The sequence below is a fragment of the Kogia breviceps genome, chromosome 4, assembly GCF_026419965.1.
Source record: "Kogia breviceps isolate mKogBre1 chromosome 4, mKogBre1 haplotype 1, whole genome shotgun sequence".
Taxonomy (NCBI): Eukaryota; Metazoa; Chordata; class Mammalia; order Artiodactyla; family Physeteridae; genus Kogia; species Kogia breviceps.
Window position 1 is genome coordinate 4,116,831 of NC_081313.1, and position 143,756 is coordinate 4,260,586.

The window sequence follows — 143,756 nt, forward strand, 5'->3', positions numbered from 1 at the left end:
AAGAATTAAATTGCAAGAAATAAAAAACACTCCAACCACTTTAAGTATAAAGGGATTGAAAACGAAGTATCCATAGAATCCTGGGACACTGAGTTGGAAAAGTGGCTCCAGGCTGTGCCTGCAGCGATGGCCCAGTGCTCTGCAGGCCAACTGGGGAGGCCCATGGTCAGGGAGTCAGTGTCAACCTGGTGTCTCCAGGGACCTCTCTTCCTAGCTGTGCAAAGCCGTTCCAGCCATCACTGCTGCAAAGGGCTCTCAACACCTAAGAAACTAGTGATGGTGTAGGGCCTTAACTATACTTACACCCCTACTTCCCTATCGATACTTTTGAGCTTTGAGCTTTTTTTCGGCTGGCAATAAGATACTGGAATGTCCCCCCTGGGCAGAAACCGTTCTGAGCAAACAAGTATGGCGGGTGATAAGAATGATTAAGCCAAAGAGTTTAAAGGTCGCCCCAGCCAACCATAACTCATGTGACTCAACCCCCCACCACAAAAACACGAAAATGTAAAGTAGGCATCCGACAGCTAACCAATCAAGGAACTAGAGCCAAGACCCCACTCCGGTCCGGAACAAACAAACCAATGAGAAAAAAACCCTTGATATATCCACACTTTGCATAATGAAAAATGAAAGCTATAAAATGTATGTGATTCCGCTTGCGGGGGGTTCCTCTTCGGCCTCCTGCGTGAGGACCAAGGAACCCCGGTGCACCCGCTCCTAATAAACCTCTTGCGTGTTGCAGCGACTCTCGACTCTTGGCGGTTCTTGGGCGAGCTGGGATCCCTCGGAGACCGTTCAGGTCTAACAATGGCATACTGGAATAAGGCTGGAAAACAAATCAAAAACCAACCTTACACAGTCACAGCAGCAGAAACATGACCTCCCTCTTGCTTATTTCTTCCGAAATACGCGTGAGTGCAGCTAATTGGCAGAAGCTACTTCACATCCATCAGTCTAACTGCAAAGACATACAAGCACAGTCCTGTTTGCTTTCTAGACCTTAAATCTGAAAAAGACACGCCAGAGAGATGGTAAAGGGACGTGGTTGCCCATCACCTCTCTCTACCACATGAAGTCATGTGGAAACAACAGCATAGTATCTGATTTTACACAATCCATTTCCTTGCTTTGAATTTACCGTATGTATCACTTTTCTTTCAAAGATAAAAGATCTGCAAATTCAGCACCACGTGAGAAGTTTGTTGTTTTCTTTTCTACTATCGATATTTTGTCTATAATTTGATTTAATTGCCATGATTTAAGTTTTGGTGACCTGGTTTATAGCTACTTAATCTCAACAACTAATCACTGTTAAGCAGTTAACTAAAGAAGTGCTGAGCAAGCAGTTTTGCTCATCCTTTTAAAATAATTGTTTGTATAGGGCCAAGCCCTTGATTTTTATATGATATTGATATAAAGCTCTTTATTCATTTATTTTGGGTTTTTTTTTTTTTTTTGGTTTGGGGTTTTTTTGGATTTTGCTACACGGCTTGTAGGATCTAAGTTTCCAAAGCAGGGATTAAACCTGGGCCACGGCAGTGAAAGCCTGGGATGCTAACCATTAGGCCATCAGGGAATTCCCATAAAGCTCTTTTTTTTTTTTTTTTTTTTTTTTTGCGGTATGCGGGCCTCTCACTGTTGTGGCCTCTCCCGTTGCGGAGCACAGGCTCCGGACGCGCAGGCTCAGCGGCCACGGCTCACGGGCCCAGCCGCTCCGCGGCACGTGGGATCTTCCCGGACCGGGGCGCGAACCCGCGTCCCCTGCATCGGCGGGCGGACTCTCAACCACTGCGCCACCGGGGAAGCCCTCCCATAAAGCGCTTTAAATAAATATCGAGGTGTAACTCAATTTCCCTATGTTATTTGACCATTAGGCTTTTTCAAGGCTTCCTTCTTTTTCTTGCATGGTTTCAACGACAGGCACTCTTACTTCCTAACTCTCGGTTACTTGATCCAGAAGTGAGCTCCTTCGGGTGACGTATGATGAGCGTGCATCTCCTCATCCCAGCACAGCGCACAGGGCCTGCCATGGAGGAGGGCGGTGGCCCGTAAAGTATGTCCAGTGAATGAACAAATGAAAAAAATCTGCGGGCGTAATCACCCTCCCAAATCTGGTTTCCTCCTCCTGAAGCTGTTGCTACCCTCGGTCACCTCAGGAATAAAGGGAGCCACTGGAGAGCACATGGGGCAGTGCAGTCACGGAGTCCCCTGGCATCGCCACTTGTGCTAGAGGGACGCCCAGCATCCAGTCTTCGAAGCTCCTCACCCCACTTTGGCATCTGGCCTCGCCCTATGCCATGGGGTGGGAGGCTGCCTGTGCTCCTGGCTGTCCATCAGGACACGTGATCCTGACCTAAGCTCCTCCCAGCCCAGAGGCTGCTTTGGGTATGAGCAACCGATGTAAGTTAGCCGGGATTTTGTTTGTAGGAGCAGGTACTTCTCTCCTGGTGGATGAGAACCCAGAGGACCCATCCTACCATGTGGCTGGGCAGGGAGGGCCCCTCTGATCCCTGAAACAGAGTTAAAAGGTCAGATGTGTTGACCCCTGGATGAGACTAGTTAACAGGAGCCAACACATTCTTTTAAAAGTCAAATGAGGTTAAATTTTCTGTTTCTTACAACTGAATCATTTCTAAGCGATATGGCTACCCAGCTTTAGCAGAGCGTTGAATCACTTTGTCTACTTGAAATTCCCATGATTGTTTATATTTTTGCAAAGAAAAAGGAAGCATCATTAGCCTTTCCCCTTTCCTCTTTCCTTCTGCATAAACTGGATGTCCTAGTTCTCGAGAACCAAGATGGACTTGACAGCCTGCAACTCCTACTTCCAGAGTTAAAAGATGGGATGTGATCTGTCTTCACAACAGCACTTCTCAGATATTATTTCTGAATTTTCAACCTATGCTTAATCAGATATTTAATTTATTTTCCTCAGAAGCTGTAAGGTTCCTTACTGGATAGAAAAAATATTTTTTTTTAAATAGGAATTCAAAATATAACAGCAAATTCAATAGGATATATCCAAGAGGCATTTGGGGTTCATACTTTCCTATTTCTTTAATGAAGAACATTTAGCTAAGATATATATTTTTCACTTTAGAATATGTTGAATGATTGTCTCCACACCACATATCTGGAATGTATTGTTAAATTTTAGCACCATTTTTCTTTATGTCAGGGCTGGAGAATGAGGCCAAAAGAAAATTTATGGCCAAAGATGTTTGGTATCATTTTATCTAAAATTCAAACAATCGCTAGACATTTATTCTAAATGAAAGCCATTTTGTTTTTTCCTCCTTGGCAATCCTTTCCTGCCAGGATAATTTACAGAATGTGCTACATTCTCATGATCTTAGAATAAAACCATCCCAACTCTCAGTCTGGACCTCCAATTTCAGAAACAAAGAAGTTTTGAGAATCATGGCTTCTTAAGGCCAGTAAGAAACTCAAAACATTACCTTTCAAAACCTTTTTGTCTTTCGGGGGCCCAGGTAATTCTATTGTGTGATCTTTCCTTGTGAAATCCATAAACAACTCTTTTGAAGTCACGCACATCTTTGGAGAAACACATCCTTGATTTCCTGCCCAAAGCTGATGCTTTTACCCAACTCAGGTAAGACACCCGGTCTCCTAGTCTACTTCCGCATGACAGCCAGAATGAGAAGTTTTTCATGGAAATCAGATCAGGCCGTTCCATTTCTTAAAACATTTAATGGCTGCCCATTGCACTTAAAATCAAAAGCATTTCTAGCCTGGCTTATAGGACCCTGTAGGATCTGGTCTGTGTCCCCCTCCTATAGCCTCAGTTAATTAACCCCACTGGCCCCTTGCTTACTACACTCCCGAGTCCCGGAGCTGATTTATGATGCTTTAACATGCCAGATTTCCTCCGGACTTGGAGACGTTCTATCGTTATTTCCACTGCTTACAACTTTGTGTTCTTTTTTTAAATTAGAATTTAATTTTTAGAACAGTTTTAGGTTCTCAGCAAAATAGTGGTAAATACATATATAGTCCCTGTCCCCGCCACACACAGCCGACCCCGTTATCAAGAGCCCCTTCCACGTGGTACATTTGTTACAACTGATGAAGCTACACTGACACATCATAATCACCCAAAGTCCATAGTTTACGGTAGTGGTCACTCTTGGTGTTGAACATTCTATGGGTTTGGACAAACGTAAGACATCTATCCATCATTAGCATATCACACAGAGTAATATTTTCTTTTTTTAAAAAAAATAATTAATTAATTAATTTGGCCGTGCCAGGTCTTAGTTGCTGCAGGCGGGCTCCTTAGTTGCGGCATGTGAACTCTCAGTTGCGGCATGCATGTGGGATCTAGTTCCCTGACCAGGGATCGAACTCAGGCCCCCTGCATTGGGAGTGTGGAGTCTTAGCCACTGCGCCACCAGGGACGTCCCCAGAGTAATGTTTTCCCTGCTCTAAAAGTCCTCTGTGCTTCACCTACTCACCTCTCCCTCCCCGCAACCCCTGGCAACCACAATCTTTTTACTGTCGTCACAGTTCTGCCTTTTCCAGAAAGTCATAGAGTTGGAATCATACGGGATGTAGCTTTTTACGTTGGCTTCTTGCACTTAGTGACGTGCAATGAAGTTTCCTCCATGTCTTTGAGAGCTCGTTTCTTTTTGGTGCTGAAGAGCGTTCCATGGACTGCATGTACCAGTTTTTTTATCCATTCACCTACTGAAGATCACCTGAATTGCTTTCAGGTTTTGGCAAGTATGAACAAAGCTGTCATAAACAGCTGTGTGCAGGTTTTTGTGGAGACATACGTTTTCAGCTCATTTGGGTGAGTATCAAGGTGCATGACTGTGGAGCTCTCAGTCGCTAACCTAACTAAACTATATTTTTTATCCAGATATTATTAATTCACTCATTGATTCTTTCCACAATGAGATCTGTTGAATAACTGCCACGTGTGAGGTGTGCTCTAGGTACTGGGGACACAGAACGATAAAAAGTGCTTCTCCTCCATGAAGCACCCATTCTAGCAGAGGGAAGCCATCAGCAAACAGACTGGGTGGTGCTGGGTGGTGACGAGAGCTCAGAAGAAGAGGAAGGAGGACGGACAACAGGGCTGCTCTGGACAGACTTGGCAGGCAGGCCCTCTGGTCCGGTGGCCCTGGGGCAGAGACGCGAATGAGGCGGGAGAGGGAGGCCGACAGGTGTTGGGGGAAGAAAGAGCCTTGTGAAGACCTTTGGGTCAGAGGTGTCTGCTGCCATGATTGCAGCCTGAAGGCCAGGAGCCGGGTCGGGGTGAGTAGGGGAGAGAGAGAGAGGGCGTGAGAACACAGAGGCAGCAGATCTTCCAAGGACAGCTGTGACTTTGCTCTTTCCTGGTCCGAAGAAGAATCTGATACGACTTCTGCGTGAAAGCACCACTAGGATGAGTGTTACGGGGACAGACGTGGGGGAGGGTGGTAGGTGTGATGGGAGCCTGTGAGCTTCACGTGCTTTGACTGCAGGCTGCCCAGCTGCCCGCGAGCTGGACGTGGGCTGACAGAGGAGAGGAGGGAAGGGTCCTCCTCGGCTTTGGGCCTGCAAGCGGGAGAACGCGTGGCGGTTAACCCAGGGGGAGACGATCAGGATGCGGGGAGAGAGCACACAGGCGGGTGACACGCTCTTCTAGAGCTCAGGCCGGAGGCCCAGGCTGGACTGAGTCAGACGGTACTTAAAGGCAGGTGGCTGAAGGCTGCTGTACAGGTAGTGAACCTGGAGGGAGGAGAGGAGGAGGACAGCAGCGGGGCCACGTGCACTGACACCCTCCACGGTGAGCCAGTGGGCCCGGTAAGAGAGACTTAAGCCGGAGCACCCTCAGAGAGAGGCTGCCGGGACCCCGGTGAAGACCCAGATGGAGGGGGAAAGGGGGACGGCCAGCCGCAACAGATGATGCTGAAAGTTGTGCAAGATGAGGACTCCATGCTGAGGTGTGCACCCCCATCTCACAGAATCTCTCGCTCGCCTCCCTATTGTCCCTTCCGGCCGCCAAGAAAATTAAAGACGCAACTACCATGATGTAGAGCAGTGGCTCTCAAACACTGTCCCCCCATCCCCGGGGACACTGAGCAAGGTCTGAAGAGAGTGTTGGTTTTCACACCGGGGCTGGGGGGGTGAGGGGCTCCTGGCATCTGGAGAGCAGCCTGGAGGGGTGCTTTTGAATATCCTAATATGCGCAGGAAGGCTCCACAGTTAGCTGGAATTATCCAGTCCCAGATAGCTGCAGCACGAGGATGGGAAACGCTGAAGAGGAGTGAGAACTTGCAGTGTGGATGCTGATGCCCGGCACCCCTCAGAGACCCGCCTTCTGAGCAGCCACTACCTTCAAGTCCTTCTCGCAGACTCCAGGTGGGACTCTCACCTGCAGCCAAGCTCACAGGTGCATGAAAACATTTCCTGGGAGGGGGCTGAGGACATGGATGGGCAGTTTTGTGTCAAACCTCGAATGGGGTCCACCACACCTCATATTTAATAACCGTGAAAAGATGATGGCGAAGTGCCGTTCAACACAAATATCAGTTTAGGGGACTTTCCTGGTGGCGGAGTGGTTAAGAATCCGCCTGCCAATGCAGGGGGCGTGGGTTCAAGCCCTGGTTCGGGAAGATCCCACAGGCCGTGGAGCAACTAAGCCTGTGCGCCACAACTACTGAGCCTGCGCTCTAGAGCCCGTGAGCCACAACTACTGAAGCCCATGAGCCACAACTACTGAAGCCCACATGCCTAGAGCCCGTGCTCCGTAACGAGAGAAGCCACCGCAATGAGAAGCCCGCGCACCGCAATGAAGAGTAGCCCCCGCTCGCCGCAACTAGAGAGAGCCTGCATGCAGCAACGAAGACACAACACAGCCAAAAAAAAAAAAAAAAAAAGTCAGTTTAGGAGATGTTGTGGTTAAATTAGCAAAGATGGTTCCCTCTAAATGATGACAAGAAGGGATGCTAAAAGCATGGGTATTACGTGTATCAGAGGCATCATAGAAACAGATCATTTCCAGGGTTGGTCTTCCAAGAGCTCAAGGATACAGGACAAGCCAGCAGGGGCTGCGGGAACCAAACCTCAGCTCAGGGCACAGACTCTGAAGGAGGTGGGTGGGACGGGAGGGAAGGCAATGTCCAAGGGAAGGGACTAAAAGGAAGCGGAACAGTCACTGTCTCCAAAAAATAGTAGAACAAAGAAGACTTGCAGCCCAGAGGATATCATGGCTAGAGGTGGGCAGAGGGTTTTAAGTACCTGCTGGATCTACCGAGGTGGTGCCAGGACTCCCCAGGTGAGGACTGAGCTAGCAGTGCAGGTGTGCAGGGGCTGGCGAGGGGTTTGGGTGAGAGGACCCAGGCAGGGTGTCCAACAGGCAGGACAGCTTCCCCCGGCCCTCGTGAGGCTCCATCTCCCCAGCAGCTTTGATTCCCATGAAGTGGAAAAAGTAAGCCTGTCTCAGAAGGAGCATCGCCATCCTTGGACAACGCCTGTTAGAGACCCTTCCTTCCTTCCGATCTGCCTGAAAGGATCTGGGATCAGAAGGCGTCCACGGGTGGCCTCTGGTGGCACCTCTCCACCCCCTCTCACCTGCGGAATCCAGCCTTGCTGGCACCCTGCGCTGGGACCCACTCTCAGCCTTGAGGTGGTAGCAGCGAAGGTTATTCTGATTTGGAAACGCCCTGGTGGGTTTTCTAAGAGCACAGCACCCTCGGCAGGCCTTCACCCGGACTCCAGCTGAGCCGTGGCTCTGAGGATGAAAGAGGTGCCCAGGCCTCGTCTGGGAGAGAAAGCTTTGCTTTATGTGATAACTGCCTGAGCTGCCAGCCCCTCCACAGGACTCCTCTGAACGCTCTTCTCAACGTGGGCCTGACTTCCAGGCTCCTGGGTTCATCTATGCTTTGTGCAATTTTAGCAAGGATCTTGCTAAGTCACTTGAACCAGAATCTTCCATTCTGGATATCGGATCTCCCAAGATTTCTAACCCTGTTCCTCATCCTCCACCGGCCCCACAGGAGGCGTGATCACCCTGCCTGCCCCCAGCAAGCATTGTGTTCGCATGGTTTAGCCAGAACTGCTGCCCTCCACCCTCTCATGCCTCAGGTTTCCTTTCAGAAATGCTCCTTCCACTGCCCCCACCCTGCTCCACGGCGCACGGCGCTACATAAATTCCCATTCGTCCTGGTGGTATTTGGAGTTGAGCCCAAACCCCGACCTCAAACCCCAGAGCAGGGGTCCCGACAGCTATCAGGATGGCGCTAACGTAAGGCTTCCTCACTGGTCTTTGTCACGTGTTGTGAATCTTTTTTTTTTTTTTTTTTTTTTTTTTTTTTTTTTTTTTGCGGTACGCGGGCCTCTCACTGCTGTGGCCTCTCCCGTTGCGGAGCACAGGCTCCGGACGCGCAGGCTCAGCGGCCACGGCTCACGGGCCCAGCCGCTCCGCGGCACGTGGGATCCTCCCGGACCGGGGCACGAACCCGTGTCCCCTGCATCGGCAGGCGGATTCTCAACCACTGCGCCACCAGGGAAGCCCCTGAATCATTTTTTTTATTCAACGGTTAGGAAATATTTTGTTTTTAGGAGTCCCTCAGAATTTTGCTGGGGTCACGTTGCAGTTATCCTACGGCTCCCTGGAGTCTTACGACCACAGCCATCGGAGAGAGGAGTGATATACGGCAGCGGTCTCCAACCTTTTTTGCACCAGGGACCAGTTGCGTGGAAGAGAGTTTTTCCACGGACGGGGTTGGGGTGGCGGAGGATGGTTCAGGCAGTGACACGAGCGAGGGGGAGCGAGGGGGAGCGATGCGGAGAGACGGGGAGAGACGGCGAGCGAGGGGCAGCGGCAGTCGAAGCTTTGCTCGCTCCCCGGCTGCTCGCCTCCTGCGGTGCGGCCCAGCTCCTAAGGGGACCAGTAGCTGTCCGCGGCCCGGGGGTTGGGGACCCCTGATATACGGCATGGGAGGGTGAAGTCATGTGTAACCAGAATCATCGAGGGCCTAGACAGACAGACAGGAAGGAGAGGTGCGAGACCCAGGATAAGAGAGTTTGGTGAAGTGAGAAGTCAATCAGTGGTGCCTTTGGATTGGCCGGATGCTGGTGTTCCTGAGAGCAGGGAGGGGCGTTAGATGCGACCGTTCTGCAGGCTGAGTTGGCGACGACGCAGGCCTGCGCCTCTGGCTGGGAGGGGCGAGCCCGCACGGTGAGCAGGGCTTGGAGCAGGTCTGCTTAGAAGGACGGGGGCTGGAGGGGCCACTTCCTCAGTGCTACTCGTTTTGTCAAAGAGTGATCCACACTCGCGAGGGCTCTGTGCTCGTTTGGTGCTTTGCTGTTGCATCTTAAGATTCTTCAGAAGTTTTGAACAAGGGGTCTGGCATTTTCGTCTTACACTTGGCCTCACAAACTGTATCGATGATCCTGGGGCCGGAAGGCACCAGTAGTCACTGGGACTGTAGTGTAGGAACTTTTAGGAAGCAAATCCCTGAGACCACAGGAACCGTCTCACGTGACAAGGAGCTACAGCTGCCAGATGCTCACAAGATACCCCACACTCCCCCGGAGAGGGCTTTAGCAACCACCAAAGTCCTGTAAAATGGTGCTTCAGCTTTAACAATCGGATCAGTTTTGCATTCTATTCCAAATTCTGCTTTTTATTTATTTATTTTTTTTTGCGGTACGCGGGCCTCTCACTGCTGTGGCCTCTCCCGTTGCGGAGCACAGGCTCCGGACACGCAGGCTCAGCGGCCACGGCTCACGGGCTTAGTTGCTCCGCGGCACGTGGGATCTTCCCGGACCAGGGCACGAACCCGTGTCTCCTGCATCGGCAGGCGGATTCTCAACCACTGCGCCACCAGGGAAGCCCAATTCTGCTTGTTTTAAAACAAAAATGGGTTCTTCTGCTTTCTGAGTGAACTCGATCTTCCAGGAAGAAGTAACATGCTTACCCCACGAACTTAAGAGCTGTAAGCAAAGTCACAGGGCCTGCCCCGATCCCGGGGGGAGGATCAGAAGCCCACCATTGCCTAGGGTAGTAAGAGGCCCCGAGGCAAAGGCACGCTAGAACCAAACACAGTGGACACGACTGGGCAGACGGCAAGCTGGTTCCTACAAAATACCTCCACACAGGATGCCCCAGAAGACGGCATTTCTACTCCCGTAAGAAGGGGCTATTTCATAAATAAATATGGCTGGAAATTCCATTTGGGCCTAAACCACAGACAGGGAAAGACAGACATCTTGTGGGCTTATGTTAGCATTACATCACAGATGTGGAAACTAATATAACTCCATCGGGTAATATCACTGAGTTGTAGAGTGCTAGAGTTGCAGCTAACTCCATAAGACATCCCTCAGGGTTTTCAAAGAAAGAAGAAACATAGTTTATTTTTCGATGGGTAAATGCAACAGATGAAAGAATAGCTCTTCATAAAGCAAAATACAAGAACATTCAAACAACAAACAACTTTCCATTTTGAGTTCCTGTGATAAAAGCCTTGACTTCTAGACAAAATCTATTAGCCATTTCAGTGGAATCATGTTAATAAATTAAGTAATCAACTTAATTAACCTTAAAATTATGTTATACTCTAAAGCTTTAATTGTGAGAAGTTACCAAGTATCTGGGAGATGATGATGAGGGTGTAGGGCAAGAACTGAGACTTTTACAGTTATTTCTCCTCTAAATAACTAACTGGACTTCTACAGGCAAGGGGTCCACCAAATCAAAGTCAGAATCCAGACATCCCTCCAGGTCTTAGGACAGTCTGACAGAAAAACACAGCTTTCCTTGGAATTTTGACCAAAAAAAAAAGCTAAAACACCAAACAAAACCAAACTTTTTTTTTTTTTTTAATGAGTAGGCTGCGGATATTATTTCTCTATTTTCCAAAGTGGATAACACCATCAATGAATTGCTAATACCTACCCTCTGTATAGAAGATCCTATGGACTTGGCCCTGTCCTTGTCATTTCACACTTAAATTATAGCTAATCCTCTGTAAGGAAATACCAGCTCAAATAGGTCACTTGCTAGAGACGTTAAGGTTAGGCGTTCGGTTCCAAAGCCATTGCTCACCACTTTCCGCAGTGTAGACGTTTGCTTGTCTGTTTCCATCACAATGACAAAACAGGTGTGGCCCATCATGTGGGAAAGAGGAAAAATGTTATTTTCAGCATTCCTTAACTAGTGACCAACATCAATTGCCATCATGAACTATAATTACACTTGTTTATGTACAGCCTGCCAGGTAAGAATGATTTTTACATCTTTAGAAGGTTTTTCAAAAACAAAAAATGACACAGATATGCAGTAGAGACCTGCATATTTATGGCACCAAAAGCCTAAAATAGTTTACTATGTGGCCCTTTATGGAAAGTCTGCCCACTCTACATTACACAAACCAGACTTTTTTTTTCTTTAAATATCTTATGAGAAAGGCAGAAGTTGAAACAAATGCACTTCCACTTTTGAATGGAAGTGCGTATTCTCTTTCACCTTCAATTAGCTGCAGCAAATCTGACTCACTCTGACATCCATGGAGCACCTACAGTGTACAGCGCTTTGCAGTGTTTAGAAGGAAAAAGCACCTCTAAGACTAAAAAATCACCACAGTACAAGTCAAATGTGATGTTACAAAAAAAAAAAATTACTCAGTGCTAAGGGACAAAAAGGGACCTAGGTATCACTTGCAGTTGTGGAGGTAAAACGTAGGGCCCGGAACAGGAGGACGACAGTCTGTCGAGCTGGGGGAAGACAAGGGCAGGAGCCCAGAGGCAGGAAGGCAGTAGTGAGGGTTCCCAGTTCCAGCAAGGGGAGGTGAGCTGTGTGCGTGGTGCAGTGCAGAGGGAGAATACGCCGGAGGGTAAGCTGGTGCCTCCTCCACGAAGGGACTCTGGAAAAAACACTCATTTGGGAAACCTTAAATAAAAAGGAAGTTACTCTTAAGACCAGTTGTCTGGGATCGGAAACCAGAAATGGAAAGTCACCAGGACCGCAAGGGCCTCCTTTCCCCTTTCTCTTCCAAGGTACATCTGCTTCCCCGCTGTCCATCTGCTTACCTCTCCTTTCACTTTTAACCCTACTCTTGCTTTCTTCGCATCCCACCGCACCTCTTCAGACAAGTACAGGTGCGTCTTAAGTGCCCACGACAGGTAATCTAGGGATCTCCTGGATACCCTGTCCCTCCACTTCACAGCAAGCGTCAGCCACAGAGCGTGTAAGCAAAGGCAGGGGTGCGATATTTGGAGAGGAACCCAGAATGCTTTCTTGGAAGGGGTATTTTCAGTTGCAATTTCCATCATGTAGATTTAGGAAGGGGCGGGTAAGGTCTGGACGTCTCCTTAACACACACAAAGCTTGTACTGAATGCTAAGAACTTGGACTTTCTAACCAGACGTCGGGAACCACGGGAGGCTTCCGACCAAGGTACCGATGGCAGCAAGCTGTGATTATCAAAAAGAGATTCTGGTGGCGGTGGGTATTGGAATGCAGATGGGAAAAACTTCAAACAAGAAGATCGGGACCTGAATGTATCCAGGAACTGCGGTCAGGTGAGGATTTCTTCTTTTTTCCCTTTCCAAGAGATTTAAAAAATAAGACTTGGTAGTAGCTAGCAATTGGTGGCAGGGTAGCCGAGGATTCGGCCAGGCGCTGTGCTTGGCACCTAGTGGGTGGCGGCGCCCACAGCCGAGGCTTCAGAGACGCGGCTGGGATGGGTCTGGAATGAGGCCGAGGAGCGCCGGGTCGGACAGCAAGTGGACACAGCAGGCGCTGCCGGGAAGAAAGACGTTCCCGGAGGAAGGACTGGTCAGCGGCGACGACAAACAAGGCGAGGCGCCAAAGCGCACCGGGCGCGGCCGTAGGAACCACTCGGTGTCCGCCCGCCGCGCGGGGCGTTGGGAGCTGTAGTCCTGCCGTCTCCTCCTGGACCCGGCCGGACTCGGACAGCGCCCATCCCTCTAGTTAAGAATCGCGCACGGGCCGGTCCAGGTGCGGGGTCCTTCAAGACCATGAGGCGCCTGGAGTGACGTCATTCTCAGGTCACCTCCCCCTCCTTGAAGGTTTTAGGTGTCTATGTGAAGTGTGCCACACAGCAAGCCGGCAACGAAAGAGTAAACCCTACACCGTGGAAGAAGGGACCCTCCGATGTCTCTTCACTCCTCGACGTTTCCTTCGCGCCCGTCTTCCCAGCCGCATCGGCGCGACTCCTCTCCCTATTTTGCTCAGGCAGCGCCTCAGGCAGCCCCGCGCCGCGGCGAGGGGCGGAGCGAGCCAGGGTGGGGCGGGGTCCTGGCCGGACTGCGTCGCGCTCGGGGGCCGCGCCGGGTAGCGTTTCTTTCTAGTGCCCGAGGCAGCTCTGGCTTGGAGAGTGATTCGTCAGCTCCACGGGGACCTCTGTGCACGGATGGACCCGCCCGGACCCGGCGGGAAGCGGCCTGGCAGGCGGCGGCCCCGGCGGCGTCAGCAGAGGCAGGACAGGGCCGAGGTCGTGGGTCCCTGAGACGCGCGGGCTCACCGCGCCCGGCGGCGGCACCATGATGCCGGGCGAGACCCACTCGGCGGCGCCCGGGACGGCGGCGGACCTCTCGCGCTGTCAGGGCTGCGCTTCCCTGCAGCAGGTACGGCGTCTCCCCCGGGCCGAGGGTGCGGAGGGGCTGGGCCGGCCGTCCAGGGCTCCGGCTGGGGGTAGGGCCGCGCGCGTTAAGGCTCCGCGCGCTGCTCCCACTCCCGGGCGGAAGCCCCCCTGCCCCCCTGCCCCCCTTCCCTTCAGTTGTTTTGGGAACGGCTTCCTTTGCGTTATTTAGGTTTAGGATCCAGGATTCATTTACTGGGATGCAGTGGTTGGGGAGCGAGTTCTGGAGGGCCCCTTTATGCAGCCTTTATGCAGTCTCAGGGTTCCCCAGGGCTGACTTGTAGGTAGATGAGGGATGGTCAAAATGACAAGGGAAGCCACCTTTCCCAGGATAAGGTTTTTTAAATTGTGCTGGTCCGTCCTTAAAATATTTCTTGCCTGGGGGCAGGTTCTTATGCGGCCTGCGGATTGGCCGAGAGGGTCGTTCATCGATTAAAGGCATGCATATCCTGGAGGTTCCTAACTGTAGCGTGGTCTGTGCGCTACCGTGACAGAAGAGCTACTAGTGTCTAGCTCCAGGTCTCACGGAGTCGTGGAAATAGTCCCAAGTAGTCGTTTCCGGTAGACTCTCCCAGCTCTCTGATATCGGGAGTCTCTCTTCTGGCTATCGGTGTCTTTAATGGTAAAGCGGAACCGTCTACCACGGTATTGACATGTAGCTAAATTATCACCTATTTTACTTAGTGTTTTAGGCACCACGGACATAGTGGTGAACGAAGTAGGTAAGATCTGCTGTCATAAATAAGATACATGTGTGCAAATAAGACTTTAGGAGGTCTTAAGTGTTAGGAAAATAAAGGAGGAGTTGGAGTGGTGGTTTTGTCCCTTGGCCGGGGTGGCAGCAGGCAGGTTGTTTTTTGAAGTGGTGGCATTCGGACCTCTGAATGATGAGAAGAAGCAGACTGGCAGAGGTGTGAGAGGAGCTTTCTAGGTAGAGGGCTTAACGGTCGAGCGGTTATTGACGTGAAAAGGAGCAAGGTGTCTTTGAGGAGAGCAGAACGAAGTCTGGTTGGTGTGAGTGTAGCGCAGAGGGGAGAGCACTGATGAAACCAGAAAGGAATGTAGGCTAGATAAGCTTAGGGTTTGGTTTGGTTTGGTTTTTATTTTAAACTGCACCATCTATGAACTGATCCCAAACATTTAAGGGCTGAGAACAGGGGAGGGAGAAAAGAAAGTCATGTGCTGGCACTCTGAAATAGAGGGGGAGCTACTAGTAAAATAGTCTGAGCTGAGTTGCCTCACGTAGGCACTTAGAACGTGCTTTTGTTTTTTTCCCTCAAAACCCAGGAACGTGAGTGAAGTTCTCTTGACTTTTTCACGAGTTATATTTATTCTTTGGGTCGGTTTATTTACTCAACAAATATTTATTGATCACCTGTTGTGTTTTAGGCAGTGCAGTTACACAGTGGGGGGAAAAGGCAAATATTCTCCATCTCTTGGAGCTTCCATTCTAGCAGGTGGGGGGAGGAGACAGATTAAACAAGTTATGTGAGAAGGTAATAAATGTGCTGGAGATAAAGTGAGCAGAGAAGGGGGGAGAACAACAGGGTGAGGGAGGGGCCAGGGGCTAGTGGAATTTAAATAGGGAGTCCTCACAGAGGTGGTATCTGAGCAGAGGTGGTATCTGAGCAGAGGTGGTGAGAATAAGCTCTGTTGATGTCTTTGAAGAAAAGCATCCCAGACAATAGAAACGTCAGCCTGACGCAGGAGCTTGACTTGACTGCTGTGCTCAGGGAGAGCAGGGAGGTGCTGTGGGCAGGGTGGAGAGCATGTTGGTGTCTTTGTCTGCTTGGGGCTGCTCTAATGAAGTCCCATAACGTGCGTGGCTTGTCAGTGACAGGAATTTATTTCTCACAGTGTGGTGGCTGGGAAGTCCAAGATCAAGGGACTGGCAGATCTGGTATCTGGTGAGAGCAGGATGCCTGGTTCGTGCCTTCTTGCTGTGTCCTCACATGGCAGAAGCAGGGAGAGAGCTCACAGCTCTCTGGGGTCTCATTTATAAGTACACTAATTCCATCCATGGAGGCTCTGCCCTTAGGACCTGTTCACCTAGCAAAGGACCAATCTCCAGATGGCTAGCATGTTGCGGATTATATTTCAACATATGAATTTTGTGGGGGACACAAACGACCTGTAGCAATCAGGGAGTTTGATGAAGTCAGAGAGAAGAGAGCCTGACTGTGGGAGCCCTTAGAGAGCATCGTAAGGATTTGGGCTCTTATTCTGAAAGGATAGTGAGTCCTGGGAGGCTTTTGTGCAGGAGAATGACTGGTGTAAATTATGTTGTCCAGTTGTAGATCTGATTTACCTTCAAAAACTTGGTCTACCTGTAGTAGTCTCCATCTTGGTTCAGAGCAGCAACTGTATCGTTCTGGTAGCTTAGGCCAGAAACTAGATGTCATCCTTGGTTCCTCATTTTTCTCTAACAGCCTGCATCCAGTCCGTCAACTGATTCTGTTGGCTTCTTTGTTAGCCACCCATTTCTCACCATCCCCACTGCTTTCGCCCTTGTGTGAACTGCTGTAATCTCTGGCCCGGGGGTGGGTAGGGGTGGGTGTGTGTGTGTGGGGGTTGCAGTAGCCTGTCGCGCCGCCTGCCTTCCTCCCGTGCCACATTCCTGCTCCTGGTTCTCAAAACAGCTGTACGAGTTGTCCTGTGAAGTCCCTAAGTCCTGGGGTCTGCAGGCCTTTTCTGTAAGGGGCAGCATCATAAATATTTAGGTGTTGTGGTCTCGTTCACAGATACTCAGCTCTGCCTGCATAGTGTAAAGATGGCCACAGATAACACTGAAGGAATGGGTGTGGTTATGTTCCATGGAACCCTGATTTGCAAAAACAGGCCAAGGGCCTTAGTTTGTAGACCTCTGTCCTAGATTGCAGGACTCCATTGCATTTGGGTTTTCTGTTGCCTGGAATGCTTTTTTGGGGAAGAGAATGGTTAGTTGTGAGTGGAGTGGGTGGAACAAGTCTTTAATTTTGCAAAGTAAGGCTGGAAAAATAGGTTCCAGTGGAGGCCCTTGAATGGCAGCCACCTTAACGTTTTGTGCTTCTTTCCACTCGCATCATGAGCAGTGAAGGGTTGTGCATGGTTACTACACAAGAGCAGTGTTTGTGGTAAAAATAACTGGTGGTGGTGTGCGCGCTGGATCGAGGAGGCCAATGATTTCACGAATGCATGCTAGTGGTAATAAAAGGGTGGCTTAATTGAAGGGTCTTGGGATTGGGAATGGAGAAGAAAAAGGTTCTGAGTATGAGAAACTGCAAAGAGTGGATAGATCTCAAGTCAGGAAAATAGAAGGTCCAGAGATTTAAATCCTGAGTGACTCTGAGAACTGTGGTAGAGGTAGGAAAAAGCAGACACCAAGATGAGAGAGGCGTGGGAAACGTAGGAGCGAAGCTTTGGAATGACATCAGCATAGGGGATTTTCAGCTGTTCTCACGTTTGTTTGTAGTGTGAGGTACCTCCCAGGTACTGTGATATACTTCCAGGGAAATAGTGAAGCAGCCAGGTCAGATGGGCACTGAGTTCATTGTAAGAATTTCATTTGGAGAGGAGTGGGGATAGGAGAATGGAGAAGTGTGTTCTGTCTCTTAAAAGAAAACCAGTGGGCTCATGATTAAGGTGAGCATGGACTGGTGAAGCAAGGAGAAACAGTTAAACGGGAAGCATACGGGAAATCGGGATGAGAAAGATGGAGGGCTGAGAACAGGCGATGACATTTGCCAGGTAGAAGGTCCATGATAGGTCACCGGTAGAAAAGAAGTTTCTGCAGGGTTACAGTGTCACAGCGAGTTCTGTATTTCAACGAAAATTGTACCAGGGAGAAGTGAAAGAGGTTCTGTACATAGAGAAGGCATCCTGCTGTATAGCTTTAACACCCGGAGACTTCTGGATCTTGCGGGACATATACAAGCGCATTACAAGCGTCTTGCCTGCAGGAGCCCTGGCATCGGTGCTGTGGCTTCATTCTGAACCTCCGTGGGAGGCTGGCTGTCTCTGTCCCCAGTGGAACAGCGCTTGGGTGCGCTGCAAGGCTTCCTTCCTGTCTCACTCCTCCCTGCCCTTTCTCTTCTTTTGTTGGCCGTGCCCACAGCTTGTGGGATCTTAGTTCCCTGACCAGGGATTGAACCCGAGCCCTCAGCAGTGACAGTGCAGAGTCTTAACCACCGAACTGCCAGGGAGTTCCCTGCCCTCTCTTTCTTTAGTGGGTGCGGAGATACCCACTAGTCTCTCTTTTTCTAGTCTCTCACATCACCCTATCTGTTTGCTCATCCTTATTGCTTACAATGGTTTATCTCTGATCTGTAGTCCAGTGTGCGTATGGGTTGCTGAGCTTTGGGAATCCTAAACCAAGGTAGATCCTTACTCTGGTGATATTATGTACAATTAAACAAGTCTTGAGTGGTTTTAAGTCAAGCTGGCCTAAGTCCCTTTAATTCTGGTGAAGGAGAGGCCCTTTTATTTGACTAGTTTCAGTCATTGCAGAGTGAAATAGTTGAACTCTCTTGGGAATCCAGGTGGGAGTTTGAAGCACATAGTTATACTGTTTAGCTCCTGTAACTAGAACAGAGTCAGAATACATGGTGTTTGCTTGTCCTTGGAGCAGGTTTGAGCGAATCATTTATATAAACTTTTGTTGGACTCCCATTTGATAGTCACCAGTGGCTTGAACTTCATCATTTGGAACTTGGAACATACTTGTCCCTAGACATAATGATTTGTAAGTGGTTATAAAGAATGCTGACAAAATTGTAATTCATTCATTGAGTGAACGCTTTTCGAACGTCACCGTGTCTGTGATGCTGTGGCATGTGTTGGGATACAGCCATGAACAGAAGAGGCATGGAGCTTGTGTTGTGGCTAAAGTTCCAGATGAGTGAAAAAGCGGCCACCGTGTAACTGTAGTGTCGTACGTACACGTAGTTATTGAAGAAAATTTGAGGAAAAGTGGACCTGCACAGGTCAGATACATGTTGGTCAGGGGTCAGCTGTACTGTTTTGGGGGATGCTCAGGGTTGGTACCCTGCGAGCATCCGGGAGGGACAGGTGAAGGCTTCGCAGCGGAAGTGAGTCTAGGCCTGAAGGGTGATTCCTGACTTAATAAGAGGGAAGAGATGCAGGGAGAGCGTGGACAGAGGGCGCATCACGTGCAGAGACTGGGAGGGGAGAATGGAGCTTGTGATAGAGTAAAGCGCAAAGCAAGAGGGGAGGAGAGGAAAACGAGGCCAGCGAGGCTGGAGCCTGCCTTCCCGGGCGCCGGAGCCTCTCGGCTCGTCCTGGTGGGTGCGTGCGGGTGGAAAGGGGTGGGCTGTTACCCTGTGCCAGAGGGAATCACCCGGGGTCCTGTCTGACCGTTCAGAGACACGCTCAGCTCTGGCGGAGCTTGACCGAGACTCGCGGTTTTAAGGGAGAGCAGTTAATAAAAAGTTAGCAAACAGGAGGAGGAAGTGTGGCGTATCAGAGAGGATTCAAGCTGACCATTTAGCAGATCACCCACAGCAGAGCAATGAAGGAGGTTAGTGTGGTTTTAAAAAAGAATTTATTTTGAAATAATTGAGAACTCCTAGGAAAGCTGCCAGAATGGTGCAGAGAACTCTGGTATTCTCTTCATCCCACGCACAGGGTGTCACGAGGGCCGCGTTCACGCCACCAGGGTGTGTGCACACGCACACTTTCCCTCCCCTGCGCGCTCCCCTGAGTGTTTCCTCGAGCCCTGAGCACTTGTCAGCGTGAGCCGCAGCTCTCCAGTCAGGATGTAAGCCTCGGCGCGGCGCTTCCCTCCAGCCCGTAGACCCATCCGACTGTGCTCACGGTTACGCCCGGGTGTAGCTTTTCCCTCTCTGGTTCGAGGTCCTATAAGGAAGATGTGTTGTATGGCACCGTCACGTCTCTTCAGCCTTTTTCCTTTAGTCTTTCTCTGTCTTGCACGTTCAGGGAAGTTTGAGTACAGCCTTGTATTCTCTGCGGAACGTTTGGCCAGGTCTGGACACATTTTTGGCGGTTACACTGTATTAGCTATCGCACGACCGCACCAGGTTCGGTGATTCCTTAGGGGGACTGCTCCGGAGTGTGGTATATTGTAGTGAAAGGATACAAAGGAACGGCGAGTGGGGTGACGTGCAGAGGGAACCAGGTGAGTGACTTGACTCATGAATTCCTCTAGCGGTGTGTCGTGACCCGTGTGACGTATCGTCTACCAGGGACTCTCATTAGAGACTTAGAGCCTAAAGGCTGCTAGGGGCTGGTCACGTGGGCACCCCCTGTCTAGCAAGTACCAAAACTCCAGACTCCCAGAAGGACAGCAGGTTTCAGCATCGGCCACGTTGAACAGTTGAGGTACAGGGCGCCACTCTTGTCAGTTTGGGGAATGGTGGGAACCCTCCAGAAATCCAAGTTCCCAGATGGCAGCGAAGGGCCCACGTCTTGAGCAGGCCTTCCTGAGGACAGCAGTCTCAGGCCTGCCCTGTGAACTCTTGTCTGCACCACCGCTTGGGGATGAGGCGGTGCTCTGGCCACATCGCGAGTAGAAGCTAGGGAAGCTGGCGGGCCTGTCCGTGCAGAGGGCAGCCCCACAGCCAGGAATCTCCCATCTCCAAAGGTTAGTATAATTTGAGGTCGACTCAGGCAATTTCGTTATTCCATTATCATCTGTATATCTCCTTGTTCGCTCTGTGTCTATGCATTGTACTTAGTGGTTTAGTAAAACTGCTTTCCTAACTATACTGCCGTCTCCTCTGGCCACTTCTCAGCCCCCAGGGCCACTGCGTGCTCCGTGCCAAGGCCCCCTCTCCTCACCCAGTGCACTTAGCCACCGCGTTGATCCTGCTTCCCCGAGAAGGGGAGGGGAGACGCGCTGCCTCTCTTTTCTTTTCCTCAGTGCTCTGTGCTCCCGGCGACACTCGGGAGGCTGTTGTCTGACTGCAATGAACAGTGTGCTACGCGGGGTTGGGGTCGGGGTGTGAGGGGGTGGGGGTGGGGGGAGCGCGTCTGAGTGGCATGGGGGTGGGGGCGAGGGCTGCTCTGCGGCTGTGTTAGCGAACACGTCAGTGGGTGACCGGGCTAGAGCTTGAGGAGCTTGGCCCGAAGGCAGAGAAAAACAGAAGGTGGGGGTTATGACAGCAGGGAGGAGAGAAGTGGGGCTAAATCTGAGCTTTCCAGTAGATGTTGTAATAGAAGTTCCAGCAGGAGAGGACAAGACAGCAGGGAGAGAAGCCGTAACCAAAGACGCCAGGCCACCTTCCCCTTGCTTAGAGAGGAAGAACCACACCCTGGACCCTGCGTCCTTCCCTAGAGGCTGGACAGCAGTAGGGAGGGCAGACGGCGTGTGCACCTGTGGACGCGTAAGTGCACGCGAGTCAGAAGGGCCCTACTGCCTTCCACGTAGACACAGCCCGCTCAGCGCTCACCGTTCTGAGATCCGCTAGTTAGAGACCTCGATTGCAACCAACCTAAGTGACCTTTGAGTCAGATTGGAGAAAAACCGAAGAATGTCTTATTAGGACACTGCAGTAACAGACCAGAGTCAAGCTGCCACTCGGCCAGGCCGTAGGAAAAAAGTTAGGGGCTGGAGTGCTGTAGGAAACTAAGACGTTGTCCTCGCTCAGTTTGTGTTTTATTTTCCTGTATAATGCTATGTTTTGTGATTTTAAGTCTTTAAAATCAGAGTTATACATGAGCATAGTTTAGAGAGACAGCTAGATGTACAGAATTTGTTAGCCCCCAGCCAGCCTGTCCCCATTCTCGAGAGACACCACTTTTGTTTGCACTCTGTGTGTTTCGTCTGGTTAAATAACAGATGTGTATTGCTGCTGCTTGATTTTCAGTTTTAGGCATATTGTTTGATTTCTGACTTCGGGAGGTGAGGATTGAGCTGTCTTTCGGCCCTGTACCCCAGCACCCCTGAGCATTCCCTCCTGCCCCCCGCCCCCCCCAAAAAAAGTCCTCTCAGTGCAGCTGTGATTTCCCTTAGGTCACTATTCGGAGTTGACATCATTATGACTTTGTTATTCAGAGCCAAACTATGGAGTAACTTACGATGATTTTTCCTTACCTGTGTGTTTTCTTGTTTCCCTGATTAATGACTGTTTCCTTAATTCAGTGTTTTCATCTTGAAAATGTTCATGAGTGTTCACTCTGTGTCAGAGACCAAGTTAAACGCTTTATATGGCTTATTCTGTTTCACCCTGATAGCAAGCCAGTTGGGTAACCCTCTACCCCCCAGACACACACCCAAACCAATGTTTCAGTCTCCGTATCTACAACATGGGAAATAGTACTGAGGCAGGGGTAAGTTAAGTCAGTTTGCCCAAGGCACCCTTCCAGGAAGTGGTGGAACAGGAATTTGAATCCAGCTGTGTCTTAACTGCAGTGCCTGAGGTTTCTGGAACGTCTCTGGCACAGTTCTTGACGTTACAGAGCGGCATCTGGAAGCAAGGCTGGGAAGATGAGATTAACCAGCAAAGAACTCGAAAGAGAAGGGGAAAAGAGGAGGGTGTTCAAAAAACAATCCATTCAAGTGTGTGATGACGCTGCATGGCGCTTGCGGTTCTCTGCCAGTTCGGTAGAAATATCATCTTAATGCCATCTTATTATCCACCAGATGATTCTGTTGTTCTGTTCTTAAGGGAAAAAAAATTCGCTTCTGGGCCTTTAGAGCTGCTCCAGTCTGGTGTGCAGCTGCCTTCCTGGATTCTCTTTACCTCTGATTTGCACCCACCTCGTCCTCTCTCAGTTTACTCCAGGATTTGGGTGGAGCGTGTCCACATCCTTCGGCACCTCCCTGAGCAAGGATGTCTGCGAAGTGAGTTTGCGGAGACTCCAGGTTTGAGAATGTCTGTTTTGCCATCATGACCGGCTGATAGCTTGTGCAGAATTTTACCTTGGAATTCATTTTCCCTCAAAATTTTGAAGGCTTGCTTTCTAAGTCTCTAGATGATAGTTGAAGTCTAAAGCCATTCCGATTCCAGGTCCTTTGTACATGACTTGTTTCATTTTGATTTTTTTCTGTCATGTTGCTCATAGGATCTTTGTTTTGTTTCTGATGCTCTGAAGTTTTGTGCTTATGTTTCATGGTTTGGATCCAGTTTGTATCCATGTGCTGGGCCCTTTCAATTTAGAAACTTCTGGCTTCAGTTCTTGGTTTTTTTCTTCTTGAATATCAGTATTTCTTTAATGATTTCCCCATCTTTTCCATTCTTCTCTCACTGGAACTCTTGTTGGGCATGTGAGACTTCTTGCACTTACAGTCTGATTTTTATTTTTTCTTCATTCTTTCCTACATCTGTGTTTTGTTTGTTTGTGTTTAAATTTTGGAGGACATTTTTTCAGCTTTATCATCAAATCTTCTGAGTCTTTTATTTTGCTTCCCTGTTTTTAATTTAGTTATTAACACTTTTATTGAGGTGTAATTCACATACCATAAAGTTCATCCTTTTAATATGTACCGTTAGGTGGTTCTTAGCATATTCACAGTTACACAGCCTGGTCGCCACTTGTAAAACATGTTTACCCTGCCCCGTGCCCCTGCCAAGAAACCTCTTAAGCATCAGCAGTCATCCCCCTTCCCCAGCCCGCAAGTCCCTGGCTATCACTAGGCTACTTTCTGTCTCTTTGGATTTGCTTACTATGGACAATTCATATGCATGGAATCAATCGTACAGCGTGTAGCCTGAGCAGGTTTTCAAGGTTCATCCACATTGTGGCCTGTGCCGTTCATTCCTGTTCATTGTCAGATGTTCACATTGCATGGCTGTACCACATTTTATTTATTCATTCCTCAGGTGATGGTTCATCCATTTATCAGTTGCCATTTGGTCTATTTCCACTTTTTGGCTAGTGTGAATAAATGCTCCTTTAAATAAGCGTGTACAAATGTGGCATGGGCATGTTTTCAGTTCTCCTGGGCATATACCTAGGAATGGAATTGCTGAGTCATCTAATTAACTGTTTAGCATTTTGGGGAGTGTCAGATTATTTCCACAGCAGCTGCTCATTTCCTGCCCCACCAGCAATGCTAGGAGGGCTCCAGTTGCTCTGCACCCTCACCTGCACTTGTTATTGTCTGTCACTCTGATTTCAGCCATCCTAGTGGGTGTTGGTTTTTAATTTTTAAAGACTTTTTGAAAAACTTTTAAGAACTCTAAGTATTCCTTTTAAAAACAGCTGCTTGTTTTTGTTTTATGAATATAACATCATTTATCTCAGGTCATGTTAATTAGTACCTTTAAAGGTTTCTCAGTTTTTGTCTACTCCAAGTTGCTTTGGTTCATTTTGTTTCTGGTCTCTCTTTCATGTTACAGGTTTCTGTCTGATGTTTGGAAATCTTCGATTGTTTGTTCATATTAAGAGCGGTAGCTAATAGAGCGGTGGCTGGAGATGCTGAGTGTTGTGGGCTTTTGGACCCTGAGCTTCATTGCAGTAGGTCTGGGTGGGCCACTTCTTGATTGAAGAATATCTCATGTGCTACTTTAGATCTTGTCTCCAGGCTGGTTAGATTTCCTCAGAAAAACTGCTTCTAGTCTCCTGCCTGGAGGGCAAAAGGATTGGCTGCCACTGTCTGGGAGCGTAATGGGGAGAAGCAGGTGGTCAGTATCAGCGCAGTGTGCTTAGATGTACCGGTCCCTCTGTTTCTGGTGCATTCCACCTGCCCCAAGTGCTTAGTGTTCAGGCAGAGGCTTCTTCAAAAAGCAGACCTCCTCCTGCTGGGTGGGGGAGGGGCAGTTTCCTGGTAGCAGAGCCGAGTGGGGATTTGAGGGTTCATGCTTACCGGGAAGCTTGCAACGAGTTCTCTTCTTAGCAGCCCCCACCCAGCCTTCCTGAGGACCCTGGCCCCTCCGTGCTTGTTGAAGTTTTGCAGTGTAAACTGAGAATTGAGGGGTTTGCCCCCCCTCGCCCCGCCCGCCTCTCCTGGGTCTGCTAAATCCGTATTCTCAAGTCAGCTTTCCTGTGTTCCTTTGTCTCTTATCCACTTCTCGTCCTTGTGGGTTTGGCCTTTTGGGATAAGAAATCCCTTGACTTTAGTTTTAGCTGGTTTTAGGGAGGGAGTAAAAGCAGATGCATTATTTACCCTCTCTGCCTAGAAATCTGCCATGTAGAATTTATTTTTTACATAATGAAAGATTTTTTTTAAATGTGGGAAGCCAAATACACTAAAATTATTGAATAGTCCATTCACTGCCCTTTGATTTATAATGTTCAGAGTCTCTACTGTACACAAGAATCAATTCTAGAATAGAGATAGAAATAGGAAAAAAGGGCATAAAAGTACTAGAATAACATGTGGAAGACTCCTTATGATTTAGCATCTTAGGTAGGGTAGAGCCTTCTAAATATATTAGGAAACCAAAATTTAAGAAAAATGACAGATTCAACTATGTGAATATTTGAAACTACTGTATTCATATATAGTTGTATTTTAATGATCAGTTGAGAAACATACACATGTATATATTTGTAACTTTTGGACCAGATGTTACTGTTCCTCATATATTGCAGCTCATAAGAAAAGTACAACCACACCAAGGAGCAGATGATATAAGGGGCCATTTTTCTTACTAAAAGAAAAATGATGAATGACCAGAGGAGATAAGGAAGATTTCTCAGTATCACGCATAAAGAAATATAAATGAAAAATATGTCTCTGAGATTGTCAAAGCTCCTAGCTATCACTAATGCAGGGAACCTATTTGGACTTTATCCTAGGGGAAACGAGAAATGTCTCCCAGAGAACTGGGCAAGGAAATACATTGCCTGTCGTTAGTAAAGACTGAAAAGGACCTAACGGGCCTTCAGTGGAGAGTTGGTGAATTGAGTACATCCAAACGTACTTTAAGTATATAGTGACAGTTCTGAAAGTATATATACAAAAAGTAACAGTGATTTTTTGAGAGGTGTTGTGATTATGAGATAACATATACTTTTTACTTTATTTTAATGTGTAGATTTTTTTATTAGTAAATATGTTACATGTATGACTGCAAAGAAAATGCATATATTAGCATGAAGGGAAATAGTTGTAATTCTCAAAATTAGTTAGATTACCTAGATAGAAAAAGGTGTTTGGGGGATAATTAATGAAAAATAAGTTCTTATTTCTGAAGTGTTTATCAGTGAAAAAAGGAGGCATTAAAGGAAAAAGTCACTTAAAGAAAAGAAAATCTGTTCAGTTTTAAATCTTAGGCACATTTTGAACAGTGTAACTAATGTTGTTTTGTCAGGTTGATAGCAGTGATTTAGAGCCACATTTGCAGTTTGTCCCTAGAGTGTAACATAGATCCTTATAAAAAGAAGTTTCACTTAACCTTGGCCCCATTTTAATATTCCTATTTGCTTTTCCCATGTTACTTTTTTTTTTTTGCTGTTTTTAATAATTTACGTGTATTTTCGGATTAAGTCCTTTCGGAAATAATGTGGAGTGAAGTGTAGACTGATGGTCAGTAGTAATCGGTGAACTAAAGCAATGAGTATTTATTGAGCTCTCGCGGTGGAAAAGCATGCACAGTCAGAGCATCGGTACAGCTGCCTTGCTGTTAGAGTGACGTCATTCAGGTAAAGAGGGAGATTCAGAGAAATGCAGCATGGGCTCAAGGTCACACAGAATACCTCTGTGGGTTTATACTCAACATAAGTAATAGATTTACGTATTTCTATGTTTATATAATATAGTGAACAGTATGTTTATATTTTATAATAAATGTTACAGAAAAAATCATAAAGTAGTTTATATTTTAAAAGCAAATAGCTAACTGTAGCTTTTTTTTCTTTCAGAATTTAAATGAATATGTTGAAGCATTAATTACCCTGAAGCAAAAAATTATCAATACAGAGTGAGTATGTTTTCCTCTGTTTGGCCGAACTTTGTGAACCTGGCATACAAGCTGGAGCAGATGGTGGTGATGTTAGACCCCCTCGGGCTGAGAGTGGAACTGGGGTTGCTTACCTGGTGCCTGTGTGGGGTGGGTTATAATGGAACACCTCAGGTCCTGACCCAGGCCCTCGGCAGCGAGAGCGCAGAGTCCTAACCACGGGGCCGCTGGGGAATGACCAGTGCTCAGACCTTTACAGCGAGGTTCAGGGGTTAGAACATGATTTTTACTAAACTGGAGTCTTTTTTAAAGCTGTTTTCTATTTTTAAAGCCTTCTTAGCTTTAGGATTGGACATCAGATTTCTTTGTAGTAAATTTCCTGGTGTGAGATTGTTTTTTTAATCCTGTGAAAGTCACAAGAATTTATAGGCAAAGATATTATTTAGATCATAGGAATTTTAACTTAAAAACTCATATATCAGTGCAGTGCTTTTAAGGAATTTAAGGTGATATGTATATGTGTGGGCATATGTTTAATTAATTAAACGTAAATGTGTTACAGGAGACCTAGGAAGAAAGGTGCCTTATACATTTGGAAACATGATTTTAACATAGTGTGTGTTCTAGATTGAAAAAGCAAACGTAACTCTTTTCTTTGTTACAGTAATTTGTTGACAGAATATCAGAAGAAATGTGATGATATCCTTTTACGGACGTTTTCCTTGGAAGTTTTAAGAATGTAAAGGAATGTGAGAATTTTCATAGTTACTCTTTGGAAAGCGGGGCTTACAGACTCCAAGTAGGAAGTGCCCCTGACATGCGTAGTGAGCAGCTGTCTTCTACTCGTAACACACGTTTAATGGTCAAGGCTGCTGGCCTCCTTGTTATAGAATGTGTTTTGTTTTTGTCATTGATTTTGATTTTCTTAAGGTTTCGTAAGCTTTTTAAAGAGTAGGTCTTTTTCATTTATACTGAGGACATGACCTGTGCCCTTTAGGTTCAGGAATAATGTGAAGCTGAATATGATGCTATGAGACTATTTTGGGATTTCTATAAGGAGTGCACTGTAGGAATATTCAGAATGTGGGAAAATTAACTTTTGTTAATTAGTTTTGTGACTTGTAGAGAATTAATGAATATATCCCAAATCATAGTGTAAGTTTGTATCCCCAGGACAGTCCTTGGTCTCTGCGTCACCGTTTTGTCCAGTAGCCGTTTAGAGCGCCTGCAGGCCTCTGTATTTTCTGGGCAGGGCGGAAGTAGCGTGCACAATCATTCCTCCCACATCTTTTGGTGATACTTACCTGAATTAAGTGTCTGCTGTGACAGTAAACACACATACGTGTGACCCGCAGCCTTAGCTTCAGTATTGGAAAGTTTTACATTAAAAAAAAATAGGTCTTTGAAAATCTCCTTTTGTGCTTTATTGAAACTATCAGTCTGTTTAACTATAAATGTATGTTATTGCAAGAGTAATATCTTTGATTTTGAAAGCTGTACAGAAAGTTATTATAATAAACACTACTAGTTAGCTAAATAGGGAAATAGGCAGTTAATTCCAGTATTAGGAAAATATACGTTCATTGTATCCTTTTTGGAGGAGATGGTATGAACTTTTTGAGGTAATTACAAATGTAAGCTAGCAGGGAAATTATTGATTTACTTTTCTAAAATTTATAAAATTTTGAAAATCAAAATCATTAGAGTAATTTATTAAAAATGGATAAAACTTTTTGATTTTTCTTGAATTTCCCTTCTGCAGTGTGCTAATCTGCTTCAGCCTCAACTATAGGTAAATATAGATTTTTTTTTTTTTTTTAAACACATCTGACATTTGCTCACAGTATGTATTCATTGTACCTCAAGTATGCAGTTGTTTGCTCTACAACCTGAGGTTCCAGTGTTGCAGGTTTAACACGGCTTCTTGTGTGACTCGATTCTTTACTCTTTTGTGTAATTCTGACTGTTTTGTTGTTTATTAGTTCCTCTTTGTACAGGGCAGAGAGTATATTTTATTTCATCAGATATTTTTTGAATTCTTCTTTCTTGCAAAGACTGCAGTAATTTAGGGTGAAACTCCTTAATGTTCAGAAGTTTACATTCTAATAGAGGAGGGTACAGATGTGTTGTGACCAACAGACACTTCTATATTGTGATATGAGAGTAGGATTTGACAGGTGGTGAAACTTAAAGGAATGACTTTTTGCTGTCCTAGAACATTTTACTGGCAGCATGATGGGAAATGAAGTTACCAAATTGTGCAGACTGTAAAAGTGAAAGGTTTTCCAGGTTTTATGTTCTCCCTGTATTTCTTTTCTCATTGCTCGTTAAATACATATATATATATTTAATTCATTCAATATTTACATTCATTAAATATGTATATACACACATACATACATGGTTTTAGTAAGTACATAGCTCTTGTTTGCTGGAGTTGTGCTCTGGACTCGGAGAAGAGGAGGACAGGATGTTTGGGTATTCTCATGTATACAGGAGGATTCAAGGTAGTTTCATTAGTTGCCTATTGCATTGTCTTTATTCTTGGAATTTAATATGAATCGTATAGTTAATCGAGAATCTTTCTTAATTTAGAGGAGTACATATTTTGACTTATGGCGCATGTTATGATTAATAGGAATAACTCAGTAAAAAACTTTATCGTATGTTGTAGAGGGAACTTTGAATGTTGTTTTCTAAGAATTACGATTTTGCCTGCATGTGTACTGAACGCAGATTATTGAAGTTTTTAAGGTGAGTTTTATCTTCAGACAAGATGAAATTGTTTTATCATCAGTAGATAAAATTGTCACAGTTTTCTTTAACAAGTTTTACAGCTGCAGTTTGCAAGAAGGTAAGCGCGCTACCTGTTTTCCTAGTCTATTTGGGGTAGACACTTATCGACTAGGTTTTTACACAGATTCAACAAAGTGCCACATAGAATTGACCCATTATGTAGACTTTTTCTTTGATGCTCATAATAAAAGAAGATCACATTTTCCTTACTACTAAATTGTCCAAATGAATTTCCTACCAAGGTCTTAAATTACAGCCTGGTGTTTGATTTTTCAGTAAATTTTACTGATCTTGTGGCCACTGAGATGAAGTTTATTGCTGTCAGTTATTGTTGTCTCTGTGAATTGGATAGTTTAATGTGTTTGTTTATCATGTACATTTTGATCAGTTTAAAGTAGTCTTAGAATTTAGTAATGTTTTATACTCTGATTACATTTATCAATTAGAAGAAGGCAAAATATGGTTATAAAACGACTCACACAGTTGCCCGTAACTGAACTGAGATCGGTGGTTGAACCCAGGATTGAAGAGCAGGTCACCTGGCAGATTGCCCACGCGTTCTTGATTCCTCCAGCCGATGGGGAGCCTGCTGCGCTTGCTTCTCATGTGGTTTCCGATGTGCTTTTATTGGAAATAGACTCATGTCGGAAATAAAAAGTGATACATAAATCATTTTGGTACAAATAGAGAGAATGCATTTAAAAAGAGAGATTCTTTGTTTTTAGTTAGAAATAAAATCGAAACCGGTAGATATATTTAATAATTCACTGTAGATACTTTTGCATAATAACATTAATGCATTGTCCATTTTTAGAGAGAATATTACTCTGCATCACCAAGTGGAACAGATGCTTCAAAAAATTTCTCCTCTGCAGAAGTGTCAGGAAGAACTGGGATCTTTAAAAGCAGAGTTAGAAGAGAAAAAGGTACCTAAAGTAATTTTCCTACAAAAGGTTGTCGTCAGTAAATTAAGATCTACTTATTTACTATAATTGGGATAAGGGGACATTTTATGTCTTAACAAGGGGAACAAATGATAGTCAAGACTCTCTAAGTGTATTGCTATACTTAGAGAACGTTGAACTAGTTGATTGATGGCTTGGTCCTTACAGTAATTATTAGTAATTAATGTAATGCTGTATTAGTTGCTTATGCTTTTTGAGAGGTTCAGTAAAGGAACCTTTTTAGCTATGGATTTTTATGATTTTATGTGCCCTGCATTGCTTGCCTTTTCCATTTTTCTTGCCGTAAGTGTAAAGTAACCTGCAGAAGTTCACACTTAAATTACAGAAATTATGTTTTCCATTTCAAAACCCAGTTGCACTAAGTAAAACTGTTTTAAATGCTATAAACTTATTTTTAATATAAATTTTGTTTTACTGGAGCCTTAGAAGAGAATTCATGGCTTTACAAATTAAAAAAAACTCTGAAGCCAATGAAGTTAGGTGGTTAGCGTTAGACATGTTGTAGCCAAGCAGGAATGATTCCTGGCTCCTCGATCTGATAGTATTATGTGCCTCCCAGCCTTCAAATTGTTTCATTTTAGGATGCCGTGCACCTCTCTGAGGTTTACATACTCTAACAGTGGTCGATTTTCCTATTTCTATAGAAAGTCTTTATTCTATATTTAACTATGCGGTGAAAGTTAAACAGAAACAATCAAGATGTTGAATTTTGTCTACCTCTGATTACAAAGTAATGTCATCAGCCATACCTGAGAGGAAACGTGAACAATGGAATCACAGCTGAATAATAAACCTAAATAGTCACCCTTTCACTGTGATGTTCAAAGAATTACTCAGTGTCTGGATCGTCAGACCCCCCATCTGTAAAGAGAGGTCCTGAAGCCCGTCTCTCAGAGCTTTGGCGATTGAAGAGCTATACACATTACATTGTACTGTGGTATCAGGCTCAGCAAGTTTCTTTCCCATTCCATAGTGTCCACAGGCTATGCATGTTGATTGGTGTTAACGTAGTTTCCCCAATTACCATTAAGTATAATGTTCTATTTTATATTTTTGCATAGTAGTAATAATAGCTTATATTTATTACCTCTAAAATTGCTTTAGGTTTTGTTGAATTTTAATTGGCTGCAACAAAAATATTAGCTATTCGATATTATGAAGATTTGGGGTTATTTTAAAATAAGTATATTTTAAGATTGATAGCTCTGTTTGATTAGACTCTTTATCATATTACCTCTGTTAAGGATCTGGTTATATCCGTTAAAATGTTCAATGAATTGTACTTTGGTTTCCTGCCTGATCATATGTATTCATTTGGTTAATTTCGTACTATTAAGTGATAATGATTTAGCTTATCAGGGTCAAAATCCTTATCACTGGTGGTCAGTGACTTTCAAATTGTTGATTGATATACACACACACACACACACACACACACACACACACACACACACCACACACACACACCACACACATTTATTTCTTTTTTAGAGTTCTCTGAAGCTGTATCAGGATACTCATCAGGAATATGCTCGTGTGAAAGAAGAATGCTTGAAAACTGATGCTCAGTAAGTATCTCAAAAATTATTGTGGAAATAGTGTTTTCAACTTTGAAAATGTTTAATGCTTAAATCAGTAGTGTTTCTCTTTTCTCTGTCTTTGGGTATGTTGACCATAATTAACTGAGTGATCTTGAACTAGTCTCACAACCTTGGCTTCCATGTCTGTAAAATGGAAATTATACCCATGTTGAAGGATTAATTGGAGTAAATAAACCATCTTACGTTAAAGGCCTGCACAAAGAACTCCGTAAAAGTTTTTATGTCTACGTGCATGCATGCTTGTGTGTCTGTATTTTGTTTTCATAGAGAAAACATGATCATCGTCTCACTTCTTTGTGCCATTCCTTTAATAGATGTCATCTGGAATGGGTGTCTGTGTTCCATTAATGACAGGGGCTCCTCCAGAGAAATCAGTTGATTGTTTTGAAGTTTAATACTATATTCACATTGTTTACAAAACTCGTGAGCTACACATACAGTAGTTTAATGTAGACGGCGATGTCACGGTAATTCAGAGACTTTCACAGAGGGTTTCCTACCTTCTCTGACTCAGAAGTCTATCCTAAAACAAGTGCAGTTCTCTAGCCACTGCCTCCTGTAAAATGGTGGTATGGGTCTTGCCTACCTGTGCTCCTGTGCTCCATAACGTGCTCTTAAAAGTAACCTCACCTGGTCAGGTGCTGGACTGAGTCCAGGACGCCACCTGGACACGTCAGCCTGGCTCAGAGATGAGCCACACAGGCATGACATGCCACAAAAATGCAGAGTTTTAAAAATCCATTTTACAGATGCTACACACTAAACAGCATACTATTCTTCCTGAAGTTTACCTTCAAAACAATTGCTGGTATTCTTAATGATTGATGTGTCATACTTGTTGTGACTAACATTTTCTTTATTATGTAAACCTCAAAAATTTAAAAAATCGTGTAGATCACAAATTGTGAAGTTACTTTTTTTTTAACCATTTTAATTTATACAATTGTATTATCAGGAAGAAGAAACTAGAAGCCAAGGTGAAGAAGCTGGAAGGTAATTGGCATTCTTGTCGTCCCGCTAATGAAGTCATCATCTTTGTGTGAATGCCTGGTAACTGTACAAGGCTGTAGTACTTGGTCAAGTACTCGAGTCCTGGTTTTTGATGGTGCATCCCTGGATGAGTGTATTAAGGGTACCTTTAGGAAGAAGGTTGAGTACTATACTTCTCTCAGTTACTGGATAGACGTGAAAATGGAATGTGGCATATCCTTGAAGTGTTCACTCAAAATAATAACAGCCCATACATTTACAGTAAAAAGCAGCGATCAAGAAAAGGACTTAAATTTTGAAAGTTGAATCTCATGGGGCCCTCTCACTTTTTACTAACGAAATAAATGGTTAGTAGAAAAGGATACTACTTTTAGTACTGAGAAACTTGATGTATTTGGATGGTTGTGACACACTCAGGACGGAGAGATTTCTGTGAGATTCCCTACACTGGGAATTTCCGCTGTGTCCCTGCCCACCCCCGCCCCTGGCACCCCAGGTTTGGTCAGGCCCTTCTGTCTACACTGAGCAGGCAGAGGGCCACACGAGGGTCTGCTCAGCCCTCCTGTGGCAGCTAAGAGCCCTTTCAGGAATTGAATCCGAGATCTTTTCTTCTGTTTTCTCCTCCTTCATTGGGTGGTTGTGAGGTGGAAATAACATCAAGTAGAGATAAGTGTGACCTGCCAACCCATCCCTGGTCCCCCTCCTCCTTTCTCTCCAGCGAGGGCTGGGGCTGCCCTCGTAGCTGTGGGGCTCACGGACCTGCTCTTTGCCCTGTCATCACTCCCATAGCCCTCTGCTTCAGAGAACGGGGTTTGTTTTGTTTTTTTAATTGAAGTATAGTTGATTTACAATGTTGAGTTAATTTCTGCTGTACAGAGTGATTCCGTTATACATATATAAACAATCTATTTTCAATATTCTTTTCCATTATGGTTTACTACAGGATATTGAATAGCGTTTCCCTGTGCTAGACAGTGGGACCTTGTTGGTATCCATTCTGTATGTGATAGTTTGCATCTGCTAACCCCAAACTCCCACTCCATCCCCCCCCAGCCCCCCTTGGCAACCACAAGTCTGTCGGAGAACAATTTACTTTCATTTCGAGTGTGAAGTGAGAATTCGAATAGAAGTTGCTGAATATACTTCCAGTCATTAACTTGCCTTAATTGAGCCCAGTTGTTCAGACTTCGGTACTGAATGTTGTGCTAACAAGTTTTCCTCTGGTTTGGTTGTTGCACAGACATTGAGTGTGGCAGTAAGTACACCACCGCTGTGCTCTTTCTCGGTATCACCTTCTCTCGCTGGTGTGTGGAGATACGTCTATTTACGGAAAAAGTTTAGAGGGATCTAAAGTGCCTGTGAGACTATATGAAGGTTTTACAGCAAACTTCCTTTGAAGCGAAAGTGTATTTCCCATGTGACAAAAATATTTTTCTAGTAAGTGACAGGGTATAACAATCAGGTAAAGAAATACTCAAGTTTCTTAGAGGAATCAGGAGAGGATTGTTACTGTGGTGTTTATAGGATTTTACTTTTCATAGCAATTGTGTATGAACATATTCAGATAAAGTCAGTACTGCTCAGGTTCTTAATAGTATATTTGAACCATTCAGTGCTTCAGAACCAAAAACTCGAGTTAAGAATTTGCTCTAGATCCATAGGAGAGCTATAGAAATACCTTAAAAGTAGATCTATGTAAAGATATTGGGACTTAGGATGAGTTGGCTTGATGCAAGGGAACTCCAGGCAGGAAGGAGTAAAAATATAGTAAACATTGAGAAGATTGTCCCTTCCCCCAAATGAAGAAAATGATCTTAACTACTGCTTGATAAAATCCCAGTTCTAAGTCTCTAAAACTTGAAAGTTCCTGACTGTTGAAGAAGAAGGGGACCACAGCCTCTCCCTCTACAGATCTCGTACATTGGCTGGCTGCCTGGCCAAAGGGTCGGGGTTGGCTTGTTTCCGGGTTGGAAAGGAGTCTTAGGGCCTATATGCCCGTTCTTCAGTTTTGTAGATAATAGTTTAAACAAAAGTGTTCCTGCATTTATCCCTCATTCTGATAGAATACTGAAAGAACAGTAACTTTTTACAGAATTTGTTTCAAATTTTAAGAAACGAGGAAAGCTCTCAATAGTTTATTTTGAGAATTTCATTCATGGTAATTATAAATGTGGTAAATTACCTTTCTCTCTTACTTCACTGCACTCTTTAAATAAAGAGGCTGCTGTCAAGCAAACTCAGGACTTCAAGCAACTAAGGAATGAAAAGAAAATACTTGAAAAGGAATTTAGGAAGACACAGGTAACAGATAACAACAGTGCCAACGCGTGTTGACATCTTCCCTCCGGGACTAGTTGGGTCCTCTGTAAGCCCCGTGGGTCCTCGTCTCGAGGAGTCACACAGGAGGCCCCCAGCTGAGGGCAGCCAGCAGTGCCCCTGGGTCGGCCCCTCTCACACCCCGTCTAGAACTAGCACTCCTTTATCCCCTGCAAACACCGCTCGTGTTTTGTTTTCACAGGAAAAGCTTGATGAATTTTCTAAACAGAAACATGAAAAGGGTGAGTATTCAGTTAGTGCTTTTACTTAAGAATTCCGTTTTGACACAGTATTCCTTTCTAACTTTTTCCCCCACATTTTAGAGTTGAGACATATTGGAACACAAATTTCAAGTGATTCTTACGGAAGCATCGATAAAAGTAAGTATACTACAAATTTACTTTCAGTCTCTTTGCATTTCTTTTAGTGGTTTGGGAGGTTGCTTGTTACTCTTACCTATAATTGTGGGAATTCCTGGGCCTGTACGTGTTTTTTGTTAGAAGAAGCTGTCTCCTGTTTCCTGTCTTCATTACATCTGTGTATGTTATCACCTTGCTGTCTGATAAAATAATACAGTGAATGAGTCAAAAAGCAGTATTCCTTGGGAAAGAAAACTGGGAGAGCTATACTTTCCACACTTTTCAATAAATGAGTATAGTTTCCTCATTAGATTACAGTTTATCAAGTTAACGTATTAGATTTCACAGGTGCCAAATATATAAAAATGGTTAAAGTCAGGCAGGGAAACTGTGAAGTCAAAGCCGTGTGGTGTATTGTTGGAAGACAGAAGGGTTTACGGAAGAGGCCAGAAGTTACACAGAGGAGAGCAGCGGTGCTCACGGCGCAGGGGCGTCCCGGCGTCCCCGGCGTCCCCGGCACAGTGCGGCGCCGAGCCTGCTACCTCGCGGATGCGGAGGTGTAACATGAGAAGTGGGGACGCTGGAGTTTCATGGCAGTGTTTCTACTCACTGTTGGACCCTTGGCCATTGACTTCCCTTCTTTGTGTTTTCATTCCTAGTTGTTAAAAAGATTATGAATTTCTTCTCTGCCTGTCTTGTACTATTTTGGTAGAGATAAATTTAAAAAGACAAATAAGTAAATAATGGTATTTTCATGTCACTCATGTCTTCTCCAAATGGAAACTATTAAAACCACTTACACTGTTCTGTGCAAGTATATAGTGTCTCTTCAGAATTCTCCTTCACCATTTTTTCCTTCCTTTAACTTTTTTAAACAATCCATAGATCAAGGCTTAAGACTAACAGCTGATACTTTGCAGTTGCCCAGGCCCTGAGTCTGTTTATCACTGTCACTGATGCATAATTCTATGCGCTCTTGACTTTTCTTCCTACTCTGAGGTGAGGAAAGTGAGACTTGGAGTAACAGGTGCTGCTGAGAGAAGCAGGACTCGGCAGCACTGGGCTTTCCCAGCTAACAGTCAGGGGTGGGGTTTGATCATCTTTCTGTTAGGATTCTGCTGTGCCCAGGCCTCACTATTTAAGACACAGCCCTCACCTCCTTCCATAGTTGCTGTCTAGCCTTGCATTCTCTTTTTCCTTCAAAGAACTAGTTACTTTCTCAAGTAAAATCTATCCTCATTGTGAGGGAAGGGATACTGTTTATTTTACTTTTTCCAAACAAGTAAATAAATGAAGTCTTTAGGAATCTGTTGATTATTTAGCTGTGGACCTTGATGGGTTTAATTCCTAATTCTTCAGCGTATCTTTAACACCTTTCTTTGTTCGTACCTGACTTCTGAAAAAACCTTAGGAGTTCGGCAGAAAGAGCCCGGGGGCAGCTTCACTTTTGAGGAGACTCCCTGGGGGCTTTGTTGGTCTGCCTTCCTTTCAAATTCCAGTAAAAATGGCAGAAGATTAAGGAAAAAAGAAGAGAATAGTTAAAAAGTGCTTGAAACTGATGAGGAAGGTGGAAAGCAGATGGTGTCAGTTGGTGATGAAACCCCAAATTACAGAGAAAAACAGCAGCCCTCGAAAAGCAGGTTTTCACTGCAAAAGTCTGTGCTTCCCCCAATCAGAGGAGCGGGCACAGGAGACGGAGTGGTGCATTAGCAATTCGCCAGGTGACTGATTAAGGGGTGAAAAGCCTGCGGTCTCTGGCTTCAGAAGCTGTTCCTGGCAATAGTCCACAGGCCATGGCCCAAAGTTTAGTTCTCTAAAGTGTTTGCTAGGACATGGGAAGACCCAGAGTGCGTGTGGATGTCAGAAAATTGGGTCAATTATGGCTGCTTTGAAGGATAGCCCCTCCTGTCCCCAGAAAATGAGATCTTTGTGTGCGCCGTGTACGTCCTCGCCACCGTATTCACACTGCCTCCTCCCTCTGAGGTCAGGGTCCTGTAGGTTCACGAGATACGGCCTTGCATGTATTGCCAGAGGAATAGGACTACAAATGGAGGCTGTAGAAATGTACTCTGGCTGTGGAGAGGTGTCACTGAGAAAAAGCAGTGACAGGAAAGAAAGGTACTGAGCTCAAGAGAAACTAATCCCTGAGGGAACAGTGTTAAATCACGAACAAGAAGAAAATGATAACAATTGAAATAGTGTCCGTAGAGAACATCTAAGAACAGATCCTTAGGCTGCTGGTGTGAAATCTGAGTTGGGGTTCTCAAATATTAAAACTACGTTGTAGAAATAAACCCACTTGAAAGGCTGGATTGTTGAGTGGACAAATAGGAGATTGCTGTAATGAACCAAGAGATTTAATTGTGGACATCTGTGAGAATGTGGTGTAAAAAGATAAGGAAATAAAAGGTATTAGGGAAAACCTAAGACTCTGGAGCATAGAGCCAGGTGTTGTAATAGTCATCTAGGACTTCTCAGAGGGGAGAACAGAGCTGTAAGGAGAGAATGTGATCAATAAATTCTATAGAAAGAAACTTCCCAGAGCAGGACACTGGTACAATATTTATATCAGAAAATTCTCCCAGCTGTAGAGCATGATTTTTATGTATGATCTCCGTCTCTGACTTGTTCAAAGGAAATACGTTTAAAATCAAATGAAGCAGAAAGATTGAATATAGGAGGATGGATAAAGAAATTCCAAGCAAGTGCTAACTTGAAAGCAGTAATACAAGGCAAAGAAATAATTCACACCTAGAAATGAATTTACATGGATTAAAAGGAAATATTTAGATTGATTAAAGGTACAATTCATCAAGAAGATACTGCTCTTACGACCTTCGAGCATAAAACTATGTCAAGTAAAATGCTTGGGTATTCTAGGGAGAATAACCAAATCTGTTTTCATGGGAGACTTCAGTGTGTTTCTCAGAAATACAGAGTAAAAGCAAGAATTTAAATGGATAGAATTGGAATCATAATTGCAGGATGGATGATTTACATATAACTCTTAAACCACAAACTTTGAATTCTTTAAAATACTTTTCAAACATATATAAAAGCTGACTATTTACTAGACAACGAAAAGCTATGCTCTAATATGAGATATTAAGATACTGATATTTCATAGGATATTAATAAAAATCTCTCCTACGTCTGCCCTGAAAAACTGATAACTGAACACACATAATAAATACAAACAAACCCCTCTTGGATAACAGAAAAAATAAAAACTGAAATACTAAACTGTTTTGGAAATAAAAGCAGGGCAGTATTTATTAAAATCTTTGAGATATAGTCAATATAGTATTCAGTGAGTGGTTTGTGGCTTTAAGCGATTGTTAGAAAGCAAGAATTACAGAAAATGAATGACTCAGAAGGTAGGAAAATACAGGAGAAACCTAAGGAAAATAGAAGGAAGGAATTGATGAAGATGGAAACATAAATTAATGAAATAGGAAACGAGGCATTTGATTTGGGACCATTAAAACTAATACCTGGACCTTTGCAATGCTCATGAAACTGACAGCTCTTGGGCACATTTGATCAAGAAAGGAAGAGACAAAAACCGAATTGCACCAGGACTGAGAAAGCTATAAAAATACATTTGGAGAATTATTTTTAATTTACAAATTTATATTCAGATTTTATCATGTTCATAAAACAGACCATCTTGCAGGAAAACATACTCAAATCGACACAGACTAGTTGTTGCAATCCTGAACAGAAAAATAACCCAGAAGAAATTTTTAAAAATCGTTAAATATCCAACACGATGGAAGATCTAGGTGGCTTGCAGGTGAGCAAGCCTGAAGTGAAAAACTGATGTCTTTATTATTGTTTGGTTTTAGAACTTAAAAATTGTAGACTGCTTCCTGTTTCATTCTCTTAGACTAGCATAACCCTGTACCAAGATCAATTAAGAATAACATGCCTACGTGCCTTCAAGACTCAGAACTCTGTTACTTAGCAGTAGAGCCACAAAAGTACTAAATAACATTTTAAGAACTCAAATCTATTAGTAATTTAGAATATGGACAAGTTGTGACTTAAGGATTTATCTCAGGAATACCACAACAACTGGTTAAGAGGAAAATGGTAGGATCATCTCCATTCAGTACCCATTCCTCATTTAAAAAAGAAAAATGCTAAAGGTAATAATGGAAAAAAACATTTTGAACTTGAGAAAGGTGCAACCCTAAGAGCATAGCCATTACTGTCAGAAGCAAGGCAAGCCTGCTTTTCGTTCCACCCCTTCTGTGTGTGCTGGAGACCTTAAGCCGTGCAGCCAGGCAGACACAAAGAGTGGGAGCTGTGAGTGCTAATAAGGAAGAGTTAGATTGTCCTCATTTTAAATGATGTGACTGTCTATGTGGAAAAAGGAAAACAGAGGTGTAGGAGCTGGGGAAAGTGCCGGTATGTACAGTGAACACGCACAGTGGGCCATCATTAGCCTGTCAAAACGGGTGGAATGGGGACAATCCTATCTCAGGTGGCAGCCGACCTGGGATGTCCAGGGAAAGACCTGAAAGCAGCACGCCTGCCTCCGTGAAGGAGAACTAAACCACCTGAACACATGCATAAATGCTGAGTTCCTGGGTTGAAAGACTCAAGGCATAAAGATGTGCATTTTCCCCACACGTATTTATAAATATACACTCGAAAACCAGATGGTGAAGGCTTACGGGAAAGAATAGCTGTTCGGAATAATAATTTAATTTTTGAAAAGGAAAATTCTGAGCCACATTCATGCCTGCACACATATATTAAAACATACTTACAAAACTATCGTGTTTAAAGAAGCGTGCTATTCACGTGGAAACTGACAAATCAGTGGAGTAGGAAGGTCCAGAAATACTGTACTCAGAGATGCCTGGAGTTTGATAAAGGAGGCATTTTAAAGGATAAGGGGAAGGTGTGCAGTTCAGCTGAAGGAGGTTTTCGCAACTAATGATGCCACAATGAAGATTATTTGCTGTTTTGCTGGGAATGGTTAGCTCTTTTATGTTAGACTGGAAGTAATGAATGAGTGCTCAGTTGAAATAGGCCTAGCTCTGGTTAATAGCCTCCATAAGCGTAGAAAAGTAACTTTTTTTCTTTTTTTTTAAGGTTCCTTGTTTGCTGCTTTGGGTATACGTAATAAGTAGGGATCCTGGTCAGGTCATTTAAGCAAAGGGGATTACAGTATTTGGAAGCAGGCTTTTGGGTAGGTTAAATCACAATGTAGGTAAACTACTTGACAAAGAATTTTGAAACTCAAAAATGGATGTACCTCACACACAGTGATGGTGGCTGATTTGGCTCAGGAGAGGTTGGAAATGTCCAACTTTTCAAACTTCTCTGCTGTTGCGCCCCATTTGTCCTGGTCCTCTTACCATGGGCTTCATTTTTTAGAGCGATGTAGTTTGCCAACTTAAATAGGGCTGACCTCTTCCAAAATTCGTGATTCCTTGTAGAAATTTTCGTTTAAAAGGTTGGTCTTTTTCTCCTCTCTAGAACTGGATTAGAGATTTCAGTATTTTCAATAAATGATTCAGTTTAAGAACTTCCGATGAACTATAACAACTTAGGGGTGGACTGAAATTACCTAATACTTAATGCTGTTTTCAGTTAAATTTTAACTAGTGTGGGTTGTCTTTTTATGCATATTTGACACAAACTGTGCATGTTTGTATTTTTATGAACATTTTTTGCTTTGGAACATTTTTGGGAATTTGTGTTCTTAATGTCAAGTTGACTTTAAAACCATATATAATATTCTTAATGTCATATGATTTTCATTAAGCCTGTCTTTGTTATAGTTGCCCTTTGCCTTTCAGCTTGAACCAGTGATTCTTAACCATTTTAGGAAATCAAACCCCTTTGGAAAATATTTATGAAAATTCCAAAGTTTTCACTTTCCTTATAGAAGCATATGCTTCTTTCTGTGTGTTTGCTCATGTGTGATTCTCTCTCCCTATTCATGTTTATACACACCCATTTTTGTCTCCTCCCATTTCCCCTTAAGGCCATTAACATTTTTTCCAAGATCCATGAAGCCCCTCAGTTAATTACAGCGTGGTCAGCTCTGATGGCTTTTCTGATGACCTCACGGAACTGAGGGGCTACTGTTCTTTGTTCTTTGTGGACTGCATGGAGGCGTAGTCTCTAACGTCGGTCGTTATATCTATGCCCCCCCCACCCCGAACCCAGTCTCTCGTATCCCTCTCTGTAGAAGACACACAGACCAGATTTATTTATCCTGTGCATTCATATCGGTGATAAAGGCCTTTAACAACAAGTAGATTTGGTTTTCTGAGTCCTGCCCCTGTTTGCACCCCACCTTCCAAAAAAAACCCGAGCTTGTATTCAGCCTATCAGTAGACCTTTGTATCAGGAGCTGACTGAACTGTGTGCAGTGATTGAATTTGGGGAAGATGTTTTAAGTTGCCTGGTTTTCTAATTCCCTAGTAAATCCCGGTTTTACAGGACTGTGTTTTGGCCTTGTGTAGAATGAGCCAAATGACATGACTTTAATACTTTACTCTCTTTCACAGGAAAAGTAAAACTACTTCTGAAGGAACTCTGGCTCTGTATAAACACAACACACAGACTACCTGGTGAAGGCAGCAGATGTGTCCCAGGTGAGAGAGAAGCTTCCAGAAGTACATTTCATACATGCAGTAGAAACGTTTACTGTGGGCATTATGTGCCTTCAGTTTTTAAAATCTTGTGACTCTCACATTGAAAGAGTGAAATAAACTAGGACAGGTACTTAAAGTCATATAGAACTCCATTCCCTCCAGGGTGACTTCTAGTCTCAGTGAATGCATCCGGCTCTTTATCTTGTAATAGCACCTCTCGTCAGGGAGTATTCATGGAAACTGGGAGACACACGGTGGGAGGTGTATGTGGCAGGTATACGCGGAAGACGAGTTTCACCGTTCTCTCACTTTTGTCGCCTCCCGTCCCAGGACCCCATGCTGCGCTTAGCCGTCGTTCTTCCTTTAACCTTCCCCCAGTCTGACCGTTACCGGTCTTTCTTTGTCTCACATCTCTGACCCTTTTGGAGAAAGAATACGAACCTTTTGGTTTGTGGGATGTTTTCCTGTATGAGAGCGACGAGGCTGTGTGTTTTTGGCAAGAGTTCCCCAGTACTGCGCCGGGGGAGAGTGTGTGGGGGTCTCTGCATTGTCACTGGGGACGCTAACCTTGATTACGTGTTGAAGGGGGTGTTGGCCAGGTTCCTCCAGGTAAAGTTTCTCCTGCTTCCTTATTTGTTGATCATCCTGAGGGAGTTGCTTTGATGCTGCACATATTCGATTTCCCTCCAACTGTAGCCCACTGATTTTAGCATCTATTGATGGATCTTGTCTGCTACGATTACTACTCTAATAGTATTTTTTGTATTTCCCTCATTCCTCCTACGTGTATTAATTGGAATTCTTGAGTAAGGAAGAGCTGTCGCTTTTCACCACTTACTTGTTTATTCACTATTTCTGTCAGTGTGGTCTCACAGATTTTTTTTTATTCTGTATGTTATAATACAGTACTTTCATTATCTTATTCAAATTGCTCCAGATTTGGCTATTGGGACCATCTTTAGTTCGGCTCCTGGGTCTTTGGGCATGTCCCATCCTGTTTTGAGTACTTCTTTACTTCTGGTACTGCAAGCTGTTTAAGGCTCAGCTTGTATTTTCCCCTCCCCGGCCCTGTTATCAGACACTGCTCCTGGGAGCCCTGAGGCCTTCTGCAAAATGTATTTTTACAGCTTTCAAATATGACAAATGGTTATTTCTAGTTATTTCCTAGGACACAATGTTTTTACTAACAATTAGCATTACTGCAGTATACCAAAATCCAAATCCAAAGAGAGCTAGCGTTTGTTTTATAGTAGTTTTCTCGTTGAGTTGTAATGCAAAGTATTTATGTGACCTAGTCAGGTTCCTCAGTTAGAGTATTGTACAAATATGGTTATGGAGTAGTCTAATGTAGGTCGATTTTAGACAGGGAAAATAGTGTTTCCTATCACCTTGTATGCAGAAGCTGTTTCCCCAGTCCTGCTGATCTCCCAAGAGAATGAGGGCATCGTCAAGCCCCGTTGCCATGGCGGTGGATGGGCGCCTTGGCATGGACACCCTGCTGCTAATGGGACACGGGCATCTCACCGTCCACCTGCCTGTCTTCTCGTTTGCTTGTTGTGAGGGAAGCATACTTCTGTGGAATATGTTCAGGTCTTGTAGGATATTCTTTAGGAAGGGATTGGTTGCCTTTTAAAAATGTTTCTACTTGGATTTAATACAAGCATTTTGAACTGTTAAAATAAGGCTTTTTTTTAAAGTTTTTTTTTTTTTTTTTCTTTACGTATTTTTTTTCCCCACAGAAAAACCTGCCGAAGAAAACCCCAGATCCTTAGAGTCCAGGGAAGATGGTGTGCCCCGTGCAGCAGGGGGCAGCCCTCTCAGGACCTCAGCCGTGCAGACGTGCCTGGCAGAGCTGTCCATGGAGATAGAGGGTGACTTCTCTGCGTGTGAGGACGCGGGGAGAGAGAGGCCGGGTGGCGCAGCTTGCCGTGACGATGGTGTCTTTAAAGAAGACCGGGATCCTGAGGCTGTAACGCAGAAGAATGAGGATGAGCGTGCGGACTTTTCTGCTCGTGATCATTCTTTTGACGAAGATCTTCAGGCTGCCGTCGACTTCTTCAAGCTGCCCCCTCCTCTTCTGTCCCCGGTGCCCTCACCCCCTCTGCTGTCGTCCCCACACCTGGGTGCATTTCCCTCCTCACTCTCACCTGTAAGTTGACACTTTGTATGTGCATTACCTGGTGGCCACGTTGTCCATCCTGCTACGGGAGCTCAGATCAGCTCGTGTCAGGGAGGAACGCGAGGATCTAACAAGGCGGGCCGGTGCCCTCGCGTCCACGTGCACATACGGCTTTTTTCATTTTGTACTAGGGGTGCATGTTTATTGTTTTCATCTACAGTGTACTGTAAGTCTCCCGTGTCTTAATTGCTTACTCTTATCTGTAGTGCCTGACACATAACAGATGTGGGATGAGTGAATTCAGCAAGTGTTTATAGATACGGAGTTTTTCAGAGATGGGAAGTCCATGTATAGAGCATGCAGGTCAATTAGGTTGCTGAATTCCCCACCTTCATGCAATGAATTCGTCATCTTTTTGTGTGTTTACAGAATGGTTTATTGTAATTTCTTAGGAAGTTAGTCTTGACAAAGCAGATTTGTATGCTTTTTGGCTTAAGGAACAGATAAATGACTCCTTGAGTCACATCCTTCGTTCGGGAAACCATAATGCACGTCTGTTACGTTCTGGACCTGGTGCTAGACACTGGGAACGCTGAGGTGACATGGGCTGTGGTCACCCCGGTGGGGTCTTGTGTGGCGGTTGCCCCCATAACAGGGCCATGGTGGAGTCCGCGCTGCTGGGAAGCATGCTGCTGGAGGGACCTGGACACAGAGCTCGTGCTGGAAGGAGGCTGGGTGGAGGCCGGGCGGGAGCATCTCCAGCTAGCAGGTGTCCCGGCCGAGCGTGCGGAGGGGTGCGTTGTGTCAGGTGGAGGAGCTGTTCATACAGAGGCGTAGGACTCGGGGCAAACCTGACGCGGGGCAGCGTTCACCCAGACCGGGTCCCCACGTCCGTGTGTGTCCTCAGGACTTTCCATTGTATCCTGAAGGCAAAGGGAGATCCTCGATGGATCCAAAGAAGTGGAGCTAACGGTGGAGTTCCACTTGAAGGTGTTCGTTTAGTCACAGTGTGAATGGGGAGGGAGAGGGGAGAGTCGGGAAGGAGACAGGGCTGTAGTGGGGAAGTCATCTAATCAGCACTTTCCTCAGTGCTGGACACCTGGACAGTAGTAACATTTGAGTCAGCTGGTTTGGAAAAGGTCCCGAGGCGGAGCAAGCAGCACGTTTCGTGAGGTCTGCGGTGCGGTGGTTAGGCGAGTGAGGGGTCGAGGATGCTGGGGACAGCGGAGAAGAACGTCTCTGGGCGGGGAGGTAATGTAGGAACGTTAGGTGCTAGGTGTGCGCGGGAGTTCCGGGCGCGGCGCGTGCGAGGTGTACCCCCGTGCGTGGCGTGGTGCTCAGAGCCCGGCTGGGAGGACGCGGGTGCCGGGGTGCCTCCGCCTGGGGGCCAGCAGAGGCCCGGGGCTGCGTGCTTTCATCCAGCCAGAACGCGCGTGTAGAAGAGGGTCGGGTCCCGACAGTCCCGCGTCAGTGCCGACGCGGCCAAACAGAAGCGGAGGAGAAGAGGTTGAAAATGGCCAGGACAGCAGAGGAAAACCAGGGGGTGATGGTGCCCTAGCATCCAAGGGAGGAAAGGATTTCTCCAGTGGGAGCGAGTTCCTGTCAACGGGGGTGACTCTTCGTCAGCCCCTGGGCCTCGCAGACCAGGGGGCACGGGTGGCGGAACCGGCTCTCCTGGGGGGCCGTGTGGTCTCTACCACTCAGGACTGGGCGGGGGGGCTTTCGGAACAGACCTGGAGTCAGGGGCCGTGGAGGAGGCAGAGGTGTCGGGGTGCAGCACAGGCATGAGGTGTGGCAAGAGGGGCCTGCAGGCTGACAGCCAGAGCGATGGCCGGGCAGCGCTGGGCTGAGCTGCCCTGGGCCAGAGCCCGCGGCTCGCCGGGGAAGGCAGGCGGGGCGGGGCAGCTAGAGGCGGAAGCCTTTTGGGCCAGAAAGTGGGGACGTCAGAGTTGAGAGGAGGCCTGCTTCGAAGTTAGGAGAACAGACCTAATCCTAGGCTGCATGTGGAATAGAACTGGGAAGCTTCTCCGTTTGGGGAGAAGCCGTGTGTGAGTGCAGGAAACGCTGGGGAGAGGCGGCTTCTTTAAGGAAAGAAGGTGCAGCAGTGCTGTGCTCCTTGAGACCCACCCATCCATTGATAGAGTCCAGAGAGTGGACTCCCCTTTCCTCAGATTCTTCAGGAAGCACACACTTTTTTAATGCATTTAGTTGGTAGTTGCGTTTGGTTGACTGAAGTAGTATTTTACTAATTAATATAATTCATTTATATTTAAGGAAATCTACTTCGGAGAGTGTACAGATTCCAGTGATCATGACTCGGCCCAACGTAGGGATTCTGAGCCTGTTTCAGAAGGTGATACACCTCAATTGCTGGATTGTTTTAGCTCACCTGGGAAAAGTAAAGGAACTGGGACATGGGAGGAAAAGCTCCAGCCGCACGAAGCCACCCAAGCTCTAAATACATTGGAAGTCAGTGAGGTGACAGCGGTTGGGTTTGGGACATTTACAGCAAACCTGAGAGAAGCTGCAGCAACGTTCCCCTCCGCGCACGAGAAACACTGGACGCCGTCGTCTGAGTTTGTGAGCCAGGGAGAAAAAGCTGCTTTGGATGAGGCACGAAGACAAAGAGAGGTTCGGGAGATGGATGGGTCGGTGCAGACGGAGAAGACACGTCCTAAACCCACGGGCAGCGGGCGTGTTGAGAAGCTGCCGAGCAGCCTGGCTCTAGAGGAGGGCATGGCCCTCGGGACGTCAGACTCGTGTCATCCTCCCCTGGGCCCGTGGCCATCGAATGAGCCCAGCACACCTGAAGGAAAAACCCTAGTGTCCAGAATGATAGGATCACCCAAATTAGAGGCGACCAAGTGGACACTGACTGATGGAGTCACTTCGGCGTCAGGTCGTCTGTCCACTTCCGGTCATTTTCAGGCAACGTCTGGAGAATTGGAGAATGAAAGAGAAGCGGTGCGCGGCTTCCTTTCGGGAGACCCCTCTGCCCCAGGGGCACCAGGGGCCGCGCTGGTTGCTGCAGTGCTCGGTCTGCGAGAGGAGTTGTCTTCCCCCGTGGCCTCGGGAGCCTCATCTCTCTGCGGTCACCCCCGGTCTCCCTCTGGGTTGGAGGATGACGCTGAAATATCTGTTCCTACTGGAGTAGGCCCTCCCGAACTGCATCGTTTGGAGCAGACATCACAAGCTGCCACGCTCACCATGGTAGATGTGCTTTCTGAGCCCCCGGAGTGTTCCGTAGCCGTAGGAGAAGGCCAACTGGAGAACAGCTTACGTGCTCTGAGCCCAGTGTCGGGGGCTTCCGATTCTGACGGTCAGAGGGGCAGCGAGGTGGGGTGTACGACCCTTGTGAAGGGCGTGAACGATATCTGCTCGCTCCTGCAGTCAGGATTCTTGGGAGCCGCCAGAGGCGGGCTGGGTGAAAGGCCAGGTCTGGGGGTCGAGCTCACGCCGAGTCGGTCAGATCTCACATCGGCGGCAGGGCCTCAGTCTGGCTTGATCGGGAGTGGCTTTGGCTTTGGTAAAAGCACTTCGTGGCACCACAGTGATCTGTTACGGCGAAGGGGCGAAGAAAGGCTGGGACCTCAACCTGAACGTGAACAGGAGGCGGCAGCGTCCTCAGAAAGTAGAGGATCAGCGTCCGAGCCCGAAGGTGCTGGAGAGGGTAACAGTCCTGCGGGGTTCAGGGCGCCTGCGTCCTTGTTGCCTAACCAGGTGTCTGTTATCACCAAGCAGGCGCGGCCTGAAGCCGTGCAGGACGCACGATGGCAACCCTCGAGACTGTCTAGCAGGGACCCCCGCTTAGTGACAGACGTTGATAATGGGGCTGGTCGGACACCATCTGGAGCGAGATGCGGGGAGATAGCGCACACAGCACCGAGAAGCAGGGAGGCGGCTGCTACAGAGAGCGCTGCCCCGGGAGTTTCCTCCCCCTGGAGAAAATCAGACTTTGATTCTCCAGGGGGTTCTTTACCAGTAGAAAGTGCCCATTATCCCACAGGTAGTACCTTATCTTTCTCTTCTGACAGCATCCTGGTCGCAAGCCAGGACGCTGTGACGGAAGCCGCAGCGCAGGAAGAAGTGCAGAAGCAGAGCCTGTGTCTTCCTGCCACAAATGTGGACACGTCCAGGCTGGATGTGGAAGAACTTCCAGGCACGGAGGTGACGCTGTCAAGAGGTTTTCCTGTTGGAGACACAGTCGGAGCCTCTGGGGAGGCCCTGGCCGTTACAAAGGACCCGTCTGTTGTACAGCACGGCCCGAAGGAGCATCCGCAGCTGCCGTCTCACACTCCTGGGGGTGCTTCTCCTGAAGCTCCAGACACCACGGAGACTGCTTCTTCACCAGTGCCTGGCAGCAGAGATGAGGAGCAACGTGCTGTCCCGCAAAGCAGCCTCCCTGGTGCCCTGTGCTGCTACACGGGCATCCGCGAGGCAGGTGGAGGTGACACTGAGGTAGAAGAGGGTGACGCCCCGAGCTGCAGCGAGGGAGAGAACGATCCCGAAGCCGGGCTGGAGGACGGCCTGCAGAGTGCCGGCGGGGCCTCCGCAAGAGGCGTGGGGGCTGCCAGCGCCGCTGCGGCCGAGACCAGACCTTCTGTCGAGGTGGGGCGCCTGACCTCGGCTCTGCGGGACTGTAGCCTCAGTGCGCTCTCCGAGACAGATGGGCTTTCCACGTCCGAGGTCGTGACGTTTCTTGAAAGTTGTCAGTTAAGAGATTATAGTTCAGGGGACTCTGTTTCAGACTGTTCTAGCAAAGGAACCCTAAATAAAGGGATGAACAAGGAATTCAAGCAAAGTGAACCCTCAGGAGAAAAGTGCAGAAAGCAAGTGTGCGAAGAGGAAACACTAGAAGCCTCCGAGGAGTGCCTCGGCTCCTCGGAGGAAGAGGGCTGCCCGTTAAGGAGCGTGAGGCAGCTTGCACGGTGCTCCTTGGAGACGCCGCCCGGGGCGCTCACCAGGGTCCGCCAGGAGCTGCAGGCCGGCCGGGAAGACGCCGGCGGGAAGGATGCTGGAGAGTCACAGCTCCTAAGCGCACCTGACAGCGCGACGGCGGAGCGTGAGAAAGAGCACGTTCTGCCTCTGGAAGCGGCCGGCTCCTCTTCACCCACGCCGACGGCCGCGGTGGGTGCTAAGGAAGAGGTCTCGTCCGAGCCCCCGGAACCCTCGCCCCTGGGCGCTGCCCCGGGAGTGGGGCCGGGGGAAGTGGCGTTTCAGTGTCAGATCTCTACAGTGACCTCCGAGGTTATAAATGTGCTGGTAAATAAGGATCAGAATCTAGTCATTGAGAAAGGGGACAACTGGACCATCATCAACGGGGTGGCTCTCATGCCAGACGTGGACCAGCTTATCCTGTGTGACGCCCCCGAAGACGCCCCCGTTTCCCCGGATCCAGAAGGGCTGGCAGCTGGTTTCATGCCAGTTCCTTCCGTGGAGAAGTCCCCGGAGACCGGTCACCCTGGCCCTCCTTCTCAGGAGCCCCAGGGTGGCAGTGGTGTGGCCGGAACCCAGAGCGATATTGCAGGCAGCGATCAGAGTACTAACTTTGATAAAAGTCGTCTGCGGAACAGACCCGTTAAACCCAGCGTGAGGATTAGCTCTGAGATTTACGATCAGAAGTTTGAGACTCAGACTGTTCCTTCTGATCACACTTACTGTAATTCGAAACTCGAGCCACTGAGCAAGAATAAGAATCGATCAAAGGTTTCAAACAGAGATCAAACAAACAAACCCGTAAAGATGTCGGCGTCGAGCGGAGTGGAGACTCCTCAGGGTGAAGTCGCTCCGTCATTTTCCGGGGACAGAGGGAACGGATCAACTCAGAGAAGCCAAACGCAGACCGTCCTAGCCAGCGCCGACACGTCCACTCCTGCAGACGGCTGCGCCGACACGCTGAGTAAGATCCGGCAGGAGGTGGGGCCCCCCCTGCCCCCGCTGCTGGCTCCTCTGATAGCCACGCCTCCGAGGACTTCGCAGCCAGCCTCTCCGCTGACGTCAAGTTCCAGCCCCTCCTCGCCCGCCTCTCCCGGCGGCCCGATCTCGCCACCGTGTGAGATCCCGGTGTCGCCTGTGCTGTCGCCTGTGCTGTCGCCTATGGTGTCCCCCTTGCTGGAGGAGCCGGGGCACTCGTCGCCTCCACACGCGTCCCCGTCCCCGTCCACCGCCCCGGCCAGTGACAGGGTCTTGTCATCTCCTTTGCAGTTTTGTGCTGCGACCCCAAAGCACGCCGTCCCCGTGCCCGGCCGCCTGCCCCCGTTCGCCTCTGCCCATGCGGCGGTGGCAGCGCCCCAGGAGAATTCCGTGAAGATCCTGGACACCATGTACCCAGAGCTGTCCGCCAGGGCCCGCACCCTCAGCATCCTCAAGGGGAACATCCAGCTCGCGCGAGGCCCGCCGGCCGACTCCAAGAACCTACCGGGGCCCGCCAGCGCCATCAGGGGCTTCAAAGCCATCACTTCAAGCTCCACCGCCTTTGTGAAAGCAGGGGCCAGCTCCGGTGGTGACTGCAAGCAGGATAAGCCGAGAGACCTGGGGCCTCCGCAGGATTCAGGTGGGAAGAGGGCACTGTCAGCGGCTACACCGAGGAGCGCCAAGAGGTTGCGCCTGGACAGCGGGTCCCCGGAGCCAGAGCCCCCGTCAGAGGGCGTCAGCCGGAGCCCCCAAAGGAACCCCTCCCCGGCTGCAGCCGTGAGGACAGAGGAGGAGGGGCGTCGTCTTCTGGCCGTCGGTACGGTCTCACAGTCACCCCTGAGCCCCAGGGAAACCGTGGAGTCCTACGACAGAGCCGTGGCGGAGGCCCTGAAGAAGATCGCAGAGTCGTCCTTTGACCTGTTACCCGTCATCCGCAGTCACGTGTACGTGGGAAACATCTCCAAAAAGCCTGTGATGCGAGATCAAGAGAAAGAAGTCGTTCGTGAATTTAGCACAACAAAAAAGGTATGTGGCTCCTTTGCTCTGGGGACATGAGGAATCGCGTGTCCTCAGACGCAGGCCATCTCCTGTCAGCGAAAGGGGAGGTGGCCCTGAACGGAGGTTTATTCTCAGAGATGGGCAGTCACCCGTGTACGCATTAGGACCTGTACTTTATTTCTAGCGAGCGTTTCATACATTTGAGAAGTGATAAGACCTTAGAGATTTGATCATTTGTATTCACCAAATATCTTAAAATTTTAAAGGAAAAAAAAAAAAGCCTGTCAGGACTTAAAATTGCATATTTCCCATTGCTGCTGGCATGCTTAAAAGCTCGAAATGATTTGCTTCAAAGCATCAAATTGCTATGTAATAGAGCCTTTCTTTTCTGTGAATGGTGTTATATACACACTTGAGAATTTTGAGAGTCAGAAAGGTAGTGTGTGGGTCCCCCCTATCCCTCCCTTGATGTAGGTCAGAAATCAAACAGGAACAGATGCTTAGTTTCAGGAAGGGGACTCGGGGAGGATTATGCAGATTTACCTACGTGGTTTATTAAGACTTTCCTCGGTTTTTATTTTCTACATATTTATGTTGATACTGGGTGGATGACTTCCAGTGTCCCTTGGATTATGCTTTATCGATTATCTGTACATCCTTGGAATCACAATGGTATAAATATTTATTCTTCTTGGATTGCATTTCAGAAAGCACAGAGAGCGGTACCGGTAACTTTGGAAAGATGTTTATTTTCAAGTGACTGAATGTATCAAATTATTTAATGCTCCTTTTCCTGGGTGAGGAAAACATTATCCAGTATTTTAAGATCTAAACAGGATAAATGTGTAGAGTACATTGGAGTTCAGAAAACAAGAATGGGAGTAGAATTCGAGTGGATTTAAGATACACACAGATTATTTTAGTAAAAACCAGAAAGTGGTCATTTGTAGGAGCGGTGGTAGCGACGGTGGGCATCCAGGTGTTCTGGGGCTCGTCCCCGCCCCCCGCAGCCCCGCGGAACCCCGGCCGCCGGCAGGCGTGGGCTCTCTCCTCCCCGAGCCTCACGGCTTGCCCTGCTAGAGCAAGTTACCACGGTGGGTGCTGTCCTCTGCTTCCTGAGACAGGGCACCTTTTATCTTTCCAACTTTCCAAAAGGAAAGTTTTTGTAACTTTTAGCTGGTCTTTAGTAGGCTGAAGATAAGTATCAGTGTACATTGCCTTTTCGATTTCGTTTATTTTATTTTTTTTTTTTCCCCCCAATTCAGCCTTTAGCAGAGTGCTTGCTTCACTCTATTCTCTCGGAACTGAAAATTCAGAAGATGTCTGTGGAGCACAATTACATCCACGCCCTCTGCAGAGTGTATGTGGGTATTTGTCGGCAGCTGGGAGACTTGGAAAGAGCTCGCTTGTTTTGCTACAGCCTACTTAAGGAAGGTATGTTTAGATGGCGACATTCTTGTATTGAAAACAGGTTGTTGCTTTTTTATCTGCTTATATGTGCACCTGTATTTTCAGCTAAGATATTGCTGTGTATCTTTTAAAATCATGTTGTCTTATGCATTTGCCAGAAGGCATGAAGAGCCTTAGCTATAGACCCAGCCATACCTGGTTTTCAGTGGGAGAATTTGTGTGACTTAAGCTTACTTAGGTCAGCATATACATTTCCACTTGTATATAAAAGTGTATCTCTCCTTAGTGCGTATCGGTTTTATTCCTTGTGCAGCTACTTTAGAGTCAGATATAGTTGACACAAGATAATGGAATTATTTTACAGTGACAAACTGCTCTGCTCTGTTGCTAGCTGGAAAGGGCAGAAACGCTGAGATGGATTCATAAGCTCATGGAAAGAAGAGTTTCAGGGAGAAATGGAAAGGAGGGCTGTCCTTTGATTCTCTTTTCCTTTCACTACTATTTCTGAAGTCTATTAATGGAGCAAATAGGACTCCTTCATATCAGATCATCAGTGGAAACATTTTAATATAGCAGAGTGATACACAAATGGAATTTAATGCTACATCAGAGTCTTATCTAGATTGCAAAGATTGATAGTCTTTTATTACCATACTGTTTATGGGGCTTATAAATCAGGATAATTGAATCTGTCACTTGTAGGGTTGTGAGTGAGGCTGCTGTGTTTGTTGCCCACTTCATTTATTTTTTCAGTCACTGACTTATTTAACAAATAGTTACGGGGTGCACATAGTGTTAAGGCTTTGACGGTGACCAAACCCAGGTACAGACGCAGCCTTCCAGTGGGGCGCGCGCGTCAGGTTTTTTCAGCGAAGGGCAGCAGCACGCAGGGCAACGGGCTCGCGGGGCCCACGTGCGAGGGGTTCCCGGTTCCTCCGCGGAGGCGCGCCGCCCGCTCTCACCCCGGGGTCTTTGCAGCAGGTTCTCTGTCGGGAGCTTTTCCCTCTGCTTTGCTCTGGCTCCGCTGTTACCTTTCTGTTTGCTGTCTCTTCCCTCTGCTAGGTCGCGTACTCTGTAAGGACAGGGGTTTTGTTTGTCTTGTCCCTGCTACATCCTCACCCCAGGAGAGTGTGTTGTATGCTCTCATTAAGTATCTGTTGAATGAATGACTTGCGCTGTGAGAGGTGGGTCTGAGAGAGTCTCAGGGGTCAGGGAAGCTTTCCTTGTCGGAGTGCCTTTTGAACTCGGATGTGAAGATCAAAGTGAGGGAGAGAATTCCAGGCAGAGGGAACAGCATGTGGAGTCCTGGGACAGGAGGAAGTATAATCAGATAAGCACAGGGTTTCCGAAGTAACAGAGCAAAATAGCGCAGTGAGTTTCTGCTTTGAGTTACCCTCTCTCTCTACACCCTGCAGTGTTAGATGAAACAGGACAGAGAAAACGAAAAAGATGCGGCGTCGTGCCAGACAAGATCCACATCTTCGTGTTGACTGATGTAACCAGTTGCGAAACACTTCGACAGTTTCTTATAAAATTAAACAGTTTATCATACGACACAGATATGTCACTCTCGGGTACTTTCTCAACAGAAATAGAGGCGTATCCCCATATCCGTATACAGTTCACAGGTATTCAGAGCATCTTAATTCATAATAGCCTATGGTTGGAAGCAGAGGTCCATCAGGAGTTGAATGAAAAGCCAGTGTGGTATATGAAGCAATGGGAGTACTACTCCGACAGACGAGGAAAGGGCTAGTGATGCGTGCGTGGCAACGTGGATTTTGCTGAGAGGGGGATGCCAGACAGAAGAGGGTGCGTGCTTTACGAATCTCTTCATAAATGTTTGAGAAAAGGCACATGTGCAAAGTGACAGTAAGCAGATCAGGCTTGTCTGTATTGGGGACGAAGTGATTCACTGAAAGGCTCAGCCCATGGGAATTTGGGATGATGGAAATACTCTGTCTGTGGGTTGTAGTGGGGGTTACATGGGTGCGTTCACTTGTCAAAACCCTTCAAACTGTCTGCTTAAAGAGTGTATTTTATTGTATGTAAGCTGTGCCTCGATTAACTTGATTAGACAAAGAGACAAGACAAGCCATGGCGTTGGAGAAAGGTATTCATAAGAAAAGGATTATCAGTCATAATTTATAAAAAACATCCCTTCATATCAAAAGCCTTAGGTGCTCTTCAAGTGAGTTGTGTCTTATAAATGCATAAAACACGGCCTGAAAGGACGCGCACCACACGGGACGGTTCTGGGCACGGGGTCTGGGGCCTGCGGGAGGAGATTTGCCTTCTCTTCTTGTTTTGGAGCTTATTGCTCTTTTCTACGGTGGTGTATACTCATGCACTGTGTTTCAAATTCGATTAAAGAAAGTTTGCCAGAAGGAAAGAAAGGTTGGCTGGCAGGGGTGGGGGCAGGGGGAGGGGAGGGATGAGCGGGAGAGATGGAGAAGCAGAGTTGAAGTAACTGAGGCTGGGACCTCAGCAGGCTTCCTCCCTTTAGCATTAGGTGACCCTGCTGTGCACAAGGGGAAATTATTTAAATACATTCTTAGTTTGTCATTTATTCACTTAATCAGACATAAAGGTTTATTATCTTGTTTTTTTTCTCATAGATTTTCCAGAGTCTGAAAAATTGACTTTGTTCATTGCAAACATGTGGCATGATATATTTATCTCTCAATCGGTGATTAATAAGGCAATGCAGTTAGTAGCCAGGCAACGCGCTAAAGGAGAAGTTTTGAACTGTTTGCGAGCTTTCCTCAATTGGGAGAAGGTGAGGTTTCTTTTTATGTAATACTGTACTTGTAGGTCTTATGTAAATGTTATTATTTGGTTTTGTGTTAGTTCGTGAGCATTTCAGAGATATTATTCTTCATATTAGATCCTTTAAAATATCATTTTAGTCCAAGCTTATGCATTTTGTTCATTAAGTATGCATAAGACACTTTGGGAGAAGTTGTAGACCTGTGTGCTGTGTTAATTGAACAAAGTCTTTTGTGTACTAATTTATGGCTGATGAAATCTATACATGCACATATATATGTTAGGGCTCAGAGGAGATGCACATCATTTGCTTCTACAGTAGGTACTTAGGTGAAAAATGGGTATCTCAGTTCCTTCTTGTTAGATTTTTTCTGAATCTAATATTCTGTTTTTCTTTCCAGTTGATGGAATTTGTGTTTGTTCTAAGTATTGTGTTCCATGTTTTCTTTCATAATCGTATTTTCTTTAGTGACTGATATGTTAATATAGTATCTAGATTGGTGTTCTTTTCTTCATAGATTTTCTCTAATGAGAATCACTGGATGCTGAATTGATAGTGGTAATCTTTAAGAAGAGGTATTGAAGTCAGTGAGGGGTTGACTTTCACTTTGTTCTGCCCTTTTTAATGACTATGTTACTGTCCTCTTTTTAAAAAATTCTGGCTATGCATGTAGTCGACTTTTATATGTCATTTTGCTTTCCTTTTTAGTACTTTTTGATATTACTCTTCATTAGACTTTTATTTTCCTATAAAAAGAAAAGGAAAGGGCTATTGGTGGATAAAAAGTTAGGGAATTTTAAAAAGCAAGTCTGTAATCATCTCTTCCTCAATCCACCTAGACAAACCAGAGTGTATTGGTGTGAGGTACCCTCAGGCTCCAGTCCCTTGCAGTGCGAAGAGCATCCATACACCCATCCCCACCCTCCGCGGTTACCTGCAGGGCCTCTCCCGCGCCTGCTTGGTCCTCCTGCTTGTGCACTGGAGCCTTCTCCTTTGGCCTGTTTAGGATGAAGCCAGATATGTTTGGATGATAAAACATGATTAATGAAGAAGGCAGAATTTTAATAAGTGTGTTTAGCCTGTATCATATCAAATAAGGATATAAAGTCAAAGCTATTTTTAAAAAAAGAGGAATACTTGGGGGGGAAAAATACCATTATAGTTCAAGACTTCCAAGTTCTGTCCTACAGAATTCAATAGGTGTGAAGCACAAAAATAAGTAAAGAGTTAGTGGAATTCAACAATATAAAAAGTAAACTTGAATGAAGACTATTTTTTCATATGTCTGTGACATTTGCAAAAACCAGTCATGCATTTGACCTTAATTTTTAAAAAGTAAAGAGTCTACACTCAGTTCTCTGGCAATGACTCAGTAAAAATTAGACAAAGAATTAAAAGATTCTATAAAAATTCCCTGGAGATCTAGATACACAGTCCTGGACAATCTGTGAACAAACAGAAACGCAGAAGTAAAATCACAGTATTTGGTATGAAAGGAAAACCCTTCATACCGAAGACCTCTCATTTTTGGAAAACCTACACTCATTGAAATAGTTTAAATATCTTCATTATTAAACAGGTAATAAATAAGGTTCCCTGATAATCATATTAAAAATTAAAAATTTGAGAAGGAATCCAGAAAAAAAATATAGTTTAAAAGGTGTAATAGTAATGACGTAGAGAACAACAAAAAAAATGCCTTTAAAAAATAACTAATAAAACAGGTAACTCAATTCAGATTAATGTAAAAAGAAAAGCAGAAATGTTCAAGATTTCAGAATGAGAGAGGCAGTGTGAGTAGAGATGGAGGATGAAGAGTGACAAGACTGCCGCCTACAGCTTCATAGCAGGTTCAGAAACTGAGGATGGTTCCTTAGCAACATAAAAATGGTCAAAATTGGCTTTAGGGGTAAAACACTGGAATAAACCAGTTGTTCTCCGTTTTAAAAGGTTGAAAAGGTGATTAAAAATTTAGTATACAAGAAGCATGTATAGATTTCATCTGAATTTTATCTAATCTTTAAAGAACCAACTAATTCCAGTCTTTTTCAGGTGCAAGAGATTGAAAGCCCCTTGTTCATTTTTAATAACAAAACCCAATAAAAAAAGAAAAAAATTATAATTCCACTGCTGGGTATGTACCCAAGGAAAGTCAAATGTATGTCCACAAAAAGGCTTGTACATGAATATCCAAAGCATTATAAATTCCAGCCTAAAGCTGGAAGTAACCCAGATTTCTATCAATAGGTGAATGGACAAACTGTGGTATATCCATACAGTGGATTCCTACTCAGCAGTAAAAAGGGGTGTTCAAGCTGCCTATACGTGCAAGAACGTGAAAAATATCAAAAAAGCCTGCATAGGTGTAAAAGAACCAGACAGAAGAGTCTAGTACAATCTGATTCAATTTTATGAATTTCTGGAAGAAGCAGACTGATATCTAGGGTCAGAAAGATGACAGAATGAATTTATTGAAGAATTTTTTAAAGATAAAAAATTGTTTTTTATGGCTTCCCTGGTGGCGCAGTGGTTGAGAGTCCACCTGCCGATGCAGGGGACGCGGGTTTGTGCCCCGGTCCGGGAAGATCCCACGTGCTGCGGAGCGGCTGGGCCCGTGAGCCGTGGCCGCTGAGCCTGCGCGTCCGGAGCCTGTGCTCCACAACGGGAGAGGCCCGCTTACCGCCAAAAAAAAATTGTTTTTTTAATAAAACTTTAATTCTCTGATTTCAGTTAATGAAAATTTGCATTCCTATCTGGATTGCAGTGTCTTTCCTACCTGACTAGATTTTGCATTCTGCCTGGAGCTTTTTTATCTGGCCTGTCAACCACCACTGTATAATCATTTTAGGACAGATGTTATGACTAAGATAAACATATTTCTTTATTCAAAATAACTTTCAAAAGGTGTCCTTTAAAATTAAATGATTATTCATCTGATGTTGTTAGTACTCTTTGAGATCACCCACATGAGATACGTTATATTTGAAACTCTAAATTTTCTTTCTTTTTTTTTTTTTTTTTTTTTACCTTATTTGCTAGAATGCTCCTGCAGATGTTGGCTTCATGGTTTCTAAGCTGCTTTTGACCATACAGTTATGTCCAAAAACAGAATTTCAGTCCAGTGAAAGATTTGGTGAAGACCTAAGTGATAACACTTGGGAGTACATATGTGCCATCGATCTGCTCTGCTGCCATCAGAAGTGGATTTGGACACATGACAACATTATAAGGTACAGGGCTATTCTGCTAACTTGAGTTATTTGAATTGTCGGGTAGTCTGTTTAGTGATTGCTGGATTGTGGTTTGAATCATTTTTGCTGTTTAAGGCAGCTGAAACATTTACAGAGCACATTTTGATTTGGGTAAGAGTTAATAAAACTACTCTTAAATGCCAATGTCACTGCCACATCCCCTCGCTTTATTTTATTTTATTTTATTTTATTTTTTTGCGGTATGCGGGCCTCTCACTGTTGTGGCCTCTCCCGTTGCGGAGCACAGGCTCCAGACGAGCAGGCTCAGCGGCCATGGCTCACGGGCTTAGTTGCTCCGCGGCACGTGGGATCTTCCCGGACCGGGGCACGAACCCGTGTCTCCTGCATCGGCAGGCGGACTCTCAACCACTGCGCCACCAGGGAAGCCCTCGCTTTATTTTTTTATGGTACCTTTCACTACTTTTCATTGTATTCTCTTATTACTAAAGGAAAATGAATCTCATGCAGGGGGGACTTTGGTTTCCCTGGCCTCCCCCGGCACGTAGAGAGAGCAGCACCCACACGAAAGAAGTGCTCAGCGAATATGTGTAGATTGAAATGTAATGATCATCATCTGAATGTACAGATGCTATGGAGAAACCCACAGGAACAGAAATATTCAAAATTCTGGGTCCGCGGCTCTTCTCACTGGGGTTTCAGGAGAGAACTGAGCCTGGTAATGCTCATGCGTCCATTTTATGTAATGAATTAACTTTTCTCTGTTCATCTATCTATGCAGCATGTTTGGAGAATGGAGAAAGTAGTCAACTAACTATTCTGCAGTTAATTACAACCCTTAATTTTCTTACAACCCTGACTGAGAAAGGCTGGTTTAAAGGGGTTTATCACATTGAAAAGGATTCACCAAAGCATTAATAGTCTGTGTCTTTGAGACACCTGAGGAATATATTCTGTGGAAATCTGTTCTCTCCTTTTCCCTTCTTAACGCTTGGGAAAGACTATACATCTGAAGGCAGATCATAGGCAGTTGGAGTAAGGAATGTGTATATAGTGAGACACAGCCATGTTAGGATAAATAGCTATGCATGGATTTTTATATACTGACACGAAAGTGCTTTTCAGTCTGTTACTAAGGAAGTGGCAGGACAATCTGTTCAGTGCTGTCTGGGTAATGATGTGCGAGTGGCTGCCCTGGGCCTCGTCCTCCTGGGAGCCCAGGGGGCAGGGGCCCTTCTATCCCCAATGACAGGTGAGACTGACAGAGATAGCACCAGTCACAGGTGCTTTGTCCACGGTCCCCCCGCTGGCGGTATGGACAGAGCGTTGGATATCAGGATCTCTGCCTGGGCGATTCCAGACCCTATTCCTAAGCACTGCAGTCACTTTGACTGTGTTTTTTACACGCATGCAAGCATAGAAGTCTGTGGGAGGAAAAGCCCCAAACTGAAAGAGTGATCGTTATCTGAGAATGTGTTTTTAATGTTCATTTTCCTTTCATTTGTCTGTGTTTAACTTTTCTAATATTACAAATACTATGTAAGAAGTTAATACATTTTTGAAAAGAGAGCAAAGAGGAATTGGCACTGTTTTCAGTCAGTAGATCTAGTTTCTTTAATCCATGTAAAGTGTGGTTCATGTCCTCTGGTTTAGGTCTTTTTACAAAATATAGCCTGTTTGTCCTTGCTCCTAGTTCTAGAAACTAGGCTTCTAGGACGCAGGTGCCGCCTTACGTCGGGATGGTCCTTGTGAGAATCCAGACTCTGCCGCTTCCAGTTCTGTGACTTGGGGACATTGTTCAGCATCTCGACACCCAAAGCCTTGTGAAAAGGGCTGAATAGAATAAAGATGCAAGCATGGGTGTTTGCAGCCTTTTTAAAGCCACTGTAAGCACAGAGATCCTGAATAGTTGGAAAGTATGTGAGCTTTCAATGTCTGTTCTCATGTTAGCCAAAAATGCTACATCTTTAAAAGTTCCTCCTCTTCACTAATTGTCTCCTATGGACCATTTTTAAGATAAGTTCTTCTTAATATTTGAACGATGGTGGGTGAGCATACTTTCATATACGTACATACATGTATATATTTGTTGTTATTTTGTAGTAAGGAGCTGTGGCCTGTAATGGATAAGTGGATAAAATACAGAAAAGGACATGCAAACATTGCATACACTCCTGATATTATCATAGCGTCAATACTGAGGCTCATTGGTGAGTTGGCATATTAAATTTGTTGTTATTGATGATATTTTGGTGAGAGAATAAGTGTGTAATAATATATTTTGACTGAAACTTCATTATAATAACTGACTTTACAGCCACCAGAGTAAGTACTTTTGCATTAAATTAATTTTCATTACTCATACCCTTCCTTTGTAAGTTAACATTTTATTCACCTTTTTCAGATTTAAGATTTTTCATGTTAGTACATTTTATTTATAATTGAACTCTTGATTCTCAGATATTAATTTTACTATACACACATGCACACACTTGCATATACACTCCAGGATACATAAACTGCTATAAATTACAGTTGATTTGATTTATAAAATAAGTAGATACTTAATCCCTGCTTGCACCCCAGTTTTTTTTCATACTTGCTCAATAAGGATAACAATGTAGTTCTATATTTCTGTAAATCATAAGCTGAATAAACAGAAATTAAAATCATTGTTTAAACATATTTTAAGTGAAATGAAATATAGATTCTTTTTAATCTCACATCTAAAGAGGACCTCAGTGGCCATTTAGTTCTGCCCCTCCCTTTCACCCACAAATCTTTCTTTTTACTTATTTTTTCCTTTTTTGCCCCATTCTGACAAACTGCTCTCCAGCGCAGGCATCAGTATCAGTGATGAGGTCTGTTCATTGTTAGAAGGCTCTCTTTACTTTGAAGTGACTCCTCGATCTGTCATGTATTGATTGCTTGGGGACTGACAAAACAAGGTTCCGCCTGTTTCTGTGTCAGGGCCCTTTAGATCCTTGGAGATAGTTATCACGACTTTTAAGTATCTTTGGTGTTTAATTAATTAAAACTCCAAGATAAAACCATGTGAAATAGGTTTCAGAATTTTTAAAGCACGTAAGTCAGTCTTATAAATGGACCACAGTAAGAAATACAATATCCGTGACTGATTTTGTTACTGTATCTGCATTCCGGCACTGTGCACATTTGACATGCAAACATAGGAACATTGTAGTAAATAAATATATAAACTGGGTCTTGACGAAAACCTGGTTTCAAGGTGGACATCTAACAGTTTTCGCTGGAAACAAGCTAACATACACTTGGAGTTAAGCTGCAGAACATGAAAGCATGAACGTGTGGACGTGGAGATAACTGAACCGCTCAATGGGGGGCTTCCCTGAATGCCTCGGGTCCGGGTCCGGTGCCCTGAGGACCGTCGTCTGTCCCGAGTGGGAGCAGCTAGGACACAGAGGGGCCACTGACCTTGTTTTCAGCCGTCAGCTGGTGGCATGTGTGTGTCTGGAAATTCTGGTTTTGGTAGCAGCTTCTCTTATGGATTCAAGAAAGAATGTGTGCATACTTTGAACTAATTCATTGCAAATTGAGAAAGCTTTTTGAGAATTTAAGAAATTAGGAAAGGTCTATAAATTCTTACATGTTGACCTAGATGAAGAATGTGCGGAATTTGCTGAAGAATATACTTTTGAAGTCACACTTATAAAATATGGTGTGATTTTTGCTGTTATCATTGCAGTGGTTGTTTTTGTGTGTACTTATTGACTGTTAACAGGATGGGAAGTGAGAGTGGGAGGATGTGTTTCTGGAGGCTGACCCCGTCCTGCTCTGGGGAGCACCTGTGATGGACGGTCGGCCTCACGTGTCCTTTTCCTCCTCGGTTAGCTTTTATCAGCTGCGCTTGGTTGTCCAGACTGCCTGAAAAGCTTCTTTTAAATGACAAATTCTCAGGCTCCAGACAAACCCGCACAAGATGATAGAAATACTTTCGAATACATACCTTAAAAAGTAACTCATTTGTGAATTAGGAAGAATATGGTCATAGTTTATCTAAAAACAAGGATGTATAATTGAAGGGAGAAAACCTGACTGGTAGTTTTAGTCAAACTCAGACTAATTTATTCTTTAAATCTTCAAAATACAGCTTTTGAGAAAATAATTTATAACATTTGATAATATATATTATTTAGAGTAATATATGTATATTTACATAATTAGGAGTGATATAATACAATGATGTGTGTCGTAGGAATAATATATAATTAATATATAATTAACAATACTGCATAATAAAATTATATAAGTAAATAAATTTAGTTGAGAGGATGGCTAATTAGAAACGAAGTGTAATGTCAGAAATGAGAGCAGACTCGGGACTAGCAAACTCTGCTGAGGCCCTCGGGTGAACCAGGCCAGGTCGAGCTCGTGTGAGTGAAAAGCCTGGTGTGGGGAGGGCGAGAGGAGCCACGGGGCTGTTCCCGGAGAACTGGGGCTCAGCTTCGCTGGGAGCCTGTTCACTCTGAAGGCCCCTCCTCCCCCAGCAAAGCAGGGGCTGGGGTCCCGGCGAGCAGGGGTGGGCCGAGGGGGAGGGTGGAAGCAGGACGGAATCCTGAGAGGTGGCTTTAGGGGTTGGGGGGTGTGCTTTCCTCCCCGCACACCCACCTGACTTGGAGTTTGAACCGTTTCTAAGAAGAAACTCTGCTGGAGAAGCTTCTTGCAGTTTCTGAAGCTGACATTTACTAAAGAATTTGGCAAATAATTAACTTGGTTGGCTGTGATTTCTTAATAATAAATGAAGTCACACAGTAGGCATTCATAAAATAAAGAAATTGTCTGTATTCTTAACTCCAGATTTGTAAATCCTAATTGGATTTTTACCCCATGGGAAATAAAAACAGGCTATCTGACAAAATGGTTCAGTGTTATCAAATGTTGGATTGGGGTATGAACACCGCTGTTAGCAAATGAAATGGTTACATGTGATTATTATTATTGTTTTTTTGTTTGTTTTTTGGTGTGCGGGCCTCTCACTGTTGTGGCCTCTCCCGTTGCGGAGCACAGGCTCCGGACGCGCAGGCTCAGCGGCCACGGCTCACGGGCCCAGCCGCTCCGCGGCATGTGGGATCCTCCCGGACCGGGGCACGAACCCCTGTCCCCTGCATCGGCGGGCGGACTCTCAACCACTGCGCCACCAGGGAAGCCCCAGCATGTGATTGTTAAATGGGGTTTCTCTAACCTGCCTTAACAATAATGGATTAAAGAGCGTTTTGTGGAACATTTGGATTGCTCTGGACCCCCGGGGACATGGAGGAGTGGGAGAGCCTGCTCCAGGCTACTCGTGTCCTGGCGGAGTCGGGGCCTCTTTGGAGGGGGGGCAGGAGATAGAGAAGTGGTGAGCCCCTGTCTGAGGTCCCTGGGTGGGAAGAGAGCAGAGTGGGGACGGAAGTCTGCCTTCCACTAGACGCAGCGGAGCATAAAGGTATAGAATACCCCGTTTTGCCCCCCGAAGAGCTTTAAATTCTGAAATGGCCCACCTGGTGGTAGCAGAGCCTAGAAGCTAGGGTAACACTGTTTCTCACGTCAGGTTTTTGCACATCAGGCTGCAATAGCCAGTGCTTGGTTGATTTCTGTCAGTGTCTCACCTTGTCTTTCAGCTTTTCTTTGCAGTTGTCGTAACTCTTCCTTTCCTTAACATACCTGCATCTGAAATCTTGGCTGAAAACCCGGGGTAACTATCTTGCTCTGACCCCTGCCCTGTAGACTGCGTCTCACCTTCCCTAAGGCCAGCAAGCTCTCCTCCTCAGGCTTCCGTGAGTGGGGACCGCGTTGTCTTTGACACTGAGATTGACTCCGCATTTCTTACTTGAATTTTAATATGTTGGCTGAACTGCCCTGGACTCACTCACCTTCCTTCTGTAGAGGGACTTTTCTTCCCGTCTATTTAGCAAAGTTGTCCATCATCATTGTCAAGTCATCATATTCGTAAGCCTTTTCCCCCAAACCATACACCTCAGGCTCATGATTTCCTCTTGTTTTATCTCTGATTTGCTCCGTTAACTTAAATAAAGCCTTCTAAAACCCACTGCGTTAAAGCATTTTTAATTAAAAGAAAGGGAGCCATTATAATGCAGTCGTGTATTATCTGGAAACACATGCACATCCCATGGCCAGATGATCCCATCCGTGCCAGGCACGCACACTGTGCCTTTCTCTGCTAATAGTCGTGCATTGAATGCTCCCGATGGATTGTCTCCGAGGACAGGTCTGGTGACGTGCAGTTATTAGCACTTTGGTCTAATTGCAAGGAGATATCTAAGAGTGCTCAGTACCTTGAAATTTCTGATCTCTGAAGTACATTACTTTTCAACCTGTGAAAGACTTCCTAAGGGATTATCCATATGTTTACAGTTTCATCCTGGATTAGGAATTAACCGGGGAGTCATTGATCAGTAGGAATTTACTGAATGTCTGCTGTCTATCACAGCATTCAGGGTGTGTGTAACTAGCGCTAAGCTAGTTCCTATAGGGGATACAAAGTAGTAAAGTCCCTTTAGTGTCCTGTGCCTCAGTTTCTCCATATTCAGCACAGAGATGAGGCTGATGGGACTGGGTCACAACTAAGCCTGTGGGCTGTTTGTACTATTGAGAGAGAAGATGGACACAGAACAGTGAGCATGCAGGATAGTGCTGTCATAAGAGCACAGGAAGAGGACTTGGGTACGACGGCATCCAAGGTATGTCCCAGAATCCTCCTCCTGTGTAACAGCAGGGGCAAAAGGACATGAGGCCTGGCCGTGAGGGAGGCGCAGAGGCTTCCGCTTGGAAGCCAGCTGGTTTCCACAGGACCGTTGGAATCAAGGAGGGTCCGGATGGGTGGGGACTAGGTGAGGAGTCTTGTCCTGTTTAGTCCCCTAGTGAGAACCCCAAAGAGGTTTTGTCACTCCAGGTTTTCTGTGTCAATTATTGTACTAGAAATTAAAACTAGGAGTTTTAAAAAATGTTTACTATTCACTTAAAATTAATAGTAATAAACTAATGTTAATATAAATGATATTTTAAATGAAAAATAACTATTTCCCAAACAAACAAAAATAAGAGTGAGCAGAATGGAACATTATCTTGCTGCAAACCTCTTCACTGTCTAGATTCATAGAAGAGCTGGTTTCTCGTAGCTGCTCTGCATTCAGTCTCTGGCTGTATGTTGTTTTGGTTGAAGTATTTGGAGAAAGTCCAGTCTCATACAGATGTGTAGTTGATTAAAGGAGTCTTTTAATAGCCCGTTCAAGTAATTGTGGATATTCTTCTTTGACACTGCAGTGGAACTCAACAGGTGATGATTTCTTAAAGGCTAGTTGCAGTGTGAAATCTGAAACCTCATCAGTGAACTTTGCTTCTCTGTTGCACCAGAGTCCCTTGGTCCACCTGACTTGTTGAAGGGATCTTTTGCCCATTCATGATTTTGTAACATGTACTGCTCACTTTGAAAATACTGATTTGTACAGATCTTCCAAATGTCAACAATATCAAGAAAACAGACATTAATATTGTCACTGATCTCATCAGAGAAATCTGAAGTATTTGAAGCTGTCAAACTTAGGGTAGGTGATGGAAGTTTTTCCAAAATTCTGATTTGCTTAAGAGCTCAAATTTTAGCATTGGCAACAATGATAAATTTCCTTGCAGTGACAGGTTCACTTTACTCATCTTTGAGAAAATGTCTGTCTCGGTCTAAGTAGCCATAGTTTGTCAGTGGTTCTTTCAGTGAAAAGTGGGTGGGTGGAGAAAGCACCCAGTTCCCCTCCCATCTGAAGCATCTGCACAGGTGCTTTTCCTGGAGAGAGTCGGGGTGCCGAGATGCCAGGAGTGTGCTTCACATGCCCTTCCTGTCCCATCCGCGGAAGCTCGCAGAGCCATGTGCTCAGGGGTCTAGATTTCATAAGAATCATTGTTACCGTTTCATGAAGGACACTCTGAGTGAGTTAGCTTTTCCACCTGTGAGCTCCTGGCCATGGAGAGTGACCCCCATATCACTGCCCTGACTGGTGCTGAGGGTCCACTAGTGTGATCGCCACTGCCTTTGCACTGTCAGGCCACATCTCAGCGCTGGAAGGAAAGCACATCACTTCTTAGTGTCTTTGGGAAAGCAAAGTTTTGACCTTGAGGGCCCCGGGGGTTTAGTAGAGCACACTTGGGAGCTGCTGATCTACGTGAGAACGGAGGTTGTGTTAGACAACTACATTGTAACAGCAAACCATGTCTTATGTTTGGTTCGTTAACCCATAGAAGTTAGTCATCTCACACGGAGCCTGCTAAAACCATTCGTTCTGCTGAACTCCACTTATTATGTGATAACTGGGAAAGCAACACATTGTGTATCTGTGTATCATCTGTACGTGTGAGTAACAGAAGAGATGATGAATCATTCAGTAAAACAGCCCCCCACCCCGGGACCAATGGTGCTGTATTGAGTCCTGATGCTTTACTGTTTAATTTGTTTTCATTTACGAATAGGTACCCATCTAACTTCAGTTCAGGATCCTGAAGCTTAATGTACATGTTAAACGAAAGAAAACGTAAGTTTTAAATTCTTATGAAAAGTTAACATTTAACCACAGATTGTTTACATTTTGTTCTTTTTTTTTTTTCCCCCCCTAGGTCGTTTAGGCCAGTTGGGTTTGAAGGAAGGGTTTCCATCAGCTGTGAAAAATATTAGTGCAGTTATTGGTATGTTTATACAGCATGCCCAGGATGAAGGTAAAACTTTTGTTTATTATAATTATTTTTAAATCATTTGCATTCCTCTTATTAATCTGTTTTGAGTTCTTACTACATGCCATGCTCTGTGCATCTCTCAGTGCTTGGGGGTGAGGAGTTTGATCATGAAGCCACACTCTGCCTGCGTTCTCAGCACTGGCATTTGAACATGTGTGGGTTTCCTGTTGTTTCAGTGGTGGCCACTCGCCCTGTTGGGCAGCTCATCCCTGAGGAAGAGGAAACTCTCTTATCGTCCTGGTGCTGACATTCTGTCTCAGAAACTGTCGGTACTATCTTCATGCTGCCCTGTGCGCTCTGACCAGTGACTCAACCTCAGCTGCCTGCAGAGGCCCGGCTGAAGTTGTGTCGTGATGACCAGGTGCGGTCACACGTGTGAAGTAGCAACCCCAATGTGGCCTGTGTATCACTGAGTACTTATACTTAGCATCCCCAGAGAACTTGGAAACTGGAGGCTTTTTGTGAGCCGGTCTTCATAGTAGTGGTTTCCTTTTCATTTATATACCTCAGAGCATGTAATTTTATATTCTTATTCCTTTGTGGGAAGAGATTAAAACTCAAAAGTAACCCTTTGAAGTGATGAGTCTCATTTTTATTTGAATGTTATGCAATCAAGGAGTAATACATCTTTTTTCAGAAATTAGGTGACCATATGTGTGTGGATTTATCTCTGGGCTTTCTATCCCTGTACCATTGATCTATATTTCTGTTTTTGTGCCAGTACCATACTGTCTTGATTACTGTAGCTTTGTTGCATAGTCTGAAGTCGGGGAGCCTGATTCCTCCAGCTCCATTTTTTTCCTCAAGATTGCTTTGGCTGTTCACGGTCTTTTGTGTTTCCATACAAATTGTAAAACTTTTTGTTCTAAATGTAAGACTGGATGCTATAAAACTGTTAGAGGAAAATACAGGAAAAACACTCTGACGTAAACATGAACCACAGCAAGATCTTTTTTGACCCACCTCCTGGAGTAATGAAAATAAAAACAAAAATAAACAAATGGGACCTAATGAAACTTAAAAGCTTTTGCACAGCAAAGGAAACCATAAACAAGACAAAAAGACAACCATCAGAATGGGAGAAAATATTTGCAAATGAAGCAAAAGACAAAGGATTAATCTCCAAAATATACAAACAGCTCATGCAGCTCAATATCAAAAAAAAAAAAGCCAATCAAAAAACGGGCAGAAGACTTAAATAGACATCTCTCCAAGGGGGACATACAGATGACCAAGGGGCACATGAAAGGATGCTCAACATCACTAATTATTAGAGAAATGCAAATCAAAACTACAATGAGGTATCACCTCACACTGATCAGAGTGGCCATCATCTACAAAAAATATCTACAAACAGTAAATGCTGGAGAGGGTGTGGAGAAAAGGGAACACTCTTGCACTGTTGGTGGGAATGTAGATTGATACAGCCACCATGGAGAAACAATATGGAGGTTCCTTTAAAAACTAAAAATAGAACTAACATATGACCCAGCAATCCCACTACTGGGCATATACCCAGAGAAAACCATAATTCAAAAAGACACACGCACCCCAGTGTTCATTGCAGCACTATTTACAATAGTCAGGACATGGAACAACGTAAATGTCCAACGACAGACGAATGGATAAAGAAGATGTGGTACATGTATATGTATACAATGGAATATTAGCCATAAAAACGAACGAATGTGGGTTGTTTGCAGAGATGTAGATGGACCTAGAGTCTGTCATACAGAGTGAAGTAAGTCAGAAGGAGAAAAACAAATGTATATTAATGCATATATGCGAATCCAGAAAAATGGTACAGATGAACCTATTTGCAGGGCAGGAATAGAGACACAGACATAGCGAAAGGACATGTGGACATGGGGGGAAGGAGAGGGTGGGACAAATTGGGAGATTAGGAATGACATATATACACTACCATGTATGAAATAGCTAGTGGGAACATGCTGTAAAGCACAGGAAGCTCAGCTCGGTGCTCTATGATGACCTAGAGGGGTGTAATGAGGGGGTGGGAGGGAGGTCCAGGAGGAAGGGGATACACGTATACATAGAGCTGACTCACTTCGTTGTCCAGCAGATACTAACACAACATTGTAAAGCAATTTTACTCCAATAAAAAAAAAATTAAAACAAAAAAAAAGGAGTAATGCAGTTACACAGTTTCCATCGGAAACACATGGTGACACCTGAACTTTACGTCCGAGATGATCTTAACGTGTAGGTTGTCTTCCGCTTTCAGGGTGAGGTGTGGCAGGTTGATCTAATGAGAACTTCTTGGTCTTCTTTGATTTTAGAATAGCTGCTGAGGTAACGGCCCTGAAAATGTACTCTTACTGTCTAGACTGTGTTGTCATCAGAGAGTAGCCAGGGAGTGGCCGATGATGGGTTGTCTTTCGGCAGATGCCAGGTGGGCATTTCCTGGCAGTGGCGTGGCCCTCCTGCCGGGAGGAGCGAGAGGGCCTTGCGCCGGGCTTGCTCTGGGTTAGGCCCTGTCCCACGGCACAGCACGGGGTCCCCAAGGTGGCCCTCTGGGGGTGGCCCTCCAGGGCTTGAACGTTGACTTCGTTGGCTGCATAGGAAGCTAACGCCCTGCAAGAAGCATACTTTGCTGGAGTCCTGGTGCAGGTCAGCTCCACCAGGTCACAGCCAGGCTGCCCGAGTCCAGAGCCTACGCAGTGCCCATGCTCTTATAATTATTTTTAAATCCCTGTGTAAAACTCTTACTGTTTGACTTTTTAAAGTCTTTACTATGTGCCCTTCTCTATGCTTCTCTAATTACCATGTAGATAAGGGGAAAATATTTTTTAAATTTTAAAAAATATATATTTATTTTTTATTTTTGGCTGCGTTGGGTCTTCATTGCCGCCCGCGGGCTTTCTCTAGTTGCGGTGAGCGGGGGCTACTCTTCGTTGCGGTGCGCGGGCTTCTCACTGCGGCGGCTTCTCTTGTTGCGGAGCACGGGCTCTAGGTGCGCGGCTTCAGTAGCTGTGTCTCCGGGGCTCAGTAGTTGTGACTCCCGGGCTCTAGAGCACAGGCTCAGTGGCCGTGGCTCACGGGCCCAGCCGCTCCACGGCGTGTGGGATCTTCCCAGACCAGGGATCGAACCCTTGTCCCCTGCATCAGCAGGGGGATTGTTAACCACTGCACCACCAGGGAGGCCCGGGGAATGTAATTTTAAAGCTGCTGTAGTACTATCTACATCTACAGCATTAACATTTGAATGTGTGGGTTTTGTGATATTTATTTTTAAATAGTAGTAGTTTGCCCTATTGGGCATTGCATCACTAACAGTATATAGTTAATAAGTTTTAATGAAATAACTCCTGAATTTTTTAACTAAATGATTGAAGTGAATTTAACTAAAATTGAACTAAATTAAATTTGAATTAAATAACTCCTAAATAAACTTAACTATAGTTAATGAGAACTCTAATACGCCGTAATCTCTAACCTAGCTATAGTCTACAATTAAATGCCATGATCAAGTCATATACTATAATCTAGTGTGTCAGAGTCTAGTATATGCTATACTACATACTAAAAATTAGTTTTGCACTTGCTCTCATTTCATCACGTTTTTCATTTCCAAAGTCCACTTATAAACACTTCCAGGGGGTATAAGGGAGTCATTTATTTGACAAATGCCTTGGGATCCACATTGTACTAAAACTTAAACATGAGGGTGTGATCCTTCCAGGACCACTTTGGAAAGCTTAGCACTGATCATGAGAGGGCGGGCGCTTCAGGCCCTGTGCCCCTCCTCCGGCTCTCCACGCTCTGGGTACAGACAGCGCCAGGAACCTGTAGAGAGCTTTGTGGCGTTTTGCTTTGTTTTTGTTTTCCCCTTGCAGAAGGGATTTAAATGAACTTTTTCGTTGCGTGGTTTTTTTTTTTTTTTTTTAATATTTACTTTTCATTGCTGGAAGAAAATATTTTTTGAATAGTATTTTATTAGATCAACAGCATTAACATTTTGCATAACGAAGATTTTCTTGTGTGATGACTGATGTGGAAATTCTTTTCAGACATACCCTGGGGTATCCAGCTGGCAGCCGTGTACGCTCTGTGTGACTTGAGTCCCAGCAACCCAGCGGAGATCTCCAAGATCCTGGAAGCCTGGCGCACAGAGACCTCTCACCGCGTCCCCTCTGCAGTGCTTAGCTCCCTAGAGGAGGTCAGCGCTCTGTGTGCGGAGGAGCGTGGCTGACTGCCCCGTGCTGTGCGTGGAGAAGTGCCTTCCCGTTGCTCGAGTGGAGATCGATCAGTCAGCTTCCAGGGTGCAAACCGAGGTTCCAGAGAGAGACGTCAGGGAGATACAAGTGCTGGGGGCGGAGAAGGAAGCACAGTGGCTGCGTTCCCTAAACCGCACACATTTCACTTATGGCTGCTGTGATCACATGACATGGATTGTAATTTGTTGTGTCTTGGTCAAATTTACAAAAACTTGAACTTAGCCCTTTTTTGCTGCAGAAAGTGTCCTTTTAGTCGCTTTTAAAAATTGAGTGGCATTTTGTAATGAATTTAATGTAAGAACATGGATTTGGTTCCTGAGCCAATTTTGGACTTTGCGCCCAAGTGACTGACTAGGAAAAGATGAAGAGACTAAAACAGTACTCCTCGAAGACTCTTCCCCTGTCTTAGCTGGAAATGGGCTACAGAGTTCCTCTCAAGGTATAAAGTGCAGCTGACCAGAGTAAATAAACAGGGAGAGCCTTTAGAACTTCCTTTAATGCATTTCTTCAGATCTCTAAAGTTCCTTGCAAATATTTAACTCTATGTATCAGGAAAAGGAGAGCTGAGGCTAGAGGTCACCGTGGGTGTCTGTACCTCGCCGTGTACATACAGACGCAGCCGAGTGCGGGCAGGTCTCTGCATGTGCCGTGTATATATGGACAGCCTATAATGTGTCTCACATTTGATGATATTCCACTTTCGGAATTTTAGCATTTGTACATAGAAAATGGGTTTAATAACTCACCGTGGTCCTGATTTGTCTCATATTCATCATTTCTTAAAACTCTTGTATGTGTTTTTTATAATAAAAAATAAAAGTAAGCCGTGCACACGATTGTCCTGATCAGTAAAGAGTGACACTTGGCTTTCCTTCTGCTCCAGCCAAAGATGAAGCAAAAACAGGCAGTGCCAAGCAAAGACGGGAGGGCGGCCTGCCAGACGGACCTCCCTCCCGGACGGAGGCGTGGTGGGTTGCCCGTGTGTAATCGCCTTTGCGTGCTCCCCCAGGAGCCCTTAGTGAGAGCAGATAGCAAATAAGTGCCGGCTGGCCCTCACTATTGGATGTCTTTGTTTAGCTGCAGTTGCTACCCTTTAAAAATCACATTCGACAAGTATGTTGTTACTTCTTCCTCCTGTTTTTTAAGTAATTACAACAAACCGATTTGTAAAAACTCTGCCTTGCCCTTTGGATGCTTTTTGTTGGTGTGTTCTCTCTTTCTACCTCTGTCTCCCGGGCCTGTGCTCCGTGCCAGGGCCTTGCTGGGAGGAGCTGGTGAAGCGTGTCACGGCCAGGCTCTCCAAGGCCTGTGATCTGTTGGTAGAGAGAACCCTACACAGTCTCCCCAGTAAATCAGCAGAGTCCAGAGTTGGGGTTAAGTGCGGCGAGGGAGACGCAGCGACCTGCAGGAGAAGCAGGGCGACTCCTCTCCTTCCCTTAGTCAAGGAGGGTCCCGCCGAGGAAGTAACACGTGAGCTAGGACCCGAGAGAAGGGAGCCCATCTTGAAAGGAGGGGACCCTGGAACGCGTCCCTCCCACACAGGTGCGCCGGCTCCACGAAGGGAGGAGCCTGCCGCGTGTGGGCAGGAGGCCGGTGTGGCCAGAACGCGCTGTGTAAGGGGGCGAGCGCCCTTGGTTCAGTGACACGGGTAACTGCCAGTCACTGGGACCTGGGCAGCCCTGGGCTCGGTCACGCTCCTAGGGAGGTGTGAGCAGGTGTCACGGTTCACGGGGCTGTTCTGTGACGCGGGGCAGGAGAAGGGCGGGGCGGGAAGCAGACGTGTCGGGAGGCTGGGCGCTGACGCCGGTGGCCGTGCAGACCATCGGGGAGGATGGATGCCGCACGGCTCATGGAGGTGGGATCAATGCCGAGTTCGTGAACCGGGGGTGATGGGCGGATAGGAAGCAGGGTTCCCACGGCACCCGGGCTTGGGGACAGGAGCCCCGGGATTGGTGGTCGGAGTCACACGTCCTAGGCGTGTGTCTGGGCTTGGGGACAGGAGCCCCGGGATTGGTGGTCGGAGTCACACGTCCTAGGCGTGTGTCTGGGACGTGAGGCATCCAGGTGGAGGTGGCAGGGAGCCTTTACAGGTGGAAGTCGAGTTCGGGCAAGGTGGGGACACAAGCTAGGAAGCTGGTTGAGTTTGGCGGTTATTTAAAGCGCATGGTCTCCTGGGGAGGAAGATAGCCTCCCTCACTTGGCAGGTCGTGTAATTTGAAGATGCGCGGTGGGGGGCGGAGGGAGAAACGCCAGGTCGGGCAGGAGGTGGTGGCCAAGCACCTCGGCTCCTGCTACCTTGCCCAAGTCAGGGAGGCAAGAAGGCAGGCAGCTGGCCCCTGAGCTGCTCGAGGCTGCGAGGTCGGTGAGGAAGGGGGTGGCCGGTGGTTGGATTCTGCTTCCCGTGGGTGGCGGTGAGACTGGTGAGCGTTTCCCACAAACGACGGGCTTGGGGAGGCTTGCGGAGTGAAAGGGGGTAAGGGAGAGAGAGCAGGTCTGCAGACTTAGTTTGGGGGTACGTCCGCCTAGTGGATAGATTTGTCATAGGATTCAAAACGGTTTTTTGACCTCAACAGTTTGAGGTGTGCTTAATTGGTGGAGGGTGGGCGGCACCTGACAGTGGCTGCCGGCTGCCGTTCCTTGCCCACGAGGATGCACGGAGCTTACATGTCAGCATCCGGTCCTGATAATACACAGGCCTGAGCTTGCCTGTCGTGCTGCGTCACTCTCAAGAGGGTGAAACAGTTTTAAGCTGTGGTTAAATTTAGTTTCTGGTCCCCGGGCAGAACACGGTTGTAGATTTTTATCAAACACACACACACACACACACACACGCGAAAAGGTAGGTAAACATTTGAACCTGTAGTTGGGTGGGGCTTTAGGCTGGCGTCAGTCTGTGCACCCAGGAGGCACAGGGGTCCTGGCGACCTGGCTGGGTCCCGCACGCCGCAGGCAGCCTGGCCCGGGCCTGGCCCTCTGTGCCTGCAGCCGCTCGCGCACGTGACTTGGGGGCCCGAGGAGCTGGCGGTGGCCGTGAGGAGGGCGTAGAGCGGCGTGGCCAGTGACCTTAACAGACATCTTGTCCCCATGCACCTCCTAGGGAGGCCCCAGCTTTTCCTTCCGAGCACCACCAATCAGCCTGGAGGTGACACTTCAGGCTGTAATCCCCCCACCCCACCCCCCTGAGAACACTGGGTCACATTGCTTGCTTTGTTCTTTAAGAGAGGATGTGACAGCGTAACTCACAAATTTACCGTATTGATGGAAACCTGCAGGGGTTTGTGCCCGCAGTGGCAGGGGCAGCGTGGTGCCGCCAGAGGGCGCTGTGGTCCCACCGTGCGCAACAAGGTCCGGGACGCAAAGGCCCCTCCTGTCTGCAGTCGGCACTCAGGACAGCTCTCCGTTCGTTCCTGCCGCAGGCTTCGAACGGGGTTAGTTTTACTGCCAAGGCCCCTTATCTCCAGAAGTAAGTGGGAGAAGGTGTGTGTATAGGGTGACTTGTAAAGCTGATGGAATTCAAGAGCACAGTAATACCCCCCTCCCCCAAACAGAAACAAATACTTTTCCAGTTTGGTCAGATTCTTTCCTGGATATTTTCTAACGATCCTAAAACAAAATGCTTTGACCAAAAATAAATAAATGAATAAACAAGTGGCGGGTGGGTGATAGTGATGGTGGGAGCTTCTGTGACACGGGCCTGATTAAGTCACCTGCCTACCTGGAACGTGCTCAGTTCTTTACAGAGAGCATTCCTCGACCCATAGTACAGAGAAGCATGAATGGGAGTCTAATCAACCTGCCTGAGCAGGGCCAAGGATGCCACAGAGGTCTCCCTGAAGAATGTTCTAGGAAGTGAGGGGACTTTGGAAAGTAAGAGCCATTAACCTAAACACCTTCCTCTCTTTTTTTTCCTTAATTTGCCTGACACTTTCTCAGAGAAATCCAGCGTGCTTGTGGTGATTGTGAAACAAACATGAGGTTCCTTTGCTTGCCTCTAAAAAGAATTTTAAGGAAGACCTACTTTTATAGCGTGACATTTCTGTCTTCGTATGCTCGGATTATTTTTATGAATTAAAGAGCTGTCACTGTAGTGCAATCAGTTTGCTCAGCACAGCTGAACAGTTCTAACGATGTAGACAAAGAATTGTGAGTGAAGAGTGGTGGTGAGAGATGGCTGATTCAGTTTTATAAAAATGGAAGCAGCTGCTTGCTTTTACGAGGGACTTTGGGCGTTTGTGAAGGGCTTTACGATCAGGGCTTCCTGCCTTAGGGGGGCCTCTTGCTGTCCTGCTGGGAAAGGTGATGCTGCCTCGTACCTGTCCGGGGCTGTGCCCTGGGGGACGGGAGAGGGGCTGCCTGGCGGGCTGATCCCCAGACCAGTGGCTCCCGAAGGACGCGGCCTCACCCCGGACCCACTGGGTGCCAGACTAGGTTGTCGGGTGCGTACCAGCCTCTAGGGAGAGGCGTGCTCCCTGCAGCCGGGGAGCCCGCCCTGCCCTGGGCACCTACCCCCTCTGCTCTCGCAGCCGCACCGCCTTCGGGTCAGGCGTCCGCTCCCCAGGCAGCCTCCCCCGTTGTCCCCCTCCTGGTCCATTTCAGCGGAGATTGAGGAGGAAGAGGAGGTGAGCAAGTTAGCTGCCTTCCACCATCTGGAACTGAATCTAGTCCCCGCCATTTTTTCTTTTTCATTTTTTATGTCATCTTTAAGAATATTATTTTTTCCTAACAAATAGCCATTGATTGCTGTTCTGAGATAATCTCACCCTAAACTGTGAGTGTTCAACTGACAAAACTCAAAAGAGGAGGAGAATGGGGGCAGAGAGGTGAACCTCAACCCCACCCCGCCCTTTGCATTCACAGAAGGCCCCCTCTTGATTGCCATGTTTTTTATATGTAAATTTGTACTATTAAGTATCACTTTAATGGCTTAAATTGTAATCCAGGATGTTTATTTTATTTAATATTTTCATGCCAGTTTTGTATGCAGGTAGTAAATTAAACATTAAAACAGTCCACCCGCGGGAATGGCCATCCCCCTCGGCCCCCTCCTGCAGGCCCTGCTTCCCCAGGCAGCTCTGTGACCAGGCTCTGGGCTTCCTTCCAGAGACCCCGGGCCCAGCTCTGTCTGGAGGAGCGGGAACGTCACGGGCCACACCTGCTCTGAACCCCCCCCCTTTTTTTAAAAAGTTAATATATTTTTGGCTGCGTTGGGTCTTCGTAGCTGCGTGCAGGTTTTCTCTAGTTGTGGCGAGCGGGGGCTACTCTTTGTTGTGGTGCACGGACTTCTCATTGTGGTGGCTTCTCGTTGCGGAGCATGGGCTCTAGGCGTATGGACTTCAGTAGTTGTGGCACGCGGGCTCAGTAGTTGTGGCTCGCAAGCTCTAGAGCTCAGGCTCAGTAGCTATGGCACGTGGGCTTAGTTGCTCCGCGGCATGTGGCATCTTCCCAGGCCAGGGCTCGAACCCGTGTCCCCTGCATTGACAGGTGGATTCTCAACCACTGCGCCACCAGGGAAGCCCCTGCTCCGCCCCTTTTGATGGCCCCTGAGGTCAACAACAAACTCAGGCGCTTGCCCTGTCTCCTGAGTGCGTTTCCACTCGGGACGTTGTCCCCGAGGGTGGAAGGCGTGGGGAAGGGAGAGCTTCGGGGCTGCTGTCCTCGTGTCCCCCTGCGGGAGGAGAACCCCGCATGTCCTCCGCTCGGCTCTGCTCTCCACTGCCTTTCCTGAGCCTGCAGCTCCGGGGGAAGGGTTGGCAGGCAGTGCTGTCGGGTCTCCACCCAGCTGTCACCCCAGGAGGCCTGAACACCTCAGCTCCTAACTCCGTGGGTGTTCGTTTCATGAACAAAGTCCAAGCCAGCAGCGTCAGTTAGATTCTTAAAACCATCCTAGTAAAAACGCAGCAAAACCTGAAAGGAGGTAACCATACAGATTTTTAAGTAACGGTCACATTTAGAGTGTTGTGACAGTTCTTGAAGAAAAAACACCTTGTGATATTTCAGGGATTGGGGTCTAGGGCAATCAGTGCGTTCATGGTAAGGTAGCCTTGCGTCACCAGGGACCCTGAGATGCTGTCTGTCCTTCACTGCTCTGCTCCGGCTGTATTGAAGGCACCTTGGTCACGTGGACTCAGGAGGTGCCTGGGGGTGGGAGGCAACTGACAAGGCCCAGAACTCGAGCGCCAGGTCCTCTGCCCTGCCCAGGGCACCTCACCCAACGAGTCTCTCAGCAGCCGGGAACGTGCCCCACGTGTGCTGGGCAAAGCCCCACCTAGGCCGCCCATCAGCCACCAGCGGGTAATCAGGACTTTTCACCAGAAGACAACAGTCACATTTGCAAGTGTTTGGGCAACCCACGTGTGACTCCAGAAACATCCTTAATAGGAAGACGGCGGGTTAGTGTCAGTGTCTTTCTGCAGGAGAAAGGTCTCCTGGCCTGCATCTCTGTGTGTTTTCCAACCATTGCTTCGCCTTTGGGGAAAAAAATAAGTTCCCAGAGAAAGAGGATAGCGGTTTCACAAAGAGGCATTGAGCCTGCAGGGTTATTTTTTGCTTAAGTGGAGCCCCCTGCCAGCCCCCATCCCCGACCAGGGGCCTCTGATCCCGAGCCGCCGTCATTTGGGGACACTCCTATCAACGATCCAAAGGCTGGCAGGACTTGTCTCAAACTTCAGCTTTCCCATCACCCTGGGGATATTGGGGAGAACCTGCCAGTGTAGGGTGCTTGCTTCCTCCGGAGACTTGTTAGTGCGGAAGCATCTAGAAAAGCAGACTTGGGTTCTGTTGTGGCGACGGCCCTTCTCCAGAGTCACGATATCTGCTCCGAAGCCGTGTCATCGGCCGAGGGAGAGCCCAAGAAAACCACACACAACCCCTATCCCGCCTTAAAGTGCTGAAGAAGTGCTTTATGAAATGTGAGTAGTGCCTCCTGCAGGTCAGTTTATAGCTGTTCTTCCTGCCTGAGACTCAAGGAACCTGAGCTGAACTGGAGAGCTGCCTGCAGGGAAGGAGGAAAAGGGCAACTCAGGGTCTAAGCTCTCGGAATGTCTATAACAGGGTCAGCCTTTATTTGCATATTGAAAATCTGTTAAATCAGCAGTGGAGCAGAAAATAGAATTTTAAAAGCATTCACTCTTGACCTTTCTTTCCTATTTGTATTTTTAAAGGGACTATTTAGCTCCTATCACCTGGGCAATCATCCGGAATAATATTTTTAATGTGTCTTTCTGTTTATAAACCTATTTGTTTAGTGATGGGGAAGTGAGTTTTCTGGATTTTGATGCAGTTTTGCAATGCATAACTTTAATTTCTAAATAGAAATACTGGCATTGGAAAAACTAAAGGTAAATACAATTTCAGAAACTGTAAGTTCACGTTCTTTTTTTCTGGCTTTCTCTTTAGCTGTGCATCCCATTTTTAATGCACTTAAGAAAAAGGAAATGTTACCATGAACAATTTGTTTTAATTCACGGGTTGAGCTTTGCATTTTGTCCTTCCCTGGCATTCCTTTCCACTGAAATTCCACAATCTGACCAAATGGAGAGAAAGGAGAGGGAGAAAGAAATCTTAAAAGAAGAAAACCCTTGTGCTGGCTCCTCAAGTTGATTTTTATTTTTATTTTTTTCTCTTTAATCCCATGCAAGTGTTTTCAATGGAAAACACATCGATCTTATCGTTCCCTTGCTCCCCTCCAAGCTGGGGGAGGACAGCTGCCTGACCTTCCCGGCAGGGGGCTCTTGGTCGAGAGCACAGGACCCTCCACCCACCCCAAGGACCTCCTCCGCCCAGACACAGAAACACGAGTTTAGGAGAGAAAAGAAACAAGGACATCAAGGTAGATTTCACAGGAACCCAAATGTGCTCCTGGTGTCTTGTAAGGAGGAAACTTCCACGGAGGCAAAGGCCGCATCCGCTGGTGGTGGCAATGCTTCTGAGGGGCCTGGGAAGGGGCCTCCAGCACAGAAGTTTCGAGAGAGCAATGAGAAATTGCACCCTTCCCTTTTAAGCTGACCACGGTGCAACTCAGCTGGGATTACTGACATGGAACCTCAGATGGAGGCTGAGTCTGGAATGTCTGTATTCTTTTGTGACTTCACTTGGCTCTTTGCAGCCCTGGGACTTGTCTTTTGTCTCAGGGTAGCAGAAACGAGCCAGGTGTATGGTAAATGACCTTTTTATGAGTCACCCAAGAAATTGTGCGGGGCTCAAAACTTTTCTCTATAGAAAATACAGACAACACCCCTAAAACTGCCCATGCAGATACTGAGAATCTGAGCTCAGGAGATATTCAGCCTTGGAGACGTCTCTTTGTTTCAGTCAGTAATTCCAGTAGGATCCTGATGGTTTGTTAGTTGACACCATTAGTAATTGCTCACCATTGGAACGACATTATTTTGATCGCTTGCATTTGCCTTTATTGTTTGCTTGTTGTTGTTGTATCTGGGTGGTTTTCTTTGTGGGGGTGGGGAGTGAGAATTTGCTTTAAATGTTTAAGTTCATACATGGATATCACAATATTCTTTGTTAACTATTGAAGCAATTATGTGCCACTAATTTTATTTGATTAACTTTTTAAAAGTTGTACTTGGTAGTTTGTCAAGACAAACTACTATTTTTCAAAACAGAGGAATACTGTATCTCTGACTTGCTGGGAGCCTGCTTGAAAGTCAGGCACTGCCATCTCCATAGGCTCAGGCAAGCGTGGCGACCTCAGCATCTGCGGGTGTGGGCTTGCAAAGAGCACTAAGTAGAACTGTAGGAACCCGAGGCTGCTCCTAGCATCCCATGAGGTCTTCAATGTCCAGAGATGGAGCATGTTTCCTGCATCCCAGATCATGTGTTTCACCATGTTAGACTGAGCAGACGTGACAAAGGTGGCAGAAAGGTCAGACCTGGTTTAAGGCCACTCCGTTGTCTCTTTGATCTTGGGTGGCCTCGGCCTGCAGCGGCTGGAAGCAGGATTTCGGTTCCCCGGCCAGAGATTGAAGTCAGGCCGCAGCCGTGACAAGTGCTGAATCCTAGCCACTAGGCCACTAGGGACAGTGGCCAGTGACAAGGCCCTGGCTCGTCAGCTGCGTAGAAATGAATTTCCACAAAGAGATGGAAAGTAGTGAAACAAGTGAAGTGTTTCTTAGGAGGAAAAGAGTACCTGTGAATAGACTCACACGGGTGGGCTCAGAGAGTCGCGCCCTCGTGGTAGTTTGAATCACGTTTATGGGACATTTCTTCTGGGTTTCCTCTGGCCAATCATCTTGCTTTGCCTGGTTCTGAGTCCATATGTGGTTTATCTCAGGGTCCTCCCCTGTGTGCCTGTGCATCTCTTAGCCAAGATGGATTCCAGCGCAGAGGCCTATGGGAAGGCTGACATCACCTACTATGGGGTGGTGCCCCTTCCCTTCTGACCTTCAAGGAGTCTTTCTGCACGCGCGTGTAGTCGGGAAGGTCTCCTGGACTTTGAGAATGAGGAATATGTGGTCTTTATCTTTTATCTGGGCAGGGCTCAGCTCCTCCTATTATCCTCCTGCTGTTATGTTCTTCTTGGAGTATCTGTCCCCAGGGGACAAACTCTAGCGGCTCAGCCTGGGGCCCATCTATCTCCTGCCTCCCCTTGGCATCTCCTGGAAGAAGAAAGATGCTGGTGTACCCTGGCCGGTAGAGCAGGGCAGTTAGCTGACCGGCAGCAAGAGCCCTAGCGGCCTCCCCTGCTCCCCAGCCCAGGACACAGGCATCGTCCCCACAGAGGTCTCTGCAGTGACTTCACCACGACCCATCTCACCCGATCCATGGTGCCAGGGCCCTGGCGGGACAGAGCTGGCAGCAGCAGAGGTAAGATGCGAACCAGGTCTCTGGCTTTAGCCTAGAACCCACCTGGTTTTCAACGTCTCCATGCCTCTGGCTCGCTGCCCCGTTGTATGTATCCACATGTGAGGTTTCTTCTCTGCAGAAAGGGAAAACAGCACATTTTAAGACTTCACAGTTACTTTACTTTATCAGATAGATTTTACCCCAGACTATCTCACAACATTCCTGCGTAATTACAGCGTTGATTATGCACTTCCCTTCTAAATTATTGAGCTTGCACAGACTTATTCAATCTTTTACTCACAAAAGTCTGCAAGAGCAATTAACACCAGACAATGTCTAGTCATTATTTAAAAGTATATATTTCTGCCAGACAATTAACTTAAAATTAGAAATAAGTGTTAAGCACTGTTCTTTAAATCATAAGGGCTTTTATGAGATTTAAAACAGTAAAAGTGAGTTTGTAGTAATGATACATTTACTTTTCAACTTAGCAATGTCTACATTCATGTCAACATTTACAGTCACCAAAGTAAAGACTAATATGAGAATCACTTTCACATGATATTTTTAAACTCAGAATGGGTCGGTGGCTTGAGGAAGGAGCAGGCTTTCCCTTTTGGAAGGTCCGCATGGTGGATATCCAGGTGAGTGGGTAGCTACCTTATCCGAGGAGGACACACATCTCCCCACACTTATCCAAATCCTGAAGTGTGTTTTCAAAATATGGCTCCTGAGGGCCCCTGGAAACTGCAAACAGGCCCATTCATTGTCAGGAGAGAAGGGCCTAAATAGAAGATAAAGAGGGAATCCTGCAGAATTGCAGACAGATAGCACAACTAAAAATGTTGAATCAAATATTTAAAATATAATGCCCATTTGAGCCAGCAGAAAATAAGGGAATCTCCTGAAGGTCAAATAGGACAGGGAAGAAATCCATGGGGGGAGGGATCACTGGAGCATCAGCCTGGATGGCAGCTGGTGGGAGGAAACCAGTCTCGGATGGTAAATGAGATTGGGGTTTATGGGCCATGAGGAAGGTCAAAGGAGACAAGGCCTGGGGCCAGAATAACGTGTCACATCACTGACAATCCCACCCCATAAACCCAGGAAGCTTCGGGTCAAGCCAAGGAAAAATCCACAGACGGAGAAGGTAGGAATTGAAACCCTCCCTCCCCCACCCACCACCATCCTAGCTATGGGAGGAACAGGAAGAAACACACACACACACACACACACACACACACACTATCTTGCATGAGAATTTCTACCCAAAGGCCTGTACTCATGGGAACTTGGGCAGGAATGTGGCCTCAATCCCTCCAAATTAGTTGACAGTGCTTCCAATTCAGTAGTGCTAAAGAATCTGGAAAAGGCAAATGCGTATCCTTATTAGAGAAAAGTTCTTTTTAAACCCCATTTTTGAAGACTCCCCATAGATAAAGTTCCAAGGAGCATGAATTCATACTCATGCCAACAAAATTATTAAACAGATGAGAAAAAAACCCACTCCATGATTGAGAATTTCCAGAAACCACAAATTCTGTTTGAAGTCAGATTTATGGAGTTTGTATATATTTTATTTATCAGGTTTAGAATACATAAAATTATTGTCTTTAATATGTTTAAAGAAATAAGAGGGGAATATGAAAGTATGACAAAAGAAAAAAATATGAAAATTTATGGGGCAGCAGATTTGATGAAGAATAAAATAGAACTTCTAAAAACAAAAAGATACAAATATGTACACACACGTGTATTCCAAGTACAAAGCCAAAGGACAGGATAAAAGCAGATTAGTTACAAATGATGAGATATTGGTATAAGATTGCTCTGAATAAAATTACCCAGAAAATAACTCAGACAGATGAAATGAGAGAAAACAGAAGGTAAGAGATGTGGAAGATGTCTCTTTGGTTAGAAGGTAGAAAATGACAAGAGACTGTTGTTCTCAATAACCCAAACAGGATGTATAAGCCACAAAGTCACAGTCTTTCTAAACCAGTCAGAGAGCTGAGGATGCAACTACAAAAGGAGGGGGAGAACTGAGATAAGTCAGCCAAAGGCATCCTGGATTTTCAGCTGCCAAGGTCTGGGCATAAGCAAGAGAACTGAGAGAATCTTCCACTCCCCAAAACACTTCAGGTTTTCCACTGACAATAGCTACAGGTGGGGCAGGAAAGCTGAAAGGAATCTCTCCAAGGCATTCCAGGCAGAACAGAGTCTTCACAAGTGTCCAAAAGCCTGTGGCTGGACCAGAAAGCAAAGGGGACTCTCCAACAATGTACAAAGCTGTCAGTTGAGTTGTGAAGCAGAGAGAGATCCATCATAGCATGGAAAACTGGTGGAAAGCATGAATAAAGTTGGGGAATCTTGGTAGCGTTCACACCTAGAGCATTGTAGAAGGGAAAATTCTGAGACCACTCTCAAAATATCTGTAGCTAGTAGTGAACTGAAACAAACTAAACTTGCCCAAAAACTCACACCCAGTTTAGCTATAGAACAAATTTACTCCGTCACTCCAAACCAGTGACCTGACACAAGAAAAAACTCTTTTCTAAAGGGAAATATTATTTACTTTAGGCTTTATTGTTCTAACATCTCATGATGAAGAAAGAAAACAGTTAATAGAAGTAGAACTGTAGGTGGCCCAGATGTTGGAATTATTTGACAGGAGCTTTAAAATAACTAGAAATATGCTAAATGATCTCTTAGAAAAAGTGTGTAGTATGGATAAGGAGACAGTGAATTTCAGCAGGCACAAAGAAACTGCAAAAGTGAATCAAGTAGAAATTCTAGAAATGAGAAATAGGGTATCAGAAATATTTTATTGGTTTTAATAACAGAATGACTCAGCAGAGGAAATAATGAGTGAACTTGAGGACAGGTGAATTGAGGGGGAAAAAAAGCAAACCAAAAATAAGTAAACAAACAAACCAACCCCAGAAAACAGAATAGATAAGAGTGTCTTAATTTATGGGACAGTATCAAATGGTCCAACATATCTGTAATTGGAGCCCAAGAAGGAAAAAAGAGAACAAGAAGAAATATTTAATTAGATATTTGCTGAGAATGGTCTAAAATTGATGGAAGACATCAACCCACAAATCCAAAAAGCTCAGGAAACACCAATCTGGAAAAATACAAAAGACACACACACACACACACACACACACACACACACATCCCACTCATACACAAACAAATGTCAACCTAGAATTCCATATCTTACAAAAATAGCCTTAAAGATAAAGCAATCTCAAACTGTTCCATCCAATAATTTCATTCTTGAAATGGCAAAATTATAAACTGGGGAGACAGAATAGTGATTACCAAGGGTCACTGATGGAGGCAGAGAGGAGAGAGAAGTTACTAAAAAGAGCAACACGAGAGATCCTTATAGTGATGGAATAGTCTGTATCTTGATTGCATTAGTGCTGATATCTTGGTTATAATATTGTACTGTAGTTTTGTAAGATATTATCATTGGAGGAAACTGAGTAAAGGATGTATGAAATCTCTCTGCATTTCTTACCACTGCATGTGAATCTACTATTTTCCCAAAAAGAAAGGATTAATTTAAAAAATTGGAGGCAAAATAAATCCATTTTTAGAGATGAAAGTTAAGAGAATTTCTCCCCATCAGAACTTCTCTACAAGAAATACCAAAATAATTTCTTCAAGCTAAAGAAAAATTATATCAGATTCAACCCCAAATCTGTAGGAAGCAATGAAGAGCACCAAAAATGTACAAATGTGTATAAATTTAAAAGACCTTATCAATGTGAATGTGTATTCTTGGAATTGTACATATGTATCTGTGAATAGTAAATTTCATAATTTAAAAAAGTAGAGAGAGAAAAAAATCAAGAGAGGTAATACCATCTGGAGACTGTCACACATGCTATGCTACACACAGGAGGAGTGAAAAGAAGTGCTCTTTTGACAGCAGGAGTCTGACAGTGATAAATAAATATGGTTGGTAAGTCAGAGGGGTCCCATGCAGAGAAGCTTAAAAATGCAAGAAGAGGAGTTGGATCTTGTGAGGTCACCTAATGCTCCCAGGTGTATTAAAGCCACTTGTCAAAACTTGTGTTAATAGCCAAATTGGGGAAAGATTTTATTGTTGCTAATATTAACACCTTGTAAATCAGGGTCTGAAATGTGCTTGTGTGAGGTCCAATAGAACAAACAAACAAACACAAAACCAAAAAACAACATCAGTCACTAATTCACTCCAAACAAAAACCTATTTGAGACAAATTATAGACCTAAATGTAAAGCCTAAAACAAAGCAAAACAAAAAACATAGAAGAATATATTTGTGACCTTGAGGTAAGAAAACATTTCTTGTGAGACAAAAGGTGTGATCATAAAATCAAAAATGATAAATTAGACCATCAAATACACAAGAATTCTTCATCATAAAACATTATCAATAAAATAAGAAAGCAAGTCACAGACTGTGAGCATATGTTCATAAAACAAAGTATTTGTATCCACAATATATAAAGAACTCCTGAAATTCAATAACAAGGAGACAGCCCAATTTTAAGAGGCAAAGACACACAGGCACTTCACAAAAGAAGGTATATAAGTGGTCGATAAGCACATGAAAAACTGTTCAACTTCATTAATCACCAAGAAAATGTACATTAAAAACCCAGTGAGGTGCTACCACATGCTCCATTACAATGTGTAAAATGCACAAGGTTGACCACAACAAATCTGGAACAGCTCTGGGGCAGCCAGACCCTGCACATGTTGGTGGGACTGTGAAACAGTACAGCCATTTTGGCAAAGTGTCAGTTTCTCGAAGTGTTAAATCTACTTCCATGACCTAGTAATTCCACTCCTGGTGTGTGTGCAAAATAAATGTGTGTGTATGTCCATGCAAAACCTCTTATAAGACTTTTATAACCGACAAACCTGGACTGTTGATCAACAGAAAGGATAAGCTCTGCTTGTTCATACAGTTGATTAGGACTCAGTGAAAATTTTTGAAAAAGGAATAGATGGCTGATAAGCTTGTAATAGGTGTAACTCTCAGAACAATAGGGTGTGACTGGAAGAAGCCAAACACAAAAGCACACGCTGTATAATTCAATAGGTATAAATGTCTAGAATAAGCAAGAGACCCATGGTTTCTGGGTGGGAGGGAGGGACTGGGAAGGTGAGGCAGCAGATGTGTGCTGGTGAAAGTGCTCTGTGCCTTCATAATATTCATAGAACCTCACGGAATAGTCTACTTGATATCTGAGCATGTCAATGTGTATAAATTATATTCAAAAATGTTTTCCTTGTGTGAATTTGGATCATTTTGCCACCCCCTGGCTGAGAGAGCAGACCTGAAACCTGAAGTTGCCTTCACAAGGAAATTTCTAGAGGGCAAGAAAGAAACCATGCTCCTCCCTCTGTGCTTTCCTACCACCATGGCTCTCTCTGATACATGGACAGCGAGGTAGCCGACCCAGCAGCATGGTTGCTCTCTGGAAAAGATGACTGTTCATCCTGATGGAGTTCCAGAAAGAAGGGAATAGACGCCAGCTGGGGTTGTTTACTTTAGGTGTCAGCTTGGCTAGGCTGTGCTGTTTCTTTGGTCAAACACCGGTATACCTCTTGCTGTGAAGGTACTTTCTAGATGTGATTAACATTTACAGTTAATTGACTTTAAATAAAGGAGATTACCCTTAATAGTGTGGGTGGGCCTCATCCAATCAGTTGAAGCCCCAAGAGCAAAGACTGAAGTTTCCCAAAGAAGAAGCTATTCTGCCTCAAGATGGCAACACAGAAACCCTGCCTTACATTCCAGCCTGCAGCCCTGGGGAATTCAGACTCGAGACTGCCGTGGCAAATCTTACCTGAATTCCCAGCCTGGTCCATGGTCTTCAGACTTTCTGGCCCCCAGAATCATGTGAGACAATTCCTTAAAATAAATCCCTCTCTCTGTCTCTATATATCTATAGCTAGAGGTATAGATTATATAGAGATATGTGTAAATATATAGATATTTTATATAGATATCTCTACATATATCTATATATCCAGAGATATGTATAGAGAGATTATAATCATACTTATCTGTCTATCTGTCCATCCATTCATCATGTCACGGTCCGCCAGAAACACTGAGCCACATTCCCTGACGTATATGTCCTATTCTCTGTGTCTCCGGAGAACCCACACTAACACACCAGCTGTATTTCCCTCCACCCCAGCCCAGCATCCTGAGTCAGAGGAAGCAGGTGGCCCAATGTGAAAGGTCATTTATTTGGAAGGACGCATTCCTGAAGTGATTGATGAGGGTGTCTTCCAGCTGGCATGTGTGGGGACAGGGACATTCATATTTCTGAATCCAGAACCCCTGGAATGGGGTGTTGCACTGCTCACCACATAATTCTTCCTGATGTACCTGTTCATTATTTCCCCCGTGAAAAATAGTGGTCAGAGGCAAAACTGTTAAACCACAAATCTTTTTTCCTGGTGTTTGTGGGCTTTTTAGTCACAACGTACCTCTTTCTGATGAGGGCCATTGCATTGTTGAGTGCTGTAGCATGAACTCAGCAGGTGGGTGAAGGTCAGCATCTCATAGTTGTCACGGGAGTAGCTGCTCGACTGTGACGGGGAACCCAGAATGAAGGGGGTAAAGGGAGAGGGGGCTTTGTCCGTCCCACCTGGACCACACCCACACAGGATGTATTAAGCCCTTTGTCCCTGTGTCCCCCGATCAGAAGGTCCTTTCTGCGGTCACATGGTTGCCTCTGGAAGCCATGGCATCCTCCATCTAGTACGTGGTGCGCAGTACAGACCCTAAGATCCCACGGTGAGTCCCAGCTGCGGCCTGAGATCCTCAGGGTATGAGAGGGTGTGGGGTTGTCATGTGCACACAGTTAAAAAGACAGTTGCATCCAAACTGGGATAAGCCACAGGCTCCAGAGCAGGAGTGTAAGGCGGCGGCTTGCGGAGGAGGCCAGGAGGAGCTGCCCTCACCAGGACCTTCCGTTATTCCACCATAGACCCTGATGCTTCCCCACACCGACCACCGACCACCAGACAGACGTGCCCGTGCTCCTGCCCCTCTACCCCCTCTGCCTCTGCTCTTTTCTTCCTTCCTCATCAAAGGCACAGACAGACGGGACCCGGGTGGGGCCTGACACCCCCGCCTTAGAGTTGAGGCACAGGGAGCCTTGGATCCTTTCTCGCACATCATTAGTGTGTTTACTTCACTGCCTGTACAATCACCTGCTCAGTTTTACCTGTCACTGTGGTTGACTGTCTGGGGGGGCCAGGGGAAGACTCCCATCACTTGCCCGTTGCTCCTCCAGTCCCGTCTCCTCCCGCTGCCACCCCGACTCATCTGCGCCGAACACCCTGCTCGGCGTGCTCCGTCCCCCTGGCTTTGTTCCCCACGTTCCACATCCAGGGATTCCTGTCCTGTCGGTCTCTTGGACCAGGACCAATCTTCCCGACACAGCCAAAGCTCGCCCTCTTTGCAGCTTTCCTCTTGCCCTGCCCTGAGGAGACTGCCTCCTGCCCACCCCCTTCACTGCCCCCCCACCGCCAGGCCCTGCACTCGGCCCCTCGCCTCTGGCTTGAAGGCCCATCACCTGCTTCTCTCCTGTAGCATCAGTTGGATTGTGTGTGCCAGGCGTGTGCCTAAGAACTGCCCAGGAACCATGTAGAGTATCAATTTCTCCAATAATGGGGTTCCAAATTATCTGCAATGGTTCCAAATTATCTGCAATTATCTGCAAGTAGCCCACCACGGCTGGCTTCCTATGAGTGATAATAAAGTCCTCTAGGGTCGAAAGGGAAGCAGTTGGTGGGCAGGACACCATGCATGGCCCTCCTGCTGTGAGTGAACCTTATGGAGAACCAAGGTGAGGACCTCCAAACTCAAGTGTGACTCAATCCCCACAGCCAGCTTTTAATTTATCTGTTTTTCTGTGATCAGAAAGTTGCTTGTAAAATTGTTAAGTCAAAAAGAACCCAATATAATAAAATTGAATTATTTTTTGGTAATGTAATACAAATCAAAATGCTGCAAGTAGTTTCAGAAACAACCACCAGCTTCCAAGAAAAAATATCACGATGGGTGCTTATGCACTTTGAGGATCTTGGAGAATAATTTAATGGTGTATGTTCTCCAGTCCATTCGTTCTGTTCTTTCTGAACCTCAGTTCCCAATGTGGTCCAGGTGATTACAGGGATGTTGCAGGAATGATTCTCCCCACAGCTAGAAACACACATTTGGGGATTACATGTCACAAAACTATCTTGAAATAAAGACAGCCAATGTTCCATAACAATTGTAAAGACAGATGGAGGGAAAGGGAAGCTCTTGTCTGTGAACCCCTTCACGTGTTGGCCTGTCTTCCTGGACAGATTACAGATCATGCAGGTGGTGGGTAAGGAGATGATATCCCTGTGCCAGACCTCTGGGTACCAAGTTCTGTGCAGCCCCTGACCTTACCACAATTTGACCTTGGCCACATCCCTTCAAATCCCTCACTCTCCGCATCTGGGAAACAGGTGACAACAGGACGACCCCCATAGGTTGGTTGAGAGATTGTGAATGTGAAAGTCTTAGCACAATATCCAACTACAGTTAATGCACAATAAATATTACCTTCCATATGTTTGATTTCATGTTCATAACAAGCCTGTGAGATAGATCTCTTAATCTCTGTCTTAAAACCTGAATAATTGAAACCAACCCTGCATTCCCCAGAAAGCAGAGCCTGGGGAAAGGATTATGTGCTGGTGCTGTACTGGGGCATGAGATACCAGGGCTGCCATTTTCATTTGCTCCATAACAAATGCAGACTGGTGGACTTAAACAACAGACCTTTATTTCTCACAGTTCTGGAGATCAAGGTGTCTGCAGATTTGGCAAGGGCCATGTCCTTCCTGGTTTGCAGATGGTGGTCTTCTTGCTGTGTCCTCATGTGACAGAGAGAGAGAGAGAGAGAGAGAGAGAGAGAGAGAGAGAGAGGAAGTAAGGAGGTCTGGTGTCTCCTCTTTTAAGGACACTAATCCCCATCACAGGAACCCACCCACATGACCTCATGAAAACCTAATTACCTCCCAAAGACTCCATCTCTAAATACTGTCTCACATATGAATTTTGGGAGCAGGGGTCACATTCGGTCCCCAGCAGCAGGGAAGCAGTGCCAGGGAGAGCCACAGCCAGGTAGGTGCTCAGCATGTGAAACTGCTCTGCTGTGCAGGATGGCTCCAGGAAAAGCAGCCCCCAGGCAGGAGGAAAAAGGGGGAGTGTGTGCTCCTGTGTCCTGGGTCATGTTGACCAAATGTTCCCCCAAGTTAATGGAACTGCACTTTCCTGGGACAGCTGCTTGGGAGCCAGGTCCCAAGCCTTTGACATTTTAACAGATTCAAGAAGTGGTACCAGTGCCAGAGACAAGGGCAAGGAGCCGCTCAGCCTCAGGCCAGCGCTGATGGTGCTGGAACAGGGCTTCCTCTGGGCAGGCAGCTGGGGGCCTCAGGAGGCTCAGGAGATGCCTCGTGGCTCAGACAAAGCCAGGGCTGAGGGGCCTGGAGACAGTGGCAGAGAGAGGCTCTGCGGAAGGCATCCTATGGATGTGATGGGTGCACAGGAGCTTGGTCCACAGCGAACGCCTCACCTGAACCAACTTCAGGAGGCTGGGCCCTACGCTCTGTGGAACCAGACCTTCATGCTCAGCCTCATGGCAATCTGAGGAAGGTGCACTGTGCATGAGCCTTGCCCAGTGTAGATGCCACAGGATCTGAGCAAGGGGAGCCCAGCCCCTCCACCACGGGGCCCTACAGGCGCCCTTCTAATAAGAGCCACTGGTGTCCTCCCCTTCTTCGGTCTCTCCAGGTCAGGAAGGATTGACTCCAACTGCTCTTGACCCGGGCCTGACCTGCCGCTGTTCCCAGGGAGATACTTTTCACTATTTTGCAACATATGGGAGAAATGGATCCAGAATAGTCTTCCATTAAGTACGAAGTGTGCTTCCCTGGGGGTGCAGTGGTTAAGAATCCACCTGCCAACGCAGGGAACATGGGTTCGAGCCCTGGCCCGGGAAGATCCCACGTGCCACGCAGAGCAACTAAGCCCGTGCGCCACAACTACTGAGCCAGCATGCTGCAACTACTAAAGCCTGCACACACTTGTTATGCAACAAGAGGAGCCACGACAATGATAAACCTGCACACTGCAATGAAGAGTAGCCCCCGCTCGCCACAACTAGAGAAAGCCCACGCGCAGCAACAAAGACCCAACACGGCCAAAAATAAAAACAACTAAATAAATAAATTTATTAAAAATAAATAAATAAATAAGTACAAAGTATTCACCCAACAAACAGATTGCCCTGTATATATAAAGGTCTCTACGAGGAGTACAAATATGTTAATCAAAGTTCTATTTCGGGCTTCCCTGGTGGCGCAGTGGTTGAGAGTCCGCCTGCCGATGCAGGGGACGCGGGTTCGTGCCCCGGTCCGGGAAGATCCCGCGTGCTGCGGAGCGGCTGGGCCCGTGAGCCATGGCTGCTGAGCCTGCTCGTCCGGAGCCTGTGCTCCGCAACGGGAGAGGCCACAACAGTGAGAGGCCCGCATACCACCAAAAACAAAACAAAACAAAACAAAAAAGTTCTATTTCCACACATTTGGGAAAGGTCACAGCATTACCACCTGATGCACCGAAAGCCACAAAGGCCCAGCCGGCGGGGTTCAGAACTGGCTGGCTCATCCTGCTGCCTGCCACTGAGCTGTTGGCCCCTTGCACTTGGTGGAGACTCTCTGAAAGGTCCTCAAGAAAACCCTGCATGTCTCATTTTGACAAATGTCAAGCTTCCCAGCAACTGTCTTGGAGCCTGGCACGTGGACCTTGCCTGTTTGGGAGAGAATTTCACCCCAAACCATGTGGCACGGTTGTATGCCATTTTGTTTGGGGGTCAAATTCCACCGTAAGCAGTAGCTCTTCTAATCTGTTTTCTGACTTTGCTGTAGTTTATACCTCACACAGCCATTACACCTCCTTGTCCACCGGAACCAGCTAGAATTCTGAAGCTTGATACCACACGAGATAGAATAGAGCCTCCACTCTCATCTATGCTTTGGACAGTTGGTACCTTTAAGCACTTTATTGAGGTATGATTGACATAGAAACAGCTGTACATATTTAACAGACATGACTTGATAAATTTGGAGATAAACACCCATGGAACCATCATCACCACCTAAGTGTAATAGGTGATATCCATCACCTCCCAAAGTTTCCTCTGCCCCTCTTTTCTTCCCCTTCACTTTCTCCTCCTCATCCTCTTCCTCCTACTTCCTAATTTCATTTTTGTGTGTGTGATAAGAACACTTAACGTAAGATCTACCCTCCTGGCAAATTTCTAAGTATGCAATACAGTACCACTAACTGTAGCCGTTAAGCTGTACAGTGGATCTCTAGGACTTATTCATCTTATAACTGGAACTTTGTACCCTTTGATCAATGTCTCCCCATTCCCCCCTCCCCTCCAGCCCTCGGCAACCACCTTTCTACTCCCTGCTTCTATGACTTTGACTTTATGAGGTTTTCAATATCGGTGACATCATATAATATTTGTTTTCCTGTGTCTGGTTTATTTCACCTAATATCTTCTGGGTCCATGCGTATCGTCGCGAACGGCATCCCTTTAGTTTGTCTTCTACTATGTGGGATCCATAACTGGATGCAATGCTCCAGGTTTGGTTTCTGAGTGTGAAATGGAACAGGATAGAGAGATCCAGAAGGGCAGACATAGCTCATCTTATCGGGACTTTACAGGATGAGAAGAGACGAGAACTGGTTCTTCCAAAGCTCCCGTGAGGCGGCTACACTTAGGTCAGGAAACTGAGGCACAGGAAGGCTAAGTAGCCTGCCCGAGACCACATCACACTAGAACCTTGGGTCACTTATCCAGGACACCAGGCCTTGGGGGCCCAAGCTTGGTCACTTGTCTGGTTGACATGTATGAAGTTCCCCCGATCCCCACCTCGGGCCCTGTGCCAGCACCAGGCTTCACAGACATCGTGTGGGACATGGGTCACTGCTCCAGCCTGGACAGGGCTTTTAGTATCCCAGTTCTGGGGATAATATGGCTACTTACGTGCTATTCCTCTGAGTACTGTGTCATAATACTCTGATCTGCAGAACTGTAGATTTCCACCAGTGATGCTGACAGATGCTGTTGGTGGGTCCTGGCCAGCACCAGCCATCCACTGACGCTTTTCTAGTGGGGAAGCTGGCATTCAGCTGGTAGAAGTACTGGTGTTCCCTACAGCTGTTCAGGGTCAGGCGGGCATCAGTTCTGTAGGAGCAGGGTCCGTTCTCATTGGCGATGTCAGCGTCATACGGTCACCAAGCATGTCAGATACGACATCTCTTGTTGTGAAGGTAACCTGGTTACCAACATCATGCACAGCTGGTCCTCAGTATTTGTGGATTCCATATTTGTGCATTCACCCACTTGCTAACATTTATCTGAGACCCCAAATCAATACTCTTGGTGCTTTTATGGTCATTGGCAGATGTGCCCAGAGCAGTGGGAAATTTGAGTTCCTGACACACACGGTCCCAGCTGAGGGGGAACCAAGGGACTCTGCCTCCTGGTCCCAGCTCTCACCCTGTAAACAAGCGTCCTTTTCACGGTCTATTTAGTGACACATTTTTCTCATTCTTGTGCTTCTCGTTGACTTTACTGTTTAAAATTGCCCTCGAGCATCTTGCTGAAATGCTGCCCAGGGTCCTAAGGACAAGAAGGCTGTGATGTGCCTTTTTGGGGAAAATACATGTGTTAGATGAGCTTTACTCAATCATGAGCTATAGAGATGCTGGCATGAGTTCAATGTTAATAACTCAACTATACATTAAACCAGTGTCTTCAAACAGAAACACACATAAAACCAGGTTCTGTATTGATCAGTTCACAAAAATGTGTGGCCAGAGACCTGCAGGAACCTGGCTCCATGTTTCTGCAGGAGCCATGACTCAGCGCTAACTCAGGGTTCAAGGAGGTTTCATAAAACAAATTACCAATGATATCATTGCCTAGACCAGGGCTCAGTGAACTAGGCTCTTGGGCCAAACCGGGTCCACCTGCTGCTTTTGTTTTGCTGGAACTCAGCCACCAGGCTGTTTGTTTTCTACTTTCTGTGGCTGTCAGCAGACTTGAGTCATGTGATGGAGACCAAAGAGCCATAAAGCCTACATATCTGGTCCCTTACAGAAAATTTCTCCAACTTGTATACAGACAGGATGTGGCTTCCTGGTAAAGGAGAACCTAGACCCAGGCTCTGGTTCCAACTTGGCCCTGACCTCTGACCCCTGACCCCTGATTGCGAATCCCAGCTCTGCTGCTCAGCAGCCTAGGGCAGGCTGCTCAACATTTCTGACCCTCGGTTTCCTAATTCCACTCTAAAAATCAGATACTTAAGGGTTGTTTCTTAAATCCCTTGATATTATAATCTTGTTGAAAGTGGGAAAAAGCATGTGTGTTTTTAAAAAAAATTTTATTGGGGTATAGCTGATTTACAATGTTGTGTTAGTTTCAGTTGTACAGCAAAGCGGTTCAGTTATACATATACATATGTCCACTCTTTAGATTCTTTTCCCATATAGGTCATTACAGAGTATTGCGTAGAGTTCCCTGTGCTGCACAGTAGGTCCTTATTAGTTATCTATTTTATGTATAGTAGTGTGTATATGTCAGTTCAAATCTCCCAATTTATCCCTCCCCTCCCTCCTTTCCCCCCGGTAACCGTAAGTTTATTTTCTACATCTGTGACTCTGTTTCTGTTTTGTAGATAAGTTCATTCGTACCCTTTTTTTAGATTCCACATATAAGCAATATCATATGATATTTGTCTGACTTATCTTTGAAGCACTATTCACAATAGCCAAGACATGGAAGCAACCTAAATGTCCCTCAACAGATGAATGGATAAGGAAGAGCTGGTACACATATACAATGGAGTATTACTTAGCCATAAAAAGAATGAAATATTGCCAGTTGCAGCAACATGGATAGACCTAGAGATTGTCATACTGAGTGAAAAGGCATTACTTAATTGAAATTTTTACTTCAGCGTTGAGTATAGTCACCCAAATTGTAGATGCTGCTGGTGGCCCCCCACCTGATATCTATTTTTTTTTTCTTCCCTTCCAACTGTGGTAGGCGGAAAAATTACTCCCCTCCAAAAAGTATGTCCATATCTTAATTCCCGGAACTTGTGGGTATATTACCTTAAATGGTGGAAGGAAATTAATGTTTCTGATTCCTTACTGATCTTGAGATGGGAGATGGTACTAAATGATCAAGATGGAACCAAAGTAATCTTAGGGTCCTTAACAGTGGAAAAGGGAGGCAGAAGAGGGAGAACCAGACATAAAAACTCAGAAGAGACTTGACTGGGTTTTGCTGGCTTTCAAGATAGAAGGAAGCCACAGACCCAGGAATGCAAGCAGCCTCTGCAAGCTGGGAAAGGCAAGGAAACCTTCTCCCCTAGCCTTCCAGGAGGATTGCAGCCCTGCCTGCACCTTGTCTGTAGCCCATAAGACACGGCAGATTTCTAACCTCCAGAACAGAAGGAGAATGAATGGGTATTGTTTTGAGACAATACGTTTGTGTTAATTTTTTCACAGTAGCAATAGGAAACTGATACACCCATAGGATTCTCATGTTGGAGCAGCAATGAACCCAATTAAGGAAGTATATTTTCTAGCCTCCTTTGCACATGGGGTGGCCATGTTACTGAACCTGGACTTGGGTCCACTTGCCCACACAGTAAAGCCAGTCTACTGGCACCGGGTTGTGGTGAAGGAAAGTGCAGCTTTTATTGCAGGGCATCAGGCAAGGAGAATGGGCAGCTCATGTTCAGAAGACCCGAACTCCCTGATGGCTTTCAGGGAGGGGGTTTTTAAAGGCAGTGTGAGGGAGGGGCCTACCAGGTGTGTGGTCAGCTTGTGCACAGTTCTCTGATTGGTTGGTATCAAGGTTGAGTTTTGAGCATCACCAATCTTCTGGTTTCAGCCGGTCTGGGGTCTCTGTGCTTGCAGCAGCAGTTTCCATCTGGTGGGTCTGCTCCCTGTAAAAACAACTTAGGAAGATGTGTCAGGCCCTTATCTCTATCTTTCAGGGAACTGGGAGTTCACTGACTCTGTGATGTGGCTGGTCTATAGTCTAAATTGTTACCTGTCTTCTGGCCCCAAAGCTACTCTTTGTTTCTCCACCTTCACATTTCCTGATCATTAACTCTTGAGCCAGCCTTTTGAGACTCAGAGGAGACCTGAGAGACTAAAGCCTTTTACTACAAAGGACAGGGACACAGGGGCTTCTATGTGGTTTTAATTCCCCCTTTACTTTGATACTCCTCAATCTTGAGGGGGACAAGTTTGGGACAAGAAAGGGAACAAAATTTTTGATAGCGAGGTTAATCATAAACTCGGCAGAGGAGCTCGGTTTTAGGGGAACTTAGTTTCAGCCATATGATTTTATTCTGACAAATGAGATGCCCTTGGGTGGGCTTTCTGGGAAAGCTTTAAAAGGCAGAAGACTCAGCTGGCACTTACCACTTTCCCTTTACCTTTCTGCTCATCCTTCTTGCTGCCTAGAATTTGGATGTGATGGCTGGAACTGCAACAGCCATCTTGTAACCACAAGGAAAGCCAAGAAAATAGCAGACACTGTGTTACTGACATCACTGAGCCACTGAACCAAGGCCAGCAACCGCCTGCCTCTGGAATTCTCATTAGGTGAGAAAACAAAACTGCCAGTTTTTAAAAATGACTAAATGCAACATCAGAGCTAGTTGGTTACAACCCATGAAAGAGGATGGGGTAGGTCCGCTTGTACTGAGGTCCTATGAGAGTGGAGTTAAACATGTGTGGTCATTCCCTCCAGTATCAAAGTGATCATGGGTGCCAGAGGCTCACTTTACTTGGAACTGACCAGGCCTGTGGCTGTCTGGGTCAGCTGGTTCCCTTTCTGGTTCTCCCTGCTCCTGGTCAGGGTAATTCACCATCGTGTCATAATCAAGAAGGATCTTCTCATAACCCTACCAGCTAGTTATTATTTCATTTTACAGAGGAGGAAATGAGCTCTTACACAAGGGCAGTGCAGACACTGGCCTATAATATGGCCCCCGGGGCAGGGCTCTGCCACCTGTAGGAATATAACCATCAAGGAATCGGGCCTCGGGCCACTGAATCAACCTCTGTGCACAAATTGCCCGTCTGCAAAACCAGGACAGTGAGGATTGTTAGATCCTTCTAAGTGAATCCACATACATACAATGTTGACAACAGTGGCTGGAAAACAGTGGTAAGTATTAAACAATAAAACAGCTATTACCTGTGGAGGACGATGCCAGTATTTTACCCAAATCCCCTCAGATCCCTCCCTGCCTTTGCATCCACCTCCCCACTGGAGCTGTAGCTTTTCCTTGAGACACCGACCTTGACCTGTCCTCCACGTGCACAGACAGGAAATGCCCAGAGTTTAGGTCCTGCCACCCCACCCGAGTGGCTGGTGATCTGGTCCCGGGTGTGGGAGTGTGGCCGCAGCATCCTTGTTCCAGGCTGGAACTGCGCTGAGGCATAGCTCACACACTGCGACCCCTCTAGGGTCAGGCTATAGCTGTATCCTGCTTGGCTTTTCCTCCTGGTCCAGCCTCGACTTCACACCATTTCACGCCTGCACATCCTCCTCCTTACACAAACACTCTGCTCCTTGTCTCAGGTCTGCTTCTCGGGAACCTGACCATGAACATCACCAAAGGCCGCCAGCTCCCAGACGAGGACCCTGGGATAGGACCCGCTCTGCCATGTTGTCCTGTGTCCCTCCTGCCCTTCCCTGCCCAATCTCATTTCTGGTCCTTATCTGTGAAGATCTGTGGAGCTGCAGAGAATGGGACCCAATGCTGGTCCCTCGTGGGGCTGGCCTGGGGTCCCTGCTCCACAAGCACCCCTGCAGGCTCTGGCCCAACTGTGTGAAGAGCCACTGTGTTGCTTTCTTTTCTCTTCAAAGGCGCCCAAAATAAATCCTTGTTTCCCAAATGGTGTAGAAGTCCACATGGAAAGAAAGCAGGTTAGAAAACATCATCAATTTCTTCACAGAGCATCTGGACATGAGAAAGAGTCCTTTCTGTTCAGTTTGTAATGTCAATGTAAACAAAAGGGGAGTTGAAGGTTGTTCCCCCTGAGACCCTACAGAACCTTTTTTTCTTCACTGGTCTGTGTTAGGTTCACTCCAAGAAATGCAGGTGGTGGAATTCATGGGGTGGCCCTGATAATTGTAGTGGAGTGGTACGTGAGGGCAGTGGGCCCCTGGTGAGCCCTTGGACACAACACAGAATCCCTCGCTGAGGTGGGAGGTGAGGTAGGCACGGGTTGGAGGTCTGAAGGTCCAGGTGTGGTGAGTTCTGAGGGCTCAGGTGTGATGAGTTCTGAGGGCCCAGGTGTGGTGAGTTCTGAGGGCCCAGGTGTGGTGGGGTCTGAGGGCCCAGGTGTGGTGAGTTCTGAGGGCTCAGGTGTGGTGAGTTCTGAGGGCCCAGGCGTGGTGAGTTCTGAGGGCCCAGGCGTGGTGAGTTCTGAGGGCCCAGGTGTGGTGAGTTCTGAGGGCCCAGGTGTGGTGAGTTCTGAGGGCTCAGGTGTGGTGAGTTCTGAGGGCTCAGGTGTGGTGAGTTCTGAGGGCCCTGGTGTGGTGAGTTCTGAGGGCCCAGGTGTGGTGAGTTCTGAGGGTTCAGGTGTGGTGAGTTCTGAGGGCTGAGGTGTGGTGAGTTCTGAGGGCCCAGGTGTGGTGAGTTCTGAGGGCCCAGGTGTGGTGAGTTCTGAGGGCTCAGGTGTGGTGAGTTCTGAGGGCCCAGGTGTGGTGAGTTCTGAGGGCCCAGGTGTGGTGAGTTCTGAGGGCTCAGGTGTGGTGAGTTCTGAGGGCCGAGGTGTGATGAGTTCTGAGGGCCCAGGTGTGATGAGTTCTGAGGGCCCAGGTGTGGTGAGTTCTGAGGGCTCAGGTGTGGTGAGTTCTGAGGGCCGAGGTGTGATGAGTTCTGAGGGCCCAGGCATGGTGGTTCTGAGGGTTCAGGTGTGGTGAGTTCTGAGGGCCCAAGTGTGGTGAGTTCTGAAGGCCCAGGTGTGGTGAGTTCTGATGCCACAGGTTTGGTGAGTTCTTAGGGCTCAGGTGTGGTGGAGTCTGAGGGCTCAGGTACAGTAGGAGAACACTGGTTTGAAATTGCATCAAATGGCAGTTGTATAATTTCTCTCCTCAGCATTGAGCTCCCTACATGCGGGCAAGCAGTTGGATTTATTTAGGACCAGTTTTTGAAAAAAAATGGAGATACTAATAGCTTTTTGTCAGAATTGTTGTGCTAATGACATGGGATAATACAAGGACATCACCTTCGCATATCGTAGGCCAGTGAACCAATATAAGTGGTCACACCTGAAATGTAAATATCGTTGATACTTTAAACTAGAGTATTTAGTTTGCCTATTTCCTGGCTAAGCAGAAAATAAAATATTAATTTGCTTATATATGTGAAATGTATATGCCAAGCACTCAAGTGTGGTCTGGGGGAAGAAGTGTTTCTTTCTGCAAGTTTAGTAGCCTGCGGTGTCCTGAATTACAAAGGTCCTTGATGCCAGGCCAGAACAGAGCTTAAGCGAAAATGATTATTTTATCTGTCATTCTCTTCTTGTTTAGAAGACTTAATTGTGGTTTATCCCATATTGCTCTTGGAAAACTGGGGAGCTGATGATATCAGTTGCAATTGTGGGATGCATTTTTAAGCAGATATTTATTTACATAATGTGCTGCTTCCAAAAACAAGCTCACCCAGACCAGATGTTTTTATCGTAAGCCCTTGGTATCTGTAAAAAAAAAAATAAAACAGCACAGCAAGCTGACCATTAAACAGTGGGATTTCAAGGAGCACACTCTTGAAAAGGATGTTTTGAACAATCTTATACATTTCTTAGTTCAAGGAGCTACATTTACCTGAGAGAAGATGAATTGTTAGTTGTTTCGGAAAATAACAGTAAGGGTATTTGAATCTGTTTGGCCAAATTCACTCCCATTCCAAATATTTTTTTGTAATTTTTTTTCCCTAATGCTATTTATCTAAAGCTTGTGCTCTATACTCCTGCTACTCTCTGAGGAAACTGTGGGATGATAAACAAGGTGTTCATTCTATCATAGTGACACCACTGATCAAGATTATTATTTTTTTCTCATTCTCTTAATGACTCCGGGTCTGGGCCTCTCCAATACCTTGGTCTGATTCTTGGACACAGCTGTCCGGAAAACCCCATGGAGAACAACCCCTCATGAGCTTTTTTTAAAAATAAAGTTATTTATTTTATTTATTTAGTTTTGGCTGCTTTGGTTCTTTGTTGCCTGGTGCAGGTTTCTCTAGTTGCAGCGAGCGGGGGGTACTCATTGTGGTGGCTTCTTTTGTTGCGAAGCACAGGCTCTAGGTGCACAGGCTTCAGTAGTTGCGGCACGCTGGCTCAGGAGTTGTGGTTCGTGGGCTCTAGAGCACAGGCTCAGTAGTTGTGGCACACAGGCTTCGTTGCTCCGTGGCATGTGGGATCTTCCCGGACCAGGGCTCGACCCCATGTCCCCCACATTGGCAAGCAGGTTCGTAACCACTGCACCACCAGGGAAGCTTACCCCAACCCCGCCATCCCCGCCATGAGCTTTGATGGAGCCTCAGAGCCCTACTCAATACAGTGACCCATGCAGCTGCTTGGAATTAATCTCTCTTTTTGGTTCTCTCTCTCTTTATGTATCTGGCCTTGCCATGATCTGAGGTTCCCTTCTGCTACCTTCTTCCATCTCTTTTTTGCTCTGTCTTTCTCTCTCTCTCCCACTTAGACTTGACAATCATTCCTTTTGCTTTCTCTCTCTCCTTCTAAATCATATTCCATCTGTTTTTGTATCTCATGCTTTAATGTGCTTATGATTCTAGCTGCCTTTGTTATTCCACCTCTTCATGAATTTGTGAGATAAACAAAACTGTGAATTGTATGCCTCAAATTAGTGTTTTTCTTAATTATAAAACTTAATTTAGCTGGAGAGGTCACAGAGGCACAGGTACACTCATAGATTATTGGTGTCACTCTAAATTGTTATAACTCTGAAAATAAATTTGCCAATATGCCTACAGAGCCTAAAGTCATTAATCCTCTTTAACCTGGTAATTGAACTTCTGAAAATGTACCCTTTAAAACTAATCTGAAACTCAAGCATAAAATCACATACAAAATATTTATGATGGCATCATCCTTAATTACCCCAAGTGGAAAAGAATGGAAACATCCCGTGACAGTAAAATGGTTTTAAAAATGGAAGTAAATATAACAAAATATTATTGTACAATGAGAAGAATATTAGTGTAAAGCTGGGTGAGTGTTCAGATGGAAAATTTGCATAAGGACTGGCAGAGAATTTGAGGTCAGGATAGAAATAGATTGAGAGGTGGGACTCAGGACAAGTTTGAGTGACATAGGTAGATGTAATGGTGGGCGCTCTGGTTGAGTGCTGCGTAACAAATGACTCCAAGCTTCATAGGGTAAGACAGCAATCATTTTATTATGTTCACAAATCCTGTTGGTCAGGAAATTGTGTAGAGCACAGGAGAGAGGTCCGAAGTCTCATTTGGAAAGACTTGAACGACTGGGCAGACCAGAGGCTGGGGACTGGAACCATCTGGATGCTTCCTCACTCAGACATCTGTTGCCTGGGCTGGGATGGTTTGAAGGCCGGGCTCACCTGGGACTGTTGAGTGAGACACCCACACGTGGCCTCTCCCTCCCAGCTTGGGCTTCTCACTGCATGGGGCTGGGTTCAGGAGACCATGTGGAGGCAGCACAGATTTTATGACCTTGCTTCAGAAGACACAGGGTCACTTCCACCATTCTGCTTGACTGAAGCCATCACAAGCCTGCCCTCTCTTAAGGGGAGGGGACACAGACTCAGCCCCTCAACTAGAGGAGTGTCAAAGAAGTTGTGACCTTTTTTCTTTGGCCTACAAGGACCTAAGCACCAAGGCATAAGTAGATGGAGGAGATGTCACTGCTAAGAGCGTCCATGATCAGAGACTTTAGAAATTGATAATATGCAACTAAAGACCCTCCTTCTGCCTACAGCAGACTCGTTCAGCCTCCAGAGAAGATGGAACACTTGATGCAGAGGGGCTTTCGGATCTTGTTTCCAGGAGAGCTAAGTAAAAAGAGGGGTAGTAGTCCACGTTGGATAGTATAAAAACATTTCTATTTAAAGGTGGAAGGAATGACAACAAATTCTTGATTTCTATGTTCACTTGTAGAAACTCTACTTTCTCTTTTATTAATCTTTGAAAATGTGTAAGCAGAAATTAAAATCCATGCCACGAGTCCTGAGATAAATTGGTTTATTATCAGATGCTCATTATATACAATTCTAGAAAGTTTCCAGGAAATAGATGTGAATGCATTATAGACTGGGTTTGTTCATACCCACATGAGGAGTCCAGGAAAAAGAACACACAGGATCAGAGTCAATCTATAAGGTTGAAGGAAATACTCCTCTCTTTCTCTCCCTCTCTCTTTTCTGCTTTCTTAAATTTGACAGTACATTTTATATAGTTATACAAATGTAATTCATTCAGTAATCACGCTGAATGATTATATCCAAATCTGACTCAATGATCTCCCATTCTGTTTTCTTGTGTCTCTCCAATGGCAAGTACTATCATATCCTGTCTTGGATTATAGTTATTTATACATTAATCTAACCCATACTAGATTATATTCTAGTATATTTTATGCATTTAGCATGTGGCCCAAATATATATTTTTAATTTAGTTAAATGGCTCTTTTCCTGCCTTATTTTTGGGTATGCACAAAAATTAGCAGTGAAAGTTTTCAACCCCTTTTGTATTTCCTTATACGTTTGGGGCATCAACTACAGTTGACCTTTGAGCAACGAGGGGGTTAGGGGCATTGACCCCCAGTGCAATAGAAAATTCATGTGTAACTTTGCAGTTGGCCCTTTGTATATGCAGTTCTGCACCTGCAGACTCAAGCAACCATGGATTGTTTAGTACTGTAGAATGTGTTTACTGAAAAAAAATCCTAGTATAAATTCAAATACGTGTTGTTCTATACTTATGTTATTCCATTTGCAATATAAAAAGTCTAAATTCATGATCATTCATAGCTTTTATCTTTTAATTATGTTTTTAAAACGTTTTTAACATGAATGGACAGAATAGTTTGCTGTTCTTTAGGGAGTATTTGTTGTGTTCTCTGAGAGCAATGCTATGAATATGACTGCATCGTCCACGTTTTTACCTGATGCCCTGGGCACCGGGTGCTGACTGTCTTCCTAGCAGCTATGGGAAAATTGAATAGGAACAGAAACTCTGTAGAAGCTGTGGATTATGCGGTCAAATCCTGTTACATTCTAAAATGCTGTTTTCTTACCGGAAAAATGGGATTTATGATACCTGTCTTCCCTACATCATGAGGTTGTTTAAGAACAAGTGAAAAAATAATGAACGTATAGGATAATTGTCATCGTACACATACTTCAGTGAGAGAAGTGGCCAATACAGATCACCGGCACTGCTGCTCTCCCCACCCCAAGCCTCAGGTTGGCACCATTCATTGTCGAAGGACCCTTTGTCATTGACCTTGATTCAGCATCAGGATCTTTCTCATCACAGTGCTGACAGATTAAATTTGGCACCTGAGGTAAATTTGTGTTGGGGGGTGTGGTTTCTGAATGGGCAGAAATACTCACTGGGCACAGGGCTCGCAGCTTTTCCATGTCTGTGAACACATGTCTGCTCACTCCTACAGAGGTGGCCCCCCACCCCACTTCTTCACCTCTTCGCCCTCCCTAGCAGGCTGCTTGATCCGGGCCTGGGGCTGTGCAAGGCTCAAGCCTGAGCACCTCCTCCATTCAAACGCATCACTGACCCTCACTCTCCAGGCTGGATCTCAAGAGGAAATGCCTAATAAATCTCCCATTTCTTTCCACTGAAGACTGAGTTGCTTGATTACATTTCTCTGCTCTGTCATCTGGCTTTCTTAGTTAAAGTTTTGTTTTGTTTTGTTTTTCCTGAGAACACATTATTAAGTTTAAGGTTAGGTTGTACATGTTCCAAATACCTTATTCTGTCCCAACCACTACTTGAAACTTATAATTAAATAACCTGGGATGCTTTAATGAGAGGTGGACAATTTCTAAGAACACAATATGATGAATACTGAGAGAGATTTCCCAGTTTCGTAAAAATTAACTCTTTAGGCCCTTCCTGAAACCAAAGGAGGCAGGAAAAGAAAAAAAAAGAAAACTTTGTTAAGGAGATGACTTTAAAGAATGTAATGGACGCGCTGCACCATTTGACTTCATTTCTGTGGGTACTGCCCAGTGAAATGTGTCTTTCTAGGCATCCGCCCTGCTGATAGGCTATGGAGGATATAAAAGAATCCATGTGAAATGCTTTAAGCAGTTAAGAAGAGACTTGCATTTCTAGTATTGGAAGATGAGATAATGCAGACCAGCTTTTCCACCAAGAATAACAGGAAAAACTGAACACACTGTAAAGAGAAAAGGCCCATCTGTTTATAGCCATTGCAGAGCTCCCGAGACAGCAAGGATTTGAGGTCCAGGATGCCGGATGGAAGGAGAGGCACTGAAGAAACGCTGAGGGAGGTGCCATTTTCCCCTCAAGGCCCTTGTGCCGGCTAAAAGGCTGAGTATCTGCAGAGCTTTCAGCAAAAATTGGACCTCAGAGTCCAACACAAGGGAGAAGGCCTTCAGCTGGGAATCCTGCAGGGTCACACTTAAGAATAAGGGTGAAACAGAAATAGATGAGGTCTCACAAAGAATGGAGCCTAGAGCCCCCTCGCCCCCTGACTGCCTGTCTGAAGGACGAATAAGCCTTCCCTGAAGAATGATAGCACAAACCAGCACCTCCCAGGAGCTCTAATTTCTCATGCCTAAAGTTCTAAATGCAGATGAAAACAACAGGGGTGAAAAAAAACAAGGACAGACCAAAGACAAATAGAAAAAAACTAGGAACCAAACCACAGAAGATGCAGATATTGGAAGGATCAGACACAGACTTTAAAAGAACTGTGCTTAATATGTTCAAGAATTAAAAGCCAAGTTGGGAATTTCCCCAGAGAACTAAGGAACGGTTGAAAGAAAACATCCAGACTGAGTCATAGAAAGAATAAGTGATGAAAAACATGGCAAAGAAAGAAGAGACTGAGTGACATTTCTAGAATTGGTGAGAAAACAAGAATGAACCAGGGGCAATCCTGAAAGAGATAATGGCTGAGAATTTTCCAAAACCAATGGAAGATGTCAATTCACAGATATAAGAAGCTCATTTGGTAATTATCACTTTGTGATATTCATCAAACCATACATGTCTGAATTCTGATTTTCCTGTGTTTAAGCCATATCTTAATTAAATTTAAAACACTTGGAAAAACAAAGAACTGCTGCTGAATAATAAAAACAGTGCAATACAACGTGGCATTAGTGGTATAATGGCATAGAAAACTCAGAGCAGACGTAGGTATATATAAAATGCCAAATTCTTTATTAAGTACTGAGTGAATGCACTGGTGGAAAGCTCAGTGTTTTTCAAGTTAGCTAGACCTGGATTTCAATCCCAAATCATCGCCTCACTAGCTCAATGATCTTGGGCAAGTGACTCGATTCCTTTTCTTAAAGAAGGAGTTGCACTTCACAGGGAGGTGTCACTAACACAGTGGCTGCCTTGCTCCTTTATTTCTGCATCTTACGCACTTGGTGACACCGTAGTTCCCCGTCACCTGGGCAGAAGATTGAGTTTGGACAAAAACACAATTACCCAAACGCTTCTATCCTTAAACCCATGAGCACTGACCCCTAGTGGCTCCGAAAGCTGCCTGGCCTTCATACTACGCTCCCTCATCGCCATTTATACCTTCTCCTGTCTCTTGAATACACACCACCTCTTCCTCCATCCTCGACATTAACTGATGTCTTTGCTTCTTTCGTTTCATGGAGGAAACAGGGATGATCAGAAAAGAACTTCTCCAAGCTCCAGCTGTCTCTTCTACTGCCTTCCGCCAGCTGTGACCATGCCTCTGTCTCCCTCCTGGGTTCAGCATGAACGTGTGCCCTAAATTCCATCTCCTCTCAGCCCCTTTCTCCTTCAGGATCAATGTCTCCCCTGCTGGGTCCTTCCACCAGCAAGTGAACGTGCTATTCTTTCCAACAGTTAAGAAACGACCTTCCTTTTAGTCCACTGTTCCCTCCAGGAGCTGCCCCAGTGTTTGCTCTTGAAATGACTCAATCAGGCTTTTGTCCTCACCTCTCCGGGGGTCTCTGGTCAAGGTCACAGGTGACGACCCCAGGGCTACATGCAGGTGTTAATTCTGGGCATCCCTCTCACCTGGCCCCCACGCGGCACCTGCTGCCAGCTGACCACAGCCTCTGTCTGCGAGGCTGCCTTCACCCAGTTTCTGGAACACACAGCTGGCTCTCCTCCTGAATCCAGGAAGCGGACTTGGCAGAACTTACTTCTCCTTCCGATCTCTAAGACTTGGTATGCCTCAGGTTCTATCCTCGACTTCTTCCCTCTCTAGCCACACTTGGGTCTGTTGGTGGTAAATATGCATTCACTCTTGGTTCCCAATTTATATCTCCGGCCACGACCAGTATCCTGAACTGCAGACTTACACGTCTAACTAGCTACACGCGTCTTGTGAGTCTAACGGACACGTGAGATGTGACACGTCCGGGTGGAGCTCCTGTGAGTGTCCTTGCTCCCTGCCTGCTGCTCTCCTCATCGCATGTGCGGCAGCTCCCTCCTTCCCGCTGCGTTTTCTCCCTTCCACCTCCTAGTCCCCCCAGCGAATCTTGAGAGCCGGGCCCACCATGGGGCTCCCGGCTCTGGCCGCTCTTCCGCCTGCGCTGCCAGATTGAGGCCATCCTTGCCTGGCTTGTTGCATTAGCCTCCTGCCTGCACGCCTGCCACTTCCCTTGATCCCACTGTGTTTTCATCCCAGAGCAAAACCTGTTAAACCTGAACCTGTCGTGCTCCTGCTGGACCGCTCGGGGCTCCTGTGCTACTTGCAGAGAAAGCACTATCCCCTGCGTGACTCAGTTCCTGCACATCAGCCTCCGGCACGCGGGCCTCCTGCACCGCACCCTGCCCGCGCTCGCCTCCAGACCTGCTGTCTCCACCCGCACATGCGCCCCGGCTTCTGCTGTCCTACCACCTGCCCCAAGACGGCAGCACGGGCTGCCTCTGCCCCTCTGCTCTGTCAGGCCCTCCCCTGCTATGGGATGCTTCTCTGGACCTCAGGTTAACTTCCTTGGCTTTGCTTTTCCCCGGACCATCTTCACCACCCAGCGCACGATATACTTCTTTCTGTTCTTCCTGTCTTCCCTCTCTCCCTAGAAGAGAAAGTCCACGACAGGGGACGCTTTTCTGGCTGGCTCGGGGCGGGCTCTCCAGCGGTCTTCTGTGTGTGGCCTGAGTAGGTGCCCAGGAAGGCTGGTTGAGTGACCAAAGGATGATTATAAAGGTCCTGAGGAGAAAAAGGCATCTGTCTATGAATTTCATGTCCCTCCACTTCCTCTTCAAAGCATTTCTGCAGGAGGTGAGCCATCCGAGGAGATTGGCTGGCCCTGACTCTTAGGGCCTTCTGCAACCGACCCTCATGGGGCTCTGGGCCTTGGTCTCCAAGCTGTCCTGCTTTGCTGACGTAAATTTTGGGTGTTGAGCAAGACAGGGGAGAGGTCCGGCAGGAAGGGCCCAGGTTTGGGAGAACTGTACAAAGCAGGCTCCGAGGCTCGGGCTTCCTGTTGCGTCTGTTGAGCGGGTGGAGGCCCAGCAGGCGAAGGCAGTGAGTGGATCTCTGTCTGCAGAGATCCCGCTGGTGGAGACACAGAGATAAATGATGGACCAGAAAGAGAGGAGGCCAGGGACCCAGAACCTGGGAAAGAGAGAGCGAGGTCCAGAAATAGGTACAGGATGGGCCCTAATGCGTTGCCTGACGAGGAGAGAGAGGCAAGGACAGAGAGGCACACTGCGAGGGCTCCATGTGGTGACAGGCAGAGGTCCCCAGGGTGCAGCTGCAAGCCAACGAATGCCAGGCACGGTTGGCAACCCCAGAAACTAGGGGGAGGAATCGCCTTCTGCCCTGGAGCCTCTGGGGACCTGCTGACTCCTTGGTTTCAGACTTCTGGCCTCCAGAGCCGTGAGAGAAGACAATTCTGTTGATTTAAGCCACCGAGTTTGTGGCCCTGTGTTACCGCAGCCCTAGGGAACTGATACACCATGCTCTGAAGAGGCAAAGGAGACGCATACAAGATAGAAGGGGCGCGGGACAGGGAGTTCACCTCTGTGCTTAGTGACCACCTAGAGGGGTGGGATAGGGAGGGTGGGAGGGAGGGTGACAAAAGAGGGAAGAGTTATGGGAACGTATGTATATGTATAACTGATTCACTTTGTTGTAAAAGAGAAACTAACACACTATTGTAAAACAGTTATACTCAAATAAAGATGTTAAAAAAAAAAAAAAAAAAAAAAGAAGGGGCTCAGGACAGGGAAGAGGCACGTACGGTGGGAGGAGCCTTGGTGCAGCTCCGGGACAGCAGGAAGGGCGGGGGGAGGGAGGGGATGCGGCGAAGGGGGCGGATGGCAGGGGCAGCCTGAAACGTCGGGCAGAAATGCCACAGTCTCAGCTAAAAACCTTTGACTATCGACTGAAAGACATCCCAGGCCTTTGAAAATGCAGGTTAGATGATAAAAGAGAGTTTTCTCTAAGCCTGATCAAGGATAAAAGGAATACTTCCCACTCAAAGGATGAACAGAACTCAAGAAGGAAGGAACCGCTGTCTGTCAGGTAGTGGGGTAACCTGAGGCCAGCGCTGTTTAATCTACTCCAGGAGTTTCCGCCCTTCACAGATTTCAGAGGACACTTGAGTGTGATGCCAGTTCTGACCCCTGAACTGCAACACACAGCCTTGGGACCCCAAGGCTGTACTATTGTTTCTTTTGATTGCTCCTCCCTTGTCTCAGAATCCCCTCCCTTCCCTAGTCAGCAATTGTTTGGACCTGCCCTTTGGAACTCAGGGAAGGTCATGGAGGCTGGAGGAAGCTTATTTCCTGTAATCGAGAAGTGGGAGGACACAGAAAGACTTCTGTGCCCAGGAGCCCCACAGGGTCCTGCTTGGTTTAAAATGCTTGGCATTTGTGGATTCCTGGCAAGGTTCTGGGTCTGTGGGCTCCGTTCTCCAGACTAAGGGAGGCTCGGATTTGGTCTTGGATTCCCAGGACTGCTGCAACAGAGCACCACCACCTGGATGGTTTAGAACAACAGAGATTGATTCTCTCACAGCTGTGGGAGCCGGAAGTCTGAGATCAAGGGGTCAGCAGGGCCTCCCTCCCTCTGAAGACTCCAGGGAAGGACCCTCCTTTGCCTCTTCCTCTTGTGGCGGTTGCCATGGGTCCATGGCAGTCCTTGGCTTAGAGACACATCACTCCAGTCTCTGCCCCCGTTGTCACATGGCCTTCGTCCGGGTGTGTCTCTATTTTCTTTTTATTAGGACAACGGTCATTGGGTTAGAACCCAGCCTAATCCACAATGACTTCATCTTAACTAATTACATCTGCAGAGGCCCTTTTTTTCATATAAAGTCACACTCAGAGATTCAAGGTAGACTCAAGTCTTGGGGAGACACTTTCCTAGCCAGTCCAGACCTTGTAAATACTTATCTTCTCAAGCTCAGGTCCCAAGCTCTGAGGGCCCTCAGCTGTGTTCATCTCGCTTGACTGACTTATTCTTTTTATAATGAAGACTTCCTTGAGCTATTAATGGATTTTATGGTACGAGTCATTTGAGAATAGTAGAACAGCTAAAGAGAGGGCAAAGTTATGTCTGCCCTCATACAAACCAGTTTTTAAAAAAATAAAGAGTAACTTGGAAAGATGATTTTTTTCCCTCATCTAGTTGGCTGAAAAAAATCATATTAGAAATCCAGAGGTAATGTATGTTTTCTATACATTGTCTTCTATAAAGTCTTGAGACCCAAATATTTTAAGGACTCAAATGTCTTTCCTTAGCAACATCGCCATACAGGTCATCTCTCTCCACTGCTTGGTATGAAAAATCACGCTGCCCCTGTCTGCTCCAGCCTGGGAAGGAGTTATGCCCTGGACATTTGCCTTCTCAGGTTTCTCCCTGGGCAACCATAGAGGTTGATGCGTTTCTGATTGTTTTTTAAGCATCATTATCCACTTGTTTTGACTCCCCATTGTTGCCGTGTGGAAGATAGTACCACGTGGCATGCGACTTCTCCTTTAATCGTGGGTGTGAAGTTTTTTAGGACATTAAGTAAATCTACACTTGCAGCTCCTCAGACACGTCGGGCCCTGCTCTTCTGTGCAACATTTCGTGTCCTTACATTTTATTCATCGTCTTGCCTTCTCATGTTTATGTTATAAAATCAAATTTGCCTCTTAGCAGCCTAAGGCTCAGGGGTCTTGAGCTCAGTATTACTCCAGCATCTCCACCTTCCAGGAGCTTGTGTTGTGTGATGGTTTCTGAGTCACAGTGGACTTATGCTTTTTATCTTTTTTCCTGCTTCAGAAAGACCGACCTATTCAAGTGTTTTATTGTGAAATTAAGAACATATAGATTGCTTTTCAAGAGAGTTCTTTTTTCAGAGGAATGTAAGATGAAGGTGCACACATCTGCCATCTGTAAAAGGCCTTGAGGATACATCTTTTCAATAAAGAGATTGTCTTTTCTTTTTGCTTTGATTAAAAACAGCAGCATTCCCTGCTGCCAAATAAGTCACCTGGGTTTCATCTCACTATAAATAAGTGGAACAGGCAAGCATCACAATGAGCTTCACTCAAAACAGCAAGGCAAAAGCGTCTCAAAAATGCTCCCTGAGGCCACGAGTCATTGCACTTTCAAGATCACAGGCAGCCAATTTCTTAATATCCTTATTTTCTGCCATCTGGTCACACCATCTCCTGGGACTGGAGTCCTCCTGCTCTGTGTCCACTGAGCTCAAAGACATGCATCCTGGCTTGTCCGTGTGTATCTGGCTCACGCAGTGCTCAGTTGAATGTTGACATGTGTCCCTGCCATTTTCATATGGTCACGGGGAGAGAACACACCGTAGTACCAGTGCCTTTGTGCTGGGCACAGTGAGGTGCATTTAGATCCACGGGTCTGGAATGGAGCCTTCAGGAGTGTGGGAGGCGGGAAAAAGAAGACAGAAGCAGTCTACTAGCTCCAGAATGAGGTCGATGATGGTGTCGTTGGTGATGATGATGGTGGGGTTGGGGATGATGATAATAAAAAGGGTGATGATGATGGTGGTGATGACGGTGGTGATGGTGGTGATACCCATCATTTATACAGAACACTCTAGTTCAATCGCCTACCTCTAATTTAATCTAACCTAAGCCTAAAGCCCTAGGATGTAGTTCCTATTATTAGCCTGATTTGGTCAACTTGGAGACTCTCCTTAATGGAGACTTACTTCTCTTGCTTGGGGTAATTCTTTTGGAAAAGCTATGCTATGGATTCTCGGAAGGGCCTTCACATGGACCTGTCTTCACCTGTGTGACATTGAAGTCAGGGTGTCATCCATCACACGACCCTATGAGGTATAGAGGTTGAGACTGAAGACACAAATGTTTAGAGGAGGGTGCGAACAGATGAAAAGGGCTTAATATACCAGCCTTGGCCAGGAATATCACAGTGTTTTATGCCATCCAAGATTAGATGGGCTCTCTCAGAGTTAATGGTGAGGATGTAGACTGCTGTAGGAGTCATTGCTGATGATGATTTTAATGTTACCCGAACTGGACAGAGCTTCTCCTGACAGACCACAGAGAGATGTCCAAGCTCAGGGTACTGACTCTCCAGAAGATACCAGCAGAACCAGCTTTACATACTTGTTCTGAGAAGCCTGGAGCTGTAAGAGGTACTGGGATTCCTTATGCTTTCTCTCTGAAGACCCCTCAATCACTCAAGAGCTCAGAAATACCTGGTCTGGGGAAACTTCCCAGGGAGAGTTTGACCCCCCTGATTCTTTACCAGATCTTTATTTTCTGTGGTTCATTCACTCCCAACCCCAATGCCAGTTATGACTATACAATCATCTACATTTTATTTAAAATCTATATGAAAAAGGCCATGGAATTGTAATGTTTCAAGCTTACTTTACAGAATAATAAAATAATCTATATTTTATCTTCTAGATCTTCTTTGCTAAAATGCCACAAAAATGACCTAGTTTAATGGCTGCATTGAATCTAAACTGTAGGTGTTTTGATTTCAAATTCCATGTACTTTTGTCTCACATATATCCGTATCATAGTTCAAGATGACCTTTCTCTGGCAGAGGTCAAGAGAAGAGTCCAACTTTATGAGGGACCTGGGATCCTCTTACCAGGCCCGGGTCTTTGGGCCAAAAGACACACCTGCTCTGCAATCTACAAGGTTCTGAAGCTGAATCTGACCTCTGTACCTCGGCACTGAATTAAATCTCAGAGACAGAGTTTTGGGTTAAGCAGAAAAGAATAACTTTGTTGCTTTGCCAGGCAAAGGGGGCCACAGTGGGCTAATGCCCCCAAGACTGTGTGTCCCGACCTGGAGGGGGTAGTGAGGAGTTTTATAGGAATAGTTCAAACAGAGCATGATCAGCTCATGGACATTCTTCTGATTGGCTGGTGGTGAGGTAATTGGGAGTCAGCATCATCAACCTTCTGGTTCCAACCGGTCTGGGGTCTCCGTGTTTGTGGGCAGCAGAGTTTTAACTTCTCCCACCTGGTGGGGTTTCAGTACCTGCAGAACAGCTCAAAGATATTGTTGTGTGTATTCCTTGAGGGGGAACCAGGACCCTGCCCCAAGGCTACACTATTGTTTCTTTTGACTGTTCCTCCCTTGTCTCTGCATCCCCTCCCTTCTCTGATTAGCAACTGTTTGAACCTGCTCTTTGGAACTCAGGGAAGGTCAAGGAGGCTAAATGAAGCCCATTTCCTATAATCAAGAAATGGTGGGACACAGAAAGGCTTTTGTGACCAAGAGCCCCATAAGATCCTGCTTGGTATCAGTCCTCAGGGGATGACTTAATAAAGGACTTGTTTTTTCAGAGTGGATCTGCCCTCTACTTCCAAAGAATAGCTATATTTCTTTTTTGTTGTTGTTAAATGTTCAAAGTTCCATTTATTTATTTATTCCATAAACTTTTGTGTCTTTTAGAGTACCAAATACTGGTACTGTAAACAGAACCTATTTTGAATTACATATCAAAATCTGGTCAAAAGGGTAAGTTAGAGGCTCCCAAGGAACTTATTTCCATCTTTAGCTATCAAATTTTAAACTTCTTGTGCTTTCAAGTTTGACATTTGAAAGCACACCTTTCCTCTTTTTAAATAAAATATAGCACAAGTCCATAAAAGGTACAAATAATAAATGTGCAGCCAACGAATTGTTACCAGTTGAATACCCCTGTGTACTAATGTCTAGGTCAAGATATAGAACATTGCAAGGCACCCCAAAGTACCATTCATGCTGCTTCCCAATCACAACTAACCACCATGTGACTTTAACATCTTAGGTCAGTTTTGCCTGGTTTTGAGTTTATCTGTGTGGGATCATATACAATAGTATAATTATTTTGTTATTGTTTGTATTTCATTCAACATATATTTATGAGATTCAGCCGTGTTGTCGTATGTGGCTGTAGTTTGTTCATTTTTGTTGCTTTGTGGTGTTTCATCAGTATTCTACCATTTATTTATACATTCGCTATTGATGGATATTAGAGTTGCTTCTAGTTTGAGACTATTATGAACAACGCTGCCACAAGTATTCTCGTACATGTCTTTGGGTACAAACCAAAGAGTACCATGGTTGAGAATAGGGCAGGCATTTGTTCAAAAGATGCCAAACATTTCCAAGCAACATGCTTGTTGCTGTCAATCCATGACACACTTATTTTGGAGGGTGTGGTCTTAATATGTATTTCTGTAGGTGACTAATAAGATTAGATGCATTTTCATGTGTTTATGAACCATTTAGATATGTTCTTTTGTGAAATTGCCTGTTTAAATCTCTTGCCTGTTTTTTTCCCCATAGGATTGTTTGTCTTTTTCTTGTTATTCTCTAGGGGTGATGGATGCAAGGTCTTCAGCAGTTAGATAGGATGTAAATAACATACCTAATATAATACACTAATAAGCTCATACAATAATATTACTACCTTAGTCATGTCTCTTTGATGAATACACTTAAGTTTAACATATGTCATTTTATCACTCTTTTCATTTTTGTCTTTTCTTACTCCTCAGTCAGGAAGATATTCTTCAATGTTATTTTCCAGAATCTTTGTTGTTATGTATTTCACAGGTGTATCTATAACCACCTGGAATTAATTTTATTGTATTGTGAGAAGTAGGGGTTAAAATTCACCTTTTCCATATGGCTGTCCAGTGGGCTCATTTATTGAAAAGCCCATCATGTCTCCCTTGCTCTCAGTGCCACTTTGTTATCCAGCAAGTGACTCCATTATCTGACAATGCAAAAGGGTTTTCCAAAGATGTTATTCCATTTTTTAAACATTTTGTTTAACTTTCCGTCACTACCAGTGTGTCTTAATTATAACTTTATAGTAAGTCTTGATGTCTGGAAGAGAAGATTTTCTTTCTTGTTTTTCTTCTTAAGATTGCCTTTTTTATTTTCCTTTTAAAAAATATTTATTTATTTATTTGGCTGCATTTGGTCTTAGCTGCAGCGTGCGGGATCTTTCACTGCAGCACGCGTTAGTTGCCCCGCGGCATGTGGGATTTTAGTTCCTCGACCAGGTATCCAACCCGCATTCCCTGCATTGGAAGCTGGATTCTTAACCACTGGACCACCAGGAAAGTCCCAAGATTGCCTTTTTTTTTTGGACTGGTTAAGTTTTTATTAATCAATTACATTCCCCACCCGTATTAGCTTCATAGGAGAGTACTCTTTATAAACCAGTGATTACCCTCGGGAATGCCACAGGCAGCCTTGATTTATAAAGTCTAATAGAAATCAATCCTTTTACTTATTTCCACCCAATGCAGGAAATTTAGGATGCTTTCAGTCTACTTAGCGTCCTCCTACCACATGTGATACTGTTGCCCTTGATTTGAATTCTACATTATTATTATTTTGTACAGATGATTCTGCTTAGATTTATTCACATGTTTAAGTTTTCACTCTTATTTCTTCTTTCAGTTTTCATCTAGAGTCTTTTTTCTTCTGCTTGAAGAACTGCCCTAGCATTTCCATTAGTGTGGTTCTCATGTTGAAAATTCTCTCCTTTTTGGCCTCAAGATGTTTTCATTTCACTTTCATTTTTGAGATACATTTTTCTAGGATTAACATGAATTTAAATTCTTGTTTTTGTTGTTATTATTTGAAGATATAATTTTATTTTCTCCAGGATTCCATCACTTCTAGCAAACAGTCAGCTTTAACTCTTATGATAACACTTTGAAAGTAATTTGTCTTTTTTCTCTGCCTGCCTTCTCTTTTGTTTTTAATATTTTTTCTATGTTGGGTCTAGGTGAAGTGTTTCTGCATTTATCCTTTTGGGGTTTGTAAAGCTTATTGAATATATTGCTTTGTGTATTTCATTAGTTTTGGAAAATTACCATTATTACCATGGTAAAATTACCATATTTTGCCATTATTTCTTGGGCAAATTTGCCATATTTTCTTTGGCAAATTTCAAAAATTTGCCATTATTTCTTCTGTCTCTTTATATTTTTCTTGTGTTCCTGGGACTTCAGTTATAGGTAGTTTAGACTATTTCACCACATTCCTGTATCTCTTATGTTCTTTCTATTGTTTTTATTACATTGTCTGGACAATTCTTTCTGACTTACCTTTTAGTTTACTAATTTCATCTTCAGCTTTTTATAATTTTGTGTTAAATACATTAACATGGTGCCATTGTAGTTTTTCAGCTCTAGAATGCCCAGTTGGGTTTTCAAAACAGTTTCTGGTTCTCTATAAAATTCTGTACCAAAATATTTTCCAGCTCTTTACAAAAATTCTCTGTCCAGCCTTTATTTCCTTAAACATATTAAGGAATTTTAAAGCCTGTGTCTGAATCCTTTATGAGTTGACTGTTTCTCTTTGCTTTAAATAATGTTTTATTGACTCCCTATAAATGGTAAATTTTCACTGGGTGCAGGCATTGTATTTGAAAAGTCATAGCGGTAATTTGAGGCTCTGGATGACCTGTCTTCCTACACTGGGAGTTTGTCTACTTCTGGAAGGTAACGAGACCAGGGGAGTTAGAAAGCTGGGATTACCTTGTCTCTCTCAGGGATGAGCATAGTTCAGAGCTTGACTGCAGTTTGTTTCCAAGGTTCCATCTACTTCTGGTTCACCCTTATTCCTAGGTTTACCCCCTTTGACATCCCGACTCAATGCTGAGGTGTTTAGCAGAGCTGCCCTCCATGCCTGGGGTGTCCTGAATTCTAGATCCTCTCCCCACCCCGGGTGTCTGTCAAAGGCTCTGCCCATCTCTACATGTTCTGCAGCTCATTTTAGCTTGAAGAAAAGCATCTAGGGTAATATGGTCCCAAATGCCAGGCTCACTTTTTGATTTTTCTCTCAAACTTTGGTTCTGTAAATTTTTTATTGCTGTATTAGTTTTCTGACATTTAAATACATTTCAACAATATTTTCTCAGATCTTCTGGTTGTTTTCTTTGGGAAGGATTCATCTGGTATCAGTGGAGCTGGAACTCATCTGTATGGCAATACCTTCACCATATATTAGAGAAAACTGTTTCGCAGGAATTTTGCACATAACGTGTGAGAAAGTATTTAAATCTACCCACCAAGCTGAGGTCCGTTCTCACCAATCTCCTTCTCCACCACTGTGGTCATGTTCAAAATGACAGCTTTTACTCAGTGCTGCAATCCCTTTGCTCTAAAATGTTCATGGCACTTGGATGTCCTGCCAAATTAATTGTGTTTTCTGTTAATGGTCTGTGAAGTTAGCATGGAGACAGTCACCCCCTTAAACACTGTGTGGGACCACCTGGCTGCTCCTCCTATGTCCCCAGCTGCCCTAGAAACTCTGCAGAGGCTTGGCCCTCATTTCACACCCCCTTCTTCCTTGAAGCTAAGATATGACTGTTACAACCACTCTATACCACTGCTGTAGTGGGAAAGCAGCATAGACAATATATAAACACAGACCAGTAGCTGTGTTCCAATAAAGCTTTATTTACAAAAACAGGAGGTGGGGACTTCAAGTTGGTCCAGTGGTTAGGGCTCTGTGCCTCCACTGCGGGGATGCAGGGTCAATCCCTGGTCGGGGAACTAGGATCCTGCATGCCATGTGGTGAGGCCATAAGTAAGTAAGTAAGTAAATAAATAAATAAATAAATAAGTTAATAATACAAGCTCCCCCCAAAATATTTAAAAATCAAACCAGGGCTTCCCTGGTGGCGCAGTGGTTGAGAGTCCGCCTGCCGATGCAGGGGACGCGGGTTCCTGCCCTGGTCTGGGAGGATCCCACATGCCATGAAGCGGCTGGGCCCGTGAGCCAAGGCCACTGAGCCTGTGCGTCCGGAGCCTGTGCTCTGCAATGGGAGAGGCCACAACAGTGAGAGGCCCATGTAACACACACACACACACACATAACACACACACACACACACACACACACACACATAACACACACACACACACACACACACACACACACACAGTCAAATCAAATCAAAAACAGGAGGTGGGATGGATTTGGTTCATGGGCCATGTTTTGCTGACCCCTGATCTATCACCTTATCCTTGAGGATGGTCAACATTAGCTGGTATGCTTTCATCTCTTGACTGTATGAATACACATTATATACACATGATGCAGGGTAAACTCCAGCACGTGGATAGATAGATAGTATCCAGCCAACAGGGTGCTTAGAGTTGAGAACATGAGGCTTTTATTCACTTAAGCCTTCCTTTGAACAAACACTTTTTTCCTTTAGTAGACGCATCGTCCAGCCTTGCATATTTGACTCCTAGAACATGAAGTAACCTCAGTACGGTTCTACGTGTTTTTATTTTCAAGGTGATTTGTCTTTCAGATGCTCAGCATAAATTCTCCAGGCTCAGTTCTCACTCAGTATTGCAGGAGGCTGGGGGCTAAGTGCTGTCTCGTTCTGGCAGCCACTGCAGCTGTCACCAGGAGAAGGAGATGCCTGACTTTGAGTTACAGAAAGTACAGCAAAACGAGACAGGCCACCCAGGGGACGTGAGTGACGGGGACGGAAGGGATGTTGGAATGACCACAGAGACAAGAAAAAATACTGGATCCTGGTCAGCTCCTCTTAAGAATGGATACTTCAAGGTTCAGCACCAGGCCATCATTCTATGAACTATAGGCTTCAGGCACCCCCGTTAGGTGGCTTTTGAAAAACTACTGTCAAAGTATTTACTCTGGTTCTACCGCTGTTGGTCTCTGGAATCAGTAAAGAAAGAGATTAATAGAAGAAAGATGTTATTTTACTTTTTGGGTGTGAGAAAACCAGCAAGCATCTAAATTCACATTTTCCCAATTTCCCCAAGTGACCAGAAGATTGGTGACTCCTCGTAGTGAGCTCGGGTGCTTGCGTTGTTCTCAGGGACAAAAAGAGGCTCAGAATGGAAGTGTGGGCGCTGCTGTGTGCTGTCTGTGAAAGCAAGCAGACATGCGTCAGAGGAAGAACGTGCACAACCTTCACTCTGGCTGGGAACCACGTTTCCAGCTGTCTTCGTGGTCTGATTCCGCCTGACTTTGCTCTCTACAGCTGGGGTTCTCTGATGTGAGGGGCAGACTTGTGTCTGTAGCAGAACTGACAGTGACACGTCCTTCCTATTCACAAGCCACTCATTTGAGAGGTTTGCGAGCACGTTGTAGATCAGGGGGAATGTCTGTCTACCTTTCACAGGCTCCAATTTGAAGGAGGGCTCTGTCTGTTGTTAGGAGATCTCTGGGAGATTTCTGTTGAAGGGTAACGTCAGAAACAAACTGTAAATCGTGTTGGTTACTGCAGGGACTTGGTGATGCACACAGCTCTGGACCGGACTCAAAGCTTGTGTCCGGCAGGGTCTCAGCAGAAGATAGAATCGGTCTCAGATGGTTCAAGAGAACTTAAGGAAACACCCGGTCTCAGAAGTGCAGCCTTGTTTGAAGGAAATAGCAAAGGAAGATTACTGTTCCTCTCTCAGATCCAGAGGGCCAAGGTGGCAGAGTGCCTCTCTTTGACTAAATTTTACTTAGGGTTCTTGGAGCCCTCTTCCTAACTGCACCCTGACCTTTGGACTTCTGCATCTACCTTCACATCACCCAATTTTAGTAACAATCCTGCTAGGTTGGTTTATCCAGAATCCCCTCTGTGTCTGAACGTGGTGTCTATCTGATCAGCCTCTTCACCCTCTCCGTCCCCGAGGCGATGGCGGATCCCGCAGCCTGCTTTCCTCAGGACTACTGTCAGCTCAGTTTAGCCAGAATCCCTCCTTGGCTGCAACTTCCTACTTTTCCTCATCATATTCAGAGTTGAGCCCAAGCTCTCTCCCTGCTACTGCGAAACCCTGCTGTGTAGTTTCTACAGCTCTGAGTGAATCTGCCTCGCCGTCTTTAACAAGTGTCATGAAGAATCTTTTCTTTAATCAAAGGGAGGAAAGGGTTTTTTTCTGAGCTGAGCAGGAGCCATGAAGAAGGGCCCCCAGTCACTGCTGGAAAATGGGGCCTAGAACAGGAAGTGGAGGAGAGAGAGCCTGTCCTCCCTCCTTCCCTCCAGTCCCCTGCTGGTGTCTCCTGCTGGCCACACCCAGAAGGAAGCCGGTGCACAGGGGAGCCCTGTCCAGACAGCCCATAGGGCCTTGTGATGGGAGAGCAAAGGGAGAAAAACCAGCATAGGCGTGGCCATTAGATGCCAACGGGCTGGAGGTTTGGGGGTTCTTCCTCTCTGCAACCCATGAAGCTGGTCTCTTTGCAAGCTCCCTGGAAGCGGGCGGGCTGTATGTGTCAATCCTGCATGGAAAGAAATATCTGCAGCCTTTAAAGCAGCAAAGCTGGCAGGATGCCTGTGGCCGTGTTCACTGCAGGACAAGATTATCAGAAACCCGTTGCTCCTGCTTTGCTGGCTCCGAATTACTACTGGACCTGGCAGACGGAGGAGAGTGGAGGATTGGGGCCCCTGGGCTGCCTCTCCCTTCTCTCTGCTATCCAGGGTTTTGCACAGTAACTGACACATAGTGAGTGTATTGGAGCTTTCTGAATGTGTAATGGAACGAATGAATTCCATTCAGTGCATGCATTGTATTAGATGAAGAAATCAAGGCACAAAGTTGGAAAGTGGTTCTGTTTACATTAACTAATGGTAGAGTTGGGGTGCGTGTCCGGGACCTCTGATGCCAGAAATGGTCTCTCCTAAGCCCTGTCTCCATGGAGTCAAAGAATTATTGGGGTTGCAGAAACCCCTTGATGGGTGGTTGGATCGGTGGGCAGTTTTGCTCACAGACACAGGACAATGAAGAAGAAAGCCAGGAGTTAGCTGTGTATTCTGGATTAATCCAGGTTTGTCATTCCCTGTGACATTTGTACCTGCCGCCACATGGCACAGGGACCCACACAGGGCCCAGAAGAGGTGTGTGCCCATAGTGGAAATTCATACATACTTTTTAGAAAGAAAGCAGACAAGATGTGGGCTGAATATGTCTGAGTACGTGTTGCACTCACATATGTGTTTATAGTCAGGAGCTGAATGACATTCCTTCCAAATTCATATGCTGTGGTCCTAACCTCCAGAACTCAGAATGTGCCCTTATTTGCAAACAGGGACCTTGCAGACGTATTTAGTTAAGAGAAGGTCAGCCTGGAGCAGGTGTGCCCCTAATCCATTATGATTGGTGTCCTTATTTGAACACAGACATACACACAAGGAGAAGGCCATGTGAAGATGAAGGCAGAGATCAGGGTGATGCTTCCAGAAGCCAGGAAAGAGCAAAGGTTGCCAGCCAACACCCAGAAGCCAGGGGAGAGGCCTGGGGCAGATCCTTCTTCACAGCCTCAGCCCCGCTGACACCTTGAGCTTGGACTTCTGGCCTCCAGACTGTGAGAGAATACATTTCTGTAGTTTAAGCCACCCAGTGGGTGGTGCTTTGTATGACCGTCCTTGCTGACTGGTACGGGCACGCTGTGTATTTTATATATTCATCTTTGTGTTTATATGTATATAAATCTGGGCACGCACGTGTACCACACACACAGGCACACATATCGAGTGAGTCTTCCAATGTGTAAATGTCCCACATTGTCCCCCCACACCCCAAGTCCTTGCAGGCCTCCTGTCTCCCTCCCTGGAGGCCAAGGAGCAGCCTGGGATCCGTAAGCAAGCTCGGCCTCCACACCAACCCCTCCCTCTCTCTCCCTGTGTCTGCCTGGCATGCGTCCTCCCATCAGATCCGAGTGAGATGAGAGCCCTGGTGGGGGCTGACCGTGCCCCCACAGCCCCGCTGGGGCCTGCTTGTGGGTGCTGACATGGTCCCATCCTCAACCTGGGGGAACTCCTTTGACCCCAGCTCTACCAGGAGAGACTTGAATGTTCGTAGCAGCACTATTCACAGTACCAGGATATGGAAGCAACTTAAATGTCCAGAGGAATGGATAAAGAAGATGTGGTGTATATATACAATGGAATACTACTCAGCCATAAAAAAGAATGAAATAATGCCAGTTGCAGCAACATGGATAGACCTAGAGATTATCATACTAAGTGAAGTAAGCCAGACAAAGACAAAAATCATATGATATCATTTATATGTTGAATCTAAAAAAAATGATACAAACAGACTTATATACAAAACAGAAATAGACCCACAGACGTAGAAAACTAACTTATGGATACCAAAGGGGAAAGAGGGAGGGATAAATTAGAAGAATGGGATTAACAGATATGTACTACTATGTATAAAATAGACAACCAACAGGGACCTACTGTATAGCACAGGTAAATCTACTCAATATTCTGTAATAACCTATATGAGAAAATAATCTGAAAAAGAATGGGTATACGTATATGTATAACTGAACCACTTTGCTGTCCACCTGAAACTAACAAAACATTGTTAATCAACTATACCCCAATATAAAATAACAATTAAAAAAAAAAAGCTAATAGATCAGGTTCCTAAGAAGGAAATGACAAGACATGGGGAGGGGTTTCCCATGGACTTGTGGGTGTAACAGACAGTGGAGTGTGTGTGTAAGGTGAGTCCACCGCTGTGTTCTCGGAAGCACAGAGGCCCAGGCATTTAATAAAACGAAGGCCTTTGGCTTTGTTTCTGTGATAGTGTGATCCACAAAGAGCCCAGAGGAGGGGGTGGCCCTCCGTATCCCCTCCATGTGTCTCCAGACGAGCATGGGGTGCACACCTTGGGCACCTAGAAGGAAATTTACAGTTTTCAGAACTTTCTATATTAGTTGGTTCGGTTTTCTTTTCAGTTTCATTAAAGCCTCCTGCTGTTGTTTGAACATTGAAAACAAAACCCATTTTAGTATCTAAAACAATCTTAAGAGGGAAATTGTTTTGCTCTTCATGGTTAGAAAGCTTCAAAGTGGCCATGGTGATTTTTAAACCCTGCTCCAAACCATGGAAGAAAATACCCCAGTCGGCTGTTAAAAACAAGGCGACAGGCCCCAAATGGAATTGCTTACGCTAAGCCCCCAACCAAGACAATTTAATTACAGTTCCATCTCTCCCGGAAAACGTATCTTAAACCAGTCAGTCAGGAATCTCCTGATCAGTGCTAGTTAGGACTCTGCCTGATGGACCCTGCCATCCCCTTAAGGAAAGTAACCTGGCAATAACCAAACTGCTTTTTTTTTTGCCTGGAATAACTTCCTTGTCCCCATTCCTTCTGCGTATAAAGGTGTTTCATTTCGTACAGCTCCTCTGAGCTCCTTTCTTTCTTCTGGATTGGATGCTGCCTGATTCGAATCCTTTTTTGCTCAAACTCTCACATTTTTTTTTTTTTTTTAATTTTTTTTTTTTTTTTTTTTTGTGATACGCGGGCCTCTCACTGTTGTGGCCTCTCCCGTTGCAGAGCACAGGCTCCGGACACGTAGACCCAGGGGCCACGGCTCACGGGCCCAGCCGCTCCGCGGCACGTGGGATCCTCCCGGACCGGGGCACGAACCCGTGTCCCCTGCATCGGCAGGCGGATTCTCAACCACTGCGCCACCAGGGAAGCCCAAACTCTCACATTTTTTAAGATGCTTCAGTTTATCTTTCAGCACTGCCAAACGCGAAGAATATATCTGCTTGCAGTTAGGGGATAGAGATGAACAGGAGCTACTGGGTCCAAAGTCTGACTTGTCTGGACCCGCCTGTCCTCCTTTGCAGAGAATGCCTTGGGTGGGAGGTCTCCATCTCTGCAGTGACTCTGACCCTATGAATTTGACCATGGGATTGACAAGTAGCTAGAACATTCTGGAAGCCTCAAGTCTGCCCTTCCTGGTGGCATTGGAAAAGAAAGGAGGTGTTGGAGCGCTTGGGCAAAGGTCAAGGGCCAACCACAGGAGGACGGGGCTGAGGTCAGGGTGAAGCCTGAGCACAGGTGGAACCAATGAGGCCGATGGTCAGAGCTCCACCACCGCTCACCGGAAATCCTCCTTAGCCCACCCCTCCCTTCTTTTGTTTCAAACCACCCGCTTTAGAAGGGTCTTGTCTTTTCCTTCTTGTCCTCAGTCTGTGCAAGGCCTCAGGGGTCCCCAGCTTGACCCCAGCCTTTGCAGGAAGCACACTGTGGTTTGGGTAACTCAGCCGCTGGTCACTCGTCCCAGATCTTGTTCCCTTGGCTAAGTGTCAGGCAGACTTGACAGATGACATCTCATGACACGCTTGTCTCCCCGCTGAGACCATCTAAAGGCAAGGTTTTGGGTCCAGGCTTGGGGACCCGTAGATGCCAGCGGTGGAGACATGCTTTGGGAGGAAGAGCTGAGTCCTCATGGACAGGCAGCCTGGGCCCAAGGCTGGCATCGCCCCTGATGACACGTAACTCTCTCTGAGCCACGATGAAATGAAGCTGCAGAGAACAATTCAGCGTGGGAATGGCTGAGCAATCCACCTGACTGATGAGCAGGGAATGACTTATGTTCAAGGCCGTGTATTCATTTGTCCTGTCCTAGAGTCATGCGGCCCAGCGCCAAGGGCAATGAGCTATTTAATCTACCATCCGCAAACACCTGGCGCATTGATAATTTTTACTCTCTGTTTGGCTTTATTTTTCGTAAGTCAATAGATCCAGCATGTCTTTTCATACTTAACTTCCTTTCCATTCAAAGGAACTCATTGCATCAGATTTCCCCAGTGAAGGTCCCCAAAACCTTTTTTTTTTTGGAAATCGTGATAAAATTCATATAATATGAAATTCACAATTTAAGCAACTTGAAAGTATACATTTCCGTGGCTTTTCGTACATTCACAATGTTGTGCAGTCATCACCTCTGTCCAGTTCCAGAACATTTGCATCACCTCAGTGGAGACCCTGTACCCCTGGCAATCACTAACATATTTCTATCTCAATATATTTGCTTATTCTGGACATCTTGTATAGGTGAAATTACATAACATGTGACCTCTTGCGTCTGGTTTCTTTCACTTAGCATACTATTTTCAAAACTCATCGATGTTGTAGCATATTTTAGTACTTCATTCCTTTTATGGCCAAATTATATGCGTTTACTGAGTCTGTCTATCCATCTATCAGTTATTTGATGAATACTTGGGTTGTTTCCACCTTTCGGCTATCGCGATAGGCAGGTTTTTTTAAAGGCTTTTTTTCCTTTGTTGCCTTTGCCACAAATTTAAAAAAATTACACAACTCATTCTAGATTCATACGAGACTCCTTTTTCTCTGTAGCCTCTTGTCTAGAATTAAAGAATGACCTACATTTTCCCTTTTGACAGTCACGACAGGGTAAGGCATCCAGAAGGTAACTGACTTCTATAAAGTCATGCAAGACTTTGGGACTTTGGAATGTAAGATGTAGATAGGAATGTCAGCCTTTGGAATTCATGCTGAAAAATGGACACGCGTGACTCTGACCAAGTTAAGTCTCTGCAGCGTGTCTCTCTCCCCACACCCCACTGCATTCACGCGTTCTGGAACCACCCATGCTTCACATGTCTGTGTAATTACCCCCTTGAACGTGCAGACAGTGCTTCATCAGTAGATGAGACAGCAACAGGGCATCACCTACACATACCCACGTTTACACACATGAGTACTGAAATCCTGTATCTGTGAGAAAAAAGACAGACCCCAGGATTTGCGTGTGAGCCAGTTGCTGTTTCAGAGGTGGCAGAGGATGGCTCTGATTTATTCATACCTTTCGGTTAGTCATGGTTTCTCAGCCTCTGCTCTATTGACTTTGTGGCCCAGATTGTTGTCCTAGGGGCCATGCATTGTAAGCTGGTGGGCTGCATCCCTGGCCTCTGTCCATTAGATGCAAATAGGACCACTCTGCCTTTTCCATCATGATAATCAAGTGTCTCCAGACATTGCTAAATGTCCCCAGGGAGGCAGAATCACTGTGCTTGAGGACCACTGGGTCAGAGAAAATAAATAGACTCATTATTCCCAAGACCTCTAAGCCTTTTTCTTGGTGGGAAGGAGGGGACAGATAAAGCACCAGGAAATTACAGGTAGAGAAGGGTTTTCTGGACAGAGAAAGCCATACCAGGTGAGACGTGTGTTTGTTTAGGTTCTGAGGGCTGTCTTCTCAGGGGACACTTTTGAACCAAGTGGCTGATTACAGACTCAAGGATCATTACACCCAAATTGCCTGTCTGTCACTGCTCATTAAAAGAGCTTCCATTTGAAATCTGTTTCTCTTTTTTGCCCTCTTTGAAGAGACAGTGAATGAGATCACAAGGATTAATGGCTACTAAAAGCTACCCTCTTCTGACATTTCTCCAAGGAAAATGAGTCACCATGTTTGGTGAATGCAAACCCCTATGATAAAAATACTAGAAGTAGCCGGTCATGGCCAATCAGATAGCTCTATATGGACGTCCTTGGATTAACTTTCATGTCCTTGGCTCAAAGTATTCTTGGAGGATAAATGTCAAATAGGTAAATAAGACGTACCAGCAGACTATTTTAATGCAAAATATTAAAAAGTTTCATCCAAGTCCTGGATGCGTGAGTCAGCTCCGCCTTGGTTTCCCTCTGGTGGTGTTCTCCATGTTGAAACAGCACTGTTCTCCTCTGCAAAGCTATGTTTTCCATGTGTTCCATTAGAAGTCATCCCCTCACCGGTCATGTTCCCAGTGTTCCTTCTGGACTCTGGCTTCTGTGTCTTCCACCAGCTTTGACTCTAAACTGTTTCCCTCCACCAGCTCTCATTTTCCTATAACATCCACAGAACCGTGTCGTTAATTTACAGAAGGAAGAGCTGCTCCTGTCCCGACTTGTCTTTTTCCCTCTGTTCAGAGATTCTTCCCAATTTGTTTCCTTCCATGTTTAAACACTGCCTCTGCTCCAAGCCATTCTACCTACTCACTTCTGCTCTGCTCCCAGTTTGGGTGCTTTCTTGTACTTTTGTCTTTTTAGCTGATGAGCCCACAGGAGTCAGAGACCTGCCACTGATGAGCTCTGTGACCTCGTTCAGACCGCAGGGTGGGTCTCTCATTGCTTCACCTGACAAGGAGGGCTGATGCTACCTGACCCTGAGGCATTGATGCAAGAGTGTGAGACGATTTTTAAAGTGCTTTGTGGGGTGAAAGTACAAATGGAAAGCCGTGTCTCTATTTCTCTGTCCCTACCTTGTTTCCTGAGCTCATCAGAGACCACTTCTCCTATTACTCTGTCTAGCACATTTTCATTATCTTACTTGCTTCTAGCATCTTTTAAATTTCTGCTTATTTCCAGCTTCTCATCTGTTTTGTGTGATATTCTTTAAAGTGCATGGAAATAAATGTAAAGTCCAGAACCTCTGCACTCTGAAATGTCCCTGGTACTGAATGATACCCCACCAGGTGGGAGAGGAAAGAGCCCCTTTCTACTGAGAAACGGCCCTGCTTCCCCCCACGAAGACACACAGGCCAGTGTCTCAGCTAAAGACAAAGAACTGCCGTGCCGCGTCCACGCCCAGGGCCTGTGCTGCGGAGGTGTGTGCCGTGCCTGCGAGGTGCTGACGGGGGCTGCACGGGCAGCTGCTGCTCCAGCCCTTCCCTGCGTCCGTGGTGTCCTGCCTGCCCGCTCCGCCCGCCCTGGCGGGTGCTTCGAGGGGCGCCTACAGCTTAGACTGGGCCGCATGCCAGATCCTGGACTCTCTGACACAGAGTCAGGGGGCTGGAGTCGCCAGGAGCCAGCAAGGCTGTAGTTGAGTGTCCCTCCAGGGCAGCTGTGGACACCCACTGCTCTGCCCTGGGCCCACTCGGGAGGCCAGCGAGGTGGTGGCAATGCAGCCAGCGGTGAGAGACCTACTTCCGTGTCTTGTGTTTGGGTTGTGATGCTTGAGCTGCCTGTGAGCCGTGTCTGTCTGGGTCTGCGTGGTTCAAAAAGAGCGATCTCGCTGCTGTGACGAGGTGAGACGGGTGGCTAAGAGCCTGGATGGAGTCAGGGTCCAAGGCCAAATCCTAGCCCTGAGACCTAGGAAAGTTCCTGGGGAACCCTCAGAGCTCCCCCTAAATGCGAACGCTCAGAACAGCACCTGCGGCATAAGGCAGGCTCGCAGGCTCCGTTCGCTGACACTCAGAAAGCCCAGGGTCCTGGGCCGGCATGTGGGGAGGGTTTTGCCACTGGCGGGGTCACAGGTGGGCTCACTGGGTGACAAAGCCCTCTGGGAGCTGAGGCTCCTCGTCCGGCCTCGGAGAATATTCATGCTTCCTACCTCCCAACGTCACGAGGAGGATTGAAGTTCACACACGTGATACACAGCGTTTTTCTCCTTGCTTTTGACCAGCTTGTAGGAGAAAAAGTCAGCCCACACAGTCTGTCCAGGACACGGAAATACACGCTCAGCTCCTGGGCAGGAGCTGCACCAAGTCCTTCTGTGTCTTGGCCGAGACCTGTTTTGCCTGCGTCCATCAGCAACCCTGACTTTTGTCAGGTGAATGAAACGGCTGCGTGGATTGCTTTTTACAGCAGAGTTCTAATATCAAAGACGACTTGATGCCACGATTTTTCTCATCGCTCTGTCACCCCCTCCCTTGCCCACTTCCGCTTTCATCCTCTTCTTGCACGTCCACCTGGATTTTCCCTGGAGCATCTGCCTTGGGACCCCCAGCCATTATAAAGTCCCCAGAGCCACATATCCTTTTTCCCTCCCGATGGGCGTCGGCCATGTAGCATCACACGGACTGAGGTTTGTCTGGGGTGGAACAGGGGGCTCAGCAACAAGCCAAGCTGCCCCGTTTGAACCCACAGCCTTGCTTCTGAAGAACACTTACTCCTTGACACTAACTAATTACAGAACAATACAGGGAAAAGTATGGAGCAAAGGGGTGACCTCTAAGCAAACAGGTGGCTCTGTGTAAGGTTAGGGGGCGTTGGGATCCCTGAAACTGACATGCACCTCGACCTCTGACAGCCTTTTTCTGAGAAAACTTTGGAAACCCTGGTCAGAATCCCGGCACGTGCCCAGCCCTCCCTGATGCGAGCGCATAAACTGACAGCAGCAGACACTGCCTGCTCCTGAAATGGGTTGGTTCTCAGCCTCCTCGTTTCTTGGCCGAATGTGCTCTCGTCCAGTTTAGCTAAGTTGGGAAAAATTGCTTCCCTGGCTGGAATTCTGAAAGGTGATTCATTTTGGTGGAAGTGCTTATAATCAAAAACAGTCACAACAAAAACGAGCAGTTAGAACATATGAGTCCCGGACCGTCGCCGAGCCCAGGAGGCCCCGCTGTAATGACAACAGATGCGAGAGCAAATTAAATTTACAGCTCGCCTGTGTGCCCCTTTCCGGGGGCGAGCTCTCAAAATTGGTCGGTGTATGCAAGTGATTAAAAAGTGTGGAATGCCTTTCTTGGAAATGATTATGCATATTTAAGTGTCATTAGGATGTCAGAAATACATAGGTGTGAATATCAGGATGAAGTGACGCTCGCTTCTGGGGAGTGTGCTGCGAGCAGACCGCCCTGACGTAGAAGGAACAGGGACGCGGAGAGGGCAGATGGTGCCGTGTCAAGGTTAGCTCAACGCGGGGACGTCGGAGCAGCAGCACGGTGGCGCCGGGTGACTAATGGAACTCATTTCTCTTGCTTCGAGCCCACACGGTCCTGCAGCCGAGGTGGGGAGACATCATGGGTGGTGTAGCACAGTCTGGGCCAAGACAGCAGAAAGAGGGCAGGCCTGTACTCTGGAATAGGGTCAAAAGGTTTCCATCCCTTTCTCCACGCTCAAGGCACAGCAGCTCAACGGCCCCATGGGGGCTCCGTGCCAGCACCTTGTGGTATCAACACAGTCACCCAGGCTGCAGATGTGAACTCTGGACATTTCCTATGCGTTCCGAAATAAGCCTCTTTTGAAATACTTTCATTGGTTTAGCGCAATGGGAGGTGGGGCCTGGGAAGTTTCCACTCTGGTGAGTTCCAGAGGAGAGATATTTCCCCAGAGGATGTCCGAGCAGTGAGATTTGGGGCCAGGAAAGTGAAGGTCAAGGGTAGAAGCACGCCCTTCTCTTGGCTGTGAGCCGCGGCGGGCCGGGGGGCGGGAGGGTTGGCTGCACAGGGCCATCCAGGGACAGCTCCCCGCTGGGACAGTCTGCGTCAGCTCCTTCTCTCCCTCACACTATTGCGTCCCATCTCAAGATGCTTCAACCCGACTCTCAACATGGAACTTACGGAGGATACAGTCCTGCGGGTCTCCTGTTGCCAGTGAACTGGTTCTGGAATAAAGACAAGGCAGCTTTGGAGTTGCGTGCTGGGCCACCGTGGAGAAAGAGGGGACCGGCCTGAAGGCTCAGCCTGGCGTCCAGCGGCGACTCTGCTGGGTGGTCTGATGGGGTGGGGAGGCGTTGCTGTTGCTGTCGCCCCTGACGGCAGACACTCCCAGCCTGCTCCTGTGGCCGCGAGGTTCCACGGTGGGGACAGGTGGCCAGACGGCCGTGCTCACCTCTGGCCTTTGCAGACGCGATGCCCCACCTCACGCTTTGGAGGCTCCAAGGGGCAGGAGCACTGGGATTCTAGCTGCTGCATCATCTGGGCGCTTGAACTTCCCAAAGGGGTTGGAGCTGCCGGGTCTTCACTAAGCAGAGCTGAGACGAGGCTTGAGCTCTGCCAGACAGAAGGCAGTCTCAGGCACTCGTGGGCACTGCAGTTGCAGGAAGGGTGAGCATCAGTACTGATGATGCCAGCGACCAAGGGACCAACCCCCACCAGCTCTGGGTCCATACTGACCTGCATCCTGGACCAGCAGGTTCCCTAGCCCTGGGTTTCAGCCCTCAGTCTCCACGGAGGGGGTGGGGCAAGGATGCAGGGCACGGTGAGCATCAGTACTGATGATGCCAGCGACCAAGGGACCAACCCCCACCAGCTCTGGGTCCATACTGACCTGCATCCTGGACCAGCAGGTTCCCTAGCCCTGGGTTTCAGCCCTCAGTCTCCACGGAGGGGGTGGGGCAAGGATGCAGGGCACGGTGAGCATCAGTACTGATGATGCCAGCGACCAAGGGACCAACCCCCACCAGCTCTGGGTCCATACTGACCTGCATCCTGGACCAGCATGTTCCCTAGCCCTGGGTTTCAGCCCTCAGTCTCCACGGAGGGGGGTGGGGCAAGGATGCAGGGCACGGTTCTCAACCCCCGATTCCTGTTGTCTTGCATCTCTGAGCTCTCACTGCACTTTCTGGCTAAACCTGCAGGGTGGCAGCTTCTTCTGCAGAGACTCTTCAGGACACATTCACAAGTCAGCCCCGTGCTCTAGTGACACAGCAAACACACGGAAGGACTGCTTCCTGTCTCCTCGTGGAAGCCAGCACCGGGTGCAAGAGGATAGGAGAGGCCAGCTTTAGGCGTTTAGGGATCTCAGGAAGGGCTGGAGCAGCTGTAACAAAGCACCAGAGAAAGAGCAGCTTAAACAACACAACTCTATTGTCTCCCGGTCCTGGAGGCTGAAAGTCCGCAGCCAAGGTGTCCGCAGGGCTGGTTCCTTCTGAGGCTCTGCAGGAGAATCTGATCCAGCCTTCTCCCCTGGATTCTAGTGGTTTATTGGCAACCTTTGGAGTTCCTTGGCTTGTAGGAACATCATACTGCTCTCTGCCTTCATGTTCACATGGTGTTCTCCCTGTGTGCGTGTCTCCATGTCCCAAATTCCCCTTTTTATAAGGACATCAGCTATATTGGATTCGGACCCCACGGTACTCTACTGTGACCTCATCTAAATTTAACGAACCACATCTACAAGGACCCTACTCCCATGGGAGGCTCTGGGCGTGAAGACCTCAGTGACTTTTGTAGGGCTATGACTCAACCCATAACAGGCCAAGGGCAGATTTTAGGGCTGGGAGTTTCCTACTCTCAAGCGCACCGGTTGGACTGGCCTCTGTAGAGAGAGAAATGACATCACTTTTAATTCCCATAGGAGTAGAAGTGAGGTCCAAGGTAGATGAGCTTCTTGGAAGTGAAATAACTTCCGTTTTTAAGGAGCTGATTGGAGGATTCTGGAACCTTACACTGTTCTCCAAATAGAGTAGCAAATTACTCTGGAAATAGTTAAGTATGTCAGCTGCTTCCTCATTCAGATGAAAGACAAGACCAGCCTTGAGAATTGGAGTTCCCTCGCAGAATTCCTTGAGAAATGCAGTTTTATCTTTTCCGCATGTACACAGCCCAGCCCCACAGGACAGAGGCCCTGGGTGTGCAGATGGTGTTGGACCAGGCAGGAAGGAACGAGGGCTAGTAGCGGTTCTGTCAAAGGCAAATGTTGAGAACTGATTGAGGAAATGAGATTTTCAGTCACTTTGGGTAATATTTTAATTTTTAATAATTTGATAACTGCTTTCCTCATAGAAAGTGGAAAATGTCAAAATACTGGACTCTAGGACTTCACTCCTCATGAGCTTTAGTTGTATTTTTTTCAGTAAGTCATACAGATGCTAGGATGGAGAGAAAGTTGTGAGGCCTTGCAGGGAGTGGGACAGAGGGTTATTGCATAAGGAAGTTTGCTGGCAGTGAACTGGGGCTCAAGATTCTCCTGGAAGCGTCCTGCACCCTTGCTGTGAGACAGCCGTCGGTTCCTTGTCTCCTTTCTCTCCTCTGTCCCACACCAGAGGTCGTCAGAGAGCCTCACTCATTTCAGTTAACATTGCACATTGAATCTGTAGCTTACCTGGTTTTCTTTCCTTAAATCGCTACAGAAGATATCGTATATATGCTTCTAAATCAGATTCTGTAGCCATGCATGAGCACCCACTGTGCAGCAGGCAGCCTTCTGGAGTGTGAGGATGCGGGCATGAAGGTGATGGATTCAGATTTACTGGGGAGAGTGTAGCAGCGTGGTCGGTAAGCAGGTCAGCAGGACAGAGGGGACAAGAGAATAATGCCCGTGGGTGAGGAGGGAGCTTGGCAGAGTCAGGAAGAGTGGATGATGGCTGAGTTGGGTTTCGGAAGTGAGGAAAAGGAGGGTGCTGAAGTGTTTGCTAATAATACGTTAGGTGGGGAAACGACTGCTCTTTCAAGGAATCTCTGCACTAGGAAAGTGACTTTTTATTTTAAAGATTACCTTTTCTCTCATCATTTTAAGTTATTAATTCTAGGGAGAATTAGAATCTAGATGGAATAAAGCAATTTTGTTGATTAAAACAAATCCTACTTCCCCAAATTTCTCTAAGTCTAGGGATTATAATAGCAGCGTCTTTTCGAGAAGGTCTCAGCTTGTTGAGGGAGTGAGAGCCAGTCAACCTCGTTCCCCTGGAACAGAGGACACAATCCTCAATCTTCGCCCCTAAGACTTTTGTGATCAGGATGCATGTCAATTTTCAACTCTCAGGCCTTTTGGAAAACCAGAGGTGCAACTGGGAACGCGCTTGTATTGACCAAATCAATGCTCATAGCACTGGCCTGGAAGGGTGTGTCTAAACGGCCCCAAACCACGTTGGAAGCAGACACAGGCTGCCGGCCTTGGTTCACTGCCCAGCCCTGGGACTCGCCACCAGAACAAATTACGCCGGCTGGTGAATTCCCACAACGCCCTCACTGGCTGCTTGAAGATTATCTGTTGGGCAGTGAAACAGGGCACCGTTTCCCTGCCGAGTTGATTGCCGTGTGAAACGCTGATTTATGCCCCATCTCATCACACATCTCGCTTGTGAAATGAGCTGATAAATGAAGCCGAGTCATTACAAGTTTCCATCATCTAAATACTTTCTATTCATTTATTTATTCATTGAAATGTGTAATATTTTACTAGTGCATTGCCATTAGATGCAAGGCGTCTCACTTTGTGCTCTGGGGTCGGTGGGGCAAAGGAGCAGGTGAGAATCCCTAGCTGTGTAGGTGATAAACCGTGTGTCTTCAAGAAACTTACACTCTAATGCGTCTTCTGCTGTGGAAAACCTTTTTTTTTTTTTTTTTTTTTTTTTGCGGTATGCGGGCCTCTCACTGTTGTGGCCTCTCCCGCTGCGGAGCACAGGCTCCGGACGCGCAGGCTCAGCGGCCACGGCTCACGGGCTTAGTTGCTCCGCGGCACGTGGGATCTTCCCGGACCAGGGCACGAACCCGTGTCTCCTGCATTGGCAGGCGGATTCTCAACCACTGAGCCACCAGGGAAGCCCTGGAAAACCTTTTTGACTTAGCTTTTCAAACACAATTTTTTGTTTTGTTTTATTTTATTTTATTTAAATATTTTATTTTATTTTGGATAAACACCTAGGAGTGGAATCATCGTGTCACCTGGTAAGTGTGTTTATTTATTTGGCCAGGCCACTCGGCTTGTGGGATCTTAGTTCCCTGACCAGGCATAGAACCCGGGCCCATGGAAGTGAAAGCACCAAATCTTAACCACTGGACCACCAGGGAATTCCCACAATAAGCATGTTTAGTTTTATGAAAAACACCGACAGATCTTCACCCAAAGTGTTTGTTGCATTTTACTTTCCCACCAACAGTGTGTGAGAGTTTCCCATTAGAACAATCCTTTCAAGCATGTGTATGGTCAGTCTTAATTTTAGCTACTCTAGGAGGTGTTGAGTAGTATCTCTTCGTGGTTTTCATTTGCATTTCACTGATAACGATAATGAAAACGTTTTAATGTGCCTACTAATTATTTGTGTATTTTCTTCCGTGAAGTGTCTATAAAAAATGTGCCCTTCTGATTGGACTGTTTCTCTATTTATTATGGAACGTTTTGTCGCTGAATGTTGTCTCTTGCATGTCAAATAGGGGTACGTATACCTGGGTTTCTGCAAAGTATCAAGCGTTCTCTGATTCAAGCCTCCTGGTCTGAGTTAGAATGGAAAGCACCGAGAGCTTCCTATTGGAGTATTTTTCATGTGTTCATCTTGATTCACTCGCAATGTTGCTCAGTGCTCCAGAAACCAGTTTTGTGGTTCTTCTGCAGGCTGATTCTGAATGTATTTTAACTTGATAGTTTCAGTTAACTTTTTTTTTTTAACTAGACTACTTAATGATATGAGAAACATGTTTGTTTCACATTAAGTAGTAAAATTTACCAAACAGTAGGAAAAATGGAAATTAATGTTTGAAAATTTAAAAAAAAAGAAAAAAAATGAATGGAACAAAGATTAGAAATATAAATTATGTTATCCTGGTAACCACTTCTAAGTTATAGGTATAGCTCATCTTCATTTTCTCCCATTTTATTGCCTGCCAGTGCAAAAAATTTATACCGATGCATGAGTACTATTGTGCAATAAGAACTGCATTTATTTTTAAAATCAGAAAGAAAGAGAAAATATATTCGTGACCAGTTCCATTTTTGAAAAGAAGCTTCCTGCTACTAATGACTGATTTGTTCTTGCATTTTTTAAAACTAAAATTGTGATACATCAAATATGTAGTCATATGTACATGGAATTATGTAATCATTCACTAGTTAAAAGACGTTGGTTTTGTTTTTTGAGCACTCACTATGAAATAACATCAAAGTATGGACAGCAAGTGCTTTAAACAAGATGGGAGCTGGGCCTGTTAAGAAATAAAGCAAGAACGCTTTCCTTTGCCTTTGCAACAAGCAAGCAGCTCTTGTGGGTATCAGAGACGTTGATTTCAAAAGGAAGGTTTGGGCTTCATTACAAGAAGCTATTAATCCAGGCAACCTCAACTCTTTCAGGTACTGCAGTGATTTTCCTCACAGATCTATTCAAGATGCTGTCAAACGTCTCCCTGGCATTTAACCAAGCCCATCAGCAGTCGTAAGACTCCTTTTGCATGGCTGGTGTCAGCGTCTCCGCTCCATCTCTCAGATCCAAGGAGGGGAATGAGCCCACGCACCCCAGGAACCTGGGTGACTCAGAGCAACAGCTCCAGTGGCTATGCGTTCGGTGGTCCCTGGAATGTGCGCTTTTTCTAAGATGCAATTTTCCCTAAAGAAAGGCGTGCTGGGGCTTCCCTGGTGGTGCAGTGGTTGAGAGTCCGCCTGCCGATGCAGGGGATGTGGGTTCGTGCCCCGGTCCGGGAGGATCCCACGTGCCGTGGAGCGGCTGGGCCCGTGAGCCGTGGCCGCTGAGCCTGCACGTCCGGAGCCTGTGCTCCGCAACGGGAGAGACCACAACAGTGAGAGGCCCGCGTACCGCAAAAAAAAAAAAAAAAAAGAAAGGCGTGCTGTTGGCTTTGTTGGCTTGTCTGAAGACATTCGGGAAAGGAAGAGTGTAGATTCTGACCCCCCCTAGGAAGCTTTATGGCTGTGATCTGTAAGACAATTTCCCATCACTGGCTAACCCTGAAATAAATGAGAAGCGAAAGCACATTTCATTCATGTATCGCCATGGTTCCCTGACCTCATTATGCTGGTCCACTGACTCCTCAGATGTCCTTCTTTTTTTTTTTTTTTAACATCTTCATTGGAGTATAATTGCTTCACAATGGTGCGTTAGTTTCTGCTTTATAAGAAAGTGAATCAGTTATACATATACACATGTCCCCATATCTCTTCCCTCTTGCATCTCCCTCCCTCCCACCCTCCCTATCCCACCCCTCTAGGAGGTCACAAACCACCAAGCTGATCTCCCTGTGCTATGCGGCTGCTTCCCACTAGCTCTCTATTTTACATTTGGTAGTGTGTATATGTCTATTTTACATTTCGTAGTGTATATATGTCTATTTTACGTTTGGTAGTGTATATATGTCTGTGCCACTCTCTCACTTTGTCCCAGCTTACCCTTCCCCCTCCCTGCATCCTCAAGTCCATTCTCTAGTAGGTCTGCTCAGATGCCCTTCTTAATGTCACACTTTCTCAGTGCATTAAAAAAGCACTTTACAGTACAGGCTTTCTTTGCATAAGTTCTAGCAGCCTTGGAAGATAAAGAATGATAACCTCCAAACTTCAATAATACAGTGCAGTGTATGTGTGGTATTGAAAGCATAATGTTTCTGTGGGCGTGATGCTACATTGTTGTTTATGTTTTGAGAAACCTCCTTGCTCCAGGAATCACACACACTATTCTGGAAGCTTCTATGCATCAGAGGAAGTTCTTTTCTTTCCATAAGTCACAGCTGTCTTGCTGAGAGTACCACACCTGCAGGAATATTTGACTTTGCATCCAGTGCAGTGGACGGAGGTCAGGGCCTTCTCAAAGTCTGTAATCGTAGGGTCTGTCTGCTGTTGTGGACACAGCAAAAACAAAAACAACAAAACAAAACTAAACCAGAAAACAACACACAACAAAACAAAACAAAACAAAAGGAAGCATGGGCATTTTTAAAAAAATTTAATTTTATTTATTTTTTATGCAGCAGGTTCTTATTCGTTACCTATTTTATACATATTAGTGTCTATATGTCAATCAAAACCTCCCGATTCATCACACCACCACCACCCTCCCCCACCACCTTCCCCCATTGATGTTCATACGTTCTCTACATCTGTGCCTCTATTTCTGCCCTGCAAACTGGTTCATCTGTACCATTTTTCTAGATTCCACATGTATGCGTTAATATACGATATTTGTTTTTCTCTTTCTGACTTATTTCACCTGTACGACAGTCTCTAGATCCATCCACGTCTCTACAAATGACCCAGTTTCGTTCCTTTTTATGGCTGAGCAATATTCCACCGTATATATGTGCCACGTCTTCTTTCTCCATTCCTCTGTGGATGGGCATTTTTGTGAGTGTGGTGCCCCTGAGGGTTCAGATTCCATCTGGCTCCACTTAATCCCAGCACCTAATTACCCACTCCTCCGGGCACGGGGTGTTCCATTGGCTGAGACCTTCTGTCCACCTTCCTTTGTAGCAGGTTTCTATAAAGGCAAGGGGAGAACAGATAATCCTTTCCCTTACGCAGCAGCCCCAGAGGCATGGAAAGGTCCCGGGCATGTGAAACCTGATACTTTTTCTTCCCGCTGCACATTTTCATGGCATCTTGCGAGTATGATGTGACCAGTGGTCTAGCCTCTCCCGTTTGTCTCTGCATCGGGGTGTAAGGGGGTTGGTGGCGTTGCAGCCTGCTTCGTACAAATAGGGCAAATGTTTATTTTCCTTTAGCCTGGAGATGAGCACAAGGCATTCCAACTGCGGTCATCATCTGAAACAAACTGGAGCCCATCTCTGGGTCCAGCGGCCTTGTGGTGGCCTCAGGCACCCCACCCCCCTGGAGCACCACCACGGTCAGGTCTCGCCGGCCCCAGGACGCCCTCGGGCAGCCCCGACTGGACGCGGCATCAAAGGCAGTGACTGGTGGCTTGGGGCAAGGTCTCCCTTCCTTCCTCCTCCACGGGCTGACGTGGACCCATGGCTCCCTCCTGAAAGCTGCCGTCAGCTGAGCCCCAGCAGGCATAGCAAGGGCCACCTGACTGCCTGGGCTGGCTGCGTGGGCAGCTCCCTCGGGACCTCTGGCGGTGGGCGCACGGTTGCCCAGGCCCAGATGGCTTAAAGAATCAACGTCTCCTCTTATAATCACACCCTTTGGACTTTCTCAGGGCTCCTCCCCGTGAGTCTGCACAGTGACCTGAGGTTCTGGGTACGAGTGAACCACGGTGCATATGCACAGCCCATATTCCGGTCTCATCACAGAGAAGAACTTCTGTGTCTCTTCACTCTAAGGAAAGGCAGGCAACAAGCTGGGTGACAGCTCAGGGCCCCTGTGACAGTGGTAATCTCTGGTTTACTTAGTTGAATGAGACTTAGACAACATGTATATCATAACACGTTCCTAAGGGCATCCTAATTATGTAATTATCTTGCAATGTAATTGTATTGGACTTTATTTTAAGTAAACCTGTGAGCAGGACATAGCAATCCTTGAGGCTTTCCTTGAGAGTTGTGTATCAGCAGGGGGCTGATTGGTGGTGGGGAGCTGAGCAGAGTTGGAAAGAACAGTGTTCTCACCGGACCAAGAATACCCCCTTGACCAGCGCACCCAGGTTACCGAGAGCTCCTGATCGCTAAGAGTGGGCAGGGTGCCTTTGGTCACTTTTGTCCTTTAGTCCTCTCCGTGACAGCAGGAGGCAGGTGAGGGAAGGTCCACATTCGAGGCTCAGGAGACTCTGGTTAGGCGCCCAAGTTCATGCAGGCAACGACTGGCAGGTTCCTGCAACTCTGGATCTGTAAGTCATTAATTTGGCCTCTTTCAGAAGCCACACGCCTGCCTGGGGCGTCAGCACTGCCCGCATCTGGGGCTGGCATGGCGGCAGGAGTCGGCCTCCTTTTGTGCACAGGGACCAGGGGGATTCTTCTGCCTTTAAGCCAGCCACTTCCAGTCCAGATCCTGGATGCTGTACAGCCTCCTGGATTCACTCTCACAGGCAGAAAGACGACATGCCTGGGGTCCTTCCCTCTCTGCTGGCTTGGTCAGGGTACCCCGAGAGCTGGGTCTTTCTATTTAGGTCCTTTCAATACAGGTAAGTGGACACACTGAATATTTATGGAATGTCGTGTGTGTGCAATGTGTTGCATCAAACTCGAAGACTTTCTCACCGTTGCTCTCTGCCTTTCCACTTTGATGGTGGTCTCACCGTCATTGTTACTGCCAATACGAAGAGTAACACCAACACAGTGCGTTCTGCATCCACGGATTCAATCAACCCTGGATCGAAAATATATGAATAAAAATTCCAGAAAGTTCCCGAAAGCAAAACTTTAAGTTGCTGCAGGCTGGCAACTATTTACATAGCCTTTTCATTGTACTAGGTATTACAAGTGATCTAGAGATGATTTAACGTACGAGGAGGACATGTGTAGATTACATGCAAATACTACCCCTTTTTCCATAAGGGATTTGAGCATCCGTGGATTTGGGATACTGTGCGGATCCTGAGACCAATCCCCTGAGGATACGGAGGGATGACTGACCTCATATTCAAATAGTTTACAGTCTACCCAATGCCTTCCTGACTGCTCTCTTTGATATAGAACTCTTCTTTAGATTCTGATCCAGAATCATCCTTCATGATGATTGGTGAATTTGGGCCTCAAAAAAATGATCTATAGGTTAAAAACTAGACAGAGTTTTAGGGCTGGGAGCAGACCTCTTTAAAAATGTGAACGTTTTTGATTGCTTGTGATTGATAAATGGGATTTATAGGGCTGAGTTTTGGAAAACAATATTTGCTACATTACCATCTTTGCTTTGAAAAATTGGACTTTCTTTGCCTTTCGCACCAAAATGTACAGAAAGAACAGGACTTGAAAGGAGAATGAATCAGCAGAAGAAGCACAGAAAAAGCAGAAAAAACTTTTACAGCAAAGGGCTTTCGGGGGGATTTGTTTCTTTTTCTTTTGTGAGGTTAATTTATCATTTCTCTCTCTCTCTCTCTTTGTGCACAGCGTTTTGTTAAATGGCATTTTGGTAACTTGCTGGCTTCAAATGTGCTTCGAAAATGATTGCTCTGAATTAGAACCAGCCAAACACCTTTACTGTGAGAGAGACATGTGAACGAGGAAGACCCAGCTATCATCGACCAGTAATTATGGCCAACATCAGATTGTAGTCCTGCCTCGGCTCTGGGAGAATGTCCACCAGGGACGTGCATGTCTTGTGTGTCTGTGTGTGCTCCCCGATTTCACCGCCCCTGCCCCCATCGCTGTGAAGACTCCAGAGCCGAGGAAGCAGCGCTCAGGGATACAGCCAGACTGAAGACTTTCTTGTCTCCTTGAGGGGCACCGGATTCTTGAGCGAGAGCTCCTGGAGCTCTTTCCCAGGCCATCAGGGCCTGCACAGAGCCCTGGTTCTGCTGGTCCCACCTAGAAGGCTCCTGTCTGGGTGTCCTCCCAGGTCAGGGAGCTGGAAAGCACAGCCACACTGGGAGGACTGTGAGATCAATTGCCTCCGCTCCCTCCTCCTTGAATGGAAATAGGGCTGCCAGCGGTTGACAAGAGATGCCCTCGTGTGAACCAGAAAAACAATCTCCTCTAGCGCCAGGACTGAGTCCTGTGATGAGCACACAGCCTGTGTCCACGTAGGCAGCAGCCCTGACTGAGCCAGGTGGATGCTGGATGCAGGGCCCAGAGCCATCTTCTGGACCAAACGACCTCCCATCTCAGGTGCTGGACCTGCTGCTGGGAGCGGCCCCCCATGGTGTCTCACCAGACAGAGCTGCCTTGCCCAGGGTCACACACCCATTCTTGTGGTGACCTGCGTTCAAGGGCTTGGAGACGTTCCAAGTTTGGGCAACCATGAAGGGCATTCCCAGCTGCAGGAGTCCCTCCCTACAGGTGGGCTGGGGTTTCCACAGGGACCACATCCATCCCAGTTTACCCCTCAGCCCAGTTCTTCCCATAGGTCAGGGGTCCCCAAGCCCCGGGTCTGGGAAACGTACCGGCCCGTGGCCTGCTGGGAACTGGGTCGCACAGCAGGAGGTGAACAGCGGGCTAGCGAGTGAAGCTTCATCTGCGGCTCCCCATGGCTCCCCATGGCTCCCCCACCCCTCCCCCTTCTGTGGAAAAATGGTCTTCCACGAAACCGGTCTCTGGTGCCAAAAAGGCTGGGACAGCTGCTATAAGTCATGATTGCAGGAACACTTGCTAATAGGTTGCTTGTGTGCTGACCTTTAGCCAAAGCCGTGTCTAGGAAAGCCAGCCTCCAACAGTGGACGCGGCTCATAGCATTGCCCCAGCTCTTAGCTCGAGGTCTGCACCTCCACAGATGCAGTCCAGGGCTTTCCTGGTGGCGCAGTGGTTGAGAGTCCGCCTGCCGACGCAGGGGACGCGGGTTCGTGCCCCGGTCCGGGAAGATCCCACGTGCCGCGGAGCGGCTGGGCCCATGAGCCGTGGCCGCTGAGCCTGCGCGTCCGGAGCCTGTGCCCCGCAACGGGAGAGGCCACAACGGTGAGAGGCCCGCGTACAACAAAGCACAAACAAACAAGCAAAATGCAGTCCCCATCCGTTTTCCAAATGTAGCTTAGTGATATTTGTAAAATGCTAGTTCGACCATTGGCGTCCCTTACTTGGAATCTTTCATTGGTTTATTTTCATTCTTAAGGACAAACAGCAACCTCCTTCATGAGGCTAAGTAGTTTGATCAAATTTGCCATCCAAAATGGGACAGTTTTGGGAAAACAAGAGAGGAAAAAAATGTAACTTAATTTAAGTAACTTTTAAATGCTTATTTACTGAATGACAGTTGATTTTATTACATTGATGGGCCTCTAAAATAATTCTATTAAACAGCTATGAAAAATTGTGTAAACTTTATGATAACATATACACTAAAGGAAAACTTAATCTTCATATTGATAATCTGAACATTAAAATAACATTAGCAGAATTATTATTTTGGTACTTATTCACAAATTTTATTGGTTATTTAGGATATTTGTTTTTAATATTAGGTCACTGATATTTTTCTGTACAATGTATTTTTAATATGGTATTATTTTTTGTAATATTTCCCCAAAATTAGCTGCAATACTACAAAGCTTCATTTTATGGTTAATAAATTTGAAGTTGTTGATGTTCTTAATTGACCCTTCTCTATAACCATAGCATTTTTAATCGAGAAAATATTCTTCCTACAGATGCTGATATACTTGTTAAGTTCAGAGCAAATTCCTTAGCAAAGGAGGAAATTCTCAATTCTAATTTTATTTTGAAATATATAAATGTTTCAGGTCAAATACCTTCATAGTTTCTGACTTTCTTCCTCCATTCAGAGTACTATTCTCTGATGAATATTTTTAAAAGACAAAATTTATTAAATATTGATAAATTGTCCTTATTTAGGAATCTTTTAAATGTTTCACCAAATTTCCATGTTGAAAATTATAGGCCCGATTTCACCCCATTCCAGTAGTAGATACATATTTATGCAATTAAAAGTTCCACCCAAAATCCTTCACAAAATTTGAGACATAAAACTTCAAAACTATATTTTGAGCACCATATAAGCTCTCATCTTTTAATTTGTTTAGTTGCTCAATTCCTCTTTAAGGTTAACATTGTTTTTTTTTACTAGCTTTGTTTTAGATAATATACATTTGCTAAAAGCTTCAAAAGCTGAGGTTTTCTTGCTCTATGCTAATAAATACTCAGATCTAGAAATTTTCAGTTTTGTTCAGAAGACTTCGAAACATTCAATCTTTTTTCAGGACACTGGTGATTGACAAACATAGTGCTTCAAAGGCACAGATCTCTTTTGTGAAAGCTTTTTATTGATGTATGTCATATTTAAAGTGCATACATTTTATATGTACAGCTTGATCTTGATGAATTTTAAAGAATTAACGCACTTGTATAAACACCTCCTAGGTAAAGGTTTAGAGTATTTCCACCCTCACTCCTCATAGCCCATGCCTCTCCCAGTCAACGTTCCCACAGTGGTGTCCCTATTTGATCTCTATTCTGCCATGGTGGGCATAAGAGTGGCTCCCAAACATGTCCTCATTCTAATCCCTGGAATCTGTGAATATGTATGTCACATGGCAAAGAGGGATTAAGGTTTTGCTGATGGAATTGAGGTTGCTAGTCAGCTGACCTGGACACAGGGAGGTATCCCCGGGTTCTCCAGGTGAGCCTGGTGTCATCATGAAGGTCCCTAGATGTGGATGACTGAAGCAGAAAGTCAGAGTTAGAGGTGCCATGTGAGAAAGATTACAGGCCAGCTCTAAAGATGGAGGAAGAGGCTGGGAGCCAAGAAATGCAGGTAGCCTCTAAAAGCTAGAAGAAAACGTCTTCTCCCCAAGAGCCTCCAGAAAGGGATGCAACTCTGACAACAACCTGATTTTTATCCCAGGGTGACCCATCAGACTTCTGACCTCCAAGATTTATGTTGTTTTAAGTCACTA

At 46.1% G+C, this 143,756-nt stretch overlaps 2 protein-coding genes across 5 annotated transcripts; one reads left to right on the forward strand and one right to left on the reverse strand.

Moving 5' to 3' along the window:
• Positions 1–12,711: 12,711 nt before the first annotated feature.
• ICE1 (interactor of little elongation complex ELL subunit 1) lies at positions 12,712–72,663 on the forward strand. Of its 4 annotated transcripts, XR_010840075.1 has the most exons (20): positions 13,440–13,608; positions 26,388–26,446; positions 27,090–27,124; positions 29,261–29,279; positions 30,036–30,147; positions 31,678–31,754; positions 32,743–32,780; positions 34,996–35,078; positions 35,296–35,335; positions 35,417–35,473; positions 41,986–42,072; positions 43,812–44,221; positions 46,466–51,130; positions 52,369–52,537; positions 55,132–55,292; positions 58,323–58,513; positions 60,596–60,702; positions 66,989–67,050; positions 67,133–67,231; positions 71,281–72,318. XR_010840075.1 is itself a non-coding variant. In XM_059060740.2 (19 exons), exons 1-19 carry the CDS (start codon positions 13,525–13,527, stop codon positions 71,460–71,462), a joined length of 6,675 nt encoding a protein of 2,224 aa, XP_058916723.1. In that variant the 5' UTR covers positions 13,440–13,524; the 3' UTR covers positions 71,463–72,663. The 4 variants fall into 4 exon arrangements, 3 of the variants coding, with proteins under 3 accessions (XP_066886875.1, XP_058916723.1, XP_066886876.1); XM_059060740.2 differs by lacking the exon at positions 66,989–67,050 and having other exon boundaries at positions 71,281–72,663; XM_067030774.1 differs by lacking the exons at positions 29,261–29,279; positions 66,989–67,050 and having other exon boundaries at positions 12,712–13,608; positions 27,090–27,140; positions 71,281–72,663.
• A 25,906-nt stretch (positions 72,664–98,569) lies between these two features.
• On the reverse strand, positions 98,570–99,358 carry LOC136794125 (putative uncharacterized protein DDB_G0290521). Its single transcript, XM_067033288.1, has one exon. The coding sequence runs from the start codon at positions 99,356–99,358 to the stop codon at positions 98,570–98,572; it is 789 nt and encodes a 262-aa protein (XP_066889389.1).
• Positions 99,359–143,756: the final 44,398 nt, after the last annotated feature.

Bases quoted from the DNA above. Each gene is read 5' to 3' on its own strand.
- ICE1 (XM_059060740.2), top strand. From the start codon at position 13,525: ATGATGCCGGGCGAGACCCACTCGGCGGCGCCCGGGACGGCGGCGGAC. The intron at 35,336-35,416 runs GTGAGTATTCAG...CCCACATTTTAG, and splicing joins TAAACAGAAACATGAAAAGG to AGTTGAGACATATTGGAACA. The intron at 67,232-71,280 runs GTAAAACTTTTG...AATTCTTTTCAG, and splicing joins ACAGCATGCCCAGGATGAAG to ACATACCCTGGGGTATCCAG.
- LOC136794125 (XM_067033288.1), bottom strand. From the start codon at position 99,358: ATGCCTGGGCCCTCAGAACTCATCACACCTCGGCCCTCAGAACTCACC.